The sequence below is a fragment of the Manihot esculenta genome, chromosome 5, assembly GCF_001659605.2.
Source record: "Manihot esculenta cultivar AM560-2 chromosome 5, M.esculenta_v8, whole genome shotgun sequence".
NCBI classification, from domain to species: Eukaryota; Viridiplantae; Streptophyta; class Magnoliopsida; order Malpighiales; family Euphorbiaceae; genus Manihot; species Manihot esculenta.
In genome coordinates, this window is record NC_035165.2 from 8590633 (window position 1) to 8707783 (window position 117151).

Sequence of the window (117151 nt, forward strand, 5' to 3'; positions counted from 1 at the left end):
CATTTGAGCCTAGGTTCAATTTAGAACTTTACTCAATTCACTATATTATTTAAATCCAGATTTATTACTCTACTGAATGACTCACGAACACATATTCTAATGTGGATAAGGAAAAATGACAAGGAGGGTTAGGTGTCCGAAGCTCAACCTTGAGAAAACCGAAAGACGAGACAGGACCCAAAATTGATGCTTTCACGAAGACCACAGACATACAACGGAGGAGAGCCGGCAGCTAAAAGACAAGATCGAGAGGTTAATAAGAGACGACACACTTTGAATGTTCATTAGAAAGAGTAGAGAAGAGAGGAGGCTTGAAAGCGAGGTAATAACTCCTGAAACCACCCCTAACAGTGAACCTGTTGGAGTTATATATGTAATTATAGGAAGACCCAACGATGGCAAGGGAAAAAAAATAATCGCATTGCATAAGACGTCTTGTTAATAGAGTAGAAACCATGGGCCAAGTAGGAAGGTTTAGACCTGTGGATAAGGCAATAGGTTTCTTTCAAAACGACCCGCTGGTTATCAGCGTCCGTTTGAACAGATATGACATGAAGCGAGTCTTGGTGGATATAGATAGTTCTGTTAATCTCCTCATCTTAGGTGTCTTTATTAAGCTAGGCTTTAATAAAAATAATCTTGTTAAGGTCTCCTATCCTGTAATTGGATTAGGAGACAAGACCAGGGCAGTACTAGGTACTATCAACCTCCCCCTTGTGTTGAGTGATACAGTACAAATTTAGCATATATTCTCATTTTTTTCTATCACCTATTTAAGTGATTTTCTATTACTTATATACCTTTGATCATGCTTTTGCAGAAAAGAAAAGCAAAGGATAGAAAAGATGAGCCAAAATCATGAGAAATGAAGTTGATTATGTACAGTGGTTGAATAAATTTGATCGAATATTTGCCTAAGTCTCTGGGCAAACCTCTGAGCAGCTGAGGCAAACCTAACATGAAAAAATAAATAAAATCAGATCTTCCTATTAAAGAAAGTGCGATCTCATGCATTTCAAGTCCATATATCACTCCTTTAAATGCAGTATAATCTCTCTCAAAAATCAAGGAATCTCTCCTAAAAAAACAAATTAAAAGGAGATCTCTCATTAAAGTAATTCAAATCAAATCTTTAGGAAAGTTTTGCAAGGGTTCTGCTAGAGTTCAGCTGCTATAAATACCTAGCTTAGGCTGTAATTGCAATAACCTCTCTTTCAGCCGAATTATCTTCTTCCTTTATGTGTTTTCTTTTAGTCATGTTTGGCTAATTTATTTATTTCTAGTTGATGATAGGTTGAAATTTTAGTTTTTTCATGGATTGTGAGATCTAAACATCATTGTTCATCTTGTATTCTTTCAATATTTATGTAATTTCAGTTCTTAATATTCTTTCAGCCAGCCATCGTGGAAGATATAAAATGATTTTAATAATGTTAAAAACTCTTCATATTTAGGCCATCATTTTTTTAATAAAAAAATAGCTAAAACTTCATTAAAAAAAATAAATCTACCTCGACCAGATACATCAATTCAGTTCAATATTCCTCCACTCAAATCAAGACAAATTTAATAGCAATAAAAAAAAACATGGTCAAACTATGAGCACATTAAACAATATTAGCTAAAACCCTTATTGATGGGCAAATTCAAGTGAATGACTTTTTCCGTAGGACACATATGTATTTTCATGTACATACTCACTCCTCGGGAACCAACCTTTTCCAATACAATCATTATAATAATAAAAGCTGAAAGCTGAACTATACTAATTTGGATTGTGTAAGAACATCCAGCAAATTTAAAAACTATAACTTATAGGCTGCTTTATAATGCTGAACACGTGAATGGGTGTGAAATTGAAAATATTAAATATAATAAATTAATAATGGCAATGGTTACTAACTACGAAGAAGAAAATGAATGATGAACCCATGAAAAAAATACAGAATTAAATATCTAAAAAATTTTCATTCGATTCTTTTCAATTTCAGTTCGATTTAGTATTTTTTTTTATTCGATTCGAAACTTTTAAAAACTATATATATCTGTACATGAAATATTAAAATTTCGATTATGGCTATACTTATTACTCTCGCATTTTAAATATTTCATTCAGTATATTCTTTATTAAGTAAATAATGTTTACATAGTTGCTTGACTGCAAACGGTTGCTTATTTTAATTATTGAGAGTTAACTGATTATTTTTTAACTTCAAAATCTAAATTATCATATTTGGTAAATTTTAAAAAATATTGATATAAAAGTTTCATTCTAAACTTTTTACTTTTTTTATTGTTATTAATTTCAGCGTATATTTTCATTTATAATATGTTAACTTTATATTTTTTAATAAAATTTTTAGATATTTTTTTATTTTATAATTTTTATTGATTTTTTTAATTATTTTAAAATTATTATCAATTTTTTAGATTATAATAATATATAAATTAATTATTATAATTTTATTTTATTTTCAAGAAATTTTTTAAAATATTTATTAATATTTAATAAAATTTAATATATTTGAATTGAGTATAATTAAAAATTAATAAAAAATTATATTTTTTAGTATATATAAAAAGTAAAATAAATAAAAATTATAAAAAAATATATTATTAGTTGAGTAATATATATTTAATTATTTAATTAAATCGGTTAAAAATAAAAATGATATATTTAATCATTATTAATATATTAAAATAACCACTGACACATAATTAATTAATTAATTAATTAAGACGAATTCTTCCCATTAAAAGCATGTGAGGTTTCTATGCCTGCTCCGAAGTTTCCAGCGCTGCAGGTTCATAATGGATTGTTTTTTTTATTTAAGAAAAAAAAAGAAGAAAAGTTCTGTTTCTACTTTAAAAATAATGATAATAATAATAAGGTGGAGCGGTGACTTTTTATCAATAATTAAACAAGACAACTTTAAGGAGATTATCATTTAAACCGTTGAAAACTAATGAATTGCTTCAGACAGCAACAGATTTGCTTCAAACAACAATGAATCGCTATCACCACGATAAATTCCTCCATATTTGTTTATAAAAATGTTAAAACATCAAAATCATCTTTCGACCCAAGTTTTTTCCTGTTATTCTTTTATAACTCGATAGTCTCACTTTTTTCTCTTTATTAAACCTAATTTCTTCTTTACTTTTCCTCGTAGAAGATGATATGCGTCAATTGACTATTAATGAACAAGAAGATATTATTGTCCCTATTAAGAGTTTCAGAAATATTTCGATCTATCACTTATGATTTCTGTACAGTGGAGATGTTTATCATATACAATCCAATTAATTTTCATTACCAGATCTATGACGGCAATTTTCGAACAGTTATTGTATTGAAGGATTTGATTCTAAGCTACAAGCAAGATGTTTTATTTTTGATAGAAACAAAAGCTCTTAGATTTCGTATGCAATTTTTTCGTAATTTTTTACATTTTGATGGTTGTTTCTTTTTCAATAGACAATGATTGAGAAGAGATCTTTCGTTAATGTGGAAGAGTCATGGGTTTATTTCTGTGATTGACTTTTCTTCAAATTTTATTGATTCGGTTGTTTCGAAAAGTAATGTTCAATGAAGATATACTAGTTATTATGAGTTTTCGGAATCGCAACGACGACGTCAGTTTTGGAACTTTATTCGAGTTTTATCTCATAGAAACTCTCTTCCGTGACTTTGTTCGGGAGATTTTAATGATTTATACTCAAGAGATGAGAAAAAATGAGGAGTATATTTGCCAAATTATCTTATACAGGAGTTTAGACATGTAATTGAGTAGCATCTTTGCCAAATTATTTCATGCAGGGATTTAATTTTGAATGATTGTAAATCTTTGTTAGACTCTAAAAATTGATATTTTATTAGATGAGTTAGTCATAATACTATTCTAACTGCTCATACTTTAGCTAGAAAATCTATCAGATATAATCGTCTCTCTGTTTGAAATGATATTTTTTGTTTGACGGAATTTTATTAATACAATCTGTAGGTTTGCTTTCAAAAAAAATATCAATCATATTTTCTTGAAAATTAAATACACATAAAAATAACTTCATTAAAATTGATTTTATATTAAATTTACTTGATTTTATAATCCTAGACTTAATCCAATAATAACTACATTAAAATTGAATTTTGAAATTAATTCCCTCATTTTCTTAGTCCTAACTTAAAAAAAAAAAATTTCACTTTACCCCTATTTAAAATTTTCCCAGGTAGTTTATAAAGTTTGTGACCCATAGTGACTGATCAATTGAATAAGATTTTAAATCTTAATTGCAAATCTTATTTCACCTTTTGAAAAGTAACCTTAAAACATTAACCTTTAGTTACCAAATCTGATGAATCAAGCCTTGATTATTACAAGTTATTGTATTTTTTCTACTCAATAATAATTAAAAATCATGCATGGTATACAATAACTTATATAATTAATAATATAAATTCTTAAAAAAAATTTCAATAATTACACGAACATGTATTTTTTTTTCATCATTTGTAATTGTAAATACAAATTAATTTGGGTTTTAAAAATAACAAATTTATATTTTTGTAAGATTTAAAATCAAAACGTAATTTAAAAATAATAAATGATAATTTATTTTTATTTTAGTCATGTTATTAATTTATACGCGTATATTTGAGTTTTGATGTTTTCAAATTTAGAGAAAAATAGATTTAGAGAGCGGGTAAGTTTATTTTTGATCACCTATCTCCCTTTATTCTCTTTTTTTTTATTCTTTAACGATGTCTAATCGCCATTCTGCCATAGTGTCACCTGTCCTGTCACGCAGAGCCGTATATACGAGCGTACTTGTCCATCCATCCTCGTTAGACGGATTATTTAATTCTCCTTTAATGCGTGTAATAGTAGGATCAAAGCATAATTGAACCTTTTCTCCTATTTTTCATCACATCATGTGAAGCCGATTTGCTTTACGCGTTGAATGTGAGGTAGACGGACTGGTTCGCTTAATGAGCTCTAGAGAGCTTTGCAGCCGTCTCTTTTCTCAGAATTCGATTTCAGCTCAAATATCAGAAATAGAAACCCGACATTTATCAAGGTGTAAAAAATTATTAATCATTTCTAGGGCCATTAATTTAACCAATTTCAGAAATTTGCCCTAAAAAATTATATATTAACAAATCTTACGCGTAAATTTCAAAAAAAAATTATCTAAATTGAATTTATATAACTCACAATATAAATTTCCATTTATTTTTAAAAAGTAATTTATATTTTTATTTTAAATTCTAAAAAATTGAAAAATATTTTTTAAAAATAAAGGGAGTCAAAAATTTATAAAATTTTATATATTTAACGACTTGTCTGCACAAAAACTGCCTAACGATGTGAGTTGCAAAAATCAAAATCGGCGGCCCCAAAAAACTCCATTCAGCTCCCTCTTCCATTCTTTCCTTCCATAGCGAGAGGGACGGACAAGAATCCTTTCCTTCTTCCCAAAAATAACATGTTAATATAAACTCATTTTTCCTCCCTTTTTCGCTGCCACCGTTCTGTCATCATTAACGCGGTTTTGCTTCCTCTATTTCTCTCTCTCTCTCTCTCTCTCTCTCCGAGCAGATTAATAATCCCACAATTCAAGAGACCGAGAATAGCTACTATTGACTTCAGATCTGCTTGCACAGCCATCCTTCAAGTTCCAATTTTGCTTCATTCATTTGCGCAGAATAATGGATTCCGAGCAGCGCCGCAAGCGGAAGCGAATATACAAACCGAACGCCAACTTCTTTTCAGTTAGGTCTTTAACTGTTTGCTTGTCTTTCTTCGTCTTTCTCCTCTTCATTTCTTCGGATCGCTCGCCTATCCGTACTGGGTCTTTTCGGCCAGTCCTATCTGTACCCACTTCCTTGTCGCTTTTGCCTACCCGTCTAGCTCTAACTGGAGACTTTTTCGATGCTAGATCCTTGTCTTTGATAGTGGAGGATAGGGTCTTGTTGCCTGACCACTTGTTGCTAATTGTTTCTAATAAACTTCCTAGCGGTGACAATATTCACTGTGTTTACTATAGTTTGTTCAATTCTTCGTCTTCTGAAGATGTGGTTTTAAAGCCGGCCATGTCTGTAGATGGATACCGTGGGGATAGGTCCCTTGTAAGGTGCCAGCTTCCGCCGATGAATTTTTCTGCTGCTGTTGACTTGCGGCGAACTTGGGAGGTGGAAGGTGATGTGTTGTTGCGGGGTAATACGGCAGTGGTGGTTCCTTCATGGAATAGAGTTGTCTACGAGGCGATTTTGGATTTGGATTCAGCGGTTGTGTTCGTTAAAGGATTGAATCTTCGCCCACACGAGGAATCAGATCCGACCCAATTCAGGTGCCACTTTAGTTTAAGCAATTTTGACAAGGATAAAGGATTTGTGTTCACTACCGAAGCAACTGCGGCTGCACAAGAGGTTGTAAGGTGTTCGTTCCCCCGTAGTGTTCGGAGGAACCCAGAGAAGGCTCAGGGGATTCGAGTCACAGTTAGCCGGGTTGATGCTGGTGAAAATGCCATTGAACCTCTGCCCTCTGTAGCCAAAGTTCACAGTACAAAGTCGTATAAGCGGAGTTATGGTGGGAAGAAGTATGAGCTTTGTTCTTGTACCATGTTGTGGAACCAAGCCTCTTTTCTTCGGGAGTGGATTGTGTACCATGCCTGGCTGGGGGTGGAGCGATGGTTTATCTATGACAACAATAGCGATGATGGGATTCAAGAGGTAATTGATGAGCTTAATTTGCAGAACTACAATGTTAGCAGGCATGCTTGGCCATGGACTAAAGCGCAGGAGGCTGGTTTTTCACATTGTGCTTTGCGAGCAAGGAATGAATGCAAGTGGCTGGGATTCTTTGATGTGGACGAGTTTTTCTACTTCCCTCCTCACCGTAGACAAGATATGCAGGGTCAAAATTCTCTAAGAACCCTGGTTGCGAATTACTCGAATTCACCAACATATGCAGAGATAAGAACAATTTGTCACAGCTTTGGACCTTCTGGTTTGACCGCATACCCATCACAGGGAGTAACCGTTGGCTATACTTGCCGGCTTCAAGCTCCTGAACGGCACAAATCTATTGTACGCCCAGAACTGCTGGATGTGACCCTTCTTAATGTGGTGCATCACTTCAAACTACAGCGAGGATACAGGTACCTGAATGTGCCTGAAAGTAAAGCTGTAGTGAACCACTATAAATACCAGGCATGGGATACTTTCAAAGCCAAGTTCTTCAGGCGAGTTTCTACCTATGTTGCTAACTGGCAAGAGGACCAAAACAAGGGCTCAAAAGATAGAGCACCTGGACTAGGGACTGTGGCCATAGAACCTCCTGATTGGCGATTACGGTTCTGTGAAGTTTGGGACACTGGTCTTAAGGATTTTGTCTTGGCCAACTTTGCTGCTACTGCAACTGGTTTACTTCCTTGGGAGAGGTCTCCTTTCTAACAAAGTCACAATTTAGAGGTGCTTGCAGCTAGGTACCTTTGTAAAACAGAGTAATCATACACGCAGATTCATTCTTTACTTTACCATTTTTTGTATCTTATTGTTTGTTTGTCATAGACATGCAAATTACACATACAGTTGTAAAGTTGCTAAAATATGAAATGATTCTTTTCTTCATTCTTTTGCTCCGTTGCTCTTCATTTAAAATGCAGTTGAAGTTTTATGTGCTCTAAAGATGATATGATACAGTGGCTCAAGGCATAAATAAATTCCGATGGAAGAATGTTAAATGTGAATGATTGAAGTTTGGGAACTGGAGGATTTTACTTTATCGAATGTAGTACTATAAGTTTACCATCATATATTATTGGCAGAACAGATACGAAAATTCAACATTGAAAGACGGCCTAGTGTGATCCATGTCTACTTCCCAAATGCCCATGGAGAGATAAAGTCCAAATGCTTATAGCTATGAAGGCATAGAACCTGATGCTCTTTGATCTTGCAAGTTTTTCGATAAACTATGAATTGATTAACGACTGTCCACAAACCTAATCAGAGTGTGTTGTACCAAAACAACATCCGTCCATCAATCCAATGTAACGCAGCAAACGGAATGCAGATTAGATAAATATTAAAAATCAAGTCTCATCTGAATGCGCCTATTCTTTACATCACAATTCACATACCAGTAGCAGTTGTAAGAATCCAAAGATTACATAGGAAAGTAACAATTCAAGCATGGATAATGAAATTGAAGATCAGGAGTAGGAATAGAATTGCCTGGCACTGTCTGTGATGTTGAGTCTTGGTAAGTGTCCCCAGCCTCAAAAAAAAACTGCTGGAAGCCTAAAGATGACAGGATAAAGCTCCGAACATAACAAAAAGCATCACAAACTTCCAACAAAAAATTATCAAATTGGGTACACCAAACTAAATTCATGAAATAGAGCACCAAAAGTGTTTTTCCACCCGTTTTCATATTCGAAAGATATTCCATTTCTATCCATATAAATACAAAGGCACTAGCCACAAAAAAAACATGGTGTCCAACTGTCCATATGTTGAGGAGGGCAACATCAAACTGACTGACAGTTGGAAATAGTGGTGAGCAAAATCAGTTCACACCAAAAAAACAAACCTAACCTTACAATTATTCTGATAGCTGAAGGTTGCCTTATGGTTTGTCAATACAGGGTGGCTTAGGTATGCGCTCATTTTAACTAATCAATATACGGATATAAAGGATGAAGAGTAAGTTAATCCAGTTTCCCCTATGCACATTAACTCTCACCATCCAGCTGCCATTCCTATGAGTTAGGATATAAAGATGATAATTAAAAGATTGATGTCCTTGACAAAAATTTTGCATATATATTGCAGATGCCACCAAACATAAATTCTAAAAATGAAAGGAGATAAGACATTTTGGAAGGCTGAGATCACGAGTAACAAAGTAAACTTCCCAAAATGAACAGGACAAAGTACATTATGCCTTGTTTGTTGTTTCTCAAAGTAGGAATGTAAAAGCAAGATGGCATACTGATAAAACAAAAATTACCTTGAAGAAAACATGTCTAAAGCATAATGCACATGGAAGTTTGAAACACATCAAAGTATCTAGTTTCAAACTCTATCTTGCACTGCCAATGGAATGTTGATTACATATTTTCCTAGTGTAGCATCAAGTTTCTCTCCAATAAATGAAATCCATGCCTGCAGATAAGGGAGAACATTAGAGAAAGAAAAGCAAATAAAATTTAATTAAATCCAAGTGGCAGATAACTGGAGACAAAAAGGCATGACCTTAGAATGTTGGTAATAGGGTTATAAAAAGCTGAAGTCAGGTTTGGTTGGGTCTCAGCCTGAACTGGGCTTCAATCTTGTTATGAAATATGTAAACCAAACTGAAATTTTGCTAATTTGAATAGATTGTTGTCACTCGTTAGGGTAGATCAATTTCATTGGGTCAAGTAATGTGGGAAACCAAACTGCGCTTTTAAATTATGAGTCCGATTACAATTGATGCCATCACCAAAGTAAAAAAACTGAACCTGACCTAATAGCCTTCTGGCAAGATTAACACAAACCAATAGATTTTGCAGTAAAACTGATAAATTTGGATTAGCTAAGTGGATATTTGCCAGGTCAGACAGGTTGATCTGACTTTTTAACTTCCCTAGTGGGTAATCCATTTGGATATGAGAAACATTTAAATCAGTAGAAAGAAAATGGAGGATGAATAGATGTTGCTTGGAACCCTGAAATGGATAAAGATATGAATACCTGATCAGAAGTTGTGAAACCCCTAATTGTGTCACCACCAATTATTGCAATTCCTTTTTCTCCAAGTGGCTGCAAAATCACTGCCTAGCAAATTACAAAATTGTTTTAGCCATTCTTTTAATGAGATATTAGAAACCCCCATGCATTTTAATTGGCAGAATTAACCTTCAAGCTCAGTAAAACTCATAACATAACAAATTTTCCCATATAATGATATCTTTATTTTTTAGGTATAGAGTACAAAATGAGAAATATAATGTAGTTTTCAGTTTATCAAGAAATCAATTTCAGTTATAAGTGAAAAACAACAGTTATTTGCACAAAAAAATTAGCAGTAGGTATTTTTGTCTTGTGATGTTAAGTGAATATAAACTCAGAGAAAACCAGCATTATAACCTGTGTGTTTTTAGGTAAAAATGGCAGCTCAGACCTCCCAGGATAGAGAGATAGGTTGGCCAAATAGCTCTCTGCAAATGGATTAATAGTTAGTCATCTTTTTAAGCTATTTCTTTGGCAAGTCTATATCAAAATCATGAATAACAAGCCAAAAAAGTTAAAAAGAGCAAAAAATCCTAGAGATCATCGCAATTACTTACGGGCTCCAGACTTCATAACAGCTTGATAAAGTGATCCTTGCATCAATTTGGCAGCATCCACAGCCAGTGCTTCACCTTCATTGGGAGATTCAGCTGCCACACCAATTTGTAGGATGCAAATGCCATCATAAACAGCAACTAGAGATCTGCAGCAAGTAACAGCTGACAGGGATTCCCATACCCTAGAATGAGCACCAAAAGCGATTATTAATGGACTAATGGTGAAATACCTTATATATCCTTTCTCACATAATTCGTAAGAAGGAGGGAGCATGAGGGGAAGGAAGCCAATATTTTTAACATAAACATTTCTTTTTCTCTTTAACAAATTTTAAAACGTCAAGAAAGAATAGGAATATCTGGAAATATACTAATTCAAGTAAATTCAGCAGAAGCCATTTTCCTTCATCGTGTTTTACTTATTTTTCTCAAAGAGAAGCCAAAAATCACAGATCAAACAATGCAAGCCTGTCCGAGCTTGCGTTATTTTTCATCAACAAATAGCACTTGCACCTCAAGGTCCTCAATTATGATAAGGATGGACATATAGAAAACAAGAACTAGTACCATAATAACTCAGAAACCACAAAGTCTGGGAGGGAGGAAGATATAACTCGACACTCTACACCTTGAGGATTTACCTAAAACAAAAGAATTATATTCTCCAATCAGCAGAAAGAAAAGAGGAAGCATCAATACTAATTGCACGCACACTTGCATGTAAGAGATAGGGCAAGGGAGATAGAATATGCAGAATTCTCACCGCAGATATCGACTTTGGCCTGATTGTGAGCCACACCAAACCCGCTAGTACATTGGTCACAGCCAATCCAAGTGTCAATAAATCAGCTCTTGACTGTGAACTGCCAAGTTCAAAGATTACATCAAGAGCTTGATAGATGACAATCTTACAGAAACAATCAACTCCACACATTATTATTCACATATGAATTCAATCAGTCGAAAGAAACTCCCACAAACAAGAGCAATTTACCTACTGGCATCGGCAACTGGAGCTATACCAGAAGCGGCACGATTGAAGAGTACAGCCAAGAGAGAAGCCCCTCCGACGAATATTGGGGAGCTTCGAACAGTGTCGTCATTGTTGGATACCCAATCTGCGACCAAGTTTCTGTAGGGCTTTGGCCGTCTATAGGGAGCCTATGATTGTTGGGGTTAAAAGAAGAAGAAAGCGCGAGTAAATGAGAAGGAGAAGGGGAAGGTACCTCACCTGTGAATTTGAAGAAGCCCTAACGAAGCAACGGAAATTGTGGAATGGAGCTTTGCGCTTGGGGTTCCAGGGAATGGCGTGAAGGACAGTTCCCGCTTCCATTGTTATCAAATTGTTCGTTTCTTCTCCACCTTTTGGTCGTTAGATTATTATTATTAAGTTTAGTTTTTTAGCCCCAATTGATCCAAAAACGCAATGTTTTCAGATATTTGTATTTTAATATAAATTTTTTAATTTTAATTTAATTCGCTTAATTTTTATATTTTAATATAATTTTAATCAATTTATAAATTTAATAACATATGCAATTAATTTAATAATTTAATTGAAATACTATAGATATTATTATTGTTATTTATATAAATTAATAATTAAATAACTGAAAATTTTCAATATTTATATAATTTTATATTTTAATTTGAACATTTAAAATTTTATTTAATTATTTTAACATTTATATTTAAATTTAATTTTAATTAATTTTTAAAAATTAAAATATAAAAGTTCAAATAAAATATTAAATATAATATTTTATTATTTTTAAATATAAATTAGTTTTATATATTTAATTCTAAAAATAATAGTAATTTAATTATTTTAATATTTACATTTACATTTAAATTTAATTAATTTTTAAAAAGTAAATATAAAATATTAAATATAATATTATATTATTTTTTAAATATAAATTAATTTTATATATTTGATTCTAAACACAATTACCACTATTCTAAAAACAATAGTAATTTAACTGAATGGCTATGATTGATTCTTGGATAGGCCACTACTTCAGTCATTTTCTTATCCTCCCTCTGGCTGGGATTTGATAATCCACCACATCTCGCTTTTATTATATATATTTCATTTACTGTAAAGTATGATTTTTGCTTTTGTAAAATCTAGAAGATAGACTTGTTTATTAAATTGTAACTCATTTTTAATTTATTTTTTTAAAAAAGAAAACCATAGGAATTATAATATTTGGCCAAAATCATTGTTACTTGTACCATGTTGATATGGAAAAATATGTAAAAATAAATGAACATGTAAAATTTGTAGTTTGAAATTGCCTCTGTTTATTTGTTGAAAATTACTTATAGACAATATAATTTCTTTTTCGTTACTTAGATGTAATTTAAAAAAAATAAAAAATAATAATAAATTTATATATAATATTAATAAAATTACATAGAATGACTATTTTATGAAAAAGATAAGTTATTTTATTTAAAAAAAATTATTTTTTTATTAATTAATTTTTGTAAGTACTTTAATTATAAAAAATATTCTCTATAGAATAAATATTTCCTTAATTCACCCATCCCATGGATGGATTTGGGTTTTACTTAATAACAATAAGGATAAAGCTTTGCAATAGATATATTTTAGCTACTTGCTTATAGCTGATGTGATGTTCCACTACATACACTTTATCCATGTGACTAATCCAAAATAATTCAATCATGTGATTTATGTGAAATTAAGTAGTTGATGTATCGATTCGAAAATGCAAATTTGTCGTGTGATTTCTATGTTACTCGATATTTTTACTTTTGTTTATTTTTTAAATTTAATTTTTTTTTATAAAAATCGATATACGGCAATTGATTATCGATACAAAAATATGTTGTTGTTCCTATTAAGAGTTTCAGAGATATTCCGATAGTTACTTATAATTGATATATAGTGGGAATATTTTTCACAAATAATTCAATCAATTTTCAAAATATGCAAATTTGTTTTTGCAGATTTATGGCATCCTTTAGAAGTTTATCTATTATAAAATTAGAGGCAAAAAGATATATGTTTCGATTTTTAACAATAATGATTTTCCTTCCTCTCAACATGATGACAATACTATAGGTTTTCATATGCCTCTAACCACACTCATGCGAACGTTAATTTGACAAGTAATAGTAAAACGGCTCATCCCGTCAAAGGTCGGGATAGCCAAAGCAATAAGTTGAAACTGTCGAGGACTCGGCAATTATCAGACAGTTAATGCATTGAACGATTTGGTTATTAGTTACAAGCCGAGCATTTTATTTTTGATGAAAATAAAAATTTTTGCTATCCATCACTGTTTGCTCTTTGGGACGAAATTTTTATCTTTTAATTACTGCATTCTTATATATTATTTGCAAGTGGTTCAATCTTTTCTATCTCCATATTTAAATATTTATGAACTGTATTTAATTTTGAATGATGGTAAATTATTATTAAATTTTAGAACTGATATTTCTATTATATGGGTTCGTCGTAATACCACTCTAAGTTTATATTTTAACTAGAAAATTTATTAAGAATAATTTTCTCCGTTTTGAATGATATCTCTTTTATTTGATAAAATTTTATTAATATAATTTTATTTATTTTTTTTAAAAAATAGTTGATGTATCAACAACACTTTCAATACCGCGATTTATTGCTGTTTTGCTCGCGGCATTTTGTTTGGGATAGGGTTTCTGCCCGATTTTTGATGCTGCGAATGGTGGCGTACAATCTTCATTGCATTTCCGGCCGATTTAGACGGTCCAATATGCTAGGTTGGTTAGATGGATTTTAATTTGATTTTTTTTAACTAATTTTTTTCTGGACTGATTTAATAAAGAGTAGATTATGGTGATAATGTTTATAAATTTTATTCAAATTTATTAAAATTAATTAAGAGGTAAAATAAATTATTTATTACGTAAATTTAATAATTATTTTCTTTTTCATGTAAAAATTTTATTATTTTTTAAATTGAAAATGTTATCTAATAATTTAATATTATTAAAATTAAAATTTATTTTAATGATCTTATCTTAAAAATTTTTATTTTTTTATTATTTATGTACAAATAGAAAATATAAATATTCATTTACTAACTTTGAAATTTAAATAGATATTACATTATAAATTCAATTAAAATTTTAAATATTAAAATTTAAAATTAATAATATTAGAAATTTTTCCCATTCGTTAAATTATAGATATCCTTTAAATATTATTCACTTTTGAATTAATTACTTATTGAATATTATGTATTATTATTTTTATATAATATATTAATTTGATAAATATTAAAATTTAATATTTTACTATTATAATAAATTATTATTAATTCTTTAAAAAAAAGAAAAAAATATTGATAAATTAAATTTAATTTATTAGATAATATTTACTAAAAAATTATTTATTAATTTTTATTGTAAATTCATAAATAAAGCAGCCAATAAAATACTAAAGAAAATTATTTATAAATATATAAATTTCTAATGATAATAATTATAATATTAAAAAATATAATGCTATTAAAATATAAAATATTAAAAATTAATATTTATTTATAAGTACAATAATTTTTTAAAATAATAATAAAAATAAAATAAAATATTTATAAATAATTATAAATAATCTCCACTAACTTATCAACTAAGAATTTTATAACTCCAAATTGACACAAAAATTTCATTTGCATAATCCTTTTTACTTTTAAAATATTTCAACACTTTACAAAATTTTAAAATTTATACTTATCAGTTTGTTTCAATCATGATTAATCTACAATTTAAAAAAAATAAAATTAAACAGAAAATTTTTTTTATAAAATATTATTTTTATAAAAATAATTATTTAAACAATAATTATTTTTATAACGATTATTATCATTTACAATGTTTATTATTATTATTTATCATTAAAAAAATTATCCTTATTTTTTATAATTATAATTATCAATAATTAGCCCTCAGAACGATAATTATTTAAAATAAATAATTATTTTTTGAAAAATAATTTTTTAAAATGTTTGCAAAAATAATTTGTTAATCAAAATTAAAATAAATAATTTATTTTTATATGTATGACATTTATCATAATAAAATTTCAATATCTAATTTTTTTACAATTCATAATATAATCTTAATATATGTATTCTTAAAATTTAACAATATAATAAATTTGAATTCAAATAAATAATAATTATTTAATTTTAAAGTTTTAAGTGTTAATATTTTTAAATATGATAAAATTTTCTTAACAAACTTTTAAAATTAATTTAACAAATAAATTAAAATTATAAAAAACAGCAAAAAATATTTAAAAAATATTATTATTATCCAAACTTATAATATTTTTTTAATTTTTACTTATTTTACTATTTAATTATTTTTAGTATCTTCTGTTAATTTTTTGTATATTTCAATAAAATTTAAAATATAAATTCTTTTAAAAAAATAAAAATAAATACAAATTACTTTTACATATAAATATATTACTCTCACATAATTTTTGTTTATATATTATTTAATTATTTTAAAATTATTATTTATTTTTTAATTATAATAATATATAAATTAACTATTATATATCTATTTTAATTTTATCTTATTTTAAAAAAATTTCTTAAAATATTTTTAATATTTAATAAAATTTAATATATTTGCAAAAATTTTAAATTAAGGAGAATGGTGAAATTTAATTTAAAATTTCAACATATTTTTTATTATTTTAAAATTTTAATTATTCAAATTAAATTATAGAATTTGTTAGGATATTTTAAAATTTTAAATTTTAAATTTTAATTGTAATCTATTTAAAGGTATTTGAATTTTATTTTGATGTATCAGTGTTCAGATATCTGTTGCTTTTATTCTTATTTTCTTTTAATATCATGGATCAAATTCTCAACAGAGGAGGCGTGGCTGCCGGTTATGAATCTGACAACGTCGTTCACGGCTCAGGCAGTAGCTGCGAGCGCAAGGGAGGTATTTTTTCACTATATATATATTAGTATTCGTAAATATGAATTATCTGATTGCTGACTTTTTTCCCCATGCTTGGATTTTGCTCTAGGTGTGCCATGGACTGAGGATGAACACAGGCTTTTCCTGTTGGGGTTGCAGAAACTAGGGAAAGGAGACTGGAGAGGAATTTCAAGAAACTTTGTGATAACACGGACGCCTACCCAGGTGGCTACCCATGCTCAAAAGTACTATCTCCATCGAAACAACCGTTATCGCTACCGCCGCGGATCTAGTCTCTTTGACATCACTGCTGATTCAGTATGCTTCACCATAGCTTAATGTACTATGTATCTATCTATTGCTATTGCTACATGTTCATATTGGTTTCAATTTTACAGTCATTGGGTTCATTAATTGAAGAAGAGCAAGTCCATCAAGAAACTGCAACTCTACCAACTTTCCCAGAATCGCTCAGCCCTGCATTCTTAACGGTCGCCGACGTCAACACGATGGAGAATCTCTCATTAGGATCAAGCAGCTCAAACCTGAAGATATCGCCGAAGCTAATTCGTCCAGTGCCAATTATTCCAGTTCCTCTATCTTCAAAAATGGCTGATCTTAACTTGAACGAGAAGAATCCCACTAAAGAACACTTACCTCTATCACTGAAGCTCTCTACTCCTTCATCAGAAGAGTAGTCACCGACGGCGTCGACAGCGGCATCAGTGTTGCTTAACATTAGCTAATAATTTAAAATGAGAAAGAAAGGAAGATAAAGAAAAGAATTAATTAGGAGAAAATGAGGTTGGTCGATTAGTATGAGATCATTAGTCTTAGGCGATTCCTTGTTTGCACAGGTTGAAAAAATAAAAAGAAGCAAAGATGGGAAATCTTTGTGGAGAAGACATTGGATTCTTTTTAATTTGTCTGCATCCTTTTTGCGGTGAAGTGATGGAAGCATGCTCTCTCTGCATTCAATTTGATATTGTTCTCTACCCTAGCCCAGTTGATGAATGTTTTGTTGTTTAGGACTTTCAACTGGGAACAAACTGTCTGACGATTGCTTATAATTAACATTATCTCCTTTGAGGAATTTAATTAAAATGTTAAATTACTAATATTTTATTAAAATTAATTGCCTAACTTCTATTTTTATAAAATTAAATGTTTTAATCCTTTCTCCATAATATTTCTTTTCAAAAAAATATCTTGGACTCTTAACCCAATTTTAATTTTTTCTTTCTTATGGAGAATTATTGGGCTATTCTTTCCTTACATGCCCAATGTGGCTATTCAAAGATAGGGCAAGAAAATGATTAACTAACTAAGAATCATTTGCGTGCTGATTTGGTAATTTATTGTAAAGATTCTAAATTGAATTTTTATCTGCTGAATCAACTGAAACTCTCTACTTTTCAAGTTTCAACGTCCTTTCTTTTTGTCACCTTTCGGCTTTCCCTTTATCAAAACTTCCCAGAAATGGGGACCCAGCTCCACCTTACGCCTGTTTTAAGTTCATTAAAAACGATGTCGTTTTAAAACTCCCCCAACAAAGATAAAGATTGTTGCTTTGGCTGCCTAATAATAGCGCAATGCTGCTACTCTCTGCCCCATTTTTTTGTGGTTCTGTCTAACTCAGTCAATGGCCGTGCCTTTTTTGCCTCCGCCTCCACTACCACCGCTATCCTCTCCGTTCCACTTTTCCGCCGCCAACTAACTACTTCAGCCCTCACTCCACTAGAAATACTATGAGGATCTTGCATTTGCTCTTGCTCTTTATCTTTCTCTTTGCTTTGCCCTTCTGTTTTGCCATTGAAGATGATGTAACTTGCCTTGAAGGCTTGAAAAACTCGCTTACCGACCCACTCAGTCGACTGGCTTCCTGGGACTTGACCAACAACTCTGTTGCTTCTGTTTGCAAGCTAAATGGTGTTTCTTGCTGGAACGAGAAGGAAAACCGCATCATCAGCCTTCAGCTCCCGGCGTCTCAGCTCGCCGGACAGCTTCCTGATTCTCTCAAGTACTGTCGCAGCCTCCAGACCTTAGATCTCTCCGGCAATGCGCTATCCGGTTCGATCCCTTCCCAAATCTGTACTTGGTTACCTTATATTGTTACTCTAGATCTCTCCGTTAACAGCTTCTCCGGTTCCATTCCGCCTGAAATCGTTAACTGCAAGTTCTTGAACAATCTCATTTTGAATGGAAACAAGTTGTCCGGCTCGATCCCGTATGGTCTCGGCAGTCTTGCCCGGTTGAAACGGTTCACGGTGGCGGATAACGATCTTTCCGGTACGCTACCTGTTGATTTGTCGTCGTTCCCGGAGGCTGATTTCGATGGGAACGATGGGCTTTGTGGCAGGCCTCTTGGTAAGTGCGGCGGATTGAGTGGTAAGAGCCTTGGCATTATCATTGTTGCTGGCGTTATTGGCGCAGCTGGGTCTTTGATTTTGGGGTTTGTGATTTGGTGGTGGTTGTATGTTAGGTCAAGTGACAAAAAGAAAGGTTATGGTTCTGGTAGTGGCAAGGATGATCCTAGCTGGGTTGATTTGTTAAGATCACATAAGCTTGTTCAAGTCTCATTGTTTCAAAAACCCATTGTTAAGATCAAGTTGTCTGATTTATTGCTAGCCACTAACAATTTTGATTTGGAAAACATTGTGATATCAACTAGAACAGGGGTTTCATATAAAGCTGTGTTACCTGATGGATCTGCTCTTGCTATTAAAAGGCTTAGTGCTTGTAAGCTCACCGAGAAGCAGTTTAGGTCTGAGATGAACAGATTAGGCCAGCTTAGGCATCCGAATCTGGTTCCTTTGTTGGGGTTTTGTGTTGTTGAAGAAGAGAGGCTTTTGGTTTATAAGCATATGCCTAATGGGACTTTGTATTCTCAATTGCATGGGAGTGGATTTGGTTTTAATCCCTCTGGTCTTTTGGATTGGCCTACGAGGGTTAAGATTGGTGTTGGTGCAGCTAGAGGGCTTGCTTGGCTTCACCATGGATGCCAACCACCATATATACACCAGTATATTAGCTCTAATGTGATACTTCTTGATGATGATTTTGATGCTAGGTTTACTGATTTTGGCTTGGCAAGGTTGGTTGGTTCTCGGGATTCTAATGATAGTTCCTTTGTTAATGGAGATTTGGGGGAGTTTGGTTATGTTGCTCCCGAGTATTCGAGCACCATGGTTGCCTCACTTAAAGGGGATGTCTATAGCTTTGGAATCGTACTTTTGGAGCTGGTTACAGGGCAAAAACCTTTGGAAGTTAGTATTGCAGAGGAAGGATTCAAAGGGAATCTGGTGGATTGGGTAAATCATTTAGTGAGCACTGGTCGAAGCAAGGATGCTGTTGATAAAGATTTACATGGGAAAGGTCATGATGATGAAATAATGCAGTTCCTGAAGATTGCTTGGAGTTGTGTGGTTTCCAGGCCCAAGGATAGGCCTTCTATGTACCGAGTCTATGAATCTTTGAAGAGCATGGCTGAGAAACATGGTTTTTCTGATCAGCACGATGAATTCCCATTGATCTTTGGGAAACAGGATCCTGAATATAAAGAGTAGCCTTGGGAGACAAAATAAGAAGAACAAATTGAGAAGAGAAATATTAGCTTTTAAACCAACGGCATGCATTCCATTTGAATGGATTCCCCTGTTGTCATGCGCATTTGTTGGATAATTCTGTACATTGAATCAATCAGGAACTTTATCTTTACCGTAGCTTTAATGCAGTTCAGGAAATTTCTGTTATCATCAATCACCAAGTTGTTTCTTTCTGAATCTTTGTTGTCGTCTATTTGTAATATGCTTGTTTCCATGTTTTTAGAGTTCATTCTTCAGTCATTCTGCACAAGGGATGACCAGTTTCTTCGTTTTGTTGCCATTCATGTTTGCTCAGCTCCAATGCAATAGTTAGTCACCTGTTGCTAATCTTTGGGTAATTTCTGAAATCATGATTTTATGACTGGAAAATTATTCTGTCAAGGGTTCTAAATGACTAACATCTCACTAGAATTTCATTCTATGAAGCCTTATCTGAGGAGTCATCTTTATACATGCCTTTTACAAGGCTGCGTTGGTGGAATTGGGAAGATCTCTGCCGAATTCTGCTAAAGTTGGTTAGATGTGTGGATCGTTTCCAAGTGGCCAACTTAGTGAGTTAGTTCCACAACAAACAAATAATGCAACAATCATTTATCAATCTGAGAAAGAAGGCACAAACTTCTCGTGAAAACAATAAACAGTTGTCCGTTTGATGGTCAACATTGTCTCCATCACATTGATTTTGACCTGACCTTTCTTTTTTATGTATTGGGACCATAAAAATGGCACCTTTTTAGATCCAGCCAGCAGAGGTTGTGCACAACCTCTAATGGCTAAGCATGGCTTTTATTTTGATGTAGCTGGAATTTGAGGCATAGCTCGTGTCCCTTGAATGCATTAGCACATGTTCCTGACCCCACACCACTACCTTTTTATTCTATGAATGGATTTTCAATTCAATTCAATTCAAGTCCTTGCCTTTCCCACTGCATGAATGCATTCCATGTGTTGGAGTTTCAGTTTCCATTCCAAATAGCCAGGGTATGGGACTTTAATTTAACTAGCTTGCACCTATAGCATAATTTCCGTACTATGCACAATAATAATTTATTTTTATTTTAAAATAAAAATAAAAATATCTTGATTCACCTCATTATTTATTATTTTTATCTTGATTTGCACAGTCTATCATGTTTTTTCAAATATAGTTTTCAATAATTATATCCTTTTGTTTTTTCACACTTATTAATAGAAAGACAATTTTTTTTAATTAATTTTTCAATTATATCATTTTAAAAAATTATTAAATTTTATTAAATATTATAAGATATTTTAACAATTAGTGAGATATAAAATTAAATAAGATTATTAGTAGTCAATTAAATCCCCGTTATTTTGATAAGACCAATTATCCATCTAAGGCATCATTTCTCCTAACCAAACAGCAAAGCAATACTCCGAATGACGGTTCAACCTCGAGTGACTTCAATGGCACCAACTCAACTGCCTGGGTTGGCCACAGTAAGATCCAACCGGGTTTAAGCGGTAATCCTAAACGATATCCGTTAACAAACTGAAACGCAGAATGAAAATGCTTTCATTTATGCCTTTGTATTGTGATTGATTTTTTTCTTCCATGATTTACTGCAGTTGGAAGAAGGGGATTTGGATGTTCGATTTTGTTTCTTTCTTTTATTTTTTGTTAAAATTACTAGATTTTATTTCGTTTGATTATGAAAATTTGAATTTATTTGTAATGAAATGTGTTGATTAAGGATTTTTCATTTTTGATTTGCTGTGTTTGTTGTGGATGAAACTGTAGGAGAATTCGTTCTGCTTCTGGAAGCTTGAATGGGAACCAATGGACTCACCAAACCAAACTGATTTGATTTGATTTGGATGCCGAAACTTCACCTAGATTTGCAATTGAGACTGAAAAAGAAGAGAGGTATATATATAAGTTACGATTTTTTAAGATGAGATTATTGAGAGAGGCAGTTATGCATCTTACGAAATTAGTTTTTTATAAATCATAAAATAGATAAGGTCGAATTCCCAATCAAAAACTTAAAAAAATTATAAAAGCTAAAACGCTCAAATATTCAGTCTAAATTAATATTTCACCTTAATTAAAATAATAAAATATGTTTTTTTTTTAATTCAAAATTACCATGAGAACTTGTAACCTACCACCTTCTCTGGGAATTAGGTCCTTTTCCTGCATCTGTGTGTTTTCTGCTCCTCCGAGTAAGGTAAGCTTCCCTGTCCTGCTCGAATTGTTGGTTATCCTATCCCATTTGATAGAGGTAAATAGCTTTTTTGGTTGTAGATTTGAGCTTAATGGAGAGGGTTATTATAAATCTTGCATTTTTTTGAGATTTTTTTTTATCCATCATCGATTGATGCTTTAGTAAAACTTGAGCGGTAGCTTGACCACAAAAGTGGTTTTTGCATGGTTAGATCTAAGATATCCCAGGGTCCTTAAGCCGTTTCTATTTGCATGAATAGTTGACCTTCATTGCTCTATTACCGAAGCCAAATCTCTCCTTAGATTCCCCTCTCGTAACCCTATGATGCTCTGCCTTGATTGAAACTTCTTTAGAGTGTTGATTTGAATTGAACCTAGTTTCTTAGAATGACACTTCCATGGCCTCTTGATCCTCAATATGTTTTTAGTCAATTTCTAGTTTTATTGAGTGAGGTCTCTCTCTTCTCCAACTTAAGTTGCTTGCTTGATTCCTCTATTGGCATTGGCTCTGATTCATTGTGGTTTAAAGCAAAGGCTTTAAATTTACATATTTTTTCATACTGAAGACAGAATGGTGTGGCATCCTAAACGGAGTGGAGTTTATACTGTGGTTACAATTTGGCAACCAAATTATATAAGCAGAGTTCCGCCTGCTAGTGTCTGAATTTAATGTAGGAGAGGAATCGAAAAGAAATGAAATGCCAAAATGGATTGAATAGGTTGAGTAGAAACTCATTTATTCTTGTAGACATTGTAATTATGTTAAAATGATATCTAGCAGTATCACATTAAAAAGTTTTAAGGGTTTTTCTTTTCCATAGTTTAAGGAGTTCAATACATTGCAACTAGAGAAAAAAAGAATCAAATAATAAAAACATAAAAAACATGGGATAGATTAAAACAGAACCAACCATTATTTCTAAAGCAGAAGAATATGCATAAAGAAGCCAACAAGCACAAGGGATGTAACAGGTGTTACATCATCAAAAGCAATTTCTTCACCAAAAAACCAGTGCCTCTAGCTTAAAATTGCAAAATTACAGAACAAAATATCATGTTATTGCTGCTTCCTTCTGAAAATATACAAGAAATACGGCCTTTCGTGCCTTGTGTCAACTTTCCTATGGTTTACTTGGGAACATAAATAAAGCAGCAGCAGGACAAACTCCAAACAAAGAATAATGATGTGCATAAACCCCACCTTAAACAACAAAAACTCCCCTTTTAAGACACATCTACAGTGATACATCAGCAAACAAGGTTTACAAACAGCCGGCAGAAATATGGAAATTATAAAAAATAATCAGGGGTCTTGCGGGTGGTGTCAGGTTCAATTTGACGAGGGGCAGGATCAAATTGAAGGAAGTTCTGGTCCATGTTCTCCCCGATCTCTAGAATTGCAGCCATATTCCCACAACGGTAGCAATAGTTTGGAGCACTGAATACAGTGACAACATTCTTTTCCTGAAGAGCAATTGAATTAACATTCAATTAACACCATTTATTTTACATATTTTGTGTGCGAGGAACAAGAGATATATTTAAGTAATGTCCTGTCTGGCTTCACTCACCTGACACCAGTTGTATCCTTCCATAACGAGCTGGTGAGCTCGTGAAATCAGAGTGAGACCATTTGTATGGTTAAACTGAGAAGCTATATCCTGTCCAAATGTATAGCCAGCACCACGAGGAGATATTCCCCACCCACATCGATCATCTGGATCAGACCACAAGAGATCACACATTGGTCCTTCGTGTGGAACCTATTTGTGTAGAGAAAAAGATCAAATGTGATCATTTTCAGAGTAATAAAAAGTAATGAAGATTGGTAGCAAAATAGAAAAACCATAGAAATACTATTATAGTGAATTGTGCACACATACAAAGTACTGAAGGAGAGTTTTAAATACAGCTCTCAGTGTGGAGAAATGAAATGTTATATAGGAAGTTAGGAACCTAATTCAACCCATGACTGAAAAGATAAGAGAGAAAATTAGGGGGAAAAAATACTGTGACTTAATACTATCTGCAGTTTTTGGTAAACTTATTCTGCAGACCTATTCTTTTCTCCCTGAAAAACTTAAAACAGTAATGCTTTAACACATGGTAACAAATTTTAGCTTTCAATTCAGCTTCAGAACAAACATTAAGTTCTTGATAACCCGAGTCAACAAAGTGCAGAGTTATTAATCATATGCAAAAGGTTAACACTATACTGGCTGCTCTTTTTTTTATTTACTTTTTGTAAGTCACATAAATAACCATAACGTATATCATTATCATTTAAGCTAGTCTTGAAATTCGTAAGCAAGTACAACAAGTTTAGCCGTCATGCTTTTGACACAGTTAAGAACCGACTTCAGAGGTTGACAGCAAATCATACCTCTTGTATACGGTCCAAAGCTCGGATATTATCTAATGTATCCAAAGATGGCGACAGTCCACCATGCAAACAGAAGACCTACAAGACACAAATTCAGGCAGTCAGTCTTTCGTTCACTTATATTAGCCAAAATAGTCTGCAATATTTATAATGCCAACCTGACTCTCAATGAGGGCTGTAAGAGGTAGATAATCGAAAAGGTCAGTGAAATACTTCCATACATTGGCATTTCCATATTTTCTCAAGCACTCATCATAGAAACCATACCTGAGAGTGGTAATAAAACCATAAGAAATGCAATTGAAATAGCCAACAATCTTCAACAAAAAAGAAAAGAAATAGCCAACAATCACATGAATGGATTGATCATGCATGCATGAGACAAGGAGACTCATGGGGGGAAAAAAAACTAGCTCTAGCAGATAGTAATAAACAAATTTCATTGCAAATAATGGGAGATGACTCTCATATAGTTATCTGTATCTTGAATCAATTCTTACTCATATTGGGTTGGTCATAAGCTCTCATGACCTATATTATTTAATTTTTTCTTCTAGACAAAAGAAGAAAAAAAAAAAAGGTTTGGTTCTTGTTCTTTGGACTTTTTTGAGTGACAGATTCGACATGCCAAATCCCACTAGTCATATTTTTCATCTTCTATAAGTTGCTGACAACTCTAACAACAGTCAAATCTGTTCAATGCGAGGCTATCATTGCCACTATTGTCACTCTAGCATTACTATATTTGCATTGGCTAATTTAGAACAGCATCCAACGGTTACAGCATAAAAAAGAAAAAGAAAAAGAAAAAACTAAGTTATCAAATAGACGCAGAGTATTTGTCTGATGCCTGGTGGGCATTGTTCAATATTCACGCTATTTGACCAATATGGGTGGCAAAAATATGGAGAAACAAATTATTTACCCAAGGAAGGTACAAGAGTCAAATCAAATTATTGACATCACTTGGTTGGGATGGGACTTGATAGTTGGGACAGGCCCCATAATATCGTCAGAGGATAAGATATATTGTTGTAAGCAGTAGTTTCCTACCACACAAAGTACTATTACCTATCCTCGGTGATGCAAAATCTCTTGTGATTTGGAAATAGAAGAATTCTTTGCAAAAGTACTCTGAGTGGTCGTTGGCTTCATAATTCCATTTAATGGGGTTATGGAACAAAGATTCTCTTCTGCACTGACAAGATTTTCTGATACACCCATCTTAATACTAAATAATCACTACCAGTCTAATGATACAGTACCCTATAAACCCCACCAATGGGGTGCAGTCGGACAATATTGACTAACAAGGCCAGAAATAAGACATTTATAATCTAAGCATGATATTATTTAGTGTAAATATTTTATAAAGAGTGCCACCATCCAATGTAGAATGGACTATAAAATTGCAGCAATTTGTAAGTCAGTCAACAAACTTTAACTGAGAAAATAAAGGAGCTTGCTGCTCTTGCAGAATAGATAATAGCATAATTCAAAAGGTAAAAAAGAAAAATGCAGACTTGATTTGATAGATATAAACATAAGCTTACACTTGAGTGATCTGCCTGCTTTCATGGTTTCCTCTAAGAATCGTAATTCTATCTCTATAACGAACTTTCAGGGCGACTAAGAGTGTGACGGTCTCCACTGAATAGTACCCACGATCTGCATTGATGTAATTGAGGAGATTACAAATGCTTACACAAATTCAATAACTTTCCAATAAATATAGAAAATCTACCCATGCTCGACATGGTTTAACCATTGAAACAGGCGGTAATAATTGTTAACAACGCTGTGACCTAATCACCCACCTTTTCATTTGCGAAGCATGTCTTGATCTCAGTCAATAGAAGTTTGGGCTCATAATTTGAGCACCATACTTATTTATCAATGAAACTTGCCTTATAACATTAGAAGCCTGATCCAATAAAACATACTATATCTAAAGCATCCGCCCAAATTCTCAGCAGTTCGTCAGAAACTCACAAACCAGAATTGAGGAAGAGTTTTAAGTTCTTTTTTTTCTCTTTAATCTAACAGATGATGATGATGATAATAATAATTATAATGAGGAAGAGTAAGATTTTTATTTTTTAAAAAACTAACAGATGATGATAATAATAATAAAGGAAAGGCTAAGGAAAGTACTAAATTTCTAGCAATTGATTATGCATGAGATGTGTTTATTTAATAAAAAAAAAATATTTTCACCCATATTCATTTATAAAATGGCTGAAGAGATATTGCTTTCCTTAACCTCGCCCTAATAATAATAGTAATAAGGCAAACGCTAGTGCCCATAGCTCTATTAGTTTCAGATTCCACGTTAAAGTGTTAAAACAATTCACTTTATTAGGCAATTAGCGCCAAATTACCAAAAAAAATAAAAAATAAAAAATTCATTTATAGCAGTAGCACGAAATCCTCATATATTAATATGTGGATCCAAAAATATATAACCAACTCTTCATTGTTAATACCAATAACGAGAGTTTCATACAAACATTAGGCATAAACAAATTTAAATAAATAGATACATCTAACGTCCAAATCCAGAATCCAAATCCTCATTTATTTCCAAAATCCATCTATGAAGCAAATTACAAAACATGATAATACTAATAAATAAAAATCAAGGTCCAGAAGTTTTTGTTACGGAATGATAAGTTAAAAAATGAATTGAAAACAGACCTACATAGTCGCCCATGAAGAGATAATTGGTATCAGGCGCATTCCCTCCTATCCTAAAGAGCTCGATGAGATCGTAAAACTGCCCGTGAATATCGCCACAAACGGTGACCGGACATTTCACCGGCTGCACGTTCCATTCCTCAACGAGAATCGCCCTGGCTTGATCACAGAGAGTCTTGACCTCGGCCTCCGGCAACGGCTTGCACTCCATGAGGTGCTCGATCTGACGGTCCAGATCCCCGTGTGACGGCATCTTCTCCGGTCCACAAAGATCGTTCGCAGGTCAACAACAATATTCTCAATCGAAATCAAATCAGATTATCCTCGTAAAAGATTCCACGACTAACGATCTGCGGCACCGGTTTGGTTCGCAAAACGAATCGTTTTTAGGAGATCTCTCTATCATTCCTCGCCCCCCTCTCTCTCTGTCTCTCTTTGCTTTTTGAGTTTTCTTCTTTGCCAAATGAGAAATTCCCGAAATATTGTGTTTTTTTGTTTGGTTTATTTTATCAATAATTATTGGAGAAATGAGAGTTTTAAAAAAAAAATTCGGGAGAAAAAAAATAAAAATAGAAGAATAAGGACGGGAAGCTAATGCTGTCCGCGAAATGAAACTCAAATGCACATGAAATTGAAGAATTTGGATTTTTTCGTTATTTATGTATTTATTTTGTTTCAGTCAATATTCTAAGGAGCGGAGCGCAGGATTTCTCTCTCCGGTGGCTCCGCCGAGTCAAACCGTCCAGCGATTGACACGTGTCAGTCCAGCTGCTTTTTCCGACTATGAGAATAAATTAATACCTAGAAAAAAAAATAGTGAATTTAATGAAAACTGAACTTCACATTAATACGGGGTTTAATAATTATTAAATTAAATAATTATATTCAAATTTTGTGCAATATTAATTAAAGTCTTAACTATAAATATTAATTAGCACAATTATTCAAAGTGTTTCATTCTATTTGTTAATTCATATTTATAATTAAAATTTAAATCGTATATTATGAAAGTTAATTCCAATGATTAAATTAAATTTAAAAATATAAAAAGATAATCATAATATCATCTCTGTATTTTATTTGATTAATAATTTAACTTTATAATTAAAATAACCATATTTTTTATTTATTATATAGATATTATTGTTGAAACTTCATATGTATGGTCCAATTTTATTCTTCAATTTTATATGTATTTTATTTTATAAAAGAAAAAAAATTGCTAACATTTTATTTAGATTGGTTCATTGTAAATTTAAAATCTAAATAAAATGAATTTTATTTAAATTTTATAAGGTGAGATTTATTTATTTATATCTTAGTTTCATAGTGCATCGAATTTAGATAATTTTTTTCTAATATATATAGAATTTATAATAGTATTGCATATAAATATTTAATGAAATATCTTTTTATATAATAAAAATAAAATATATTATTGGACTATAGTTATTATAATAAAAACTCATTAATTATAAGAAATATAGTACTATATATATATATATATAAAGTAATTTATCATTAACTTTTAAATTTAATTGTTTATTCATTTAATTAATATTAATTAAATAAAAAAATTTATCTCGGTTTAAAGTTTTGACGGTAAATATAAATAAATTTAAACTTTTTGTTAATAATTCTAAATTAAATTCTTTTATTTGTGTACACACATTATAAAGAATTTAGTTAATTTTATACAAATTTTGATATACATGTCTCATTAAACTTATTTTTAATTATATATCAAGATTATATTAAGTAGATACACCTTTCTTTCTTGTTAAATACAAACAAATTATAAAAATAATAGAGATAATGACAAAAATAATTTATTTTTTATAATTTTTATAATTGTAAATTTATTTTTGTATGATTCGCTAATTAAATTTTATATCTTTATATTTATTTCAATTGCATTTCGACGTTAAATTTTTCATTAGAGACTAATAAAATTGTCACTCCATCTAATATGTCATTGCAATGTTATTCTATTATATCAATGAAATTAAGAGTACAATTAGTTACAATTTAAAATGTTTATTATAAAAAAATAGAAAAATAACGATTAAATTTAGCGACCAATTTGTGACTATTCTGCTACGATGAGAATAAAATGAGATTTATATTTTAAAAAATGCATAGAGACTAATAATCAATGGTAGGATGGTCATAAATCAACGACTAAATTTTTAATATTCGTTAATTATGACGGAATAAAATGATAGAAAATAATAGCAGCAATTTTATTGATCAGTTTGCTATGTTTTTTGGTGAAAATATGAGCACCATAAATTACTATAATTTGATGACTATTTTATGATTGTATTAGCGATGAATCAACAACTAATATATATATGGTTGCTAAAAGGTTTTCTTTTCCATCATAAACATGAGTAAAACTATGTTTGTTTGGATAGTGATGAAATAGCGACAATTTATTCAGTCACTAAATTATAATTTAAGACTTTTAATTTTAATTAAAATTTAATTTAATTATTTTTTTGTTTTTTTATTTTCTTGAGAAAAACAATGTGATTTTTTGTTTAGAAGGGCGAAACCCAAATATAAGTCGACATTATATTCTTCAACACCATATGTTTTTAGAAGATGCAAGTCTTTCGATTGTGATTCACTACTGTCACATCCAGTCGTGTTGTCGCTGATCTCTGTTGTAGTTCACTGCCATTACCTATATCTGTTGTGGTTCGCATCCAGTCGTATTATCGTGATGTCGCATTCAGGTACGATTTCCATTTTCTTGTGTTGTGCTGCGGTTCTTGATTCCTCTTACCTTTAGTCATCGGTGGGTGGTAGCTGAATAATCTATATTTGTTGAGACAGATTGAGACAAATATTCTGTGTTTGTTTGTAGAACAATGTCATAAATTTTAGGTAAGACAAATTTAGCTTTTTTACATAAAAATTAATATAATATAAAATATAACAATTTGAATAATTTAGAGAATTGATAATTAAAGTAGAAAATTGCCAGCAACACTTATTACCCGGTTTCAGGATGAATCCAATTCAATTTGAGAAGGTTTACTACTTTTCCTTAATCTGAATATTGCAATTACTTTTCATATATAGCATGTTTGTTATTAAGATGCATCTGGTTGAATATTACAATTACTTTTCACATATGGTTTACTAGTTTTTGTGGTTTCCTACTACTTATTGCAGGTGATTTTCTCATATGAGGAGCAGAAGTTCAACAAAGACATTAGTCTTGGTCTTATATGCAGTGAATTGCTCAATCTTGCAGAGTATAATGTTCATATGGCAAAGCTTATTGATGGGGGAGGAATAATTCCATTAACGAGCTTCTCTCTCTCCAACACACGCATATGCACACACACGATGAACAGTCGCATAGTACACTTGGCCAACCCTTTTCAGCCACATATTTTGAAGCATTTATTTCTATCTCGTCTCTCTTTGTCGAAACTGGGTTTATTAGAGTATGTGCAATTTATTCTGAATCAGTCTATTCAATACATGCTGGTGCAATTTTCGGTAGGTTTCCATGCTATTTGTTGAATGGTACCAAATATGTGAACTTCCGGATGCAAATGGTGCTGCTTGTACTCATTATATCCTACGATTGTATCAAAATGGATTATTAAAGGGAATGACATGATATATTGCTTTTTCTAATCCTTACAATCTTTTTTTTTATGTTCTTATATCTTTTATGAGAATGCATGATCTTAAAGGTGAAATATAAATTCTTGGATGTTATTTCAGAAAAACTCTGTTGCATATTGTAATATAAATTTTGGTAATAAATATTATATAGATTTCATAAATATTACATAGATTTCAATAAATATTATATAGATTTTTTGTATAAATATTAGTTAGATTTTTATATAGTGGAATAATTTTTAATGAAAATTAGTTATTCATTGAAGCAGGAGCAGGGCAGCAAGGAAGCCGAATTTATGGGTTAGACAATGCTGTCTCTTCTGCCCTCTCCCATATAGGATCATGGAGATATCAACAAATGTGTCATCATTCCAATCACCAGAATAAAAAAAAATCTCATCCAATAAAATGGAAGAAGGAAATGAAAGAGAAGTATAATAGTTTTCAGAAATTTGTAGAGGACCAAAATAACATGATAGTTGAAATGCAAAAAGAACTAAGGGTATTGAAGATGGGACAATATATTTCGCATATGATATGAGACCTGCTTTTAACCAGCTTCATATATTCCATGATATGAATATGTTATTTTACTATTTTAGTGTTTTACTTTTTAATACTATTTAAATACTTGAAATTCTTGACACAGTTTCAAACGATTATATATTTTTAATATTTATAGTTTTTAAATGTTAGACTATATTAATGTATTTTGATATTTTAAATTGCAGAATTATAGATTAAAATATATGTGTACATGTTATTACATCAGATTTAAGTATACAATAGGAAAAAAGAGACAAAATAACTTCATATGGAGCCATTGGCAACCAATCAGCTACAATTTAGCATGTAGCAACCAACTGACCATATTAACAACCAAATTATAAATGACAACTAAAATTTTCTTCTATTTTACTATTAATTAGCAATAAATATAGTGTTTATCTTTCATGTAGCTACCAATTTGCGATCACTAGTTAATGGTCCGATTGTAATAAATTTAGCAGTCAACTTTTTTATGTCAACTTTATTTAGATACTCGATTAGCGATCAATTTTTAGTTTGTAGTTTACGCTAATCAATTTTTAGTTTGTAGTTTGTGGCTAAATAATGACCAAAATCCATTTGGTCATTAAATGTTTAGCAATAGGCCAACATCGACCACTCTTTTGCAGTCACCAAGTAGTTGTTATTCACTAATAGCGAACAATTTTCTTTCATTTAGCGATGAAAATTTTGGTTATTATTTAACTGTTTTTTTTTGTAGCGGTTAGAATTTAATTAGTAAATTTTTTAAAATTTAGGGTATAATGGAGTAAATTTTTTTAAAAATTAAGGATTTTTTAGTTATTTTTTTAAAATTAAAATCGATAATATTAAAAAATAACTTATAATATTATTATAAATTTTTTAATTTTATTAATAATTTAATATATATCAATTAGGGATAGCAAGGATCGAGTATTTTTGGTATCCGATCCGACTGAACCCTAATAGAATGGATTTTGATAGTTATAATCGGATTTGGATTAAAAAAATAATATTCGTTACGGGTTTAGATTGAATTCAAATTTTATGTATATGTTACTTACTACCCGAATCCGTTTATATAAATAATTAATTTAATATAAAAAATATATTTTACCATAATATTTATAAATTTTTTTATGTATTTTTATTTAAAAATTTAAATTTAAATATTTTTTAAAAATATTGAATTTTTTGAATGAAAATTATTAATGAAAAATATTTTTTTATATAAATTATTAATTAAAATATATAAGATTAAACGGGTTTGGATTTTATTCAGATAATAATAATTGGATTTAGAACGGATTCGGATAGTTTAAATTAATTTTCGATCGAATTCAGAATAGATTTAAATATTACTAATATAAATCGGATTCGAATCAAGATAGTTTAATTTTCGCGGGTACCCTACCCGTTTCCATCCCTAATATCAATTTATAGAAAAATTCACTCATCTATGTTTTGTATCAATGATGGACTGAGTTACCAAGTTTTTCCCCTTAATACAAACGGATATTTGGGTGGCTTTTATATGGACATCAATTGAATTGTAGGCTTGTTGCATGAGTCATTCAACAAGGAGCCGAGGACCCAACCGCAGGGAAATCATGGAGAGATTTTTGTTTGGTATATATCTGTGATGTCTGAAATTCACTTATTTCATTAATTTGATTTTGTATCAGACATACTTATTAAAAAGGATAAATTGCTGTTTTTTTTCTAAAAACAAAAGATATGTTCAAAATCTTTTACCCTTTTCGGTAATTGGCCCAATTTGAATCTCTAAAACTTTAAACTCAGTCTTTGCTCCACAATCCAATCAAGGCAAAAACCCAAAGAAATGAAAAAGATAAAGGACATAGAGAGGGGAAAAAAGAGAAAAGCTTTGAAGTAGAGAGAGCCTCTCTTTTGATTTTTATCACTTTGAAAAGAAAACAGAGCACCCATATGGCCCCTTTCCTTTTGCATTTTGATTGCCACGAGACTATGAAGAAGAATCTCATCTCATGCAGTTTAAACAAAAGTTTGAATGGACCAAAGACCAAAACAGTCCTCAAAACACACACACACAAAGCCAAAAGAGAATCCTGTGAAAAAGACTAACAATAGATGCGAACATTACCTTTAATTGGTGGATTCACTTTAGTTTTTGGAACTCATGCTGGCTGCCTGCCTGCTGCTTCTTCTTCCTCTCTCTTTTCAATTTTTAATTCAAATTACAAGCATGGAATAATAAAGCATACCCAAATAGTTTGATTAATGATAGATCATGATTTTGCTACATGTACTTACTTTTTTTTTTTTCTTTTTCAAATGGGTATTTTTCTTATTTGGTCACAAAGCAAAGCTTATATATAACTTTCCTTCTATCTCACACTTAAAAAAAAAAAGAAATGGACAAAATAACAAGAACATGTCAAACCATAAAAGTATAGTTTTTTTTTTTGGCAAAGGCTGTAGTGTATTTTTTTTTTTGGGTAGCTAGATTCTGTTTTGATGAGGAGTATATATGGTTTTGTGATTGAGAAGCTATTCCCTTAAGCTGCTTTATAGTAAACCCCAACATCTCCCTACATATAACAGAATTGGTGGAAGTAAAAAAGAGTTGCATGCTGGGATTCTCAAATAATTTCAGGAGCATCTATTGTCCCATTTCTAAAAGAATACATACAAGATGCCACACATCTTGTCTCTTCTTTTTCCACTTTTCTGCTCTTCTACCTTTTTCAATTCCTTATCTTTGATATCGAACTAAACTTGCCCAGGAGGTCGTTTCGAGTTCCCAGCTCTCCTGATAAGAAACAAAACAAAACAAAACCACCAATATTGAGATTGTTGAGTATCTACCCCATACGGTTTCAAATTTTTTTTGTTTAAAGTTCAATTTGTTTTTTGATAGCATGTGATATATACGAAAGTAAATAGAGGATTGCTATTCCATGATGAAAAAAGTGATTGATGCTTTACCGATACTAGAGTCATTTTTATAACTATGAATTCCCGAGTTCAATCATAGTTGAAGTTAATTGTATCGAAAAAAAATAATGGATGCCAAAATTTACTCGAGTTGAATCATAGTTAAAGTTAATTGTATCGAAAAAATAGCTCTTTTCCAATTGAAGAAAATAAGAGTAGATATACGTGTTAAATTATTTTAACCTAACTAAAAATTAAATTATTTTATTCACTTAATCCTTGGAAAATCTTGTGAATGGAGAATTTAAATAGTATGGCTTAAGGGTAATAATAAAGGAAAAAAAGGGAGAAAATAAAGGCAGCATGAAAAGGTTAAAGGTCTCTCGTAAATGTAGATAAAAAAAGAAAATAAAATGTTACTTAGCTTTGAATAAACATGTTTAAGAGTGACGGATGGAATAAAGTGAAAGAGACAGACTTTATTTATTTACTTTTTCTTTGTAATATTAAGTGGGGATTAAGACATCTTTATGTTACTGTAATCCCATGTCTAACGATTGAGATTACAGAAGCTTGCTTTCAACAAGGATTCAATGTAACAGTTAAAGCTTCAAAATTATCTTTTAATACTTTTTTCTTTTCTTTTCCTGAAAAGGAAAAAACCATAAATCTTAATTAGGACTTAAATTAAGTTGAGAGTTATTTGTCACTGATTTTCCCTTATTATCTAAACTTTCTATATTTACTCGAAAAAAGTGTTAAGCATATATTTTTTTTATTTATGGTTGATTAAATTAATAATTTATATTTAATAAAACAGAATATAAATACTATTCTTTATTATAAAAATAATTAAATTCAACACTATGATATTATGTTAAAATTTATATCAAGTCTAACGCTACTCAAAAACTAGCTCATAATAAGAGTATTTAAACTCTAACTCCTCTCTCAAATTGACGTGGAATTCAATAATTAATTTCTAGTTCAAAATTGATTACGTATAAAATAATAAAAGTGTCTAAGTACAGGAAACTTTCCACATTATGAGTTTCAGATTTTCCTTTCGTTGCAAGAAAATTGTTCTGTGATTTAATTCTGTGACCTCTAAAGTACTATGAGCAGTTTATCAAGTCGCATAAAAACTCATGAATGAAACTCACAAGGTAAAGCTAGCCTTTCCTTTTGGCTTTATTTTTTTTTTTTCTAACATATGCATGAAGATATATACACACATATAAAACAGCAAACTTTGAATTGTGTATGTATATATACCTGTTATGAATGGGATCAGGGCCATTGGGAACTTTTCTCTTGCTCATCATGTAGTTGATATCCAATTCTGGATCATAAATAAGCTTTTCTCTTCCTATATCTGCGTCAAGTTTGAAACTTGCAGTGGCTTCAACGGTTCTTGCTGTGCTTTTGGTTGGTCCAGTTTGCAGAGTTGCAATTAACAGAAGACACGCAAATCCCAGAGCTGCAATCGCCACAACCAACACCCTAAACGGCACAGAGCTGCCACCAATAACCATATTTTTCCCTTTATCCCTATGTTTTATAGGTAATAAAATAGAGGAAGAAGATGCCTTGTACGTGTGGCTATACAAGGTACAGATACATGGAAAAGAAACAAAATCAGATGAAGATTTTTCTTGGATGGATATAAAAGGAAGAGAAGAAAGGATGATGAAGTGAGGAGATTGAGTGGTGTAAGGGAAGATTTAGTTCATGGGTTAAGGCGTGTTTGGGTATGCTTTATAGGTTGGAGCGATTGTGTTGCACTTTCACGAACCCAGAGAGAGAGAGAGAGAGAGAGAGGTGAGGTGGTTTCGAACATGACAAGGAGGGAACCCTTGTTTTGCTTTATGCTGATAATAAGGTCCCAATACGCTCTTTCTTTTTAAGCTTTGATGTGTGTATTTTCATGCAGCCATACGATAACTTAATATCATATCATCCCTTGCGTATAATTGGGTTAAAGATAAAGGAAATGATTAAGTAACCCATAGTAACATCTGATTTACATACCTCTGGATATCACAATTGACATGTGCTATTTTGTGGTTTGTATGTCATCCTCGGAATGAAATGATTTCATTCTATTCGGTGGTGAATATAATATATTAAAAAAAATTATAATAAAAAATAATTAAGATAATTCTAGAGATTTCAGATTTTACTCCTCTAATTTCATCGGTCCTTATCAATTCTAATTTAAAAGCAGAGAGGGGCAAGCTCCTCCTCAGTCCTCACCCCATCAGTTCAGCCAGTAAAGCTAAACTAATCGCTGGCACATTTTAAGCAGATGGGCGGATGTATACTTTTGGTGAGACAGAACAATATTGTTCCAACATTTTTGAAGGCATGCAATCAAAATTGGTCAAGAAATAAAATAAAATAAAAAGTTGAAGGAGATGTGTAGGTAGCTAGAAATGCAGTCGTCTCGATCTCTTACAAATTGCTAATGAAGTATATTCAACCATTTTTAAAATAAATGCCAAATGGACAGGATGATGAAAAATGAACAGGAAAGAGTGGTATTTGGTGAGTGGAGAGTGTTGACCTTTTATCATCCATTCTCAAATATTTCCATCATTACCAAAATCATCAAAATTGGGGATTCTTCCTTGGACTTTGAAATTGGGAATCCAATGATTGAGAAGCTCATATTCCCTTTAGAATCTCACACGACACACGCTTGTATGTACCCATGGAATTGTTTCCCTTAAATTCAACAATTTTTATTTATTGCACATTTTGTAATTTATACTCGTCCTGTATTTGTCTTGAACAAACTCATGAATCAATACTCGTCCTGTATTTTTCTTATGTGAGAATTTCCAACAAATTGGGGGAGTATATATACATAAAACTTTATAATTCCGGCTGGCATGGTCCACGTATATATGCCATAGTCACCGGAACCACTCTTAGTTGGCAGTGGGGGCTAATTAGTCGAATATGGAGAAAGCATATGGCACATTTTGTCTTATCCATACCATATGAATCTGCACTGTACAAGCATAAAAAAGTTGTATGTTGCTGGAATCCAATGCTTCTTCTTCTGCTGCTTATGGCTGTTGTTGTAATGGCTTCTTATTCAAGTTACAGAGATCAATCTCTGTGTTCATTGATAATCCCATTTCTAGAATTTGAAATCCTTTGTGGGTTCAGATACTGATGCTTGAGCTTGGACTGATCTTGACGTGCTGTTTCGTAGCCATAATATACGAGTATTATAAGGGTAAGCGCCGCCTTTCCTTTTCAGTAGAAAAGGAATAAATGTTTATCTTCATCTTCTTCAATGTCTTTATATAAGGTGAAACAGGCTTCTACGTACATGTTTGTGAAAATAAGGTTCTTGATATAAATAATGATTATATTATTCATCATGGGAAGCCAGTTACCACAATATATATGCATATGACAAGTCTTAGATTTGGAGCTTCCTGAGAAAGTTTGGCTGGAATCAAATCCATTAATTCGATTAAATCATGAATCCTGTACAGTAAACAATAAAAGGGAGATGTACATTTTAGTCCCTAAATATTGCCATTATTAATAAGTCAGTCTTTGCATTTTCAGAAATATATTAAAATATTCTTAATTTTTCTTTCCGTCAATAAAATAGTCATTCTGTTATCTTTTCCGTTAAAAATAGATAAAAGATGAGAGAAAAAATTTTTAAAATCCGATTTTACCTTCAAATAAAACCCTTTATTTAGTCCTTGGATATTACTATTATTAACAAATTAGTCTCTACATTTTTAAATATCTATTAAAATGTCCTTATTTTTTTCATATCTATTAAAACGTCCTTATTGTTTCTTTCCGTCAACGAAATAGTCCTTCCTCCTTAAAAAAGAAGAAAAAAAGAAGAATATAATGATGATGATGAAGGAGAAGAAAAAGAAGAAGAAAGAGAAGAAGAAGACGATGATGAAGAAAAAGAAGAAGAAGAAAAAAAATCTCCTCATCCTCCTTAAAGAAGAAGAATAAAAAGAAAAATCGAAGAAGAAAAAAAAAGAACCAAAGAAGAAGAAGAAGAGGAGGAAGAATCAATGAAGAAGAAGGAGGAGAAAGAGGAAAAGAATAAGGTAATTTGGTCTTTTGCTATATTTTTAACGGCAGAAATAGACGGAATGACTATTTTGTTGACGGAGAGAAAAGATAAAAACGTTTTAATAGATTTCTGAAAATACAGGGATTGATTTGTTAATAATGAGAATATACATGGACTAAATTGTAAATCTTCTAAAAAAAAAAAAATCTAGTTGGCGACCATCACAGGCAGTGCAATTAGGGTTGTGTTGTCCACATAGAGTTAGATTTTGCATATCTTGAAGGATTTTGCTTTGAAAAGCTTCTATTGATGTTAAGCTACGTTTGCCATGTGGTAATACGAGTAATGCAATTAACTTTTAATATAAAAATTATATTATATTGTATCACGGCCTGCCAAACATTGCATTTATGGGGCAAAAAAATAAGATTTTGCTGACCAATTAATTAATGACACGTTGATTCTAGACTATTAATTAATTTACCCAATATTATTCGTCTATATATAAATGAACAAAGTGTAGATTCTGAATTCCACCACCAACATGATTAAACATTTCTGACTATAGAATGAGCTTTATGATGTTGAATCCAAAGCACAATTCATGTAAAATTTATTTCATTATGGATTCGTACAAGACAGGTTAATGAAATGTTCCCAAAAATTCGATATGATTAGAGACAAAAAGCATACGCATACTTGGAGGGATGATGATTCTATATGTTCTATGCTATTAAAACCAATAGTAAGCAAAAGCATGAGGGTTTATGCTTGATCCTGCTTCTTAATTAGATCTTTAATACAGAAGATGATTTTATCATAAAAATAAAAAAAAATTGAATTAAGTAATAATAATGGTATATTATTTTTAATAATATTGATATATTAAAATCATAATTGAAATTGAAATATTTTAATTAAATTTTAAAATATTAAAATTAAGGTGTAAAGTCCAATCAATTAAATTGAATTAAATCAAATAGAATCAGAACGATTTGATTTGATGTAATTTTTATTTAAAATCGATTCAATTTAATTTTTATAAGTGTTAAAATTATAATTTTTAATTTATTTAATTTGATTTTAAATCAAACCGACTGAATACTCATCTTTACTAGAAATTTTGGGTTAAGATGTGTACTGGCCTGAGATTGTTTTAGGCCTGTAGTTTCAAGCTGTGGCCTGTTATGTTTTGGACCTATGACTTGGTCTTTTACTGTGATGGGTTTTGGCCATTTTTTCCTAATGAATATGTTGACCTTTGGGGAAAAAAAATTTAAGACAGATGGAATATATTAAATTTTATTTTATTTGAACACAAATAGAATAAATTGATGAGGGGAGAACTTGTCATGGGGTTAATTAAATTGAGATCACAGCAAAACTGAATCAGTTAATTTCTAAATTTACATAATTATCAAATCACAATTTTAATTTGGCATGAAATTGCCCCTCCCAAGAGTTGTTGGGCTTGATTTCCAATGAACTGGACTGAAACTAATAGTTTCACCTTACCCTCAAGACTCAGCCCATCTTCCATGGAGTCTAAATATCGAAATACTCAATTTAACACTTATTGATTTGATTTATTAGAGTGGGTAGAGTTTTTATTTTCTAAAATAAAAACATTAAAACCATTGATGTGCCTCTTTTCTTTTTCCAAACATATCCTTTCTTCTGTATTCACCAGAATTCCTGAATCTTTTGGTAATTATCTCAGGTAACTGGTATCAGTACCTCCGACACAATTCAATCGATTCTATTTAAAATTAAATTAAATTAAATAAATTTAAAATTAAAATTTTTATATTTAAAAAAATCAAATCAATTTTAATTAAAAATTAAATTGAATTAAACTAATTTAATTCGATTTAATTTGATTTAATTTAATTGATTTAAACTTTTAATAAATTTTTTATTTTATATATTTTATTTTTAATTTTTAAAATTTAATTAAAATATAATCTCTTTACATTATTGAAAATAATATATTATTATCACTAATTAGTTAAACTAAGTAATAGAAATTTTTAAAATTAAAAATCAAATTAAATTGAAATAATAAAAAATTAAATCGAATTTTTAAATTAATTCGATTTGATCAATTTTTTCAATTTAAACTGAATACTGCTCAATCCAATAAGTCCCTGTTAATAATATTATAATCTAAAAGTGAGTTGCTGCTTCTATTTAAGGGCGAGTAATATTTAGTTTAAACTGAAATAATTGATCGAACCAAGTTAATTAAAAAATTCAGTTTGATTTTTTATTTATTTTGATTCGATTCAGTTTTTAATTTTAAAAATTTAGATTATTTCGATTTGATTTGATTCAGTTTTTAATTTTAAAAATTTAGATTATTTCGATTTGATTCGATTTTAATAAAAAAATTAAAAAAATCAAATCGAATAAATTAATTACAATAATATATTATTTTCGAGATTAGATAAATTAAAATATTTTAATTAAATTTTAAAATATTCAAAATAAAGTATAAAAAATAAAAAATTATTAAAAATTTAAATCCATCACACAAAATCAAATTAAATTAAATCAAACCGAATTAATTCAATTCAATTTCTAACTAATACCGATTTAATTTGATTTTTATAAATACCAAAATCTCAATTTCCATGTCTTTTTCCAACCATGGTCTCATTGTCTTTGTTTAAAAGTTCTAATTGCGGTGGAGGGTATTGTTCACTGAGCAAATTACCTAGTTCAATTAAAAGTCCTTGTCAAATCTATTCTCACTGAAAGAACTGAATGCTCAGCCTGAGGCTAGTAAAATTCCTGATGACTTTAAGCAACTGTCATCGTCCAGTTTCACACAAATTAAGGCCACAAGTAATATCCAACATTGCTACTCACCGGCATCCTATGTAAGAGTTTAATTAAAATTGATTTAAATAATTTTTAAATTTATTTTATAATAATTTAAAATAATTAATTGAAATAATTTAATAATTTCTGAATTTCCTGGCAAAAGATTTAATCATTTTCATTTTTATCCCTTTTTATTAAACCTTTCATTTCAAAATAACGTGTTATGACAAGGATTTGCTCGAAAATCACGCTATTTAAATCTAAACATGATTCAAAGTCCAAACACGTTGTCATTCTATAATATTCATTTAAATTATTTAAATCTTTTTCAAACTCAATTATTTTTATTAAAAAATATATATCTAAATATATTTAATTTACGTTTTAAAGAATTAAGACTAAAAAAATATTTAAATTGTATTTTTAAAAATAAAAAAATATAAATTTTAAATATTAAAAAAATGTATGTTTTATAATTAATTAATTATATAAATAAGTTAAGTAATGGTTACATACTAGATAAAAGTTGTAATTGATCATATTTTTTAAAAAGATAATTAAAAGCTGATAGATATAAGAGAGAGTAGTAGATTCAATTTTAAATTAAATTAAAATTAAAAATTAAAAAACTAAATTCATAAAAAAGATTTGGTATGGTAGAGGCCTTGTGGGTGTCAGTGGGACTGCAAGATTGAGACTAGCAGAATTTTATATAAATTACCATAATTTTAATATACAAAGAGTAATATAGGTGGATTGAGTGTTGACTGCAGAGAATTATTATTATTCACTTTGTTTTATAAATTTTATTTATTTTAAAATTATTCTTAATTTTCTTTTTTAAATTACAATAATATATAAATTTATTATTATAATTCTATTTTATTTTTAAAATTTTTTAAAAAATATCTTTTGAAATTTAATAAAATTTAATATATTTAAAATAAATATAATTGAAAAGTTAATAAAAGATATTATATTTTGTAAAAGAAAAAATATATTACCTAGTAGGAGTGAGCAGTATTCGATTCAAACTAAAAAAATCGATCGAATCGAATTGATTTAAAATTTTAGTTCGGTTTTTTATACATTTCGGTTCGGTTTGATTTTTAATTTCAGAAATTTCGATTATTTCGATTCGGTTCAGTTTTAATCAGAAAAAAATCAAAAAAACCGAATTGAACCGATTAGTGATAATAATATATTTTTTCAATAATATAGAGAAATTAAATCATATTAAAATTAAAATATTTTAATTAAATTTTAAAATATTAAAAATAAAGTATAAAAAATAAAAAATTATTAAAAATCAAAACCGATCAAACCGAACCGAACCGAACCGAATCAGACCGGTTCGGTTCGATTCGGTTTCTGATCAAAATCGGTTCGGTTCGATTTTTATAAACACTAAAATTTCGGTTTTCGATTTATTCGGTTCGGTTCGATTTTGAACCGAACCGACCGAATGCTTACCCCTAATACCTAGCTCTTATAGTATGAAAACTTACTAAAATTTACTAATTAATCTCACAGGAGGAATGTATTAAAATATTTTTAATATTTTAAAACATTTATTAATTGATCTCTTTATTAATTTTGACTTTAAATATTTTATTATTTAATTTTTTAATTCTGAAAAATTTATTAATTAATTTTTTAAATTTTTAAAAATTTTATTAATTAATTTATTTGTATTAGAGTTATTTTAAATTTTTTATAATATTTAATAATTAAAATTAACGGAAGGATAACTATTAAATTTTTTAAAATATTATGAATGTTTTACTGTATTCATTAAAATTAATGAATGAATTTTTTATATTATAAAAAATTAAAGGATAATTTTTTTAATATGTATAAAAAATTAAAGCAGACAAAAACTAATGAGAGTAAAGGAATATTTATTTTATTATAATTTAATTTATTAGACAAACATTATAAACTACTATCACATTTTATATTTATATCCTAATTTTAAAATTTTAAATAATAAAATTAACTTTTTTATATTTGCTGCAATTTGAATAATTTATTTTATCTATTTAAAAATCTGAAAAAATATATTGGATAGAAAAGTTAAATATATCTAAAATTTTAAATTTTAAATAATAAAATTAATTTTTTTATTTTATTTCAATTATAACGAGATGATTAAATTGAATTAAAGTAAAAATCATTAAAAAAATTATAATAAAGTCCCCAAAATTTTATTTAATTAATAAAATAGTTCTTAAAATATATATTTTTATTTTAACAATATTTTTTTATTTTCCATTATTTATTTCTTATTTTTATTTATATATATATATATATTATAATTTAATAAATATTTAAAATATAAAAAATTATGGTATAAAATATAAAATATTTTATTTTATTTAATATTATTAATATAAAATAAAAAATAATTTTTATCGGATTAATCAATAAATTAATATACATTATAAATTTATTTATTACATAAATAAATAGATTAAAAATATTAAATATTTTAAATAATTTATAAAAAAATATAACTAATATATCTAAATTTTTATAAAAATTATAAAAAATTACTTTATATACTAAAATATATAATATTTTATTTTATTTAATATTATTAATATAAAATATAATTTTTATATATTAAAAATATGTGCCATGAATATAAATTTTTAATAAAATATTTTAATATATAATATTTATATATAAAAAATTTATTTATAATAAATATTTATTTAATATTATATATAATAAATATAAAATAAATATATTTTTAGTATAAAATTTAAATTAAAGAATTATATATTTATTAATATAAAAATTTTAAAATTATATTATGATTTATTATTAACTTTTTAAATTCAATTCAGTATTTTTTAGTTGCTGGTGTAATAAATTAAAAAAAAGTTTAATTTTATTATAATTAATATAAATATTTAAATTTTTTTATTTAATAGATTTTTAAATAATGATCTTATATAATATAATACGTGATTTAAAAAAATTTTAATAATTGACACAAACATAAAAAAAAAAAAAATTATTATTTAATTTTAATATTAGATTTTCCTTTGACAAGAAAGGAATAGTTGAAAGTTGAGGTGCTTTGCTTGTGCAAGTTGAGGTGCTTTGCTTTGCTTGTGCTTTCGTTTTCTTTCATTAACTCTTCAGTACGACAATTTAACTTTTTCCTCTAATAATATCCGACTTCAAGGACCGATAATCACCATATCTCGCAAAAATTCCCAAATGCAAACCGACACAATGCCCTCCGTCCTCGTTTCCACGCCTCCGGCTGCGCTGAGACTCCACTGGGACGTATTCTTAAGCTTTCGCGGGGAGGACACGCGCCACACTATCATCAAGAATGTCTATGATTCATTAGCAGAGCATGGCGTCCGTGTCTTCCGAGACGACGTCGGAATGAGCCAAGGGGACGAGATAGCCCCTAGCCTTTTAGAGGCCATTGAAGACTCGGCTGCTTCAATAATCATGCTTTCTCCGAGGTATGCTGATTCCCATTGGTGTCTTGAGGAGCTCACTACAATATGCCAGCTACGGAGGCTGATACTTCCAGTGTTCTACAAAGTTGATCCTTCTCATGTTAGGAAGCAAACGGGTCCTTTTGAAAATGATTTCAGGATTCATACTGAGAGGTTTGGGGAGGAGAAGGTGGGAAGATGGAGAGAAGCTATGAAGAAAGTTGGTGGGATTTCGGGTTTGCCTTATAACATCAGGTGATATCCTCTGCTTAAACTTTTCATACAGGTTATATAATTTCATGTTTCTGAATTCTGATAATAACCCATGAATACAAATTGTGTTTTTTATCCTAATGTATTGGTTATTCTGTCCATTTGACAGCAAAGAACCGCAGCTGATTCAACAATTGGTCAAAAGGGTTTTAACAGAATTGAGAAGGACAGTGGGTCTAGCTACATACACAGTTGGACTTGATTCTCGTGCAGAAGAACTGATGGACTTGTTAAATGTTAAATCCAATCACATTAAAGTTCTGGGACTTCATGGAATGGGTGGGATTGGTAAAACAACTCTTTCCAAGGCCCTCTACAATAAGCTTCTCAATTACTTTGAATACCGCTGCTTCATTCCAAACGTTAGAGAAACTGCTACAGAAGATGGTGGTTTAGTGTCACTTCAAAATAAATTTCTTTCTGCTCTTTCACCTGTTAACATGTCATCTGTGCATGAGCTTGAAGCTGGCGTTTCTATGATCAAACGTATGCTTCATGAGAAGCGGGTGCTTGCTGTCTTAGACGATGTGGACAATGTAAGCCAGCTCAATGCACTGGCAGGAAACAGAGAGTGGTTCAGTGAAGGAAGTAGAATCATTATTACAACAAGAAACAAAGATGTTTTGGTTGAACATCTTGTGAATGAAGTTTACGAAGTGAGAGAGTTGTATTCAACTGAAGCTTTACAACTTTTTAGTTATCATGCACTAAGAAGAGAGAAACCCACAAACGATTACCTGAATCTGGCCAAGAATATTGTCTCTCTCACGGGAGGACTACCTTTAGCATTGGAAGTGTTTGGCTCTTACTTGTTTCATAAGAGGACAGTGAAGGAATGGGAAGATGCCTTGAAAAAGTTGCAACAGATTCGGCCAAATAATCTGCAGGATGTGCTAAGAATAAGTTTTGATGCGCTCGATGAAGAAGAGAAGTGTATATTTCTTGATATTGCGTGTTTGTTTGTTAAAATAGAAATGAAGAGAGAGGAAGCAATTGATATATTTAAGGGTTGTGGCTTCAGGGGTGAGACAGCAATTACTGTTCTCACAGAAAAATCTCTCATTAAGCTCAGAGAGGAGTTGGGAGGCCATATTTTGTGGATGCATGATCAACTCAGAGAAATGGGAAAACAGATTGTTTTACTTGAAAACCTTACTGATCCTGGTACACATAGTAGATTGTGGAATTATGATGAAATCATGACAGTTCTCAAGCATAACAAGGTACAAATTGCTGATTTTTTTTCAAAATTTCAATACTTCAAACCTCCGTTTGTTTTTTAAAAATAACTTATTTTTCATAAAAAATATTTTTTAATAAGATGACTTATTTTCTATTGTTAAATTCTAATTTAAAAAAATAAAATATATTAATAAATTTATATATATACATCTTAAGAAGATTCTCAAAATACAAAAATGACTTAATTCAATTAGTTGCTAATTTATTTATGTGATTGAAATTATATATTAAACTATTTAAATTCAGAGAATAAATTTTAATTTTTAAAAACAAAAGTGTTTTATGAGAAATGTTAGATTAATAGGTTTCATCAAATATTTAAATTTTTAAAAAAATTAAATCTAAAAAATGTAAATTTAATGAATCATAAGTTAGATGATTTAGATTTGGATCCAGCGAATAAATAAGAATCATTATAGTTTTATTATAATAATTTATTAATTTTTTATAAAAAAATTTATTATGAATGTATATATTTTACACGTTTTATCTTAAATGTATGCATCGGTCACTGATTCTAATGCCATATGTGCTTGGAAACAGGGGACAAGAAATGTACAAGGGATCATCCTTGAATTGAGAAAGAAGCAGCTTGTGGAGGATGATCGAAGTGTCCGCACGATTTTTCATAATAACTTCCTATCAGCACTAAATCTAACCTCTGTTTTTGAATACCTGAAAGAAAAATTTGCATATCTTCCTAAAGAAGAGAAAGAGGGTGAGATTATACTCAACACCAATTCCTTTGAATCAATGGTTAATCTAAGATTGCTGCAGATCAATGGTGTGAAATTAGAAGGGAAGTTTGAACATTTTCCTAGGGAGCTCAAGTGGCTGCAGTGGAAGAAGTGTCCTTTCAGAAATCTTCCTTCTGATTATCGACCTTCGCAACTGGCCATCCTTGATCTCTCAGAAAGTGGAATCGATCGAGTCTGCGGTTGGCGGAGCAACATGGTACGGTTCCATTTTTTAAGTCATTAATGTTCTTGGGATTCGTCCTCGTAAATATTCTAAATATTGATGTAAAGGAACTTGCTTCTGTTCTGAAGGCTAAAAACTTTTTATGTTGCAGGTGGCTGAGAAGTTGATGGTTTTGAATCTCCGCTATTGCTATAATCTTGTTGCTATTCCTGATTTATCAGGATGTAAGACCTTGGAAAAGCTTGATCTTGAGATGTGCAATCGACTACCTAAAATTCACAAGTCAGTGGGGAATTTGAGAACATTGCTGAAATTGAACTTGAAAGATTGCTCAAACCTCATTGAATTGCCAAGGGATGTCTCTGGGCTAAAACAACTTCAAAAACTTGTTCTCTCTGGCTGCAAAAAATTGAAAGAATTGCCAGAGGACATAGGAAGCATGAAGTCCCTGGAAGAACTTCTTCTTGATCAAACTGCTATTTTACAGTTGCCTGAATCGATCTACCGCCTTACAAAACTTGAGAAGCTTAGTCTGAATGGTTGCCAGTTCATAAAACAGCTACCAAAATGCTTAGGTAACCTGAATTCTCTGAAACAACTCTCTCTTAATGAAACTGCATTGGAAGAACTTCCTGATTCTGTTGGATCTTTGTCAAACCTTGAGACACTAAGCTTGATGTGGTGTAACTCGCTTTCGTTCCTTCCTGCATCTATTGGCAAGCTAGAGTCCTTGACAGAAATTTTTGTTGATAGCAGCGCAATCGAAGAACTACCGAGTTCAATCGGTTCATTGTCTTACCTGAAGCAATTATCGGCTGGAGGCTGTCGATTTCTAAGCAAATTGCCGGATTCAATCGGTGGACTATCTTCCATTACTGAACTTCAGTTAGATCGGACGCCGATTACCAATCTGCCTGATCAGATTGGAGCTTTGAGATTGACTGAGAAGCTTTACCTGCGGAAATGTGCATTGATTAGAAGTTTACCAGAAGCTCTTGGGAGCATGTATGCTCTAACGGTTTTAAACTTGTCTGGTGCTAATATTACTGAGTTGCCTGAATCTATTGGGATGTTGGAAAATCTAATACAGTTGACTCTGAGAGACTGTAAACAGCTGCAGAAACTTCCAGCTTCAATAGGAAACTTGAAATCCTTGCACCGTCTGCTGATGGAGAGAACTGGCGTAACAGAACTCCCTGAGAGCTTTGGCATGCTCTCCAACTTAATGATATTGATAATGAGAAAGAAACCATTAAAATCTCTCAGTGCACAAGAGAAGTTGTTTGAAATGCCAACTTCCTTTCCAAATCTTTCCTTGCTAAAAGAACTGGACGCTCGTGCATGGGGAATATCTGGTAAGATTCCTGATGATTTTGAGAAGTTGTCAAAGCTAGAGATCTTGGATCTTGGCTACAACAAGTTTGACAGCCTTCCTTCAAGCTTACAGGGCCTTTCTCTTCTCAAAAATCTATGCTTGAAACACTGTGAAAAACTCATCTCTCTCCCTCCATTGCCTTCAAGTTTAGAAGAACTGGACATTTCCAACTGTATTGCATTGAGAATTATATCTGATACTTCAAACTTAGAGAGCTTAAAGCAGCTGAACCTAACAAATTGTGATGAAGTGTTGGATATTCCAGGATTTGAATGCATGAAGTCCTTGGTCAGATTATACATGAGCGGTTGTAGAGCATGTTCCGTTCCAATAAAGAGAAAACTTTCAAAGGTCTATCTCTTTCACTCTGTGTGTGCGCGCACACGCGCGCCTGTGAACACTCCCGTGTCCATACCCATTACATAACACCATGGTTGTTTGCCTTGTTTAATTTTTATTGCAGGATTTTTTGAGGAATATACGATACTTGAGCATACCTGGAAGCAAAATTCCGGATTGGTTTTCTCAAGCTGAAGTTAGCTATTCGGAGCGAAGAAACTACGAAATCAAGGCAGTGCTTGTATGTGCTGTTATCTCTCTGGATAATCAGATACCAGACGACTTGAGAGATGAAATCCCAGTTCTACCAGCCATTCAAGCAAGGATGTCTAAACCAAATAAACCTTTATGCGTAAGCACATTAGACTCAATGGGAGTGCCAAAGACAAATGCAGATCAAATCCATTTGTGTCGGTATCCAGATTGTCATCCATTGGTTTTTAGGTTGAAAGATGGTTTCAAGGTGGAGGTAATGGCGCCAGATCCACCGATCATTAAAGGGGTTCAAGTGAAGAAATGTGGCATTCATCTGGTTTTTGAAAATGATGATGATTATATTGGAAATGAAGAACTACTGGATGAGAGCCAACTATCTTTGTCTGCAAAACTAGCCAAGTTCTTCCAGTCAAATGAAGAGGATGGTCATGAGGCCTGTTAAAGTTGAAATTTTAAGTTCAAGCTACCGAGGAAAAGAATAAAGAAGTTCACTAAGCGACTCTAGTTATGTTTCTTTCATTGGAAATTAATTTTTTAGTATTATGTTACAGTAAAACTCATTAGTTTCCTTTTTTAAAATGTATTCAAAGGTTAATATTTTAAAAAGTGTAATAGTTAATTTTTTATTAATTTTTAACCTGTTATAAGAAAGTTTAAAATATTTTTAATATAAAAAATTTAATTAATAAATTTTTTAAAATTAATAATGTGATTAACTAATAAATTTTTTAAAATATTAAAAATATTTTAATATATTTTTTAAAATAAAAAAATAAGTAAATTTTATGATACCATAATAATAATAATAATAACTTAAGCAATTTTTTCTTCTTTCATTTATCTTTTCATTGGGACAGATGTTCATGTTTACTAGTAGCAGGGTAGAATTTCGCTTTGATCTGTACAGGGCTGAGAGTTTTTTATTTTAATGGAAAAAAAATGAATTAAATCAAACTAAAATATTTGTTTAATTTGATTATTTAATCCATTTAATTAATAATTTTAAAATATTTAGATTTTCAATTTAATTTATTAATTAATTAAAATCATGAAAAAAATTCAAACCCAACCACCATATATATATATATAACATATTGAACCCTAATTTCTCTATTTCCTACATCACTTACAGCGGCTTCCCTCCCATGAAGATCAACAATGGTGCTCCTGAGCCACGTGACATCAACCACGAGGATTGATGATCGTCGGCGAGTCCTACACTATCAATCCACCAACGTCAGCGCTCTAATGAACAACATCAATATTTTTGCGTCTTCAGTTTTTATAATTTGTTATCATATAATGTTAAATCGATATATTAAAATTCAATAAAATATAATAAAAATAGTTACAGCCGTTAGTAGTTTTTTTTCATATTTAATTATATAGAATAATATATTATATCAAATCACAATTAAGTATTATAATAATTACATTTATTTTATTTAAAATTAATAAAAATTAATAATCATATTAAATTATTATTTATAAATTTTTATCAAATTTAATTTCAATTAATTTTTCTCACTAAATTATAATTAAAAAATTTATTTACATTTACTAAATTTATTTTATTTAAAAAATCAAAATAAATATTCAATCAAATTATAAATTCTACTATACTTAATTTCTTTTGCTAAGTTAAATACAAATTATTAATTCACCCTATTTAAATCATATTATATATTTTAAAATTAAAATAATTATCAATATTAATTTTTTTATTAGATCACAATAAAAAATTTAACACTATGCTAATATATATTTATTAAATTTATTTTATTCAAAAATCATAATAAATATTATTAATTCATTGTACCTAAAATTATCATAATTTATTTCAAATTAATTTCTTTAACTAAATCAAAATTATATAAATTTTCAATATAAATAATAATAATTATTATTATTACATATAAAATTATAACTATTAATTATTTTGAGGTGATTAACTCCTAAAAAAATTAATCACCTCTTTCGTGGTCTTATAACTCGTCCAGCTCTTTAAGGAGCAGATCAACTGCTCTCGTAGTACAGAAGTGAGCTCGGGAAACTCATTGTTCAACACACAGAATTTTAAAATATTTTTAAATTTTACATAATTTAATAAATAAATCACATAAATTTTATATGATTTGATAAATAAATTTTAAAATATGCATAGTTTAAAAAAATAATTAAAAAAGTTGAATTGCTTCTTAATTTTAATAAACGTCCTAAGAATATTCAATTAGGAAAACGCGATCTATATCTACATAAATACAATAAATTATTTTTAAAAGTTTGTATTAAGTGGCCTGTTTTATATATTTTATTTTTATTTTTAAGTTATATTTAATAATGTCACAAATTAATATGTTTATAATAAATGTTAGTTATTATTTTTATTATTATAATTTCTATCATTATTATTAGTATGTGATTTTTTAATTTTTTATAATATTTTTAATATAATATATTAATTTAAAATTTAAAAAAGTCTAAAACTAAAAATTAATTGTATTTTTAAACTAATCCATAACAAATTAATATATATCTATCTTTCTAACTATAAAATATGAGAAAAGATATATTTAAACTTATAATATCTCTTTTTAATTATATTTCTATTATTAAAAAATTTATATATATAATTATACTTTAAAATAAGTTGATTAAAAATTCACAAGTGTTACTATTAAATTTACATATTAATCTGTGATATGATTATTTTATGATATGTAGTGTAAATATATTTATAACTTTTTATAATTTTTAACTTTATTTTATATAAATTAATGTATGTGTAATAAATATAATTTATTATTTTTTACTTACTATTAATATATCTATCTTTCATCCAACTCTCTCTCTTTTATTTTCAAATGATTTTGTGTGTTGAAATTTGACAGCTAATTCAATCATATTAGCTAAATTGAAATTACACAACTAGTCATCTACAGATATCATCTTATTTTTTATCTGAAAAATATTTATATTATATTTGTAAAATCATTCATATAAGTAACCTTCATTGATATACTAAATTTTATTAAATTATTATATATAAAGGATATTATAATAAAACAAATAAATTTTTCATTCATCACTATTAAAACTTTACGTATGAATTTATATTTATTTACTATTTAAAATTTATAATTTTAGATGAAATGCTGTTTAGGGTAAATTTATATAAAAAAAATATTATTTTATAAAATAATATCATATAATAATAATATAAATTTTACTATCATATTCGCACAATCTATAAACAAACTACTAGTTCTGCTAAATTTTAAGAAAAAGTAACAGCTTATACAAATCTAAGATATTAAAAAATATGAATAAACGTTTTCCTACGTTTTAATATTTTTTTTCTAAGTTTATATATTATATTTATTTTATTAATAATTTAAAAACAAAAGTCTTCGTGGCAAGCATCCCCTAAGATTATATTAGTATGATGTCGCGCAAAATATTGCCGACCTCTTCCATAAGCATGCAATCGATGAAAGCAGAAACATTGACCATCAAAACTCTGAATTCAGTTAAAAACTACATGAATTAGCGGAGCTGTACAACCTTGACAACCTAAGGATTACTATAATTCAAGGCAACCAAAATTTGAATGGAAAATACATCACAACTAAACTAAGCCACATCTAAAATTTACAAAATTTTCTACGATATGGGGTCCAAAAGAATACTTTTGTACAGTGATATAATTTTTGTCCAGTCTAATTCTTTTTGGGCGTCTTTGTTCGTGACTTCGCGCTAGCTCGCCTTGCAACATCCCATGCCTTCTGTGGGGCATATACACCTAGCTGTGAAGCGAAAAATGACTCGTAACCAGGGGAATCAAAAGCAAAGCCAGTGTGTTTAGATATCTCTCGAGGGAGTTGAGCTATGGCGTAGCTTCTTTCCTCTTGTGGTGTTAGCCGGTTCTCTATCTCTATCAATCCTGCCCTGCTGTTGTCATCAGGTTCATGCCTATGAATTTCCTGAACAATTTGATAGTCATAGGGGAAGAACCATGTTTGAACCCTGCATCCACACATAACAAACAACCATAGCATCCCTGCATCAGCAAAATCAACAAAAGGGAAAACAGTTGCTCTTATAATTTGACCATTGATTATCAACACAACCCAAGCTGGCCAAATTTGTTATTCTTTCATAGCAGACAGGCCATACTGTAACACGAAACAAAAAGAAATACAGAACGAAAGAAGGCCACCAGCACAGTCAGACAAGACATTGCTAAGAGATTCAAGATGGCTTTTTCTGAACCTTACCCTTGATAAATGAAGTCTCCAAGAAGAGCAACAATGGGAACCAGAAGTACGGTCACGTAGAAATAGAATGTACCCATTAACACGTATATAACAAAAAATACATTCTCCTGCAGCAAAAGTCAAGAACAGGCAAATTAGCAGGAAGATAAATTTGATAGGGGATTTTGGATTAGTCTCCTCCCCCACCCAAAAAAAGGGATGAAAAAGATAGAGAAGGAAGAAAGAGGACTTACCCGAAAAATTGAATATACAAAAATGAAAATAAACCATGCTAAGATACTTCCTCCAACACTAATATAATGCCACCTTGTAATGGAATTACAGATCATGAGAAGCCGCAAGTTGACTGTGATAACAACACAAGTGAAGGCCATTGTGCTGACATCCCAGAGTCCAAAAATCTTCCCTGATGAATTTTTACCACCAGCACTTGAAATGGTCACAAAGTGATAGAAGATAAGAGACTGGTATACAGAAAAACAAGCCCAAGTCCCTACAACTCTCCACTTGAAGAACACATTTCGAATTCCCTCCTTGTACAGTGCAGGGTACTTCTTTGAAAGGGATGCACTGACGTCCTGGCAGAAACAGTAGCATATTCTGTTTAATTACAAGTGAAACAAAGCATGCAACAGCAAATTGGATATTTGCTCATATGACTGAAATTGCAATAATCAAAATTAGATAGGATATGTTTAATAACTCTTGTAAGACACTCAGATCAAAAAATGTTGGAAGGGATATAGCACCTTGTCAAAAAGCCCAACCATGATCACCGGCAGTGCTGTAAATATGACATTATACAGTGATTGGAACCAATCATCATAGAATCTTTGCCCCGAAAAGCCAGTATGAAAGGTGAACCAAAATTGGGTCAGAGTAAATGTAAGATTCTTGTAAAAGAAATATGTTATGACCTGCAATAAAGAACAGCCTTAAATGCTATCACCCAAATAAACGCCCACAAAAGGTTCCAAGTTACACAATTCAAACCTTGCATATTCTGAGATATGACCACCGCCCATGCACAAGAAGTAAATCAGCAAGAAAGCGAAACTGGGCAATTGCAAAATCACTAGCCATGACTGCTTGCATCCCTTCTAACCCACTTATTCCAACACCAATATGAGCAGCTTGGATCATGCTAACATCATTAGCACCATCACCAATGCTAAGCGTTATTTTACGTGCCCCTTTCTTGACCAGACTAGTCACCTGCAAAACAAATACAAAAGTCTAAGCATTGGAATATGCATTTCATTTTTGTTGTTGTTATTATTATTATTATTATCATCTCAAGGGATGCATTTCCATACCTAGCTCTCCAATCTTTATAGGCAAAACAAAATAAGACCAAGGACTGGCATTCTACAACTGAAGAATGTAGAGTCGTAACAGCATTTTAGAAGACATCTCATGATGCTGCTTTTTCTTAGTGCAATAAAATAATAGGACTTATACCAAAGCATAGAAAGCACAGGGAAAATATAGAAGAGGCCAAAGTCAAAGAGTAGCACAATGATGTGTTTTCCAACATCCAAAGAAGCTCAGCAAGCCCTACACTTTATATGATTTTCTTCTTTATAGTGACTGAATAAAAGCCATTAAGGACTACCAAAAAAATTGCAAATCATGAACTTTAAACCAAGAAAATCAAATAGAGTGCATTATATAGTTTCTACAAAATATAACACAACATGAACATTAACAAAGAACTGCTCCTTATACCAAAAGGATAATAAAGTAGCAACTAGCAACCCTCTTTGTATAAAAACTCAACTCAGGTCAGCCACACAAGTAGCCGCTAATCACATGTATCCTTCTCCTCCTGCTCAATTTAGATATTTTACAAGAATAAACTCACTGAACCAACCAAATATGTAGAAAGACTAATTGAAGAAAAAAAGAATTCTTATTTATCTTTCTAAATATGGTCAAAATTCAAAAAAGCTTCTACATTTTTATTTTTGCTGTGTTTGTTATTCTTGGTCAAATAAATAAATCCTCTATGACAAAAATTACCTGCGCTTTCTGTAAAGGAGAAACCCGGCAGCAAACAACTGAACTACAATTCAAGCTCAAATTTAGCAGCATTACTCGTAAACTTGGATCCAAGGCATACATCAGACACTTCCCATCTATAACAAGTGCTAACTTTGGACCAGATACAGTGCTCAAACACTGTTGGGCTTCCTCAAGGCACTTCTTCAGTTCTTTTTTCACTTCTTCCTTGATAAAACGTGCAATTTCCACTTGGTCACCCTGACAAGAGAATTAATATTATTGAAAAATAGTTTAAAATACAATGTGGTAGATTCTAAATTACATCCATCTAGCAATAAACAGGCCAAGAATGCAGTTTACCCTGTCTTCCACTTCTCTGATCGCATCAGTTTCTGAACTGATAATAAATTGTTTCATCTGATTGTTAATTAAGTTGCAAGCTGCAGCAAATAATAGCCAGAGAGAAGATCCAGAAAATGAAAACATAGAAACAAAAAATATATGTAACATATAGTTCATGGGAGAGACGGTAACAGGTTATATTAAATAATGACTCACCATAAGCTATATTTATTGCTGTTTCCATTTTGTCCCCTGTTAACACCCAAATCTTGATTCCAGCTCTAGAAAGAGTCTCAATACAATCTGGTACTCCTTCTTGCAGCTTGTCTTCTATAGCAGTGGTACCAATCAAAATGAGTTCCTTTTCTATTAGCTCTGCTACCTGCACAAGTTTCGGTATTTTCCTGAGATGATGACTAGCATCAACTAAAGCAATTTTTAGAAAAGCAAAAGATGAAAAATCAAATACACTCTAATAACATGACTTCATCAGTATTCTATCATATTCCACTATGATTTCACAGCAGTTTGTAATGTCATAATCTTCGCACTTCTGATTTCTAATACTTTTATTAACATCTAAGGATAGACACTCAGATATTTTACAAGAATATCTGTATATAGAAGTAACCAACTTCTGCCCAATATCCTAAACTGTCACTTCATTAACTAGAGTAAAATAATAAAGCATAAAACCAACATAAACTTTCATAGATATGAGTAGGACATTAAAAGAATTCCCACAAAAGAGTAAACAATAAGCTGCTTATGGAAAAGACCAAATTCACAAAATTCTGTAACAGAACTTGAAACCTTTCACATACAAAAGCAAAAGCATATAATAGACATTCAACTAAAACCTTTTATTAAGGATTAATCAATTTTATGCATCTTAATGAAGATGAATAGTTAAATCTGTTAATCACAAAAACCAAGTTAAGACATACCTCATCCAACTTCTTTTCACGGTCTCTAAGAGAAGATTTAGCCTGGATAAACTTCTCATTCCAGCTTTCATAAATTTCAGGACTTAAATCTCTATAGGCTAGGCAAAGGGTACGTAATCCAGCAGATCCAAATTGTTCCAAGTGTCCTCTGGTTATTTTCTTTAAATCATCATTTCCATCAGCCAATCTCTCATAAATTACAGTATCAGCACCCTGTAAAACAAGTTTCTAGCCATTGTATCACTTCAAAAAATAATCCACACGAGAAGCCACAAAAAAATAAAATACCTTGCAGTATAATACAAGTCTGCCATCAGGATATCTACAAACAACAGACTGGCGTTTCCGTGTGCTATAGCAAAAGGAAATATTACGATATAAGTGATATCAATCATGAACTCAAATGAAATACTGGAGCGAGATAGATTAGTTCCCACCTGTTGAACTCAAGAACATTCAGAATTTCATAACCCACATCCTGAATTTTACCCATTTTATCTACATGAGATTCACGAACATATATCGTTGTAGGGGTTCGCCTGAAAAAAATTAGTCAACTCAACAGGTATACAGAGACTTCAATGCAAAACTTTCTATCAGATCAACAACATTTTCTAAATCTGTAGAATCATTTTTTCCATACGAAAACCCAAGCAACAAAACTTCAAAATAAGCAAAAGAAAAAGTAAGGCCTATAAAGTACTCCAGATCAAACCTGTAAAAGAAAAAACCAAAATTCTTTGCAGCAGTAACCAAAGCAGCCTCATCTGGTGATGCAGCCTGATATGTGATTTTCTCTGGAGATTCATCACCTTCAGGAAGTACCGTATGACAAATAGCGAGGCATCTGAAAAATTCCTACACAAAGAAAAAACCAAAAACTTGATAAAGGATACTGATTACTGATCAATCAGGTTTACATGCAAGGTTTCAAACAACAGAAAACTTTTGCTAAGTCCACTTCAGCCAAAAGTTAACATTATCATTCATAGATGTCAAGGACGGTGATTAAATGATATCCTCAAGGTTAAAGCCATTATGTCAAAGAAAAGAAGACTGAGACACAAATACCACAGAGAAAAACTCCTGGTTATGGTTGTGGCAGATTTAAGGAGCCAAAGCCAGGATTCCAATAACAGAAAATAATGAGTCAATGTTATAACATTTAGCCATCACCACTCCCTGAAGAAACCAGAGAAGAAATGAAATAATATCCATCATTTTCATGAAAATTTGCCAGCCGCATGCTTATATGCTTATCTTGCATAAGCGCGGAATAATCAGTATCTCAAAATAGCGTCAGGCTACAATTTATTTACAAGAAAACATCTCAAAAATATTCCACCTGTAACTTATTAAATAAACAATGAAAATATCCACTATAATGAATGATTGTTGGCAAACTGTGCCAATACCATCCTCAAAATCTTGTATTCAGTTACAAAATACATGAAGCCTCAAAGGCATTCCTACCAAGCAGCAACAGTTACATGCTCTAACATTTATATAAATAAACACAACCAAAAAGTTAAGACAAAGCTAGTGAAAAAAAAAGGTACACTGCATGATTTTAGGATATTCCATTCTAATCCTGGATAAAGTAGCACACCTTGCATGCGTCAGGATCAGGCTCATTCCTCCAAGCTCCTCGCATTAGCCTAGAATCATCGAAATTAAACCCTTTCTCATGTATTGCACTAACTGATTTATGCACCTGCAAGAAGTTCAATTTTACTTGAATTCTCCAGCAATTTACAGATTTTGAAAAAGAAAAAGTAATAGCAATAAAATATCTTAACTCGAACAACATTTTTCAAAAACTGAAAGCAACACATACTTCATGAACTTGCATGCCACTTCGCAGTGCTCCTCCCTGCTCTATTTCAGTGATACCACACCCATAAACCTCTCCTCCAATTGAACATTTAAAGAACTCCATTAAATTTCTAGTTAATGTCCCAGTTTTATCAGAAAATATATATTCCACCTGACAAAACAGCAGTTGAAAGAAGTTAACATGGCAAGTAGTATGAAGCAACAAATAAAAAGGGAATTCAACACTAGCACTCATCTGCTACTGTATAATGCATACAGCACTACGTCAAAAGGTCAGTGTGGCAAGCTTACATATGATAAATTATCCCTGTGGCATTAAATTACCTGTCCAAGTTCCTCGTTCAAATTGGAAGTCCTAGCCAATGCAGCAGTGTTGGTTTCAGCATGATACATATGTAGATCCTTGTTGATAAATTGGGTGCACTGAATAAATTTGATCATCTGAAAAAAAAAAAATAGAACATTATTAAAAGAGTAGTATTTAACAAGAAAATCACAGCTATGTTATAGCATGCATACAATATTGGCCAAGATACCTACCTCAATGGAAACATATAATGAGATAGGAATTATTGTTGAGTATAAGGTGATAAGTGTAAACAAAGTCAGAGCAGCAACCTATAAAACCCATAGAGATTATAAAAAAAGAAATAATAAAGAAATATCAAAACAGAAGATTAAACTATAGGCAGGACATATTACCGCAAACTGGTTGTTAGGGTTAAACTCCGTTGGCGCACCTTCATCAAGTCCCAGGTAGTAGTACTTACGATTAATGAATATACCACTGGAGAGTTCCATGCACCAGAAAACATTATACATAGGTGAATCATGAACAAAGAAGATGATGATTAAAATGATAAATGAAAACATAAAAAGAAGAAAAGGTTATGAATCTGATAAATTTGCAGGCTGGTCAATATCCCACCTGGCTATGGCTCCAATCAGGCACATAAAGAAAAGAGATCCAAAAAGGGTCAGTATAAGCTTGTCAAGTTTTCTCTCCAGTGTACTCCTCTTGGAAGGAACATTCATAGAGTTCATCATAACCTGTAATTGAATCCAAAATCCATAAAACAACAGCTACTTGCCATGGTAGACTGACTGTGACAATCATGGAGCATAAAAGTAAATACCAAAAGGTCAACAATTATATGAATAGCTTCTTGTAGCAAATTTACCGTCCAACAGTATTGAAAAGAAACAGAATACAGTCAGCATTGTAAACAATTCTGGGGGCTTAATTATCATTCACCAAGGAATAATTGATCACAAATGAGGGAACTGATAATACATTTATACAAACTAAAGACAACATATGGACAAGAAGCATTGGTTCCAATATGAATTACATAACAAATTAGAATGACAACCTTTGTTTCATGGCCCGAGAAAATAACAGTCCCAACAATGTACTCTGTGTTCCTGAGACTACATCCCTGCGGAAAACATGTTGCCAGAGTGAACAAGCAAATCCAAACTCAGGTTCATAGCAGAAGTGCAACAAGCCGGGATCATAAAAACAGAACTGACACAATATAAAGAATTTTCCCTCTTTTCTTCTTTTTGGATGAAAGAATGCTATTACCAAGAATCAGTTAGTTTCTCCATTCTGATTTCTAATCATTAATGTCTGAGTAGAAGAAAAGAGGAATACAGATAAATTAATTGCTCATTGCAAAGGAATGAAAGTCCAAGCATACTCTTAAAAGTAGTTGGTTGGGAGTGAGAGGTAAAGTTTGCTTTTGGATTACAAGATTGCCAGTGAAAGTGTACAGCGAATTGTTTGGTTGCTCGCACTGCACTTCACCTGCAATATCAAAAAGAAATTATTATTACAAGGTAACAGAAAAACTATAATATGATTATTTGGTTTTGCAATAAGAGAAAGATGGAACTGTTAAACTTGAGAATTCTTCTGTTTTATGTGAACCATTATATATTTGTAAGCAAATAACAACTAAAGGTGCCCTGTTGCATTATAAGTTAACAGCAATATATTGATTTCAGTAAAAGATAAGAATTCCCTCAAAAGGATATCAACTTGAACAAATGTGTGATAATTGAGTACAACAGCCAAATCAATTTATTCAATTGCCTGTACTTGAGTAATCAGCATTTCAAAAAGAAGCAAATTATATTAACTAGCACTAATGAAGTGGAAGTACAACACAGAATGAAAAGAGAAACTCAGTTGCTGAAACCCTGACAGTTCTAAGACATCAAGTGATTATCCGATGGAAATGCTATTCTCATAAAAATCATCACTATAAAGATGTAGTTAATAGTAAACAGACATTGAGGACGAGCAAAATCACAGTGCCAACTGTGTAACCATAACAATATATATGAAAGAAACGTAAAACATCATTTTTTCTTAGTTGTGATTGTCTAATATAGCATCCCCAACAATAACAATAACAAAGACTGCTAAGATTTTTTTAAAAAAAATTGATTGCCATATCCAAAACGAGATATTAAGGAGCAAAAAAAGAAAAGTTTTACTTTCCCAGCAATATGGAATACAGAAAGAGTGTCCACAAAGTGCAATGATTCAAGAACACACAAATTATTTATCCTTCAGCAACTAACCACTGCCTAGAAGAAAAGCAATAGGCAAGAAATGATCAATTAAAATATTTCTTGCAAGTTGAATAGGAAAACAAAATAGGCTTTACTTACATGACACAGTTCCTAGCAACTTGATCACTATATGCCTAAAGCTTATCATTTGCATTTTCATAATTATTAAACATGTAAAAAAATGTGGTACACACATTTACATGTTCACATGAATGCATATCTAAAATTTGGCATCTAAGCCTAAGATAACCTTTGAATTCAGCAGCTTTTTCAGGCGTCAAGTAATCCCAAGTCCTTTCCAATGCCTTTCTGATCTTCAAATTTGTTTCGCCATCCAGATTTGCAGTCTGCCAAAACCATATAAATACATGAAACATAAAGGACATCAGTAGATCACTCAGTCTCTCCAAGGCAATAATAAAAATAAGAAAGCAACAGCAATAACGATTACTCCCTCCATCCCATAATTTTTGTCCACTTTGCTTTTTCACACATGTTAAGAAAGACAATTTTTTTATTAATTTTCTAATTATATCCATCTTAAAGACATTAAATTTTATTCAATACTAAAAAATATTTTGAGAGGCTTCTTGGAAATAAAATAAAATTAAATAGGGTTATAATAGTCAAATTTATATGTTAGCGTAGTGTAAAAGACAACTAAAAAAGAAAAGGTAGGCAAAAATTATGAGACAGAGGGAGTATGATTTAGTAAAAAACTTCAGTAGAAAAAGAAACCTCAATGTAGCAGACACCATCTGGATTTGTACTAGCAAGGAAAAGCAGATCTGCAGGAAAGAATCCATCTTGTTTAACCTGCAGCCAACCCAAAATTCATTTCCAAGAAAACGAAGTAAATACATTTTTTTTTTATTACTCTTATTCATATTCCTTGAGTGTCTCATATCAGCAGGCAAAATAAAATAGTCAATATAGCCAGGCAACATAAACACTGCCAAAAACAAGTCATTAAATATCATTACATTTCTGGCTAGAACCTAGAAATAAAACAACTAACGTTCTCGTAAAAAGCACTATAAGGTCGATATTCTAGGCCACAATAATATTGTTCACAAGCATTCGGATCCATTGTACTCAAAACATATCAAGAGCATTCCATTTGAAAAGATAAAGAAGAGTCTTCAAGCTGAAACAGTTTATGGATTCAAGCTCACATTAGGAGGCACTAGTGTGGTTGCAATTTCTTTTAATTTATTTACAAGAAAAAATAATGACAAACATCGGCATGCATACCCTGACTATATCTCCAACTTGTAACTTTTTCCAGGGAACAGTCGCCCACTTTTGATCTTGCAACACCTCTACTGGACTATTGTTAATCACCATGTCATTCTGAAAGCGCTTCTGTAGTGCATAATCACGAAAAACAAAACATAAAAATGTATAGATGTGAAGTATAGGCATTTCTCCACATTCACAATTGATAAAACATAGCTTCAAGCTACCATAAGCCACACAAAGAACAGAAAAATAGATATATTAATGCATATTGCTCTTGAAAACATGCAATTCCAGGAAGTAGGGTGGAGAGTGAGAGTGAGAGAAAGAGAGACCATAATAAAATGAACAAGAACAACAGCACTCACCCAATCTTCAAAGGCCTCCTTAATAAGAGAGACTAAAAGCACCAAGCTCAGAGGGACTACATTTGTTACAGGATTGACGGGACTGCATAATCAGAAACTCTTTAAGTACAAGGCACAAAAGCTGATGGTGAATGTGAAACCCTTATACAGACACTTAAGAAACACCAACAAAGCAATCCGACTAGTAAAAAAAGAGAGCAGAAAAGCAAGATTCTATATGCAGAACCAAGGTGAAAAAGTGTACAGAAAACAACAAGTAAATCCAAATATAGGGCATTACAAATACACAGATAAAACAGAAATAATTTAGAAAATAATTTTCAAAATGTTAAAGAGTATAAGCAGTACAAAACAAATCCTAACAAAGTAAGAAAAGCTTTCTATAGCATTACTGATGCTCCAAAAGTCTAGCTGAATGTTAACAGAAACTATAGATAATCAATACCTTTTGTACAGAGAATATATACAAAAGAAAAACAAGGATGGGGAGGCTGAATATGAGACGAAACACTGTAAAAGTGCACTGAATATTCCTCCATTTTCACCTTTTTTTTCTAATTTGCGATCTCCAACATACAGTTGATATTGACAACATTGTCAGTCTAGACAATAGATCAAATAACCTGAATTCAAGAACACCACACACTAATTTCGGATGTATCCTTGAAAATATGCATCACTCTCTCTTCCTATCACCATCTCCCTGCCATGTACATTATAGCCATCTCCAACTTCTTATGCCTATTATACTGCACAGTAACTTGTCAGCATCTCAATTACCTAGTCATCTACAAAAATTCTGCAGCAATCTGGGAAGAACCAGAGTTTACCCAGGTGGCTGTGCCCCATGCCTACTATCCAAAATCAAACACATTGAGAGTTATTGGTTGCACGTGACAAGGAACCTCTCCAACTCTTTTCACCTGGTTGCATCCAACAGAAGCACCAGGCACTACCTCCAATATGAAATACCTAACAGGGAAAAGTTCTCGTTGCTTGCCATTAGGCTGCATCTAAATACAATACAAGGAAATTCTATTTCTCATACAGATAGTATTGTTCTTCAGAATGGCATTTGGATTTTGTTCTTTTCCTATTTTAACAAATTGGAGAGGCTTGTTTTAATTGAGCCCACTGTCCACATTTTGATAGTAAAAGACCAGACTTTCAGGCAAGTTCACATATTCTTTGCACTAATTGAAGTAAATAGATTGGAAGGGAAGAAACTATCTCAATTTTATTCTTTTTCTCATTTTACTGTGCCATGTTCTAGGTTACAAAATGGATACTTGACTATTGCTACCTAGAATGCACACTAAGTGATAATATATCCACACCCACTCAAACAACTAAAAGAAATACAGATTCACTCATTAGACTTCGAATTACCTGCCCACTTTCGTCAACAATTTATCTGATAATGGTAAAACAGAAAAAAAAATGCAAAAACAGGAGGAAAACAAAAAAAAATGAAATCATGATACTCAACCCATCATCCGGCTGTTATGGTTTTCCAAACCACGCCATGCATGTTCAACATCTATCTTAAGAACATGCAGAGTAGATGGAATGACAAGTATGCAGGAAATTCAGTGATGTTTGACACTTAGGATGGCAAACTTGAAGACAAATTGTATGCTTGACATCCAAAAATAGCCAACATGCAGAATTATAATACATAAATTCATTATTTCAATTTTAATTTTATTCATTTCACTTCACTCCAATTTATTTAACCAGCTGATAAAAATATATAATATCATTTGCTGTATTATTTTACTTCTTAATTTTTTTTTATTTCATTTTTCATTCAATAGAAACCACTAACAAAATTTTCGATCTTTTTTAAACAGAAATACATAATTATAATGAAATTTACTATATTTCATAAATATATATTTATTTTATTTATTAAATTACATAATATTTTTTCTCATTTTCCACTTTTTAAAAAGGCTAATAGCACAAATAAATCTAAATGTTTACATTAATTCATATTTTTATATCTAAAACTTTAAATCTTGATAATAAAACCAAACTTTTTTAATTTGTCACGATTATAACTAAATTAAATTTTGAAATATTATCAGTAAATTACAATATAGTCCCTAAAGTTTTGTTTGACTAATAAAATAGTCCTTAAAATATATATCATAATTAATAAAAAAATTAAAATGTGAAAAAACAAATAAAACTTTATAGACTAAAACATATAATATTTCATTTTATTTGATATTATTGATATGAAGTGGAGTTTTTCACACAAGAAAAATATCACATAATTAATAATGTTGAGTATAAATATTCAATGAAATACTTTGACATATAATATTTGTATATGATATTTTATGTAACAGATATTTATGTGTAACAAATATTTATTACACATAACATATAGTCCTTTATTTTAAATTTTTATACTGAAAGTAAATATATTTTGTATTTGTTATATGTAATAATAAATATGTTTTATTATATAAAACTTTAAGAACTATATTGCATTTTTTTTAGAATCAATTATATTGCAATTTACCGTTAACTTTTCTAGATTCAATTTGGTAGTCTTAGCTATAATTGTCACAAATTGGAAAGACTTGTCTTTATTATCCAAGATTTAAAGTTTTGAATATAAATGTGAATTAACAAAAACATTTAAACTTTTTTATCAATTATATTGCAATTTACCGTTAACTTTTCTAGTTCCAATTTGGTAGTCTTAGCTATAATTGTCACAAATTGGAAAGACTTGACTTTATTATCCAAGATTTAAAGTTTTGAATATAAATGTGAATTAACAAAAACATTTAAACTTTTTTTATCGAATAAGCCTTTAAAAAAATACTATTTTTTTTAACAATCTAACAAAGTACTTAAATTTTTTTTTTCACCTAATCCTACTTAGTCAAATGACAAGACATATAGTAGAGTGCACCCAGGTTATAGGTTATGGGTTCTGCTCCCAACTCCCCCACCCTGTACCCCTTACCTCACTGAAAAAAAAAAAAAAAACTTAGATATTTTTTTCAACTTTTCCATTTCATGCGCTTTGCCTATAATATTTTCATAGTACCAAAACTCCCTCTGTCCCATAATTTTTGTCCCCTTTCATTTTCTTTGTTATCTCAAAATTATGGTCCACTTTCTTTTTTTACATTATAGTAATATATAAATTGACTTTTATATCTCTATAAATTTTATTCTATTTCCAAAATAATCTCTCATTAAATGTTATTTTTCTAAGTAAATATTCAAAATATCTCTTAATATATAATAAAAGTTAATGCTTTAAGATGGGCATGGTTGGAAAGTTAATAAAAAAAATTATCTTTCTTAATACGTGCGAAAATGCAAAGTGGGCAAAAATTATGGGACAAAAGGAGTATTTATTATAAAGAATGATTTTTCTTTGATTCATGCTAAGAATTGTCCGACATCAAGCAGGTAATGTCCATGTTTGCCACCCGTATATGTGGCGAACTACTAGTTGGGGACATCCACTCTTTACCAAGCATCACGGGCAAAGAAAGGTTGACACCCTAATTTGATAAAATTTTTGTCCTAGTCCTTCCCCTGGTTTTGTAGATCTTTTTCCATGATTTGAAAATTTTCTCCACTTTTCTCATGCTTTGTAAGTGATATCAGTACACATGACAAATTCATCAATGGTAAAGTAACATTTACTTTATAGATGGCTCAAATTCACACCAAAAATCTGGTAGTGGAAAGTGGAAACCCATGTCTTTGAAGCAAAAAAGGTGCAAAGGGTAAGAACGAAAAGAAAAGGTTAATGGTTCATTTTGCAAGATTTTCATTTTAACCATCACCATCATTTGAGACAATATAATTTATTAATAAAGGAAGTCCAAAGTTCCCGTTTGAATTGTAGTCAGCTAAATCCTCCAGTTTTCTTGATTTAGGAGCCCTAGGAAATGGTAAGAATAAGGGGAGCACAAGAGTAAAAGTTGAAGAGTTATACTGTAACGATGACAGAGTTGTCTACAAAGACAAAGGAATATATTCTATCAATCCATGTAAAATAGGCAAGGGGTTTATAAAGGAGCAAAAAGAGTTGCAAAACTATCTTCAACCATGTCATGTAACATACATAACCAGAAAATAAAATAAAGTAACACATCTCCATAACAACTGGCAAGAACACGTAATACATGTCTCCATAGAAAGAATATCACTTACACAAGTTTGCATAAAAATACCTGATTGGGGTCATTGATAAAATTGATATGAATAGAAAGTAGCAATTGGCCACCCGCCTGAACTGTTCAGTATAGATAAAGAATTTTATCAAGATAAGAAATTAACAAGCAACAAGAGAAAAATACATGAAGGTGTAAAGTGGATCAGCTTTATACACTTAAGCCTAACCATTAAATTAAATTTTCAAACTTTATATCAAACTACAATAGCTTGAGGTAGTATGCAAGTCATAATACGCAAGTTAAAGTATCCCTACTCTGGGATGCAACATATCCCAAATATGCTTGTCAAGCAAAAGGAAATGAAAATTTCTCAAGTCTGCATTGGATATTGATAACCTGCAGAAGCTGTTTGATTTCATCTATATGATCAAAGATACTCTGCATTTTTGCATAAACTCAACTTTGGTGTAAAAGGATGGGAATAAACATGCACAAAATTAAGAATGGACAAGGAAGCAAATAATTCATGTTAGAATGCCGTTTAGAGTTTTGAGGAATTTTTAACCCTTAATCAATAATTTTTTAGCAATTAGCAATTAAGAAAGTGTCCAATCCAAAGTAACAAAGAAACCATTAGATACCCACTAAAGCCACTAAACTTTTTCAAATATGAGAATTCTGACCTAAGAAACAAAATAATTCTCTTGTCTATATATCTTACTAATTTTAGGCTTTTAGCTCAATTCTAGAACTCAAAAACCTAACAGTTTGGCACAAGCTTGCCAGTAAGGTTGAGTAACAAATTGCCACCATTAAAGTAGTACCCCTTCTAAGTATCAAATGCATTTAAATATAAAACAATAATTAATTTACCTGTTCAAACAATCCTTTTGGTACAAAGGTAAAGAAATTGTACTTTGTAGTTGATATAGAATTCCCCTGAAAAAATCAATCCCATAGAAATGAAAGCCAAATCAATTTCAATGGAAGCAAAAGCAATAAAACAAGCTGCATTCCAAAAGCATTGTTAGCATTCGATTAAGGGGAAAAAATCAATATTCAAATACTTCTGAGTGCAAGCATGCTCAATGGGAACAGAATTTCAGGTGCAGTAATCAAATTATATAGATTTGTGTAACTGTTACTCTTGGTTTTCAGCTCCCAAAATGCAACTCTCTGAGTTTTTCATATTGTAGATTCCAAGCATCACCATGCTTCACTCCAGGTTCTTTTCCATATTGCTTGAATGTCATGAAAGCAGAATGCTTATGACAAGAATTAGTTTCCTATTCCTAATTTATAATAGCATGAGTATCATTTTCTGAAAGTTAGACTAGCTCCTGCAGCATGGCTAGGCTGGAAATTCGAGTTGGCGGGTGAATTTGACACAAACACAACACGATTAATGAATCATGTTAAAACTCCTACCACTAACATGATCCTCTTATTATACGGGTTACATGACATAACACAGTCAATTTGAAATCGTATTGGATTAAGACGGCACAATACGACCCACCTAAAATTATTTGACACAAATAAACTCACTTAACACTATTTGACATGTTTTGACACGACTCATTATTTATTTTGGCATATTTCCATACAATTAAATATTTTTAATATTTATAAAATAATAAGTGATATGAAACTTATATATTAATTTAAACATGCATAAATTTAATAATAAATAAAAATATAAATTTAATTATTTAATATTTAGAATGTCAATATTTAACTGATTAATATTTAACAAAAAATCTACAAAATAATAAAATTTTCAACTTGTTATATAAATATATAAATTTTAGTAAAAAAAGTAGAAACCAACTATAATAAAATAATAAATATCTCTTTGCGGGTTGGTGGGTCAAACTGGATTGATGGGTCACAAGTCAGCTCATGATACAAATAATAAAGCGTGTCATAAACGGTTAACACGGTTTTGACACAAATATGAATAAGCCTGACCCTAATCCTTTTATCTTTTCGAATAATGTTCATGGGTCATGTCTAAAATTGGCACCCATAAAAATGGCACAATATGAGAAGAGCATATGAACTCACAAGTGACACTTGCCTGTCCAGTCATCGTTTTTAGTCAAATTAATAAGCTAGAATCTTATCATACTAGAACTGGCATTCTTTGTCCCTTCAACATTGTTGTGTGCTTTTGGTTGCCATAAACCAAAGAGCACAGTGATTATCCTTCTTTTAGAACATGTATTTTCTGTTTAGGACAGATTGTTGATAGCATACTCTAAGGCTCAACCACTAAGCATAACCATAAACAAAGCATTAATATGCTGGACAATCTTCTGGAACATGGCCATAAGTGCAAAAGTAAGGTATATCCAGAGAGTGGGAAGCAAGGAAACATTTCCAGGGGCACAGGAATAAAAGAAAATTTTTCCCTAGCCAGAGGTACCCATGGAGGGCATCATCTAAAATACAAAAGCTCATTCCCATTTGAAAGATAAAAGATCAACCAAGGTCTTATCAAGTTATGCCCCCTTTAAATTTGTTCACAGATTATGATTTTCAATTTTCCAATGAAAATGCATATCCTAATTCTTTGTTTTTTACTGTAATACCCGACTAGACTCCGGTATCGGAATTCCTACCGTCCGGTGGAATCTCGGATGTCGGAAACCTCTAGAAGGGTAAAAGCATGTTTTATGAAATACTTTCATGTATTTTTAATGTTTTTAAGTATGAAATTAAATGAGTTTTGCATGAAAAGTCTTTGGAGGAAAACCCAGGTTCGGCCGCCGAAAGTCAAGTTCGGCCGCCGAACATGCATGCGTTTTGGAGGCACGTTAGGCCCCCGAAAGCATGAGCGAGGGAAGTCCAGGTTCGGCCGCCGAACCTCATGTTCGGCCGCCGAACATGGCATGCATGCGGAGGCACATTCGGCCCCCGAACGTGGCCTGGCCAGCCACCTATAAAAGGGGCACTTAGCCGAAATGGGCGAGCTTTCTCCCATTTTCGGCCACAGCTAGCTTCCGACCTCCCTCTCCCCAAATCTTGTGTTCTTTCTTCAAATCTCCTCCATTTTTCTTGAGTTTTAACCTCACATTGCAAGTTTTGAGCTTTTAAAACAAGTTTTGGAGCTTTGGGGACTCAGGAGCTCATTTGCTTGGATCTCCGAGTTTAGGTCGTCTCTCTCTCGATCTTCAAGAGGTAAGAGCCGATCTTAAGCTCATAGTATGTTTTAAATAAGTTTTATGAAGTTTTATGGGGTAGAAATGCATGTTTAAGTTAGTTGAGCTATGTTAGGTTTTATGTGATTTGTGAACAATGTGGCATGTTTGAGTATGTTTGAAGTGTTGTAGTTGGGGTATATGTTTGTTTGAGGCCCCTAGGAGCTTGTATGCATGTTTTGGTTGAGTGGTATGCATGATTTGAGCTGGGAGGCGAAATGTGCATAGGAGAGCTGAGTTTCTGTCATTCGGGAGAAGCTCAGGTTCGGCCGCCGAAGGGACTTTCGGCCGCCGAACCCTCTTGTGGAGGCAGCTTTCGGCTGCCGAAGCTTGCCCCCGAAAGAGGACTTTCGGATCTGTCTGGGACTTTCGGCCGCCGAAGGTGCCGCCGAAAGTGCCTGACTTTCAGCTCTGGAGGGACTTTCGGCCGCCGAACCTGCCGCCGAAAGTGCCCTGTTCAGCCATTTCATGCATGTATTTCTATGATTATTTCATGATGTTTTAGGGGGTTTTTGGGGAGTATATTAGAGTTATGTTTATGTATGTTTGGTCCCTCATTGGAGTCCACCTGTGTAGGTTCGGACCCGAGGAACCGAGGACCCCCGCAGTGAGCCAGCTGCTATAGAGTTTGTCAGAGCTAGCCAGAGGTGAGTGGAATAAACCTTAAGTTTAAATTAATGAAATATGAATTTTGAGCATAACCATGCATCATGAATGTCATGTGATATTTTAGGTTGTTTGCATTAGATTCCACGAATATGTTGCATTGCATACTTGATGATGTTGTGGATGGGCATTGAATGATCCTTTAGTCCTTGATATGTTATGATGAGGCATGTTATGGTATGGTTGCCGGTTGTACCCATTCTACGTCCCGGCCAGAGTAAGAGAAAGACCGGGTTGTACCCATTCTACGTCCCTGGCATCTTGGAACGTTATGTTATGTTATAGTAAGAGGAAGTCCGGTTGTACCCATTCTACGTCCCGGCATTTTGGAATGTAGAGGACTAGAGGTGACAATACCATCCTTATGTGATATGATTGTGATGTGTTGCATTTCATGTAAGCATAAGATTTTAATATATGTTTTTCCTATTCTGCTCACTGGGCTTTGTAGCTCACCCCTCTCCCCTAACCCCAGATGTGCAGGTACAGGGTAGACCAGGAGGTTAGCCAGAGTTTTGAAGGATGTTTATGTAATAGTTAGGTTGTGGACATGACAATTGTACTATGATGTAATGTAAAAGATTATAGCATGTTATGTAATGAGATATATTGAGGTTATAGTTGTGCTTGACCCTATGAGTAAAGTTATCCCTTTTGATACATGATCCAGAGATATGTTTATGATGTTTATGATAGTCCAAGCTCGATGTATGATGAGATACCCCATTGGAGCATTTGATGAGGGCTCCAGTGGTGGTTTATGTTTATGATTATGTAATGTACAGGTTGAGCTTGGATGATGTATGAGAATGTTTACAGACTCTTTTGAGTTTGTTTGATCATGTATGGGATTTACAGGTGTACAGGTTATATGTCAGGCTTGCTACGGGTCCCGGCGGCCTTACGCCGATCTGGATCCTAGCGCCGGTAGCGGTCCGGATTTCCGGGCTGTTACATTTACAGCACAGGAAAATGAATGCAGAGAGGATCATTCAGCAAACTGATTCCAGGAAAATAGCAATATAATCTGAGTAGCAACAAACAGGTCATCAACCTGACTTCTTCTTTTTTTCTGGTAGATAAACACTCAAATATTAGACTTCCGATAACCACACCCCTCCACCAAGGCTATAACCAAGAGACCTGATACACAATAAATCTGACAACTAGTAGGCACAAGGGTTCCATTCTATATGTCCTGCTTTATTAAAAAATTATAACTGTGTTCTTGTGATCATGGAAATGACTCATGTTTTGTTCCTTGACTTCCTTCATTATTCATATTTTGTAGTTTTGTACACCTCATTTACATCTCTTGCATTATGTAGATGTTAATTAAAGTCTAATCTTACAATCACATTAAGAAACTAATCTTCAGAGAAATTGCGCTTGCATTCCATCATTTTTAAATGTGTCTCGCCTCTTATAAACCAGTATACCTCTATATTTTATCACATATATGATACTGTATAAAAAAAAAACACATTAATCTGTACAAAATAGAGCCTAGCTATTTTAACTGCAAGCACCTGATATTCCACCTACATGCACAGTGCCTTACATTTTCTATGATTAACTTTCAATACTAGTGTACTCATACAGAAATAGCAAATAGATAAAAGTATCGAGAAGTCACCAAGGAAAAGAAAAGCTTAGTCAATAATCATAATTAATGTTATCTCTCATGTAGATCAATAAATTTGGTTATTTGAATTATATTTCAGGGAGCATGAGACATCATGGATACAATTGCATTGTCCATGTGCAAACTAGAAAACCTCAATGGAGTACCCAATAACACATGAGGAAAGAAAAGCATTTAACTTTATTCGAGCACCTCCAGTTTCCCAAAGCATAAGTGCACCATAACCTCATTACTATTTTCGACAATATAAAATGTCTGTAAATCCATATAATACTTCAAAAGACAAGCTCAACCAATGGCCCCTTGACGTCACTGTATTATGCTAAATCAATCTTAATAACGGAAGAAGCCAAAGAAAATAAACACTAATCCTCTAATTCAAACAAATTTTCTATCCGAAACTTGGGGATTTTGAGAGGGGAAAAGAGAAACTTAAGCGCAAACAAAGTCCAGTGGGTTCCCGTTTTATTGGAACGGGAATAACCAAGAGGTTCAGTTTCCAAGCAACCAAACGCAAAAGAAAATGAACATAAAAAATACATATAAAATGAAATATAACAGCCATGTAACTAAATATAAAGGGGAACCTGAAATCTGACGGGCAAGTTAGCCTCGCGATCGTTGCAGTGAATGGTGCGGTGACTAGGAGCCTGAGGCTGGACCCGGCCGAGTCGAACCGTCCGAGTCGTGGACGAACGGCCAGTCAAACTCACATCTCGGCTCAATCTCGATCTCGACGACGTAACCCTCTCCCATCCACCACTCATCGTTCTCTTCCCAAACGAACCGAATACAAAAATATCAAAATCAAAAAGCAACTACCGATCTCCAACTGAGTATACAGATTCAAATCTCCTTTCTCTCTGCCGGCTTTTGTCTTCTGCCTCCGATTTCCTTATGAAGCTTCGTTCTACGGACAATGAAACAGAGAGAGACGACAATCTCCCCTGTTTCGATTTACTTCTTTCTCTTTTCTTCTTGGCTCCTTTCGGGTAAAAATTTCGCAGTCATGAGTTATGCCATTTTGCGTTCGTGCTCTTCAGTTTTTACCAAACCGCGTGCTTCTTTCTTTTCCATTTTCGACAAAAATAAATGCGTAATTTACTTTCTCATGACGCGCATCCACTTTGCGCGTGGACTCCCTCTTCGTGGTTATTGGAGTGGGTCATGCGATGTTAGCATAATAGCATTGGATATTTTAGTAACACGCGCGTACTGAGAGCGTGATGCAAAGACGTCCACGTGGAAGTTTACAAAGGAGCCGAAGAAGTGAACAGTAGTACAAACGGTGCCGTAAAAATGGCGGCCTTCGGTTGTGAGCAATGCCATTATTTTTTGTTAATCAATTAGTCTCTCGTTCTTTTAATTAAGAATTAAATAATTTTTTTAATAATAAAATTTTATTTTTATAATTTTTAAAAATTATGTACTATTTTCATGTATTTTTATTTATCATAATAACATAATAAAATATAATAAAATATTTAATATAATTAATTTATTATTTATAAACATAAATAGAATATACTCACAAACTTAATTCGATAATAAGTATATTTAAATAAATGTAAGAGATTTCAAATTTTATTATTTCAATTCTTAAGTTTCAATTTTAAAAAAATATATATAAATAGAAGACTTTACTTAACATCTAAAAATAGTTTTTTTATTTCATAAACCAAAAAATATTGTATGAAGTTTTAAAAATATTTATATATTAAAAAAACGGTTGGACAAAAATTATTTTATTATTTTAATGTTTTTTGTGATAAAATTATGTTAAAATAATTTTAAATATTTTTTTAAAAAAAATTTCTATAATGTTGATACAAATTTATAAGTTAAGAGATAGGTTATGATAAATAAACATAAGTTTAGAGATGATAGTATTGACTTGTCTATAAAATTTGGGATCAATCTAGTTTAAAATATTAATCAAAATTTTATTGTATATATGCACTAAACCAATAGAAAATTTTAGATAATCTTACTATGATTTAAATAAAATAATAATAATTTTAAATAGGGCTACTAAATAAAAAAATCTGAATATTTACCTTAATTCAATACTTTTAAATTTTAAATTAAGAATAATAATAAATTTATTATCTAAAAATTCCTTTTAGATAATAGGCAAATATTAGGTGGCTTGGTGTATATACTAAGAAAGACATTATTGACTTGTCCACAATGATATTATTGACCTGTCCACGAAACTTGGAATTGACCCAATCAAAGAAATTGCAATAATTGCTTGGAAATCAACTTCTTTTTTTTCTGGTACGCATTTGACTATTTGTGCGTCTGATCAATAGAATTTTTTTTTTTAAATTAAATTTTATAAAAAATAAAAATTTAATTAAATAATTTTAAAATAAAAATAAACTAATTAATTTTATAAATATTAAGAGATTTAATAAGCATTTATCCTAACTAATAATAATATTTGATTGAGCCTCGGAAGTGGTGCAGTTTGAAATTGGTCTGGGCTTCTTAGGCTGGGCTCAACCACAGGCAGTTGCACGCTTTAATCAAATCAATCTTCATTTTATTCTATTGCTAAAAAAAAATAAAAAATGGCAGCGGCCATAGCCTCGTCACCATGCGCCTCTCTCGCTTTCAGACCCACGAAGCTCATCCACTCCTCACTCTCCCAAGCTCCAAAGCTCTCATGCCCACTCCAATGCTTTCGCTTCCTTCACCTCACCGCCCCTTACAAGGATCCTACAATCACCGTTTGCCGTGGAAAGGTCTCTCCTCCCCCTCTTACCTCTCTCTTTTGTAGTTCTCTTCATTGTTACCATTAAGAGTTTTGTTCTCAGTTGGATGGCTCGGCTGGTGAAGACCCTGATGAGATTGGTGGTGAAGTGTACTTCGATGATAATGACTTGATTGAGGACGAGAGCGATGATGATGAGACAGAGAGCAGTATCGATTTGTTTATTAGATTCTTTCAAAGCATGTTCAAGAAGATCTCTAAGCGTGCCAAGAAGGCTTCTCGCTCGATTTTGCCCTCAGTCATATCACCCCAATTGGTAGGTTTACTTGCCGCTTGGCTTTTCTTACCCAGCGATCAACATTGGTCGTTATTTGCGGCTCAATTTTGTTCTGTCCACTGGCTTGTGGCTTGGAATTGCGATTGCCAGAAATCCCCATTATGTGATTTTCTTTAAATTATCAATGTGTATCTTTGTCGATTGATGCTCAAATCAATTACCTGCTATTTCTGCATCAGTGTGATACAAGAAAAAATTTGATAATTTAGTCATCAAGGAAACACATTTCTGTAGTTCTATCATGCTATTGCTATGTGTTTTGTGCATACCCCTGGAAAATGCTAGCTTCAATTAGTTGATAATTTGATATGCGTAGTCAGTTTGCCATTATGGAATTTCCAGTTTACTAAAAGAACACCTTTTGTAACTAGGATATTCCAGGTTCATCTCAAAGATGTCACACAAACAGTTTTTTATGGGAGTGAAGGGGGAAAAAATCCTAATCTCTATAGTGATGAAACAGGAGTATGCTGAGGGCCATTTGTGAATGGAATTTTTGGTACAGTATGTCCCATCATATATGTGAGCAAACTGTAGTAACACCTCCATTTCGAGTTCCAGTTGTGAGGGAATTATTTGTCATGCATAGTTTATCACAACATTTTATCAGTATCCATGAACTGAACTGACAGGAAAGGCTTGACTTTTACACTATAAGTAGTGGCGTTTGTGATAATTTCTATCTAAGAGCTCCAGAATCAATGATATGGTTGTCTGTGATTTACTGAAACAATTTGAACCTAAATGGAAAAGACTGCTTGGGATATAGAAATTTGGCCCATTATTGTACGGCATTCTTGCTGAAGAATCTGTTGCTTTTCTCTGTCTATATATCAAGGTGCCAATTTCTTTTGCTATCAGAAAAAGGGGATGGATAAAAAACCAGCAACTGTGGTTGCTAATAAATCATTCCAAGCCTGTTTTAATCAGCATTTAGAGCAATCATTATAATCTTGCTTGTCATTAGAACTATTTACATATGCTTACTCTTATTCTCCACTTTTTTCTTTTGTTTCCTTGGTTTTATGGATTCAGGTGTCTTTCGCTGTTGACGGGGTTCTGCTTTTGGCTTCACTTTCTATTGTCAAAGCATTTCTTGAGGTAATACTTAAGCTAAGTCCATGAAATTTGTGCACAAATATGAGACATAGGAGATCATCTTAAGATTATCACAATCATTGATATCCTGTAACTACTTTGATTGATAGTGCAAAAGTAAGTACAGAAATGAACCTGCTTCCATTAAATCATACAAGTTTGCTTGCCTTTAAAGAAATGCTATTGAAGTCAAACGAAAAGTCTCAATGCCAATGAAGTTGTTGCTTCTGCTTTATCCTTCTACTGGGGATAAATTACCTTGAAGATCCCATGGAAAGTTTAAAAATAATTTTAGAAGCATTTGATCAGTAGTAGTTAGTCCTAGACATTTAGGATTTTTCTGTGGCTGTAAATGTGCTGATAACCGAACAACAACACAAGCGAACGACTCATGTCATTGTAAATACTATAATTACAGGTGGTTTGCACCCTTGGTAGCACTGTCTTTGCAGTGATCCTGCTTCTGCGTGTAATATGGGCAGCCATTTCATACTTCCAATCAAATGGGACCACTTTTAATCGGGGTGGAAGTTCGTTTGGAGGCACACAGCCAGTGGCATAGGATTCCTAGTGGTCGGAACACTAATGGATCTCCTCGCCAAACGTGATTGTTTTGGCATGCGACAAGTGGAATAATTTACATAAGATCATGTATAATTGTGAATAGGAAGTGTAAATTTGAGGGAGTTCTTCAAAGTCCATTTTAAATAATTTGACTTGCTTGTACCTAATAGGCTATGGATTTAGATCAGAGTTGTTCTGCAGCAGTTAATGCCACCCGACTTGTAATCTTGCTTGGATACAGGAATACCTTTGATAACTTTAATTGCAGGATATTACCAGTGCATAATTGCTATTTGCTAGTACTATTAGGCAATTGCATTGCCTGTTAATGGTGTCACATCTAGCTGGCAGTCTCTACATAAAGCTCTTGGTGTTCTTGAAAGATTAAACTCTTGGTGTTCTTGAAAGATTAAGCTCTTGTACTAAGCAGGTGACAATGGAGAAATGGGAAATATTTCAAGTAGTACTAAAAAATTTATTCCTCCATAAATGTAAGAATTTAAATCTACAAGATGGACAGGATAACAAATTTCTCCAGGTAAAACTGCATTAAGAAATGAAATAAAAGCCTAAAATTTCAATTTGCAGTTGATTTTTATGCATAGCAAGGGTGGAGATTATAGAATCAATGCTGAAACAAGGATGATCAAGGATATAATTGCTATGATTTATCAAATCGAGACTTACAAAGATACAGAGCTCTTAATATGCTTACTTTATTGGACAAGCTTCAGCTTCTCAACAAGTTCAAGGTTGAAAACAAGGTTTATACAATATATGGGCATTAAGAATTTTTGAACAAACAACTTCCTTTTACAAGACAGATGCTCAGTTCTAAATGGCACTATTCAGGTACTCGTACAGAGAAGAACGAGAAGCTTGCCAAGAGATATATGGAGTAAAGAATCATTTTCCAACACACCAATGAATGGAGATGTTTAGGCAGTACCAGAGCAGTCGTTTTAGACCAACAGTAGCTCCAAGTCTGAATGTCTGATGTTGAAAATGAAATATGTCGTGTCTTTGATTTAACATAGTGGGGTATATATTCTGACAGCAACTGAAGGAAGAAGTATTGCTACTTGACGCTCTTATTACCATTGATGATTATCTTTTCAGATCATGACGTTCTTTCAAAACCACCAACCTGCATATGCAACCAATCCAGTGCTGTACCGCGGCCGTATTCCCTTGTGGCTTGTGAACCAAATGCCACGCCAGTAGTATCGTAGGCTTGTTGGCCAAACTGAAATGAAAAGTTGATTACAGTAAGAATCATGAAACGAAGAATAGAAAAGAAATTTATCATCAGATCTCTTGGTTCTTTCCTAGTTTGTTAACTTGAGCTCAGCCCTTGGCCAGTCACTCTCAGCCATTCTGTTCTCTTTTCCTCTCTATTCCATAATAGTCAAACTGAGCAAATCCATAGATATTTCATTTTCATGTGCAATCTCTATCAGAAGGTCAACTTGCAAAAGCAACTTAATCTAACCACTCCTGGGTTGAAGTTTCATCCCCAAATATAAGATTGTGCCACATCAATTCTTAAGCAGAAAAATTTTTCGACGAAAACAAGATAATTAATGAATATAATGAGAAACTTATCCAAATTACTGACCAAAATGATCTGGCCATAAAACAGTGCCTGTTAAACTATTTGCTAGAATATGGCCAAACACAGTAAGAAGGTTAACATAAGGTTAACATTCACTAGCTGCCATTAACCTCGTCGGAATATGCATCTCCTGCTTTCCCTTCATTGAAATGGAAAAACCGACCTAAAATTCACCTCGCCAATAGTGAAACAAACTTTGGCTACCCTCTTCATGTTAATTTACGTTGGAAATTCCCACTCCACCAGTCAGATAAGGTTGATAAACAGTTTGAATCTAGTATGCAGCCCACCAAAAATGGTTCAACTAGGATACAAACAGTAGCAGTCCAACAATAGTAAAGTAGATAGAGGGGTGAAATCAAATTGCATGACAGTGAAAATATTAGGACTTACATCTTTAGACGGAAATGCTTCAATATCAGGGATCACTCTTGAATTTACAGCTTCAAGCTTCATTGATAGGAACTACAATGTCCAGTAATTTGTAGTGCTTAAATTCAATATCAAGCGGGCATCAAAGGAATAACAAGCAATTAATATAAATAATATAAGGATACATACCTCAACCTGACGTTGTAATGATTGGATATAATTAATAATCTCATCAAGGACCAGGGCTTTGCCAATAACCTACATCAGAAAATCTACCTTAGAAAAACACTGGTTTGAACCATGTCTATAAAAAACTAATAAAAAGTCTCAAAACTGTTCTCTTCCACCATATAGTATAAAGCAGCAAGCTAAAGCCTGGTCATCGACTACAACTCTTCCAGTGTATATTAGAAAGTTGTTCGCGAGCAGAAAGTTACACTTCCACAAAATATTATTTTCAGACTACATGAAACAGAGTTGCAGGTGTTTAGGGACATAATGAATACTAATAAAATTTCAACTATGTACCTTATTACAACCAGGGACTAGATCCTGCAGAATTTTCATCCTTTCGCTTATCTTTTCTCTCCTAGCCTGCACACAATAAATCTCATCAGAAAAATATGATAGATATAGATATGCGAAAATAGCTTTAACAATAAAGACTTCATTAATAAACATAATAAGATCTTTGATCTAAGCTGTTTCTCCTTGTCCTTTCCATTTATAAGTTTAAGAGGACTAATGAAAATTACTCTTTCTGCTAGACTATGGCTATCAGTAGCTTGACCCCTTCTTGCTCGTACGTGTATGTAATCTTGTTTAGGTGGTTCTGGTGGTTGACCATTCTGTTCCACATGCTTGCCTGAACTGGGTTCTGCATCAGTTTTGGAATTGCCATTCTCATCTCTATTTCCAGATGTTTTAAGCTTTTTTGTATCATAATTGCTCTGCAATTCAGATCATAAATGAAAAGATAAATGTCATTTTATATATAAATATTTATATATAAAATCCCCAACTCTCTCTAAACCTAAATCTGAAGTTACAGTCTAATTTTGCAAGACATATCCCAGATAAGATAGTTCAATTAACACGTTTGATCATATATTAAAATGAACCATAAGTCAACTTAATTAAGTCATATTTACCAATTTAGATCAAAATTTGAATTCACTGACAAAGATAGATTGTTGAAAAGACAACCTCAAAAGTTCACAGGATAAAGACAACAGCAAGGAGTCTTTCTTTATCAACATTTTAAGACATGGAAACACTATCAAACAAAACATTGCATAAGATAAAGCAAATCCCGCCAAGAAAAAGGGTTATTGAAATCATTCATTGATAATGAAATTAATACCAATCCATTGCTATTGCCATTGACATTGCTTGAAGAAACGACCTTCGCGGAATCATCCTCCACGACATCACGCCGTTTTCTTGCACCGGCGGTGCCACCACCACGGTTTCCTCTTTGTTCCAAATTCATCGGATCACAACACAAAACTTCTCGGTTGGAATCCCCAAACTGAATACCCAGACTCTGCCCAAACTGACTTCTTCCGTTACCATTGACAGGAAACTGCCAGATCTCCGCCAAATTGTAGGACCCATCATTCATAATCGCCGGTGGATCCATCGAATATCGTCACACACTAGCCGATTCGTCGCCCAACTCAAATTGAACCAAAATATCCAGTCTACTTCTGACTTTCAGTTAACAAAGTATTGAGTGTACAAACCCGCAATGGGTTCGTTGGGGAAGAGGAAAATGAGCAGAAAGACGCGTGCTTTGTATTGGATGTAGCTCTGTAGTAGCTTCAAGAAAGAAGGAAATGGAAGCAGCAGACCCCAGTAAAAAAGCAAAGCGAAAGCTATTAATCGGATAGAGACATGGAGAGAGTGAAGCAAATCCAGAGAGAGAAAGAGAGGAGTCTGCGCAGCGTTTGTGTGTGATCTCCTTGGACAGTGGAGGTTGGTGCGCACTGTGCCACCACTCACTGACTATTACAGCAAGAAGGAGAGACAGAAACCTCGGGAGTTGCAAACGTAGTCACCTCTAGGATAAATATTTAAACCAACTTAGTGCACTAACCACTTCTGTCATATCAATTTTCAGACGTCCTGAATTTTAAATTCACGTAAATCGAATTTAAATAAATTTTTTCATTATATTTGATTTTTATTTTTTAAAAAAAAATAAATTATCGTTAAAATTAGTTAAATTACAACGTAAAATTAATAAAATTATATAAAAATAATTTAATTAAAATGTAAAACAGCAGCACTAAATAATTTTAGCAAAATACAAAAATATAATAATAATTGAACCCATAAATTATTAGCTGTATTTGATGAAGTGATAGATTATATAAGAATTTCTCCACTTTTATTCCCTTACAGTACAGTTAGAGAGGGGTATTTTTGGTATTTCAAATTGAAATGCTTATTTTTCAAACAATTATTGTGATTTTTTAAGATATTTTTAGGTGCGGTTTGATTAGAACATGATTTTGATTTGCTAATAAAGCCTAATGATTGGTTCAAGTGTTGATGACTGTGATGTAATGTAGGATGTTAACTATTTGTTTATTGCAAAGTTTAGGATAATGATGGATTTAGATATAATCCCATGTTTAATCAGTAGGCTCACCATTCAATGCCCCACTATCAAAATTGTTTGCTTATGTTAATCTTCTTAATTCTTTTTATGCCTATAGATTCTAAGTGTGCAAGTATCTAATGCCGAAGAGCAGATGGCATATGTATGGATATTTTGGTTCAGTGTGGAATTTCCACAAACAGATAAGATGCCTCTCTCCTTTCATAAAATTGCTATATGTATTTCCCTGTACAGTAGCAATGCTTCAGAGATTTTTTTACGCCCATGTCAGCAGGAATTGCCATTCACCAGTTCTTGGCAAAAAAACAAATGAAATTGCTTTCTCTCGCTAAGCCTTCTTTCGGTAAATCCACGTGCCCTAAAATTTTATCGCAGAAGAGCAGCTAGATGGACTTATCATATGAGCAGCCAACGCCAAGTACAAGCAACCATTTAACATCCGATGATGCAAGTCTTTCTCATGTACTTGCATCCCACAAGTGAATATATCCCTCTTCTTCACTATACTTTTAAAAAAAAAGTTCGAATTTTAAAATAATACATTATTGAAAGGGCAATCACAAATCCAATGCGATCAAGATTTTGTGAAAGTCGAGAAATACTCTAATAAATAAATTTGGAAAAAAATAAAATAGGGGTGGATGGGGACTGCATTTGAGGCCAACTAAAGGTCTTGCCAACCTGCCCATTTGGAAGTCTAATTTGGTTAGGCATATATAATCACTAGTAAAGAGTAGTCTGCTTCTTGCCCAATTTGTGACTTGAACACTCAAATCACGTTAGTGTATTTTATTTAATAATCACATGTTTCAATTGCAATTGATCTCAGCTCTTTGATCCGAAGTATTGGCAACCAGCAAAGCAGAGTTAATTGAGACTCATATCTGTCTTCATTTAATTTGAGAATGTGGAAAACATTGCAGTATTCTATGGACAGCTGCATCTTGTTTATTTTTGGAAATTACATGTGCAAAATATGCAAATAATGTCAATTTCAATATCTAACCCAAAAGGTTTACGGTAAAGAAGCATGTCATGTGCTAAATTACCCCAAATTTACTTTGCTTCTAATCCTAGCTATCTCACCTATGAACAAGGCTTTTTCCCCAATGAATTTTCAATAATAATATCCATTTTTCTCTAAAAAGTTCTATCTCTTAAATCATTGTACGTATTTGTTACGATATTAATTAATATTTTTGATATTTTGAGATTTTGAGAAAATAGAATTTATAAGTGTATATAAATTTAGTTTAAGAGATCACGTATTTTTCTTTATTTATTTTCTCATTTGTTTTAATGACGCATAACCGCACGTATTTCCCTTTATTCATTTTATCATTTATTTTAGTGACGCATAACCGCACGTATTTCTCTATATTCCTTTTCTCATTTATTCTCTAATGACGCATAACTATCATTTCGCTATAGTATTACTTGTCTCTGTCATGCAGACTCGTACGCACGGATGTACCTGCTTACTCATTCTTATCAGGTGACTATTTAATTATTTTTCGGCCCCTTCGTCACATCACAAGTGCTACATTCTCCTCTAATGGATTCAAGCCTTGGATCAGTACAGCCTCCTTTAATCACAGGCTGGATGGCCCGCTAATGGGTCACTCTGCTTAGTGGGTTTATTGAACTTTAAACCTTTTTTTTTTTCAGATTCGACCTCAACTCGAATGTCAAAAGTCCAATGGTCATCAAAAGTATTTATAATTAATTTACTTATTTTATTCGAATAAAAATAAGCCACTTATTAATACTTATCAAAAACTACATTAATGACAATGATTAAATCACTGTTTTCATCTGCGAAGGATGTTAGCTAGGTTCACCTAACTATGAAGCTGCTGAATAAAGTTGTTGGGTGTCTCTCTAGCCATGAACAATTAGCAAGCAAATTACCATTCTTAGCTAGGAAATTTGTACGTATTTATTGAGATTAACAACTTAATTAGCAAATTCACTTGACATGCAATAATGGGGAAGAAAAATAAATGAGAATTGTGACAGGCTGCCAACTGCAATAATGATAGAGAAATGAAATCAATTAGGGTTGGAAAGGGAAATTTAGGGACAATTTGATCCACACGAATAGGGCTAAGTGGTCCACAGCTATACCATGTTTGGACACCACTGTCCCAAGGACAGAATTTCTGATCCATAACACCAGCAATCTACAGTATTGGCATCCATCAGATGGTTTTTTTTTTTTTTCTTACTTTAAGATTTCTCCATTATGATTGTGTCGAATTGATTTTTTTTTTTTTTCTCTCTACTTGGCCATCAAATGGGAAGACAAAGCTGATAGATTTCTGCTCTGCTTGACTGCTGTATGGGACAAGTGGATTGGGAACCTGAGGATAAGACTTTTGAATGCTTCTTCAAAATCATTGGCATCTTTATGTACAGCTCAATCCATCGCCTGTGGCTATCTTTTCTGAAAGTCCATTCTTTGAAGGCCCAAAGGTTTAGCTTGTCATTTGTCTTTCGACGTAATTTTGGGCTCGCGGCCCTGCCCATGCCTGCAGGCTGCAGGTGCAAGGTTTTGTACTTGATCTGTTTGTAACGACATGTCATTTTGCATTCTGGCTATCAGACTTTTAAGGAAAGGAAACAAAATAAACAGTCCCACGTTAGAAAAAAAACTAGAGTTAATAAAAAAAACTTTATTCTTTTTAAATTTTTATAATTATTTTTTATATTAATTTAATTAAGTTCGCCTTTGGGTTGGCCTGCATTCTCCGCTGCCTCTCTTAGGGAGTGGTTCTCTTTAGCCTTCCTTACTGCTTCTGCGGAGAATGCTTCCCTTATTCTAATGATATGTTGGGCTTTGTGGCATAACAGAAATGTTTGGAAAGCTCAGGGTCGAACTGCGAGTGGTGTGTTCTTCATGGCATTGAATTTTTTGCAGCAATGGAGGGGGGCCTGTTCTGATTCTACCAGCTGCACCAATGTTGTATCGGCTTTGACTGTTTGGTCTCCTCTACCGCAGGGTTGGATTAAGGTTAATATTGACGCCTCTTTAAACTCGCAACGAAGTTCGCTAGGCTTTAACTGTGTAGTCCGAGATGCTAATGGTAGATTTATAGCGACTAAAGCAGACTATTTTTGCAGTCAGATGGAGGTTAAGTGTGCTGAGGCAGTGGCTTTTCGAGAGGCATTGAGTTGGATTAAAGAGTGCGGATGGGATCGAGTTCTTTTCGAATCGGATGCTCAGGTTCTTATTGTGTCCATTAACAATGTTTCATTAGATGATTTATCACCTTTTGGTCTTTTGGTTCAAGATTGTAAATTGCTTTTATCCAGTTATGAGGAAGCAATATGTGTTTTTATTCACAGGTCTGCAAATGATGTCGCTCATGTTCTAGCAACATCGGCTCATTCTGAGTCAGGTCAAGGAGTTTGGGTTCATGTCCCTCCTCCTCATATAGTTTCCTTAATCGCTTTGAGTTAATAATATTTCTTTCATTTTCAAAAAAAAAAAATAAATTTTATATTTTATATTTTATTTCAAATATATCTCACTCTTATTTTTACGTTAATAAATTTTATAATTGATAAAAAAATTAAAAAGTCATAATATAATTACAAAAATTTTTATAGCTTGATATTTTTTTAGCTATTTTATTTAAAATTAAAATTTTTAATAATTAAAATATTTAATATTATTATATTTATTTTAATTTTATCAATAATTTAAGTATATCAATCTATGTTAATTCAATTTTGAATTAATCTAACTCTTAAACTATTTTTTCTTTAAAATCAACTCTAATTATTATTTTAGTTAAAAAAGTACATAATTAACAATATAGTTAAAAATAATTTATAAAAAAAGGCTATTTAAAAAATGCATATTGTAAGAATAAAATTTAATTAGTCATTAAATTAGTATAAATTATCATTGCAACTATATTATTAACTATATTTTTTAAAATTTTTTTAACATTCAATTATATTGTTAGTATATATTTTTTAAAACTATAATAACACTTAGAGTAAATTTCAAAAAAAAATAATTGAGTTGCGGATCTAGTTGATGCGCAGCATCTACTAATGCCAAAATTATCACTGTTGCAGTGATACTCTGCAACCTTTGGTTGGACGATCCTTCTTGGGTAAGTGGAACTGTGCATATTCCCATCCAATCCATTTCAAATCTTAACGGGTGGGTGCTAGGAGGAGATTGTTAGTCAAATGAAATAATAAATAATAGATTAAACTCTTGATATGGTTTTAATCTCTTAACCCTAAAAGTGTGATGAAATTACATTAATCCTCAAAGTTATGTGATAATTTTGGCATGTCAAGTTGGAAAAGTTAAATGAAATTTTACATTTTTTTAAATTATTTTTATTTGAGTGGATGAATTTGAATGGAATTATGATATTGATGGGGTTTTGAATTTAATATATCCAACAATTTTCGTAATACTCTATTTTAAAAGTCAAATTTTCATTACCACTTTGAAAGAGATATCCTAGACCACCAGATGATAAGAGTATACTTATCCGCTACCACTATGCTCATAGAATGAATAGTTTTTGAAAATTGTTTACATTACAAAATTAGACTATTGAATTCAAAAAAATCTTATCCTCTTTCAGAATTTTATAGTTTTTTTTTTTAAATCTGTCCACATAAATTAAAAATTATTTGTGATATCAATTATGATGTTATTCCAGGTTGATTTTTATATTTCTAACCGCAAATACTTCGATCAATATATAATCAATCTATTTAAATTATAAATTCTTCGTCCATAATTTTATTAGTCACCTGATTAAAGGAAGAATAAACATTTCAAATATCTCAAATATACTGATGAACACTTAAATTCTTTTTAATGCAGGCTAATAATTTTATATTATATAAACTATACTTTAATTTATAAGTTTTAACGTAATTGACGGCTCAATTCTTATATTATAAAACTAAATATTTAAATCTCTTATAATTAATCCGTCTAAAATTACAATTTTTCATATCAGTTCAAAACTAGTGGATGATTAAATTTTTTCTAAAAATATAATTTTTCTCTAAAATACTCTATAAAAATTTATACCTATTTAAAATTTATCCGATATTATTTAAAAATAGCTGAAATTATATGTATTTTTTAAAAATTTTGAAGTCATAAATATTAAAATATTTTAATGAATGAAAGTTGAAGAATAAAAATTGTTAAAAAATATTTAAATGAGATATTATAAATAAAAGTTAATGGAACTTAAGTATTTTTGAAATAAAAAAATAAAGGATCAAAATGTTTAAATTATAATAAATTAAAATAAATTAATTATAGAGAGATTTAAGTATATACTTTTAAAAATATAGGGATCGATCTATTAATTATATTAAAATTTATGAATTTAAGTGTAGTTTATCTATTTAAAAAGCATAATTTTATCGGTAAAATAAATTAAATTATCTATAATCTGAACGGATTGATTCAATTTTAAAAATATAAAAATTAATTTATTAATTATATTAAAATTTAAAAATTAAAATGTAATTTCCTATATTAATAATCATTACCAATTCTCAACCCTGAATTTATATTATATTGGTATTAGAGTTATACGTAGAATTGAAAGTTTTTGAGTTTAAATCCATATATATATATATATATATATATATATATATATATAACATCTCAATGAATTTATAGTTTATTTTAATTTACTGTTCTGGATTGATTATCAATTTTAGATTTATTGATAATTCAAAATCAACTTTCTTTCGTAATATTCTATTCTTGAGGAAATCGCTGAAAGTAATTTTGGATTAGCTTGAATGTTTGATGATGATTTTATCACAAGAATTGTAATTGGGTCGGGCTGAATGAAGCCCATTTTTAGTTATGTCTTGGGTGGGTTTTTCAACCTGTTCCTCAGTGTTTAAAAGCTCTAATATTTGTAGTAAAATTGACAAATTGAATGGTGAGAAGCGGGTGATATCAGCAGCCAGGGGAAAGGCAAAAGCAAAAGCTGACTCGTGCCCCTTCACCAACCAAGAATTTGTATTGGAAATTGATCCCATACTTGCGATTACCGAGTAAAAGTCAAGCTTTAGAATACAAAGTTGATTAGATAAATCGTCCGCACCGCAAACACAAAGACATGGATAGTTTGGCAGAGGAGTCAAAGGACTGCTGCCAAATCAAATGTGTTATTGTCATTCCAGCGTAACCATAGAAAGTAGAGAATCCTCAAAATCTCTCTTTTTGGATGTCGTTGCTTAACATCCTTTCTGCCAATGAAGTCATCCTTATATTTTATTCTCTTGCTATTTGGCATTTGGAGGCAGAGATTTTCATTTGAGGATATGACACTGCAGAAGTTATTCTAATTTGTATATTGGATATTCGCTTTTGCTTTCGCGTGGTCATCTCCATTTGCCCCAAGTAAAAAGCACGAGTAGAAGGAAGTAATGGCATATCTCGGTAAAATTATTACTCTCACGATTCATAATTTTTATCTATATTTTTTAATATTTTAAAATTATTATTTATTTTTATTTTTATATTATAATAATATATAAATTAATTATTATAATTATATTTAAATTTATTTTATTTTTAAAAAATTTCAATTTTTCGTAAAAAAGAATACAGTCTCAAGTCACAACGTTTGCTGAAAATAATGATGAGATGGGATGGTGGGTGTCGGCCAACTATGCCTGATGTTCTCTCTTCTGCACAATACACAATTATCTTTTTGAATGGGTTACCACTTACCAACTGCTACATTAACTATGTGTCCCATTATTGTTGAAATTATATATAAAAATAAATAATTTAAAAATTAATTGGATTTTAATGTGTTCAAATTATAACAGCGTATTGATTTAAGATATCAAATCTATTCTTTAAAAATTTATTTATTTATATTTAAAAAATATTAATTTATTTATACTTCGTACATTTAATCTGTCCTACTTTATATAATCGGACTGAGCAGCTTGATAAATTTTGAATTTATATTTTTTCTAAAATAAAAACCTTAAAATATAAAAAAACTCGATTGGCAGTGAGTTAATTTAATGTATTAATTGGTTAATTAATTACTGTTAAATACCTTGACTAAACTAAAAATCTCATGCTAATGTAAAATTATATTATAAAATTGTAATTTCACATCACTAAATGATAAATTATAAAATTTTAATATTTAATAAAGTAAAATTATTTAAAAATAATAAATATTTTTTTATTTTGAATTTATTTTTAAAATATGACTTTAAAAATTAAATTAAATTAAAATTCAATGTATTTTTATCTATAAAAATTTATATTTTTTTATAAAATTTATTATTTAATAATTAAAATATTATTTTATTTTTGCAAATTATAATGCTAAAGAAAAGCAGCAATTAACAATGTGAAATACACGCCAAAAATAGAAAAAGACAAAACTAAAGAAAAAACCAACGGGAAGCACACGCACCGCGAAAAGCAAAAGCGTGTGCATGAACTTCGTAAAACTCTGAATTTGACTAATGATGGAGAGCCACGTGGAAGAATCCATATAATGTATAGGTCCACCTGCCATATTGGATGCCTTAGAACAAACAGCACATAACTGCCGTCACTGTTCTCTATCTCAATTTCCATTATTTATTTAGCTCTGCAAGAAAAAAAAAAAAACCATAATTATTCTGTTTTGGATTTAATAAAAAGGTAGCATCTTTTTTATTCTTCAAAATCGCTCCGGCAATAAAAAAGTCTACAAATGGTAGTTGGTGTTGTTTTATAACCTTCCAAGTTTAATTCTTCAAACAATATTTCTGTCATTTTTCCATCCAGGACTCTCTCTCTCTCTCTCTCTCGCTCACTATCTTTCTTAAAGAGTAATAGAGTTGTCTGTCTCTCTGCTTTTATTTTTGTTGAAGATGGCGACTTTCTGATCTTCTGATAGGAAAACAGAGAGAAAGAAAGAGATAGAGAGGTGGGGTTGGGATTGGGATTGGGATTGGGGGAGAGAGAGGTATGGGGGCTTGTGTATCAACCCCAGAAAGATGCGTAGGTGGGAGATTGAGGTCTTCTAAGAAGAAGACACGCAAGAAGAGAAAAGGGATCAAGAGAAGAGTATCCTCTAAATTATCTGATGGAAGGCTGGATGCATTTGATAGGCCCGCTTCTGTTGCTGTTGCTCCAGCTGATCATCGCTCGTCTTTCTCTAACCCCACTTTTCATGGTCCACTTCTCTCTTTCTCTCTCTGGTTGCCCTTTTGTTTTGTGATCAAGTTTCTCTATTTTTGCCTCTTTTCCCTGAAATGGTGTTTTATTTGATTTAGCATTTTACTGGGTTTGTGTTTTTTGGTTGATTTGTTCTGTGGGTAGCCTGTGATAGTATCATATTTGATTTCCCTTGATTTGTAATTTTATTTATTTATTTATTTTTGGGTTTGGAATTTGAACAGTTTGTAGTTTTAGATTGGGCCAATGATGCTGTTGTGGTTCATCTGTTTGCACGAAATGTTGGCAAGTGGCTTTTCTCTTACCATGATTAGTTTGATATTGGTAAATGTGATGAAAAAGAGGTGCTCTTTATTTGAAGTAAGGGATTTTCATGCTTGTCAGTAATTGAGTGGTACTTTCTGTCCTGATCTTTATGCAAAGTAATGTGGGGTTTTTCACTTTCTTTAATCTGTACATGTAACCTAAATCATATTGGATGCTAATTACATTTGGAAACGTTTTGATTTTTTCTTAATGCTTACAAAGAATGTGTGGCTTAGGCATATGATATGACCATATTTAAATGACATGCCAAACATCTAGCTTTTGTACTCTGTTATTATTGTTGAAAGTAGTATGAAATTTTACCAATTTCAGTTTGATTTGATTGCCTTGGATCGGCGGATGGGTGTCTGATCTTTGGTAGAGGAGAAGGGTACTTTCTTTACTTCTTCTCTTTAATAAACAAGAGGTAACTGGTGTAGTTGTTTTTGATGAAGAATTAACCACACACCACATGTGGACTTTCTAAGTCCATGGCAATGGTCTTCTGCAGAATAGTACAATGTGCTACCTATGGTTCTGTATAAAGTTTTGAGAGGAGGTCTTTGGCTATTGTACTTTTTTGCATCCCTCCCTATACTGATGGCTCTAGCAAAGTAGCTATTATAGTGGGCTTCCATAATAGACTTAGTAATCAATTGTTGCTGTATCCCCCTTCAAGTGTTGATTTATTAAGACATGAAAGAATTGGTTCTCACCAAAGAGGAAAGATGACTTGTAATACCCTTCAAATTTGTTACTGTATTGATGAGGATTTTCATATTATGCTTCTTAATGAATGTTATATCGATTGATATTTTTGGGTTCAATTCTAATGATCTAAATAATGCTTTATATGATCTTGATTTTTTTTAAAAAAAAAAAACTCCTGAATTGTTCTTTCTACTTAAATTTTACCATTCTGCTAAGTTGGAATAGCATTTTTCTTGACAACCTGTCTAAATTGACACCATTGCCATAGCTTTCTATTTGTCATGAAATAATGTCTAATCATAGAAAATGTTTCTCCCTCTATTTGTCCTTTGAAGTATACCTTACTTTTCTAAACTGTAATGGCAACAGGAAGTATTGAGGAGGCATGGTTTGACTCAGTCACAATATTTGAGTCTGATTGTGATGAGGATTTTGAAAGTGTTCCAGATGGTATGATATTTGGACATCTTTAATTTCTCTTCAAGGAATGACACTTTGCTTTGATTTATCTTGCTGATCAGTAAGTCATTTATATTTGGGGAATTATATATGTTTTATCTTTACAGATTTGTTATCCTTAAATGGATTTGAAGTTAGCAGAGACACCAATCATGGAGACCATACTGTCAATGTCCAATGTACCGCTTCAAGTGATTGGATGAAGAAGACTGGAGATTTGTCAGCAGGAAACTCAGCTCAGAACTCTGTGAGTGAGGCTGGTAAACATTCAAACAGTCAGCTAGTCAGCTCAGATTATGCAGATTCCCTATCAAAATCTGAAGGACCTTCACAACCTGTGTTCCTTGATGAAATTGCATCCTCTGTGGATGAAAATGCCGGTAAGGGGGAAGGGTTATTAGATAATTGTGGAATTCTTCCAGGCAACTGTTTGCCTTGTCTTGCTTCAACTGTTCCACCAATTGAAAAGAGAAGGTCACTGAGCTCTAGTCCACCAAGTGCGAGGAAAAAGGCTGCCTTGAAACTCTCATTCAAATGGAAGGATGGGCATCCTAATAACACTCTACGTGAGTATTATACTACCAAATTTGGAATTGTAGGTTTCAGTTCTTGGAATTCAGATAGGCATGGTTGCATTAGTATATATCTTTTGAGGCTTTTGCAAATAATGCTTCTTCAGTCTCCTTATAATTGTTTCTCTTTCTGTTTTTAAATAAGCCGAGTGAGCTCACTCCATCAATATTTAAGCTCACTAATTTGTTCATGCCCTATTTATTCCTTATAACAGTGCTAGTTCTTTTTAGCAGTAGGATGGTCATTATTTCGCATTTAAAAAAAATCCCATACTCACATCATATTAAATATGGGGTTATTACCTTGTGATAATAGTAATACATCAAAAGCACTTGGATCCCTTACAATTGTGCTCTTAATTTATTAATTAATGTTATTCTTTTACGTTTTCAGTTTCTTCAAAGCCGATTCTGCAGAGACCAATAGCTGGTTCCCAAGTACCATTTTGTCCAATAGAAAAGAAAATGCTTGATTGTTGGTCTCATATAGAGCCATGCAGTTTCAAAGTCCGGGGACAGAATTATTTCAGGTAAGACTGCTAGATGGACTTCATTGGTCATCATACTTGCATGCCACTTCAGCTACATACTCAAATCATAGTTAATATATTTGCACGAATCCTTTGTCAATTGGTAATGATATGTTTGTAATAGGACGCACATAATATATATCCAACAATGTTGTCTCCTAACAAGAGTTGTTTCTGCAATTGCACTTAAATTCCATATTGCAGGGACAAAAAGAAGGAGTTTGCTTCTAAACATGCTGCATATTATCCATTTGGGGTTGATGTATTCTTATCGCCACAAAAAATTGATCATATTGCTCGATTTGTGGAGCTCCCTGCTATTAATTATTCCGGGAAACTCCCAACCACACTTGTTGTAAATGTTCAGGTATTCCTACTTTCAGTCTGTGTAGAGTGTGCATGCAAGTATTAAGCTATCTGCAACAGCATGCTTGAATGAGATTTTTTTTTTATAAATTTTTGCGCGGACCACATCTTTAGGCTGACTATTTTATGGGTTTTGCAGATTCCATTGTATGCTGCCACACTTTTTCAGAGTGAAACAGATGGAGAAGGAATGAATTTTGTTTTGTATTTTAAACTTTCAGAAAATTACTCAAAGGAACTTCCAACTCACTTTCAAGAAAATATCCAAGTAAGAAAGAACCCTTTGTAATTATGTTTATAATACAACATATTTAGAAAATATTAAAAACCTGTTCGACACTACTATGTTTGGCAATGCTGCTACTGCAGTGACATTCATCCCAGCATTTATGCCAAAAAAGCAAAAGGAAAGGACTAATTTTCATGGGGATGCATTATGGCATCCTCTGTGAGGATCTTAGGTTGTCAATTAATGCTGTTGTTTCATGTCTGTGCTTTATTTATTTCTTGAACAGCGGTTCATTGATGATGAAGTTGAAAAGGTCAAAGGGTTCCCTGTAGATACAGTTGTACCCTTTCGTGAAAGGTTGAAGATATTGGGTCGAGTTGTAAATGTAGAAGATCTTCACATGAGTGCTGCAGAGAGGAAGCTTATGCAGGCTTACAATGAAAAACCTGTTCTTTCGCGTCCTCAGCATGAATTTTACTTAGTAAGTCCTTTTGCAATTTCATATATATTGACTTAAGAGAGGTTCATTTCATGTATTTGGTTATTAGATTTTTTTTTTTGAATCAAGTATGTATCTCTGTTAAATTTGGGTCAGACCCAATTCACCCAGACCTTAGATTAAGGGGGGAGGAGTGACTGAGGGCCTTAAGACACATTATTCCTAATCCAAACCAATGTGAGATTCAATATACCACTCACACCCAGAACTTCCCCAAAATCGATTGAAGGCTGTGATATCTCATCTCAAAAGCCAGTTCAAGATGAGTACCTAAAATCCTTATAAGAGTACATTATCTCTATCCTAAACCGACGTGGGATTTAATATATCTAACTTTTGGGGTGAGTTAGGTCTGACCAAAATTTAACGTGTTATTAGTGTCTCGTGAAACTCACGTAAATATTTTATACTCTAGTGTAGTTTTGAACGTGTAGGATGCGTACCCTCATCGGTTTGAGACAGGATAACGTGCCCTTGTAAAGACTCACTTTGAGCTAGTTTTTAGAGTGAGCTAGACTTGATCCAAATTTAACAATCTCAAACAAATGAATTAATATATGAAAGAAGTACTCTTAAATGCTCGATTCATATGCTATATCACTATTTATATTAATATAACCTTCTTCATTGGTCAATAAAAAGAATTTGATGATGTGAGTGAATTCTGAGTTATGACACTTGATGGACTTGTCTCAAGTTACTATTCCTGTTACATTGGTTCAAAATAATTTCCTTTATGTATTGGATCTAATATGAGCCAGGTGAAGTAGCATTTGGGGACATTTTTTAGCGTTCTCTCCTCACGTATCATAATGTTTTCTTACAGGGAGAAAACTACTTTGAAATTGACATAGACATGCACAGATTTAGTTACATCTCTAGAAAAGGTTTTGAAGCGTTCTTAGACAGACTCAAGATTTGTGTCCTGGATGTTGGCCTCACCATACAGGCAAGGATGTTCTTTATTATACGCATTTACTTTTTTTGTTTTTAGTGAAAAAAGCAAGTTGATAGATATTGGTGTGTCTGTGTGCCTCTTGGAATCTATTACTTACGTTAGCCTTGTTTTTGCATGTCTAAACAGGGGAATAAACCGGAAGAGTTACCGGAGCAGATCTTGTGTTGTGTAAGGTTAAATGGAATTGACTACATGAATTATCATCAACTGGGGTTAAACCAAGAGCCCTTTGAAGCTTTAAGTGGTTAGATGATGCAAGACCTATATTTAATAAAGGCTAATTTTCAAAGAAATTTCTGTTCAATCATTTGTGCAATTCCATAGCTCATTTTGATAGCTACAGGGAAAAGTGCCCATAGCATAGTTGTATCATAATTGCATACAAATCTCACAGAATCAGGCCAACATGTCTTCTTTGATTGTTTAATTGTACTACCATTATAGCCATTTATTTCAAATCTCGTCACATGATATGAAATCATGATCAAGCCTGGTTATCATATTTCTATTGCAATAATCAATGCGTTTTTGCGCATTGATATTGGAGTTACAATTAAAAGCTGTCGAGTTCTAACTCTAGATGGAGCTAATTATATAAAAAAAAAAGGGAAAAATTCTATTACAACGTGGAGCAAGGACATTTTACAATTTTAGTATTAACTGTTTGTGTTTGAGTTGCACATCAACTTGAAGAAAAGGAAAGGAGGAAGGGGTATAGAGTTTCATGATGGAGCTTGTCTAATTTCACAGATAAACTGCACATATTTTTAACCTATCTATTTCTGTTCGAGCATTTCGAACCTCAAGCATTACAAGGAGCAAGAGGCTTACCACATAAACCTCTGTTTCCTGAGTAAGAGCTTTCTGGGAACTCGCTCAAAGGCTTACCCGTTGGAATTTCTCCCTCCAGAAAATTATCTGATAAATCCAGTTCCATGAGCCTTTTCAGCTTCAGAAATTCAACTGGTATGTTGCCAGTGAACTGGTTTTTCTGCAGCTTCAGCCTTTCTAATGAGCTCACATTAGCTAAAGCATCTGGTATTCTGGAACCAAACTTATTAGAGCTCAAATCCAAAGTCTCCAATAATTTCAAACCCCCAATGGATGTTGGCACTCCGCCAATCAAAGAATTACGTGACAGGTTGACATACTTCATTCCTGTTTGACCTCCTACTCCAATTTGTTCAATGCCCCCAGAGAAGTTGTTATTAGAGAGGTCAATATATGTCAATGAACCATCAGGAAATGCATTGCCTATCTCAAAAACTTTACTTATGGGGCCTGTGAGTCTGTTTGAGTGGAGATCCAGCACACCCAGTTGCTGCAAGTTTGTAACTGAATCAGGAATCCCTGAAACAAGAAAATTCCTTGAGAGATTCAATGAGTAGAGCTGAGTCAAGCTCCCCAGCCATGCAGGCAGGCTTCCGCTGAGATGGTTAGCAGATAAGTCCAGTTCTTGCATTGGACTTGGAGTCGCTCGCAAGAATTCTGGAATTTTTCCTTGAATTCCACATCCACCCAGGTATATCTTGGTAAGTGATGGCATTTCTGATAGCAACTTGGGGAAGGAGACGAGCTTCAAGCGGTTGAATGACAAATCTAAACTTTGAAGCTTTTGAAGGGAAGACAACTCACTAGGCAATGGCCCTTGAATCAAATTGTGAGGTATGCTTAATAGAATTAGACGAGAGAGTTGAGAGATTGATTTTGGTATCTGACCAGATATCAGGTTTCCCTTGAGATACAACTCTGTTAAAGCTGATAGACCGCCCAAACTAGAAGGAATTGCTCCCTCAAGCTTGTTATTTGCCAGTGACGCTCTCTGGAGAGAAACCAAATACCCAAAATTTGGTGGTATTCTTCCAGTGAGATGGTTATCGTTTAGTCTAAGGAAACCAAGAGAGGACATTTGGCCAGAACTTGATGGAAATGGGATTGCCCCCTCAAGATGATTTCCATTCAAATACAACTCTGAAATTGAATTCAAATTTGTTATCGAAGCTGGGATGTTCCCTTCCAATAGATTGTTCGAAAGATCGAGCGTTTCCAGCGCCTGCATTTCACCAATCTTCACTGGTAGATGACCAGTTAGAGCATTGCTGTGTAGATCCAGACGCATCAGATTTTTCAAGTTCGTGAAGGAATCAGGTATCGACCCAGTGAAATTATTTGAATATAGAAACAGTTGGTGAAGATTTGTAAGATTGCCTAGGCTTGGAGGAAGAGAACCAGACAATCTATTCTCATGCAGGTGAAGCTTTTCAAGTTTCGACAGCTTACCAATGCTGTCTGGTACTGGTCCACTGAGCCTGTTGCCATATAAGTACAGCTTCCGGAGCTCTGGGAGTCGAAAACCAATCTCCGGCGGGATCGTTCCAGCCAGGCCTATTAAGCCACCAAGATCAATGACTTCAATAGAGGTGAGAAGTGCAATTGAGGGAGACAATGATCCTCTCATTTCAGGTTGAAAGTCGAAATCATTGGTGGAAATGAATACTGAAAGACGGATTTCCGTCACCCTACCAGTTTGATTATGGCAACGAATACCTTCCCAGTTGCAGCAACTATGACCAACCCACTTCGCTAATCGGCCGGAAGTATCAGCACGGATCCCAGCCTTGAAACCAATTAGACCTTTCAGGTCGTTGGAGTTGCATTGTCCCCCAGCAATTTTTGCTTCTCCAACTCTTGTGATGGCTAGTAAAACAACCACCCAGAACAGCTGACAGGCCATTTTGCTGCCTGGACTGATAAATCAAGACTCCCAAATTTGATTTTTGCTAAAATAGGAAATGAATAAGACGATACAAGGTTCAAGATCTCTATAACATTGGAGAAGAAAAGAACAATAGTGAGTCAAAAAAATCTCTTTTTTGCTTTTTCTTTTTTCTTATTTTTCCTTTACAGTGAGTAGTGCTGAAAAGCATAAATGTGTCTGAATTATGATGTCCTAGAGATTTACTTTAAAGAAATGGCAGAGATCACTTCCCCCAATAGTCTCAAAGAGATTAAACTAATCCTAACCACTAACCACTTTTGTAGTCTTTCGAAAAAAAATACAAAACTTCTTTCCTAAGAAGCTGCTACTGTGATAAATCAGCGGCAAACTGAGATTTCTCAATGTGGTCTCCTCAAAATCAACCCACTTGCAGATGTTCCTTTCTTGGGAGCAAGTTCTATGAAACCCATGTTCTAACATTACTGTTGGTCCTAATATACTTTAAAAACTTGCATGTTAAAGGCATCAGGGGGTTCCTGGCTTTGTTATGGTCCCCAAGGACTGACCACTGTCAACGTTTTGGAACCCCAAGAAGGATCTTACAACTAATTGTCAGCTTGCTTTAGGACTAAATATTGACAGCCTGCTTGGGGACAAGTTATCACTTTGACCCTTTAATTCGGGTAAGAACCCATATGCTGTGATTAATATTTTACTGTTAGAGAAATTCTAATACCATGCTCCCATTTAATAATTAATATGAAAAATTCAAAGGAAAATATGAGACTAGAAAAACTCACCCTAGAAATACAAGAAAGATTATAAACACGGTTGCGAGAGCTTGATGCTTGATGTCTAAATAAAACTGCACCAGAAGTTGAACAATTATGAGAAAGGGTTGCCCAGCTGCGTAAAATTACCGTCACTTCCGACGAACACTGGCAAACAAAATAAGCATGAATAATGATTTCTTGTCCTTTTTCTCTTTTGTTCTGTTAGAAAATGATATCTATAAACTGGAACGTAGAATTGGAAAAAAGGGAAGACAACAATTGGGTGGCTAACAACTGACCTCCTTAATTTAAGCAACATTTCTCCTGAAGTTCATGCTCAAATTAAGCTACATCATACCCACAAGAAAAAAACTCTAGAATTTAAACAAATTTTCTCAAAATTTATAAAATATCATCAATTATAGACATTAAAATAGTAAGCAAAATATTTGATTATCGCTTCTCTAATACGTTTTCAAAATCTAGATTCTAGAGTTACTGCATTCCTTTGGTTAAAAAAACGGCTTCCTTGTCTTCAGTGCTACAATATGCAAGCTAAAATTCATCTTCTTTCTCAATTTCTCTAGAAAATCACATTATAGTTTTTAATGTAGTTTGTCTTTCCATATAAAAATAAAACTTCACTTAGATACTTTTTTTGACAAAACTTCCTAAAGAGGTCCAAGTCAATAGGGTTCAAAGAAGTCCGGAGATGGTCAGTGACTAATGGATTTAATTTGCGATAATAAAATATTTTGAAATTTATTACTAATATATTTAAAATTTAGTAACTAATGGATTTAGTAATATATTTAAAATTTATTACTAATTTAATAAAAATTATGAAAATTAAATCCATTAGTTACTAATTTGATGAAATAAAAAAAATTATTATAAAATTAAATGCTAAAAATTTAAAAAGTGAAAAAAATATGAGAGGGTGAAAGAAAATGAGAAAAAAGAGAAATTGAGAGGAAAAAAAGAAAATAAAAAAATGAAGAAAATTATGATAGAAAATGAAGAGAAAATGAGGAAAATAAGAAAATAAAAGAAAATGAGAGAAAAATAGAAGGAAGAGAAAATAAGTAAAAAAAAAAAGAAAGTAAATCAAAGAAAATGAGTTAAAGATGCAAAGAAAATGAAGAAAAAGAGGTGAGAAAAAAAAAAGTAATACAGAAAAAGTGAAGTAAATGAAATAAAAATGGGAGAAAAAGCAAGGAAAAGTGATAGAAAAGAAGAGGGAATAGAAGAAAAGGAAAGAAAAAGGAAGAGAAAAGAAAGAAAATTAAAAAAAAGAAAAAAAAAAAGTAAAAAAAACAATAGAAAGCGAATGAGAAATGAAAGGAAGTGAAGAGTGAAGAAAAAAAATTATAATATATTTATTTAATTTATTATACAAATATAATATATTTTATAATTTATTTATATTACATCAATATACTTATTAAGTTAATGGCTTTTTTTTTTTTAAACTTGATTTCTCATTCGTTTTTTTTTATTTTCAAATATTTTGTACATTCATATGATGTAAAGAATTTGATAAAAATAAAATTAATTTATTGAATATTAAAATCCTTTCAATATTTAAGATTATTAACTATTAAAAATTTTTGGTATTGAATTTTTTATTAAATATTATTGAGAGAAAGATGGAATTCAAAAATTTTAATGTATTATATATTGAATATGATAAAAAAAAAAATTCAGATCGCTACGGGAATAGTATTCGGTTCAAATCGAAAAAATCGATTTAATTAAATTAATTTAAAATTTTAATTTAATTTTTTATTTATTTCGATTCGGTTTGATTTTTAATTTTAAAAATTTCAATTATTTCGATTTGATTTTGATTAAAAAAAATTTAAACCGAACTATGATAATAGTATATCATTTTTAATAATATAAAGATATTATATCATATTAAAATTAAAATATTCTAATTAAATTTTAAAATATTAAAAATAAAGTGTAAAAAATAAAAAATTTATTAAAAATTTAAATCGATCAAATTAAACCGGATTAGATCGGTTCGATTTAATTTAATTTTTAACCAAAATCAATTCGGTTTAATTTTTATAAATACTAAAATTTCAATTTTTAGTTTATTTAATTCGATTAAATTTTAAATTGAACTGACCGAATATTCATTTTAACTGCTTTTACGTGTAGAAACCATTTAAAAGAAATATGCAAACAAAAAAAATCAGTTTCTTGTTTTAAGCTCAGATTATAAACAACAATCAACATCTAGCAATAAATCAATACCCTTTGCAATCAATTGGTAAATTCTGCAATCAAGAGCTAAACTTAAATCAAAAGCCACAGTCCTGGCTTTAGAAATAGTAATATCCCAAGCATCCACAATACCCTTTGCAGCACAGGCCATAACCTCACCTCTGTTATCCCAAAAAATAATCCCCAGCCCACCAAATGCTGCCAACAACACTATGGAGACCTTTAAAATAAAACCAGGTAATTAAAATTAAATAGTATTATTGCCAATTTTAATAATATAATGAAAGTTTAATATTATTAATTATTTTTAAAATATATTGATGATCTAAAATTTAAAAAAATGGCTGTTCAAATTATTTAAATATAATTTCAGTGAAATAATCATAAAAATCAAATTCAACTCTAGCTATGGATTAAATGAAATAAAAAAACTTTTAAACCAAGTATAAAAAATTTCAATAATAGCAATGAGATAATAAGAAGAAAAATACTAAATTTTTAAATTGATTTTAACAATCAATGAGATTTCAATAGTAGTAATGAGATCAATCTCTTAATAGAGTATTTAAAAATTATGGGATTTTTCTTTTTATAAAATCATTAATAGACTCTATAAAAGCTTTTAAAAATACTTTGAGAGATGTAGTTCACCATCACAATTTGATAAGGGTAATATAAATGATTTGTTTTAAAACTTTTAAATATTAGAGAGGTCCAATGCTTCATCAAAATTTTTAATTGGAGTAAGAGAAAGATACTAATTTTCTTTTTTTAAAAATAATATTATAAAATAAACTCAAAAAAGTTATATTTTTTTTTATATCAATTTTCTATATATTGCATTTAATCAATGTCCATAAATCTATGTACAACGAGATTACACATAAAAATCTAAAAACTCAAAAATCAGTCTAAATTAAAAGAGATAAAAATTAAAAATAAAAAAATTGAAACAAAAGAAAACTGAACAAGTCAAATCAACTAAATAATTAAATTAAATTAGAAAATAAATAAACTTGAAATTTTAAAACGGACTGAACACCCACTTCATTTAGCACCACCGTTATAGTACCAATTATTTCTATCCACATCTCGGTACAGAAGGTGAGTGATAAAATATAAATTTAGCATATTTTCTCTCCTTTTTTTTTATCATTTATTTAAGTAATTTTTTTATTAATTTTACACTTTTTATTATATTTTTATAAAAAAGTAAATGATGAAAAAATAAACAGAAATAATGAGAAAAGAAATTAATTATGTGCCGTAACTGAATTAATTTGACCGAAAATTTATCTAAATTTTTGAACAAACTGCTAAACAACAGTAGAAACAGACATGATAGTAAACGAGAAAATAATTTAAATTTGAAATAAAAAATTAGATCTTCTCATTTAAAATCACAAAATCTCACAATCTCACGTGATTTTTTCCCCTTAGCACAATATAATATCCTCCTTGAATTAAGGAGTCCTCTCCCGAATAGAAACAAATTAAAGAAGGATTCCCCAATTAAAACAATCAAAATCTACTATTTTCGGAAGGATTATATTAGGGTTCAGCACCTGTTTAATTTGGTTTCTGTGGATAGCCGCACATCATCTTTATCAACATCTCTTCCGGTCAATTTTCTCCTCTTCTCTTTTATATTTTCTTTTAACTCACGAGTGGTTAAACTCTTTATTTCTAGTTGGAGTTAAATTGAAATTTTGGTTTATTCATGAATTGTGAGATCTAAACATAATTATTATCTTTTATTTTTTCAATATTTATGCAATTTCAGTTCTTAATATTATTATTGCTTTATTATTTGATCAATAGACCCATTGTTCATATTTTCAAAATGATATATTATTAGTTTAAATGTTTGAAATCCGTAATTGCTTGAATTATTTAACAACAAGTAACAATTAGTGTAACCCACTAAGAAATTACATAATCTAACTTAAACTTAACATGCGGTTTAGTTTGTTAGTTAGAATTTGAACTCTCTAATTTTTAAGGCCGTTGATAAATTAAAATCTCATATTATTGACTATGATTAATTAGTGAATATTTTCTAATTAATTTAAATATAAGAAGAGATTGGTCATGTGAGGTGTCTTCTATAACTAGAACTAATTTATTAGAATGAATAAAAATATTTTTATTTCTATGATCAATTCCTAAAACTGAAATGAATCCTAATATTTAACTATAATTTATTTGTATTACTTTTATTCTCTTTTGATTACTGTTTTATTTAATTGTCTTAATTTTTTATTTTGATTTAATTCTTTATCAAATCTCTCTTTTTTATTTTTATTATTTATTTTCTGAATTACCATATACACAATTTTTATTTGTTAATTTTAAATAGGTTATTTTTTATAGTTTTGACACCTATCAGCTAGGACAACAACAAAACAACAAATAAAGAAGGTAATTCAGAAAGAAGAAAAAAACAAGTCTAAAATTACAGTAACCCAACATGCAACAAGTTGGAGTAGACTTTGAAACAAAGAAAGAACACTAATCATTTAAGCAACACCACAGAGAAGAGGACGTTGCAGAGTTCAGCCGAATGGTTTATAGAAGCGGAGCTCATAAGACGTAGCGATGCGATTCTGAGATTTCAATTGAAAGTAGACCCTTTTTGAAAATAAATGGAAACCTTTAAAGCAAATTAGGTTCATCAAGCAAAACCCTCCCTTAAGAAGACTAGAGCCTACAAAACAAAACAAAGAAAACCAAGCCACCTATAACCGATGAGGAAACTAGCGGCAGAGATCTCAAAAGAAAACATGCGATTAGAGGTAGAGGAAAGAAAATGACATTGAAATGCAACCACCAAACATAAAGAAATTCGATAAATTCAAATGAAGTCGAAAACCCTTATCGAACATATGCTTGAACCATTCATCAACCTCTTTCTCCCTACTCGCCCTTCTCTCTTTATCTTTCTTTCCTCTAAAAGTTCTTAAAAATACTTTAGAGGTTCAATGATCTATTAAAATTTAATAGCAATAATTTAAAATTTGAAGTTATCATTATAAAATAAATCATAAACCTTATAAAATAATGGGTCTGATGTCCCATTAATGTTAATAAGAGTAATAAAAATTATTAATATTTAAATTTACCATTATGAATTTTTTATGAAATCTATTTATATGAAAAAAAAAACAAAAAAGAAAACATAAAAAGAGAAAGAAAAAGAGGGTCGAAAGAGGGAACATTGTAGTTTTGTGCCCGCGATTGGGGCCTTGACCTCGGCCTTCCCTTTCGTTCAATACATATAGTTTGCGTTTCGCACATCTTGCTCCGGAGGTTGTTTTGGGTTGAGATTATGGGTTTGTTCCTGTGTTTGTTGGGTTTTTTAGATTTTATTTCGCTTTGAGTTGCTGAGGCAATTGATTCTCTTTCTCCTTATGTGGTGGCTAGCATTTCCATGGTTTTGCTTTGTAGAGAGGCTATGGCTAGTCGCTTGGTGGTCGAGGATTACTTCTTGAGAGAGTTCTCGTTGTTGTTGTCTCCATAGAAGCTTTATTGCATGTGTGCGATGGCGGTGGCTTCGGAATTTTCACCGTCAAGCCTTCGTGAGTCTGGCTTTCCCTAGGTTGCAGAGACTTCAGCCAGTGAGTATCCCATAACCCTATTGAGTTGTGTTTTCTGTTGGTCTTGGCCGATACTTTCCTCACTCAGTGTTAGTGCTCGATTTCTTTCTATTGGCGATTCTCTTGGATGCGCTTGTTTTGTCGATCATCCAACGGCCGTCTGGCTTAAGATTGATGGAGGTATTCTAGTCAGTGCTGAAATTCAAAAGCAATTTTTGCCAGTGGTTTTTGCTATTGTTTTTCGTTTTTAGTTTTTGATTTTCAATTGGATTGAATTTTCTATTATGTTGCGTTGTGTCTTGTTGGATTGTTAGGCTTGTTGTTTTCTTGAGCTGAAATGTCTGGATTGTTATTTTTGAGCCAAATTTTAAGTTCTCTCCATTGTAAATATTAATATGGTTTTAATATTCCTTGATTGCTGCATTATGAAATATTAAGGTGACATGTCCTCTTTATCAATTATATGATAATAATACACGAATAAAAATAATTTAGTGGATTAATAATGATTTAATTTATATGACATATTTTAAATATCATACTTCAAAAATATTGAATAATTTTTCAGGTTTGTGTTAAAAAGAAGTTAGATAAGTTCGAATATAGAAATTATTAAATTATTTATTTATTATAGTTAAAAAGTTTAATATATTTATATAATATTGAAATTATAATTATTGAATTATTTTCCTCTTATTTCCAAAAAAATAATTTTCATATAAAATTAAAACTGTATTAAATTCGAAAAAGCTTGCATTTGAAATTCAATATTGAAACGGAAAAATTATTGCACAAAAGGAGACAAATTCAACGATTAAAAGCCCCACCAACCAAAACTAAATTTCCCAACTCTCTTCAAAGGAAGTTCCCAACGGTCTTTAAAGTTTCATTTCTTAATAATTCAACTTTTTCTATTATTATTTAATTATCTTAAATCATAAAGGAGCTCATAAAAGAGAATGATAAGTTGTTGATTGCCACTGGTACTGCCATCAACTAACGCATCATAACCACCCATTCGCCTAACAGTAATTACCTTTACATATAAAATTATATTTTCTGATTAAATAATTCATTTTTAATTAAATTATATTTTCGGAAAAAAAGATGGTTAATATGACAAAAATATTTAATTTAGCATACAAATTAAACTCTTTTTATAATTTTGAGTATTAAAATAATTAAAAATTAAAATTATACAGTAAGCTAATGTAATTATTTTTTTTAAAGAAAAATTAAAATTGAAAATAAAAATCACAAAAACACGCGTTGTTTGAATGCTAGTAACTACAAACACAGACAGGAGATTTCCAGCCGGTTATGGCATTTTCTTGCTGTTCCTGCCAAAGAGTGTGTGTTTTTCTCTACGGAGCGTATGCAGGGTAAAGCATCAGAAGCATCTTCCACCAATTTTAGCTTTAAAAGAGACTAAAATACGAACCCATTTTAGCATTTAACTTCCTTTGCTTTCATTCACCCACAATGAAGCGAGTCAAGGTCGAGTCTTTTCTGCCATTGACACGAATCACATTGATTCAGGCTTTAATGGCCCTTCTTCTTGTTTATTTACTCTTCATGAGCCTTGAAATCCCTCTCATTTTCAAAACTGGTTATGGGTATGAGTATGGGTCTGTGTCCGGCGATGGCTCTCTCGGCTACGCTTTGCCTAGGTCCTTGTTGGTCGACAATGATGGAGCAGCTCGAACGGTGTTCGACCCTCATAAGGTCGTTCATCGGAGCCCTGAGAGGCGAATGCGAGAGACGAAAAGAGTCAAAAGACTGTCGGGTCTGTTGTTCAATGAGACTATTTTCGATGCTTCTGACATTGCCGATGAATTCTCTGTGCTTCACAAGGCCGCTAAAGAGGCGTGGCTAGCAGGGAAGAAGCTCTGGGAAGAGTTGGAGTCAGGTAAGGTTCAAGCCAACCTGATCAACAATAGCAACACCGCCGACAATCGCACTGAACGTTGCCCGGTGTCTATAGCTTTATCCGGAGCGGTATTTTCGGCCCGTAACCGGATCATAGAGCTTCCATGCGGCCTGACTCTGGGGTCCCACATAACGGTGGTGGGAAGTCCGAGGTGGGCCCACCAGGAGAAGGACCCCAAAATAGCGTCACTGAAGGAGGGGGAGGAGGCACTGATGGTATCGCAGTTCATGATGGAGCTACAGGGGTTGAAGACTGTTGATGGAGAGGAACCACCAAGAATTCTCCATTTCAATCCGAGGTTGAAGGGTGATTGGAGTGGCAAACCTGTGATAGAGCAGAATACGTGCTATAGAATGCAGTGGGGAATTCCGTTGCGGTGCGAGGGCTGGAGTTCTCAGGCCGATGAAGAAACCGGTAAATGATTTGCTTTTGCATGTCTTTCTGTTGCAATTTGATTGCATTGAACTGTGTTTAGTAGGAGTTTACATGCAGAGCTTATTCGAGGATGATTCCAATCTGTTACCTGTGGTGTAGTTTTCGTCGTTACTGTAGCTGTCAATTATTCAACTATGTTGAAATGATTTCTTTATTTGTCAAGGACCTTTGTGGAATTTTCTGAAAATTGATGTTGTCAGTCTTGTGATGCTTCTTGTCTGTTTTATAGTTTTTAAGATACCTGCATTATCCTTTGTTAGTCACATGCTTAAAGAATTTTCAACCCCAGTTGATGGTTTCAGTTTATCTTGCTCCATCTGCTCGTCTCCTCCCTCTTTCATTTGCAACTCAATTTAATGTTATAATATTGATGGGACATTAACCATGGTTGCCATTTTTCTTATGGTTTTGTGAAGTTGATGGGCTGGTGAAATGTGAGAAATGGCTTCGTGATGATGATGCTAACTCAGAAGATTCAAAAGCCACATGGTGGTTGAACAGACTGATCCGACCCAAAAGGAAGACCCAGTTCACCTGGCCATTCCCTTTTGCTGAGGGAAAACTATTTGTTCTTACTCTGAGTGCTGGCTTGGAAGGTTATCATATCAATGTTGACGGCAGACATATCACTTCGTTTCCATATCACACTGTAAGTATTGTGAACTAGCAAAACTTCCTAAGCTTTTGACAAATGCAGAATTGCTGATCATCTTTAAACTCATAATGTTTATAGGGATTTGTTCTTGAGGATGCCACTGGATTATATTTGAATGGGGATGTTGATGTACATTCTGTTTTTGCTGCTTCCTTACCTTCCTCACATCCAAGTGTTGCACCTCAGCAGCATCTTGAGATGTTCAGGAAGTGGCAAGCACCAATTCTTCTTGATGGAAAAGTTGAGCTCTTCATCGGCATCATCTCTGCTGGCAATCATTTTGCTGAGCGGATGGCTGTAAGGAAAACCTGGATGCAGCATAATCTGATACGATATTCGAAAGTGGTGGCTCGGTTTTTTGTAGCACTGGTGAGCTTGGATTATAATGTCCCATTTAGCTTTGCAGCTTTCTTTTGTATGCTATAAGCTGAAAAAATTTAATAATTGCTTGATTATTTTTTTTGTTGGACAGAGTGGAAGAAAGGAAATAAATGCACAGCTAAAGAAAGAAGCAGATTATTTTGGTGATATTGTTATAGTTCCATACGTGGATAATTATGACCTTGTTGTATTGAAGACAGTTGCAATATGTGAATATGGGGTGAGTGACTGATCAACCGTGGCTTACTCTTTCATTCTTGTTTTCCTTAAGTTTTTATGTTTTACTCGTTGTGAGTAATTATTCTCTTCTTTTTTCTTTCATATGCCTTACTAAGTAGAATTGTATATATTTCCTTTTATTCTGGTCGTTCATAGGTTCACACTGTGGCTGCAAAGTATATTATGAAGTGTGATGATGACACTTTTGTGAGGGTTGAGGTCATGCTACAGGAAGCAAAGAAGGTGCCCAGGGATAGAAGCCTATATATTGGAAACATTAACTTCTACCACAGGGTTTTCCGTAGTGGAAAATGGGCGGTGACCTATGAGGTATACATCCTGCAAAGTCTTGGAGAATGCCGTAATTAATCATTCTGTGCTTACCGACAGTTAGCTTTTTTTTTTATAATTATTATATATCCAGATATAGAAGGACATGCAAACTTTTTTCCCTGTCCCCATTCGTCTAAATGTTATAGTTTCTTATCTTATTTGCTTTGTGATAGAGTTGAATCTCTATGTCTAAATTGATATGACAATGTTGTTTGTTACAAACTTCCAATGTGTATTATAGTGCTTTTATACCCATAATTTCTCTTACATCAAATTAGGTATTCTCAAAATTATTAGAGTCTGCCAATGGTTTTGGATTTCCTCTGTCAGTCACTTCTAATAACCATTAGGATAAAATAGTTTGCCTGCGCCAGCAGTAATAGATGATTTGAGCATCTACATACTGTGCCTAGAAATGTCTATAGCTTTTCAATGCCTATGTATGTTGTTTTCTTAAGGAAGTATGATTATTGACGATTCCAAATACAATTGCTGACTGTGTATATTGTTGTTGATGATTCAGGAATGGCCAGAAGAAGAGTACCCACCCTATGCAAATGGTCCAGGTTATATTATCTCATCTGACATTGCGCAATTCATTGTTGCCGAGTTTCAAAGTCATAAGTTGAGAGTATGTTACATTGATCTAGCAGTGCTCTCTCTCTCTCTTTCTTTTCTCCTGTGAGTGTGTGTATTCTGTGGTGGCAGTCATAGGATTTATTCTGAATTTTATGTCTTCTTGGTGCAGTTGTTTAAGATGGAAGATGTGAGCATGGGGATGTGGGTGGAAAATTTCAATAGTTCAAAACCTGTAGAGTATGTGCATAGCTTTATGTTTTGCCAGTATGGGTGCACTGAAGATTATTACACTGCTCATTACCAATCTCCAAGGCAGATGATATGCCTCTGGGAAAAATTACAGCAGGGAAAGCCCCATTGCTGCAATGTTAGATGATGATATATAACAATGGTAGCCTGCAGAAGAAGGAAGAAACCCCGAGAACAAGTTTTTGCAGTCCAGTAAATTTCTGTATATATATATATTCCGAGCCATTGGAGACATAATGGGTGATTTTGATCCGATCCGATCTGGTCCTGCTCAAGTACATTCTTACATTCGTTTCCGGGTAGCCACAACCAGTTTCCGTTGATGCTTTAGAATACTTTAGCAATAATGCTGGAAGTGGTAGAAGGGCTGCACAGCTTATAGAAGACATCTTGGCTTTGTAATCATAGTGTGGTAAACATTGAAGTGCAAAGACTTGAAAACATAAATGTTTTATCTCCATTAGTGTCTGGGATATGGTTGATTTTTAACTTCTTGTAAAGTGCATGATAATTATTTATAGGAGAATAAAACTGTAGGGTATAAAGCTTCTTTATCTGTTTCTAGAGCTTCACAAAGAAGTAGGGCCTCCAAAAAGAATCCTTTGTGGTGAAAATGATTCTCTTGTCGCCCAAAACAAACAATCTGAAGTCGTGTTCAGTCCATTAGGACAGTTACAGACAAAAGAATCGTAAGCTCCACCATACCCACAAACCCCATGGCTCCTCTCGCAATCAGCGCATGAACTTGGATAGTTATTATACACATTAAACTTGTACTTTAATCTTATTCCATACTTCCAATTGTCAGGATTAGCATCCTGGCCATTAAAGCTATAAAACCCTGAATAGGAACTGCATTGCAGCTTCTGTAAATCCATTTCAAATGCAGGTCCAAGATCTACAGGAGTGTAAACACAAGAGTAGAGATTGGGAGATTCAGCATGCTGATCGCTTGGCAAGATTACAAGAAACTGCAAATGGATGCATCTGTTATATCACATTGAGGGACTCTGCTGCCATTATTGTCACTATTCACATTGGTTTTGTAAATAGGCGAAGAATTTGTTGAGCAGTCAAGCAATGCAAAGACAGTATTATCATGAAACGAGAAGGGGCATCCCAGTCCAGGCCGAAGCCTTTGCTTGATTGGGTCCATGCACAGGTTGACATTGAAGGATCTGAGATGTATATAGCTTGATTAGTGTAGTCTATATTAGTGAGAGGATAGCTGCCTGAATGGGTGGTGAAGGTGAGCTTGTCTTCATTGCAAGTTACATATTTTTTAAATACTGGATCGCCACAGCCAAGGCCAGTGCCAAATGGATGCCTGATGGGTATCTTGCCACAGGAATTCTGGCAGGCTTGGGATGAGATTAAAGAATTTTTGATTCCTTAAAACTTCGATAATTTTTTAATTCGATGGATTACTTTTTAAAAATTAATAATTTTTTTGTTATGATGACAAATTAAGATCATCAATTTATTTGAATTGTAAATAATAAATAAATTCTTTTTAATTATTACCAATAAATAAATAAATAAAACTTATGCTTAAAATCATTAAAAGCCTATCCCTGCCGAGGCCACGACACAAAACAGCTCGTGGCTACCCTAAGCATATGGTAATATCATAATCAGTAGAACGAAGTCGTTTCACTGGGGAGTCTGAAAGCGAAGCCTAAGGCTGACGATTGCACCCGGTGCAACCTCGAAGCCATCGTTTAGCTTCATCGACTCAGGTTTCACCATCACTGGTTGTGGAGAAACAATCTTGTTTAACTTCAAGGTATCGCTTTTTGCCCTACTCATGTAACTGAGTTCTCTTATTTCCTTTTTCTTTAAAAGAAAATATTGGGTTTTGCTCTATTTTCCTGTTTACCTCAGTACTGTAGACTTCGATTTTATTGAAGTCGAAATACCATATAAACTTTCAATTTCTATTGTAAATAAAAATGTAAGAATCCTCTAATTAATAATGAAATTCCACATTGTTGTTAATTTCTTCTCTTTGGGATCTTATGTATGATCAGGAAGTGTTTGATGGAATGTCTCAGAGATGTTTTTTTTCCCACTGGTTATTTGAATTCTTCATTGCAGTTGCAGCTATCATAAATTATTGCAATACAAAAAAGAAAAATGTTGTTGGTAGGATGTGGTTATGTTGTGCCAATCTGGTTTAAGTTAGCAATTGTCAGCTAACTGATCAACACTGAAGTTTTATAAAAACAATGGTTTAAGATTTCTGTTTAAGATTTATGGATACAATCTGGTGTAAGTTAGTAGTTGGTTATGCTTAGTTGACAATTGTTGGTAGATTCTTTGTGACATGAACTTAGGAAATCCGCTGGATATATTGGTTGATGCTAAGTGGGTTAGCATTCTTGTTTCATTGTCTTTTAGGAGCCTTCCGTCACATAACAACTGGTTTATTTAAATAATGGCAATATGCAGTAGTTTTTTAACTGAAGCCCCTTGCTGTTAAATGCAATTGTTGAACAGAAAAATATAAAATTTCTAAAATTTTCTTCCTGAAATTTTTTATGCCAGTCATTGTTTTGTAAATTGTAACTGCTCTATCTTATGGTTAAAATAATTAGATTATTGTACATTTTAGTCACTAGTGTTTGAAAAATGAAAACTTTGCTAGTAAAGTTTCTTAAAATTGTATTAACTTGCCTATGTTGGAAAATTTTGGAGTGACTGTTAGTACTTTGTAGGTGATGGACTAATGAAGTCTCTTTGCGCTGATTCTTCCGTATGGAGAGAAGCCACTGCGTCGTTACACAAATCCTCAAATTTCATTATTATGGGTTTCTTACATAGACATGAAGAGGTGTGCCATTTTTTACCTTAGGCATTCTTTTCAACTTTTTTCTCATCATCTCTACGTGGGATTCCCTCGAAATAGTTTGCAATTAATTGTTGGAAGATCTTTGAATAAAAAACTCTATTCCTCAAGCTTGAGTAATGTCAGACCTTTTCCTGATTATTCCCCAAAGAAACCCACTATTAAAGACTCTGAAATTGTCCATCAAATCTCAAATGCAATAAAATTACGCCGCTCTGAGCCCCTCTGCCGCATTCTTAAGCCTTATGAATCTAAGTTTAGGTCTGACCATGTAATTTGGGTTCTTATGAACATCAAGAACGATTATGAATTGGTTTTAAATTTCTTTGACTGGACACGCCTGCTTAGATACCCAAATCTTGAAGTCCGTTGTATTGTTGTTCAAATTGCTGTGGCTTCGAAGGATCTTAAAATGGCTCATGAACTTATTCATGATTTTTGGGCAAAGCCGAATTTGGATATCAGTCATTCATTCACTCATTTTGTTGATCAACTGATATACACTTATAAGGACTGGGGTTCAGATCCCCATGTATTTGATGTTTTCTTCCAAGTCCTTGTTGAAGCTGGAATGGTAAGTGAAGCAAGAAAATTTTTTGACAAGTTGTTAAATTATGGAATAATTGTTTCCATCGATTCTTGTAACTTATATCTATCACAACTGTCAAGAAATTTTGATACGCTTGGGATGGCAATAGTGGTTTTTATTGAATTTCTTCAAGTGGGTGTCCGTTGGAACACCGCATCATATAACATAATTATGAATTCCCTTCTTCAATTAGGGAAAATAAAAGAAGCGCATCTTTTTCTGATGAAAATGGAGTTCAAAGGCTGTACACCTGATGTGGTAAGTTATAGCACTATAATCAATGGGTATTGTCATATTGGCGAACTGCAAAAGGTGTTGTGGCTTGTCAAAAAAATGCAAAAGAAGGGATTGAAGCCCAACTCATACGTCTATAGCAGCCTAATCCTTCTTCTATGTAAAAGCGGTAAAGTTGTTGAAGGTGAGAAGGTCTTGAGGGAGATGACGGATCAAAGAGTTTTTCCTGATAATGTGACATATACAACTCTAATTGATGGTTTCTGTAAGTTGGGCAATACTGAAGCTGCTTATAAGTTGTTTGATGAGATGGAGGCTCAGAAAATTGTTCCTGATTTTATAACATATACTGCTCTTATTTGCGGGCTTTGTCAAAGTGGAAAGATGATTGAAGCAGAAAGACTTTTCAATGAAATGCTTAAAGAAGAGTTGGAACCAGATGAGGTTACATATACAGCTCTTATCGATGGTTATTGCAAGGCAGGTGAGATGAAAAAGGCTTTTTCCCTTCACAATCAGATGGTCCAAATTGGGCTTACTCCAAATATTGTCACATACACTGCACTGGCTGATGGCCTTTGTAAATGTGGGGAGCTAGACACAGCGAATGAGCTTCTTCATGAGATGTGCAGAAAGGGCCTTGAATTAAATATTTGCACTTATAACTCAATTATTAATGGCCTTTGCAAAGCAGGAAATATATCACAAGCAATAAAGCTGATGGAAGAAATGCAGGAAGCAGGGATATATCCTGATACTATCACTTACACCACTTTGATGGATGCTTACTGTAAGACAAGGGAGATGGTTAAAGCACATGCGCTTCTGCGTGAGATGCTGGATAGAGGGCTTCAACCTACAGTTGTTACGTTCAATGTGCTCATGAATGGTTTTTGTTTGTCAGGAATGCTGGAAGATGGTGAGAGACTACTGAAATGGATGTTGGAGAAGGGCATAATGCCAAACGCCACTACCTACAACTCTATTATGAAGCAGTACTGCATTAGAAATAGCATGCGTACTACAACTGAAATTTACAGGGAGATGTGTGCTCAAGGAGTGATCCCTGACAGCAATACATATAACATTTTAATAAAAGGGCACTGTAAAGCAAGAAATATGAAAGAGGCATGGTTTTTGCACAAAGAAATGGTAGAGAAGGGGTTTAACCTCACAGCTAGTTCCTATAATGCTCTCATCAAGGGGTTTCTCAAGAGGAAGAAACTTTTGGAGGCAAGACAGCTGTTTGAAGAGATGAGAAGGAAAGGGTTGGTTGCTGATGCAGAAATATATAATCTTTTTGTTGACATAAATTATGAAGAAGGGAACTTGGAAACAACTCTTGAGCTTTGTGACGAAGCAATCGAGAACTGTCTGGTGGATGAAGCCAGGAATGGAAACCGATAGTTGAGGGTTCCATAATATTTTTGTTTGGTAATTATGGAAAGAACTTGCAAAATTGGATTCACTTATAGGCTGGTATGGATGAACAGATGTCACTCACAGAACAATTTCAGAATTATGGTAAAACTCTTTCCTCTCGGCTTTTTTTGTCTTTAATATGCTACATCACATAGTTCTCTAGATTGTTTGCTTTGCCAGACAATTTTGAGTGGTGGTGATGCTGTCAAACCTGATGTCATTATTTGCAATTTGCTTTGTTAAAGTTAAATGGTTATATCAGCCTAGTTTTAAGGTGAAATGTTATTCGAGATAACTATTTTAGATGTAAAGTAGAGGTGGAATGGCTATTTTAGATGTAAAGTAGGGGGATGTATTTAAGATTCTTTTTTGTGGTTATAACCCTTTTCACACTCAGGTGGACAACGTACATGTGATACACCACTATAGCATCCCACAAGGACCAGAGGGCAGATGGGGCTGAATTACCGTGGATTATGGTTATCACATGCATAAACATCCTCTCTAAGTGATTTGTAAGTTTATTTTTGTACATGTTTGTTGTAACATTCAAATGATAAAGGTATCACAATTTTCAACTTCGTTTGCATATTAAACTCTCGATAGAATTGGATCCTATGATTTCTAAGTTCTTCTCTTCAGAACATAGGATTTTTTTCTGGGTTCTAAATTCTTCTCTTTTGATGCTCCTTTAAGTGTAATCTTAAGGTAGTGTTTGCATATTTTTGCACTAGCTCTGTCCTGAACCAACAAAATACTTCGAGTGGATGCAGCATTCTGGGTGCCAACTGTTTAAATTCCTAGCAAAGTCGGAATCAGGGTATGAAGGTGCATATTGGACACACCAATTTAAGGTAAGAAGAAAGCCAAATGCTGGTTTTGGCTTTGGGGCCAAGGTAAAAGAGCTCCACAGCAAGTCAAAGATTGATATTTCAAGGAAAACGAGCGCTCGCTTGTCTAGAGTTGAGTTTATTAATGGTGTTGAAGTTTTTTGTAATGGAGGATTGCTCTCAAAAAGATGCCCACACGAGTACTCTTAAAACTGAGACTTAAAGTTGTAACAGGAAAATTATGTGCATGTGGCCTTTGGGCTATCCAATAACTTGTGTTCATTTTTTTTTTTTTTGTAGTTATTATTATTAATTAATTCCAATTACTTATTGTATTAGCTTCAAATATTTCCTTGTGTGACGTTTTTTCAAGGTTCTATTTTTAGCGTTTATATGCTCAGCTTAATCTTATTCGTCTCATGAAAGTGAAGTCTGCCAAAGTTTTTCTTCATGACCACCTTACAATTTTAAAGGCCTCTGGAATTTTTTAGAAGTAGATTAATGAACACCGTCACCGCCGCCACAGTAAGCAGCGAGTCTCTTGCTTCGTGAGGTGATATGAATAACAAGAAAATTTTGAACTCACAATCATCAGAGCACCAGTGGTCTAGTGGTAGAATAGTACCCTGCCACGGTACAGACCCGGGTTCGATTCCCGGCTGGTGCATAGTGTTTTTCGTGTTGTGTTTTAATTTTTGATTTTCTTTCGGTGTGACTCAAAAAATCAAAGTTCATAACCCATCACAGCAAAAAAACATTCCTATTCAACAAATACTTTCTCAATCCCACCATTTTGATAAAAGCCCCAAGCATTTTGTTTATTCCAATTATGATTAAATTGTAAAGATAAATTTAATATAGTTTTGCAAAAATAAAGCATTATATCTATAGAGTAGAATATCATTTATCTATGATATTCTGAGAGGAAATTATGCAATAATGGTTTTGTTCATCTCTTAATTGCATTGCATATCCTAGACGAAATTGAGATAGCTAGAAATGAATTACAACCCATGTGATGTGTGTGTGTCACAACTTATCCTTCTTCCGTTTCTTCAACAAAATTGGCTAAGTGCGTCCATTTCCTTCCCTCAAAATGCCTCCACTATCAAAGGTCTGCTATTCTATGCTTCCATCTTCACATTTCCATTAATACTGCTTCCACTTTCAACGATCCTTACAACTACCTATGTAGCTTTTTTTTCTCAATTTTTTTATGCTTTTTTATAAAACTTTCTTTTATTAAATTCAATCAGCAAATCTCTATTACGACAATAAAAATATAAGAGGAGCGCATGTCAAAATCTCATAAAAATTGACGAACATTCGAGTTATTTTAGAAGCTTTTTCAATTTATCTTTTATTTCATAGTTATATAATAAATTTTATAAAATAATTTATTTATTTATTTTTAATTTATAGTTAATTAAAATTTCTATTGAACATATAATTCCATTTTACAAAATTTTTTTGATGTATTATATTACCAGATACTTCTATATGCAATTTAAAAATACACTATTATTATTATTAGATTATTGAGGACTTTAAACTTTAGTCCAAATTAATTTAGGTCTTTTAAATTAATTCCATTTCAGATTAGGATTTTTTTTTCTGAAATCAGATTAGAATTCCTAACTCTATTAAGTACTTTCCATTTTATAGTTTAACAGACTATCTTAATTTTGTGATTTATTTTATTATTCTATTTTATTATTTTATTTTATTTCTTTTAAAATTACATATAAATTAATTTTTTAAATCAATCATATAAATTCTTGATACTTATTTTAATTGTCATTTAATAGTTTTGTATTAAAAATAATTCTTTAATTTTAAGTAAAACTTATCTTCATATATATCAAATTAATTGTTTAAAAAAATTATATCAAATTATATGTATACATTAATAAATAAATTTTTATGTATTTTAATTTTGTTTATAATTAATAAAATTACTATAAAAACTTATATGCCAAAAATAGCATTCTTTAATAAATTATATATTAAAGTGTTAAAAATAGTTCTCCTTTTGAATATGAAAATTCAATATTTATTATTTAAAATAAAATAAAGTCCACACGTATGATCTTGTCTGGAAGATGAACATTGTATTACGAAAACTCTGAATGTTCCCTACTCCCTCGAATCAATTGTTCATGAATCATGATATTTGTGCCATCATGGAACTTTCGTCGTCAACTAAAAAATTTAATTCTTCGAAAAAAAAACCAAAAAATATTTAATTCTAATTCAACGAAAATTATACTCAATTGAATTTTTATTTAATTACACTAATAAAAAAATTAACATTCTATTTTTAAAAAAAGAAATTGAGTGGTAAAAGCAATAGTTTCTAAAAATAAACCATATTCAATATATTATTATTTAAAAATTAAAATTTTAGAGGAGATTATGGCTCTTATTAATCTCTTTGCATGTAATTTTTCTTGATAACTCATATATATCTAGTCAAATTAAAAATATCATACATACTGCAATTATAATAAATTCACTTTATAAAAGCACAGTGATTGTTTTGTATTGGACGAGTGTATAAATTTTTATCGGTATATGTAATATTAATATAGAATTTGATATAATATAATAATCAACTAACATAATTATGCACTATAATCATAACATAGAATTATATGGCAATAATTTAATAAATTAATATATTGTTGCATAAATC

The 117151-nt window shown here is 32.0% G+C and overlaps 14 protein-coding genes, 1 long non-coding RNA gene, 1 other non-coding gene and 1 pseudogene across 26 annotated transcripts; 10 read left to right on the forward strand and 7 right to left on the reverse strand.

Moving 5' to 3' along the window:
• Nucleotides 1-5357: 5357 nt before the first annotated feature.
• Nucleotides 5358-7633, forward strand: LOC110615971 (glycosyltransferase family 92 protein RCOM_0530710). The gene has a single exon (XM_021758247.2). It carries the CDS (start codon nucleotides 5711-5713, stop codon nucleotides 7454-7456), a length of 1746 nt encoding a protein of 581 aa, XP_021613939.1. The 5' UTR covers nucleotides 5358-5710; the 3' UTR covers nucleotides 7457-7633.
• Nucleotides 7634-7794: 161 nt separating this feature from the next.
• On the reverse strand, nucleotides 7795-11730 carry LOC110615973 (protein COFACTOR ASSEMBLY OF COMPLEX C SUBUNIT B CCB4, chloroplastic). Of its 7 annotated transcripts, none has more exons than XR_002488129.2 (9): nucleotides 11570-11730; nucleotides 11333-11499; nucleotides 11102-11201; nucleotides 10906-10979; nucleotides 10339-10520; nucleotides 10139-10209; nucleotides 9743-9826; nucleotides 9018-9172; nucleotides 7795-8021 (listed from the first exon to the last, which is right to left on the reverse strand). XR_002488129.2 is itself a non-coding variant. In XM_021758249.1 (8 exons), exons 1-8 carry the CDS (start codon nucleotides 11669-11671, stop codon nucleotides 9083-9085), a joined length of 855 nt encoding a protein of 284 aa, XP_021613941.1. In that variant the 5' UTR covers nucleotides 11672-11730; the 3' UTR covers nucleotides 8057-9082. The 7 variants fall into 7 exon arrangements, 2 of the variants coding, with proteins under 2 accessions (XP_021613941.1, XP_021613940.1); XR_006350753.1 differs by lacking the exon at nucleotides 7795-8021 and adding an exon at nucleotides 8057-8297; XR_002488127.2 differs by lacking the exon at nucleotides 7795-8021 and adding an exon at nucleotides 8057-8305.
• A 4496-nt stretch (nucleotides 11731-16226) lies between these two features.
• On the forward strand, nucleotides 16227-17294 carry LOC110615339 (transcription factor MYB1R1). The gene is given in 3 exon segments (XM_021757183.2): nucleotides 16227-16320; nucleotides 16409-16617; nucleotides 16698-17294. Coding segments are annotated over 3 exon segments (651 nt in total). The 3' UTR covers nucleotides 17046-17294.
• A 582-nt stretch (nucleotides 17295-17876) lies between these two features.
• LOC110615970 (probable inactive receptor kinase At1g27190) lies at nucleotides 17877-20184 on the forward strand. Its single transcript, XM_021758246.2, has one exon. The coding sequence runs from the start codon at nucleotides 18048-18050 to the stop codon at nucleotides 19863-19865; it is 1818 nt and encodes a 605-aa protein (XP_021613938.1). The 5' UTR covers nucleotides 17877-18047; the 3' UTR covers nucleotides 19866-20184.
• A 1040-nt stretch (nucleotides 20185-21224) lies between these two features.
• Nucleotides 21225-21635, forward strand: LOC110614371. Its single transcript, XR_002487780.2, has 2 exons — nucleotides 21225-21389; nucleotides 21495-21635. It is a non-coding gene; the product is annotated as an uncharacterized LOC110614371 (long non-coding RNA).
• A 1494-nt stretch (nucleotides 21636-23129) lies between these two features.
• On the reverse strand, nucleotides 23130-27692 carry LOC110615806 (serine/threonine-protein phosphatase PP2A catalytic subunit). Its single transcript, XM_021757933.2, has 6 exons — nucleotides 27173-27692; nucleotides 26029-26143; nucleotides 24634-24742; nucleotides 24476-24553; nucleotides 23664-23855; nucleotides 23130-23556 (listed from the first exon to the last, which is right to left on the reverse strand). Exons 1-6 carry the CDS (start codon nucleotides 27423-27425, stop codon nucleotides 23383-23385), a joined length of 921 nt encoding a protein of 306 aa, XP_021613625.1. The 5' UTR covers nucleotides 27426-27692; the 3' UTR covers nucleotides 23130-23382.
• A 6280-nt stretch (nucleotides 27693-33972) lies between these two features.
• LOC110615104 (CLAVATA3/ESR (CLE)-related protein 25) lies at nucleotides 33973-36123 on the reverse strand. Its single transcript, XM_021756813.2, has 2 exons — nucleotides 35546-36123; nucleotides 33973-34145 (listed from the first exon to the last, which is right to left on the reverse strand). The coding sequence occupies exons 1-2, from the start codon at nucleotides 35803-35805 to the stop codon at nucleotides 34106-34108; spliced, it is 300 nt and encodes a 99-aa protein (XP_021612505.1). The 5' UTR covers nucleotides 35806-36123; the 3' UTR covers nucleotides 33973-34105.
• An 8220-nt stretch (nucleotides 36124-44343) lies between these two features.
• LOC110615185 (disease resistance protein RPV1) lies at nucleotides 44344-49622 on the forward strand. Its single transcript, XM_021756935.2, has 5 exons — nucleotides 44344-44881; nucleotides 45009-46122; nucleotides 46685-47095; nucleotides 47214-48788; nucleotides 48901-49622. Exons 1-5 carry the CDS (start codon nucleotides 44394-44396, stop codon nucleotides 49432-49434), a joined length of 4122 nt encoding a protein of 1373 aa, XP_021612627.1. The 5' UTR covers nucleotides 44344-44393; the 3' UTR covers nucleotides 49435-49622.
• Nucleotides 49623-52517: 2895 nt separating this feature from the next.
• On the reverse strand, nucleotides 52518-73314 carry LOC110615209 (phospholipid-transporting ATPase 3). 2 transcript variants are annotated; one of them, XM_021756974.2, is made up of 27 exons: nucleotides 72847-73314; nucleotides 67619-67684; nucleotides 66803-66864; nucleotides 62589-62670; nucleotides 62236-62346; nucleotides 61720-61797; nucleotides 61232-61328; nucleotides 60102-60208; nucleotides 59772-59837; nucleotides 59327-59448; nucleotides 59101-59185; nucleotides 58939-59016; nucleotides 58723-58839; nucleotides 58400-58549; nucleotides 58172-58276; nucleotides 57278-57420; nucleotides 57000-57101; nucleotides 56851-56914; nucleotides 56563-56775; nucleotides 55832-55997; nucleotides 55634-55713; nucleotides 55292-55531; nucleotides 54263-54484; nucleotides 54019-54186; nucleotides 53503-53847; nucleotides 53270-53376; nucleotides 52518-53018 (listed from the first exon to the last, which is right to left on the reverse strand). In XM_021756974.2, exons 1-27 carry the CDS (start codon nucleotides 73024-73026, stop codon nucleotides 52712-52714), a joined length of 3663 nt encoding a protein of 1220 aa, XP_021612666.1. In that variant the 5' UTR covers nucleotides 73027-73314; the 3' UTR covers nucleotides 52518-52711. The 2 variants fall into 2 exon arrangements, with proteins under 2 accessions (XP_021612666.1, XP_043812541.1); XM_043956606.1 differs by lacking the exons at nucleotides 62589-62670; nucleotides 72847-73314 and having other exon boundaries at nucleotides 67619-67690.
• A 1477-nt stretch (nucleotides 73315-74791) lies between these two features.
• On the forward strand, nucleotides 74792-77314 carry LOC110615794 (protein SHORT HYPOCOTYL IN WHITE LIGHT 1). 2 transcript variants are annotated; one of them, XM_021757903.2, is made up of 4 exons: nucleotides 74792-75009; nucleotides 75082-75294; nucleotides 76351-76416; nucleotides 76524-76825. In XM_021757903.2, exons 1-4 carry the CDS (start codon nucleotides 74836-74838, stop codon nucleotides 76584-76586), a joined length of 516 nt encoding a protein of 171 aa, XP_021613595.1. In that variant the 5' UTR covers nucleotides 74792-74835; the 3' UTR covers nucleotides 76587-76825. The 2 variants fall into 2 exon arrangements, with proteins under 2 accessions (XP_021613595.1, XP_021613594.1); XM_021757902.2 differs by lacking the exon at nucleotides 76524-76825 and adding an exon at nucleotides 76832-77314 and having other exon boundaries at nucleotides 74800-75009.
• Nucleotides 77315-77609: 295 nt separating this feature from the next.
• Nucleotides 77610-81024, reverse strand: LOC110615793 (transcription factor BHLH089). Its single transcript, XM_021757901.2, has 6 exons — nucleotides 80328-81024; nucleotides 79720-79914; nucleotides 79493-79558; nucleotides 79154-79222; nucleotides 78986-79057; nucleotides 77610-78223 (listed from the first exon to the last, which is right to left on the reverse strand). Exons 1-6 carry the CDS (start codon nucleotides 80604-80606, stop codon nucleotides 78098-78100), a joined length of 807 nt encoding a protein of 268 aa, XP_021613593.1. The 5' UTR covers nucleotides 80607-81024; the 3' UTR covers nucleotides 77610-78097.
• Nucleotides 81025-89287: 8263 nt separating this feature from the next.
• Nucleotides 89288-94929, forward strand: LOC110615911. The gene is made up of 9 exons (XM_021758122.2): nucleotides 89288-89797; nucleotides 91186-91266; nucleotides 91383-91841; nucleotides 92242-92377; nucleotides 92582-92744; nucleotides 92883-93011; nucleotides 93259-93453; nucleotides 94298-94420; nucleotides 94556-94929. The coding sequence occupies exons 1-9, from the start codon at nucleotides 89590-89592 to the stop codon at nucleotides 94676-94678; spliced, it is 1617 nt and encodes a 538-aa protein (XP_021613814.1). The 5' UTR covers nucleotides 89288-89589; the 3' UTR covers nucleotides 94679-94929.
• A 215-nt stretch (nucleotides 94930-95144) lies between these two features.
• LOC110615910 (probable leucine-rich repeat receptor-like protein kinase At1g35710) lies at nucleotides 95145-98278 on the reverse strand. The gene has a single exon (XM_021758121.2). It carries the CDS (start codon nucleotides 97161-97163, stop codon nucleotides 95232-95234), a length of 1932 nt encoding a protein of 643 aa, XP_021613813.1. The 5' UTR covers nucleotides 97164-98278; the 3' UTR covers nucleotides 95145-95231.
• A 6748-nt stretch (nucleotides 98279-105026) lies between these two features.
• On the forward strand, nucleotides 105027-108993 carry LOC110615889 (hydroxyproline O-galactosyltransferase GALT6). The gene is made up of 7 exons (XM_021758084.2): nucleotides 105027-106096; nucleotides 106534-106766; nucleotides 106851-107141; nucleotides 107245-107373; nucleotides 107529-107702; nucleotides 108229-108336; nucleotides 108454-108993. The coding sequence occupies exons 1-7, from the start codon at nucleotides 105235-105237 to the stop codon at nucleotides 108658-108660; spliced, it is 2004 nt and encodes a 667-aa protein (XP_021613776.1). The 5' UTR covers nucleotides 105027-105234; the 3' UTR covers nucleotides 108661-108993.
• A 109-nt stretch (nucleotides 108994-109102) lies between these two features.
• LOC110615340 lies at nucleotides 109103-110342 on the reverse strand (annotated as a pseudogene).
• On the forward strand, nucleotides 109445-114854 carry LOC110615888 (pentatricopeptide repeat-containing protein At1g05670, mitochondrial). Of its 3 annotated transcripts, none has more exons than XM_021758082.2 (4): nucleotides 109445-110319; nucleotides 111251-113728; nucleotides 114024-114141; nucleotides 114361-114854. In XM_021758082.2, the coding sequence occupies exon 2, from the start codon at nucleotides 111359-111361 to the stop codon at nucleotides 113609-113611; it is 2253 nt and encodes a 750-aa protein (XP_021613774.1). In that variant the 5' UTR covers nucleotides 109445-110319; nucleotides 111251-111358; the 3' UTR covers nucleotides 113612-113728; nucleotides 114024-114141; nucleotides 114361-114854. The 3 variants fall into 3 exon arrangements, with proteins under 3 accessions (XP_021613774.1, XP_021613773.1, XP_043812867.1); XM_021758081.2 differs by having other exon boundaries at nucleotides 114400-114854; XM_043956932.1 differs by having other exon boundaries at nucleotides 114024-114854.
• Nucleotides 114855-115052: 198 nt separating this feature from the next.
• Nucleotides 115053-115123, forward strand: TRNAG-GCC. The gene has a single exon. It is a non-coding gene; the product is annotated as a tRNA-Gly (tRNA).
• Nucleotides 115124-117151: the final 2028 nt, after the last annotated feature.

What these genes read in the sequence shown, in the direction of transcription:
- LOC110615971 (XM_021758247.2), top strand. Translation starts at nt 5,711, where the DNA reads ATGGATTCCGAGCAGCGCCGCAAGCGGAAGCGAATATACAAACCGAAC.
- LOC110615973 (XM_021758248.2), bottom strand. Translation starts at nt 11,671, where the DNA reads ATGGAAGCGGGAACTGTCCTTCACGCCATTCCCTGGAACCCCAAGCGC. An exon ending in GGCCAAAGTCGATATCTGCG is followed by an intron (nt 10,980 to 11,101) that starts GTGAGAATTCTG and finishes CTTTTGTTTTAG; the next exon opens with GTAAATCCTCAAGGTGTAGA. An exon ending in TGTTATGAAGTCTGGAGCCC is followed by an intron (nt 10,210 to 10,338) that starts GTAAGTAATTGC and finishes ATCCATTTGCAG; the next exon opens with AGAGCTATTTGGCCAACCTA.
- LOC110615970 (XM_021758246.2), top strand. Translation starts at nt 18,048, where the DNA reads ATGAGGATCTTGCATTTGCTCTTGCTCTTTATCTTTCTCTTTGCTTTG.
- LOC110615806 (XM_021757933.2), bottom strand. Translation starts at nt 27,425, where the DNA reads ATGCCGTCACACGGGGATCTGGACCGTCAGATCGAGCACCTCATGGAG. An exon ending in AGCAGGCAGATCACTCAAGT is followed by an intron (nt 24,743 to 26,028) that starts GTAAGCTTATGT and finishes TACCACTCTCAG; the next exon opens with GTATGGTTTCTATGATGAGT. An exon ending in AAGGATACAACTGGTGTCAG is followed by an intron (nt 23,557 to 23,663) that starts GTGAGTGAAGCC and finishes ATTGCTCTTCAG; the next exon opens with GAAAAGAATGTTGTCACTGT.
- LOC110615104 (XM_021756813.2), bottom strand. Translation starts at nt 35,805, where the DNA reads ATGGTTATTGGTGGCAGCTCTGTGCCGTTTAGGGTGTTGGTTGTGGCG. An exon ending in CCTGATCCCATTCATAACAG is followed by an intron (nt 34,146 to 35,545) that starts GTATATATACAT and finishes GTTTCTTATCAG; the next exon opens with GAGAGCTGGGAACTCGAAAC.
- LOC110615185 (XM_021756935.2), top strand. Translation starts at nt 44,394, where the DNA reads ATGCAAACCGACACAATGCCCTCCGTCCTCGTTTCCACGCCTCCGGCT. An exon ending in CAGTTCTCAAGCATAACAAG is followed by an intron (nt 46,123 to 46,684) that starts GTACAAATTGCT and finishes GCTTGGAAACAG; the next exon opens with GGGACAAGAAATGTACAAGG. An exon ending in TAAAGAGAAAACTTTCAAAG is followed by an intron (nt 48,789 to 48,900) that starts GTCTATCTCTTT and finishes TTTTTATTGCAG; the next exon opens with GATTTTTTGAGGAATATACG.
- LOC110615209 (XM_021756974.2), bottom strand. Translation starts at nt 73,026, where the DNA reads ATGAGTGGTGGATGGGAGAGGGTTACGTCGTCGAGATCGAGATTGAGC. An exon ending in TGAACGAGGAACTTGGACAG is followed by an intron (nt 58,550 to 58,722) that starts GTAATTTAATGC and finishes CTGTTTTGTCAG; the next exon opens with GTGGAATATATATTTTCTGA. An exon ending in CTCCTTTACAGAAAGCGCAG is followed by an intron (nt 54,485 to 55,291) that starts GTAATTTTTGTC and finishes TTTGTTTTGCAG; the next exon opens with GTGACTAGTCTGGTCAAGAA.
- LOC110615794 (XM_021757902.2), top strand. Translation starts at nt 74,836, where the DNA reads ATGGCAGCGGCCATAGCCTCGTCACCATGCGCCTCTCTCGCTTTCAGA. An exon ending in TCACCGTTTGCCGTGGAAAG is followed by an intron (nt 75,010 to 75,081) that starts GTCTCTCCTCCC and finishes TTTTGTTCTCAG; the next exon opens with TTGGATGGCTCGGCTGGTGA. An exon ending in TTGTCAAAGCATTTCTTGAG is followed by an intron (nt 76,417 to 76,831) that starts GTAATACTTAAG and finishes CTATAATTACAG; the next exon opens with GTGGTTTGCACCCTTGGTAG.
- LOC110615793 (XM_021757901.2), bottom strand. Translation starts at nt 80,606, where the DNA reads ATGGATCCACCGGCGATTATGAATGATGGGTCCTACAATTTGGCGGAG. An exon ending in GCCATAGTCTAGCAGAAAGA is followed by an intron (nt 79,559 to 79,719) that starts GTAATTTTCATT and finishes TATTGTGTGCAG; the next exon opens with GCTAGGAGAGAAAAGATAAG. An exon ending in AAGCATTTCCGTCTAAAGAT is followed by an intron (nt 78,224 to 78,985) that starts GTAAGTCCTAAT and finishes TTTTCATTTCAG; the next exon opens with TTTGGCCAACAAGCCTACGA.
- LOC110615911 (XM_021758122.2), top strand. Translation starts at nt 89,590, where the DNA reads ATGGGGGCTTGTGTATCAACCCCAGAAAGATGCGTAGGTGGGAGATTG. An exon ending in CGGGGACAGAATTATTTCAG is followed by an intron (nt 92,378 to 92,581) that starts GTAAGACTGCTA and finishes TCCATATTGCAG; the next exon opens with GGACAAAAAGAAGGAGTTTG. An exon ending in CTCAGCATGAATTTTACTTA is followed by an intron (nt 93,454 to 94,297) that starts GTAAGTCCTTTT and finishes GTTTTCTTACAG; the next exon opens with GGAGAAAACTACTTTGAAAT.
- LOC110615910 (XM_021758121.2), bottom strand. Translation starts at nt 97,163, where the DNA reads ATGGCCTGTCAGCTGTTCTGGGTGGTTGTTTTACTAGCCATCACAAGA.
- LOC110615889 (XM_021758084.2), top strand. Translation starts at nt 105,235, where the DNA reads ATGAAGCGAGTCAAGGTCGAGTCTTTTCTGCCATTGACACGAATCACA. An exon ending in CTCGGTTTTTTGTAGCACTG is followed by an intron (nt 107,142 to 107,244) that starts GTGAGCTTGGAT and finishes TTTGTTGGACAG; the next exon opens with AGTGGAAGAAAGGAAATAAA. An exon ending in TTCAAAGTCATAAGTTGAGA is followed by an intron (nt 108,337 to 108,453) that starts GTATGTTACATT and finishes TTCTTGGTGCAG; the next exon opens with TTGTTTAAGATGGAAGATGT.
- LOC110615888 (XM_043956932.1), top strand. Translation starts at nt 111,359, where the DNA reads ATGAAGAGGTGTGCCATTTTTTACCTTAGGCATTCTTTTCAACTTTTT.